Source organism: Falco punctatus, assembly GCF_963210335.1.
Source record: "Falco punctatus genome assembly, chromosome: 15".
In the NCBI taxonomy this organism is placed as follows: domain Eukaryota; kingdom Metazoa; phylum Chordata; class Aves; order Falconiformes; family Falconidae; genus Falco; species Falco punctatus.
Window position 1 is genome coordinate 21,530,400 of NC_137595.1, and position 122,125 is coordinate 21,652,524.

Genomic DNA, 122,125 nt, shown 5'->3' on the forward strand with positions numbered 1-122,125 from the left:
ATTTATTTTTTTATCTCAGCTTTCCATCATTAAGGTTCCCCACAGTGGTTTTGTACATCCTAGCGCAGGAAGCAGGGCTCTGTTCATCCTGGCTTATTTGCAAACGACTCATGTCTGTCTTCTGTTGTGAGCTGAGCAACCCATGCTGGAACACATCACTGTGTGCGCCTAACGTGTGCGGGCATTGGGACTGCCTGTCACCTCGGGCCAGGTCAGCCAGGTATGTATGGCATAGACCTCTCATGGGCCACTCCTATACTTCCACACTAGCAATTCTCTTAGTCTACAGGACAGAGGTTGCCCTTAAAGTGCAGTCCTTGGCACCCAGCACCTAATTAACCGCTCTCTGAAGGCCTTAGAAGGCGACCCTCTTTATCTGCAGTTGTCAGCGATAACACCTAGAAGATCACCCATGAACTTGTGACAGGAAGCAAGCATCACTTCAAATAAAACAGTCCCACTGCAGACAGCAAGGGAAACCAACAGCATTTGGTTTAGTCTTGTTTTAGAACCTCACACTGGAAAGTTTCAGAGCCAGTGATAGTACATTTCCTTTAAAAACCTTTGTTTCTTCACCTTAAAATGAAGACTTTGACAAAATACATCCAACAAATCTGTAGAGGACTGAGGGTATGCTAAGCACTTCACAAACCAAAGGAAGGCAGGAGATGTGACCAAACTGTGGAAAGTCTCAATCCTCAGCTCAGAGCTAGCATTAGGCTTTCTAAGTTTGAAGAAATAACACGGAGAGAAAGGCAACAGTGGGGAGGGAGAAACTGCATATACTCTGAAAGCTGGACGGGTTTTAATATGTATTCTGTCAGTTTGCTGGAGTACCGCAGAATGATTAATGCTTGTACAGGGTGCCATAAATTTCAGGAAAAATACAAGCAAAGTAATTAGACTCAGGAATCCCGTATGAGATTTTCTTACTGAATTCCTCGGATTTGTCCCAAATTTTAATTTGTCTACTTTGTCTTTTTCTAACATATTTCCGGGTGACACTACAGCCATGCATAAATAGTGAAAGTTCCCTAAATTATTTCTGAGACTGTAACAGTTGATTGAAATTATTCATTTGCATTAAAGAAAATCCACAGTGAGAATGTTCTGTATTTGTAAATAGGTAAAGTGTTGGACAGACGGACTATCTGTTGGCATCCCTGAAGTGTACACAGCCTACATTAATCTCATTAACTTTGGATATCTACAGACTAGACAAAAATATCTGAGGGTTAGTTTTCCAACTTCTCTCTACAACTAAGAAAAATGAGTGCTTGAAGGGCGCATTTCATCTCACCCTAGACATCTGGAAATATCTTTGCCAGGGTGAGATGAATTGTGCCTCAGAGAAGAACCTATTTTTCCCTTATATGGAGACATCATATATATCAACCTTATAAAATACATATTAAAACCTTGTATAAAAGATCCTATAAGGAGAGTCTGGACAACTATCTGGTGTGGAGAGATGAAATATTTCCCCTCATGTTAAAAGAGAGACATTCCTGAACAGCCTTTGCTGTACATAGCATGAATTTCTGCTGCGAAGGTATAATAAGAGGCCTTGTTAATTCCTTTTATGAAGGGGTACAATTTTTTAGTTAAATTTTCAATGGAAGTGGGTATTACATTGTGGTATCTTATGTTCACATTAGCACACATATTTTAAGGCTTACCCTTACCTCTTTGATTAACACAAATGGGACAAATATCACCCATAGTAACAGATGATTCAAGACTGGGCACCCAAAGCCCCCAGTATCTCTTACGGTAGCACAAAACTGCTCAGCCAACAGTGTACCGTACCAATGAGTTGTCGGTGGCAGTGCCAGTGCCTGATGAGGGAAACAACTACTGGAGCCCATTTTATTTACATCCTATTTGTCTTTTTTTTTTTTTCTTCTATCAAATCACCCCATAGTTAAGGGTCTCTCTGGTTTGAGACATCAGGAGCAAAGTCAGCTGCAGGTGTAACTTCCTACAGCAGCTCCTACAGATTTTCCCTTGCATTAAGCATAGTGCTCCTGGGTGCTATGTAACTGCAGTCACTCAGAGGCAATTCCTACTCAGAACAGAAAGCCATTGCAGACTGCAAAGCATCAATTGAGCCCTTAATTTGGGCATAAGTAGCATTTTTCTCATCCAAAACTTTCTATGGAAAAATAACATGCCGAACACACTATCTTTTTATGTGTCTCCAGGAAACAATTTAGCTTCCAAGTGACTTGTTTGTCCATGGTTATATCAGAGACCTAATATAGTATTTACTTAATTTAGCAGATTTTGAAATCTTCCTTTAATTAGAGCTAAATACAGTCTGTTCTTGAAATTCATTTATTTATACTACTTGGTGTCCCCACTGAAATAATCAAATGAGAACTCTGCCTGCAAATATGTTTTTCCTCCTGCATTTAGAGCTCATGGCATTCCACAACACTTTGAGGCCAAAGCCTGCAACTTAAGAGAACCAGTTCTTTGGCAGGAGTCACTTCTTGTGAAAATATTTTTGGCTCAGAATGACAAGGCTTATGTAGCTCCCCACAGTTCCCTATCATTAAAAAACCCCAAGCTATTATGGAATGAAAAGGAGTCACGAGGCTAAGCCAATGTCCTCTGGATCATTGAAAATCCGAGAAGCCAATCCAATTTAAGAGCCTGTCCTAAGAAAAGATGCATTTCTTTTTTCCCCAAAATCACATTATCATTAGAACTTGCCTAGCCACATAAGACAATAGCATCCTGATGGGTGAAAAAAATAAAGCTACCTGTTACCTCACCTGCATGAATTGCCAGAATTCAAATGCTTGTTTTCACAGCAACAGTTAGCTTGAAAATGAGCGGTCACCATCAAAAAACACTCAAGATACACAGCGTGATTTGATTAGCTGTACATAAAGACTGGATTAGAAGCCCTACTGAATTAGCAGCTGATGAGCTATTACAGCTGGAGCTGTTGCATCCCCACCCTGTGTAGCACTCGAGCTTGAATTCCCCTCTCCAATAGCCTAGCAGGTGCGAGCTTAAAGGACCAGCCAATTCAGACTACAGCTTAATGTGGGGACAGGGTGTGGGTTAGTATTACAGCCAGCTCAGGTACCTGCACAAGCCACTACTGTCACTTCAGGGATTGCTGGATAAATGTGCATGACAACAGAGCATGACAGGGAGCTAGCTGTGTCAGGGGGCTGAAAAGATAGTCAGTTTAGTCCTCATGTCATTTCAATGAGAGTTGAAGATCTTGAAAGGGTTTTTCCAGAGATCTCCTAGATGTGAATTTAGTGTTCTTGGGGTTTAGGAGACAAAAAACACACAAAACTCATCAGGACAAATGCTGTCAAAGAGTGAAAGCAACTGGGTGAGGAAGAAGCTTGGTTATTTATAAAACTGCTGCAGAGGTGTTTCTCTTTGGATCGGTTCCTGAAGCATGTAAGCTGGGGGATGCCCAGTTACCATCCCCGTGCATGACTGGGATAACCAGGAGATGCAATGTCATGAATTTACACACGGTACCAGCGTTCTTACACATACACAAAGGCTGCAGAGAAAATGAGTATGTTTCTTATTGCACAATGCCCTGGAATGTGCCCTGGAACCTCCAAAGAAACTCTGCAGAAGTCTTATTAGAGGCAATACAGCAAAGCATCCTGAGGCACACCATGAGAACAAACAAGGAAAGCCTGGGAAGTGATTCAGGAGAATTGGACATTACTTGGCAAAGGCCAGTACTTGACAGATGGCAGCATGTGCCTCCAACTTTTTCCAGGTATTTTGTCCCCTGAAGTCCCAAACCCAAGCATTATTCTTTTCTTTTGTTATAGACAGAAGGACGATGCTCCTGGATGCTGCCATATACAAAGATATACAGTTTCTGGACTTTTGCAGAGTGCAAGACTTGACACAGAGAAACCTAACAGGCAAAAGTCCCCTTTCCTCCACCTTTTGTAATTATTTATACCTCTATAAAGAAAAGCAAAACAAAGGAAAATTCACCAATACAGCACTGTGACATTTTACAGCCTATTAGTGATGTAAGTAGCAACACAAAGATTGGGAAAACAGAATCAAAGCTGCTGGATGCCAATATGCAACTAATATGTTTTCATTTGCTACTTCTGGTTTTATTAATATAACAGAAGAAGTTCAGGGGATCAGACCTGAATCAAACACTTCACACCAAGAAGATTCAGATTTTTTTTCTAAAATCTTGTTATTTTCAAGCATGCAATAGAAACCAAATGTCTCCATCAGGATTAGGCCATAAGCCACCCACAAAAATAAGCATTGCCAAATATAAACTGTCCCAACTCTTTTTTCTGTCAGCAAACAAAACACCATCAGCTTTTTTATACAGACTGTAACCAGCTTTGCAATTAACTAAAGCAAAAATTCAACAACCAATTTGCATTATGTTCCATGCACATGGAGTGTTTATCAAGCCAGCAGAAAGGTAGGAACAGTGAATTCTCTCCAAGGAACAATGCATGGCAGGTTGAATTGCATTGCTTGTTGATATATAAAGAAGAACCACAATAAAAGAGCAATGCAGTCCGAAGGGCTAACCATTTCCATTTTACTCTAAGAAGCTATTAGTATGAATTAGAAATTGTTAGTCACCGCAATGTGTGGGTACAGGACACAGCGAATAATCAAGATCACTGTCAGTGAGAGCTTTTCTAAATCCATAAACAAATTTATTAAAAAGTTTGCTCCTTACCCAACACTGGAACTACAGTGCAAAGAATAACTGCTTTGCATGTAATTGACTGATACCACCCCTGGGCAAGACACGGTGATTTATTCTCCTTTTAAGCTGCTGCCTGCTGAAGCCAGGATTTGTCTTGATCCCTGTCTCAGGATACATCAAACAGTGTTGGTGTTCATATAATAGAAAATGATGGTTAAAATCCCAGAAAACAACTATAAATATGGAGGAAAACCCATCTGATATCGTCACAACTGGCTACTCTGTCAAAGGTAGGTCAGCCAATACAGGAAATGACAGCTCAGGGTCAAAATCTCTTTACTTTTGAACATTTCCAAACGTGATGCATTAGGACTTAGCTTATTATGGTCAGATTTAAACTGCAGGCTAAGACTGAAGCACAGTTTTACGTTTGGAACAAACTGTTGGATTAGAAGTGTTTCAATTATCTCTAGCCATCTTTTCTGTGGGTATTTTTGCTGTGTGTTTTTATGTGGAATCAGGACCAATTTAAGATTATGACACATAGCTAGCTTTGTGGATCTGCATATTAAGGACATATTGCTATTGCTTGGAGAATTCCTTGTTCACCCAATTTAAAAAAAATCCAACATGAAGTAAATCAACATAGTGTTAAGAAAATTTTAATTCCAAAGGATAAGATCATGTAACCTTAACTTTTCTGTCTGTTATTTACAGTGGGTAGGCAGAATTCTTGCAGTTGTGCTTTTTGAGAGCCTTCATATATTTAGTCAGAAATCTTTGTTTCTGGAATCTTTATGGGTTGTCATGGAAATTATCACCATGTCCCTAAGACTAGGATAACAATTTTATGACAAATTACAGGAGATAGGGAAGGAGAATATTTTGGCATAAGACAATACTTACAAGGAAAAAAAATTCACACAACATTTTTGCACCCTTAAAAGGCATCCAATTAAAGATTACTCTCTAATCCCTGCCCATTCTTTAAAACTAGGCAAGTACAAAATCTAGCAATCTCCAGAAGATATTTTTTTGTGTTCAATACAGAGCAGCCCATGCAGTCCAGGGAAGACTGGCCACGCCATCTGAGACTGCTTCCAACCATTCATCCTAAGCATCACACCAAAATCTAAGAACAAAGCAGATCAGAACATAAAAATCTCATTAATGGTTTGTGACATTTTAATGTCTGAATCTTGCAGACTATGTCTGCAATAGATACCCTGTGCATTCACCAGGTCTCTAAACCTTTATAAAATTGTTCCTACATGAAAATCATCTGAATGGTACCCAACACAGATTTTTAACAACGGGGGAAACCCTTGCTACCTAAGGGAAGGGATGTAGAAACTGATTTTAGCAGAGGAGAGAAAAATGCTTTCCCCCCTGTTGCTGTAACATAAACTTTTCAGGGGTGTCCAAGGCATTTGGTAAACAAGAAGAAAGGTCTTCTAGAAGGCAGAGACCTGTTGTTCCATGCTATATTCTAGGCTGTATATGCTGCCCTGCTAGCTCTAAAGAGCCAAATGCAGGAGGATTCATTAAAGGGGCATTTTCTCAAAGAGAGTGATTCCACTTCTGTGAAGGAACTGTGTTCACATGCAACTTCCAAAGCAGAGGAATTTTGCCAGGCATGAAAATTTTTGTCTTGCTGCAGTAACTTAGATCAATACATCGTTTGGGCTGAGAATAGCTTTCAGGGGGTCATTTTGAGTTGCCAGATCTAAAGCAAATTTCTGCTACTCCACAAATCAGGCAAGCTCCAGAAGTCAGAGGACAAAGAGAGCTGAAACCAGCTTTGCCTTCACAGGCCTATCAGATATAAGAATCAAAAGGCTGATCACGGTACGATTAAAGCACAGATGCTAAAAAGTCTATCTCTTCCTAAGACTTCAACCTAGCTGCCTTTCATGGTTACCTGGATGCACTGACTAGTACTAAAGAATGCAAAATTTCTGCTGCTTTCCATTTAGGGCATAACTAATTGACCTACAAACAAAAATAGAAGTTCTGCAGCTGTCTAGAAAACAAACATACCTAAGATGATTCCTATATACTGAATTTATATTTGTGATATTTTTAAAGTGAAAAACAAATGGAGGAAAATAAAACTTAGAAAAATGTTGTTGATTATTTTGGCTTTCAGACTATTTTTAAAAATTCCTTTAACCTTTTTTTTTCCTGTTTCGCAGATAGCACAACACAGCAGTACATGGAATCAAAGTAAAGGTATTTCCACCTTTTGCTGGTTCCATATAGCCAGAGCATAACTTCAGCTTTGTGATACATGCACTGGCACAGGCCACCCAGGGAAGTGGTAGAATTCCTGAAGATATTTAAAAGATGTGTAATTTGGCACTTAGGGGCACAGTTTAGTGGTGGGCTTGGCAGTGCTAACTTAACAGTTGGACTTGATGATCTTAAGAGTCTTTTCCAACCTAAAAGATTCCATGACTCTATGTCTGAGCTGCTTTTAGCCCAGTTCTTGGAAAACCTATAAACAGACTAGATGAATGAAATGCTGGATTTTTTTTAAAAAAAGCTCTTAGTAATGAGTTGAAGATATTTTTACCATTGTTTTTTCTAATATTGATACTCGCAACTATAACTACTTCAAGAATTTGGACTTTCAAAATTTGATTTTCCTTGCTACTTTCTAATTAGAAAAAAACACGTCTTTAGTTTATAAAAGGAAAGATTTTTCACCTTAAAAGAGATTTGGCAAAGTGAGATGGTCCTAAAATAAAACACAAAAAAATCCCAGGTGTTTGGAGTTTCTCCTTTCAACACGATTCAATGTGTTCAAGTGGCAATTCCGATCTGTTACCAGTAGAGGGCAGACGCTGACAATAATTTGAGGACACAGCCCTGGAGGCACAGAGAGCTTTTGGCTAATTAAAGTGCTAAAGCTGAGAAAAGGAGTAGGGTGCGTTCTAAGACCATCACTCACTCATGTGTGGGTATGATAAAAGCTCTCCAAACGGCAGTCGTTGCAGCTGACATAAAAGAAGGAAGCTCACCGCTGAGGGACAAAACTTCCTACTTGAAAAAGTAAACAAATCCCTTATTTTCTTCCTGTCAGACGGTAACTAATTTCAGTCCAATGATTTATTTAAAAAGAATAAAGAAACTTCCATGTCCAAAAACCACATAGAAAAGTGGCTCAACACAAAACGCCCTAGCCCTGGTAATGGTGCCAGCTCCAAAGAAGCTGCACCGTTGGGGTTAGGGCGGCTTTGAAGATTCGAATGGCTGGTTAAAGGCCCGCACAGAAGGACCAGGGAAAGACAAACAAGCCTCAAAGGCACAACACACACCCCCAGACCCGATAGCATCCTTCAGCCACTTCAAAAGACTGCAGGTCTGTTTGATATTCACTTTTCCTCCTTGAATTTGGAAACATGTAAACAGAGAGCTGGGCCAGCAGCCTTGAGCTGAATGCAGGATCTGCAGAGGGAAGTGGGAGGGGTCCGGGGCACAGCTGGCCCGGCCTGGCTGCTGTCAAACGGGAAGGCCTGTCTGGTGCTGGCCCCTGTAGATCAAACAAAAGATACAGGTCCTTTGAGAATATATGACTATATACATTGGGGAACTTCCTGGCCTCGCACAAGGTTACTGTATAGGATTTCATGCCAGACCTCCTTTGCTAGCTGTCAGGATTTTGTTGCAATTCTTGAGAGTCACCCAGCTTCTCTGAATGACCCCACTCCTGGAATCTGCTGTGCTTGTATACAGTCCTCAGCCTTCATAATACGGAGTATGCTTTAAACAGCCAAAGAAGGAAAACCAAAACCTGTAACCCTAAAGGATGCAAATCCAGGAAGAAAGAAAAAATAACCTGGTGTTTATTATTTTTATATTAGCAAGAATTTTATGAACCATCTCATAGTTGGGTGCCTGACTCACGATACTTAAAAGCCTGAGGATGTCAAACGTATAATTATTTACTACTGGAAAATCAAAGAGAAACACCAATTTCCATAAACCTCAAGCTTCAGAACAAAAGCCAATCTCTGCTTGCACCAAGAGCCTCTTTTTGAAGTAGGTTATTTTAGAAAGGCTCTTTATGGAAATTCCTCTGAAACACCCTATCCTGAAGTCTGCTGGACATGGCAAACAGGAATAGATGAGCCACCGGTCAGATGGGTTAGCAGTTCCTCGAGCAGTAAGGTGCCTGCTGAACAAAACACGTGGTCAGAAAAACATGTGAATAATTCCTCAAGAGGCTCACTGAAGCCACCCCTGTCAATCCTGTGGAGTCACCACTTTTGTTGTTACTCTGTTAGAAAATAAGGGGGGGGGGGAAACCACTTTGCCTGAGCTTCTGTGAGTTGATATTTCTTCCTGGAGCCCTTCACCAAGAGAAATGTCTTATCATGCCACCGACTCTCTCTGCAGCCCTCACTCAGCCTGCCAACCTGCCTTTAAAGTACCTTTTTACAGGTCCCACAGAACTTGTGCAACAGTTCTTGCTCCGCAAAAACCATTCCTGTTGCCCTCCCGCCCTTGCTCTGCTCTCCAATCAGATCCCACCTCCTTCCTTCTTACTTAAAATTGAGGTCACTTTGCCCATTTCCTGATACTGACATTGCAGAGCAGGGCAGAGTTTGTAAAACCCATCACTGCTACTAGAAAGACTCCAGGGACCAAAAAGCTAAGGAAAAAGCATCTTTGGTTAGTAAAGTTTCTCCACAAATCTTTGAAATTCAGGCACGATGAGTTTCCAGGCTCATCTCTGAATGCAGCTCTTGTGCAAATAGGGCTCTACTGTGAAAGCAAAGGACAGAAGCAAGAGATCTAAAGGCTCTTGTCTGTATGCTCTCAGGCTTCTTCCCTTTGCTTGACCAGGGCGCCTTACATTAAAAGGAATCTTGCAATTTAAAGGTCGTGTCAGTCTGCAGCTGGCTACGAAAGGCTCACCATGAAAATACTTCAGCAGTGAGTGAGTGACTGGGTGGAGATGGCCTATGCACAGCCCGGCTGCAGCTATTGTTTGGCATTTTGTCTGAATAGGTTGGGAAGCCACTTCCATGAAGAGCTGATCTTTTCTCCTCCTCTGCTACTTACTTCTCCCACTTTCATGTTTTGTACTTCAGAGCTGTGCTGCTTTGCTAGCCAGGGTCAGCACAAGGTCATGACTTGTGACATGAGGTTAATGTAGTTGTTAAGTAACAACATGAGTCTTTTCAATGGCATGAATATTCCACCCCACCCTCTTCCAGACACACACACACGCTTTCTGTCTCCTGGCTGAAGCTTGAACACTTGAACAAGTTGAACACTTGTTTAATGTAAGGGTGATCACGCGAATATCTTGGACAATACGCAGCACAGTTATATATATTTCAGTGATCACATACCCAGCAAAATAAGCTGTTTAATACATAGCATTGAAAGATTTCCAGTCACTTTAAAAAGTTGGGCAAATATTGTGACTGCCTTTTGATAGCTGAAAATTAATTATGAGTATTGAATGTAGTGCTGACACTACATTGTGAACAAGAACAGGAAAGTGCAGGTCGACCCTTATCTCTAAATTTGCTGAAGATCTGCAGTGTTCGTTTACTTTAAGAGGGGCTGCATATGCTTAGGAAACAGCTAAGTGATCTGGGTGAGACTTTTGGAGATGGAGATGTGAAAAACATGGAACTGTATTTCAAGTCTGCAAATTTTTGCAGTCAAAGCACCTCGATGTGAGGGTTATCTTTGGGAGGCTGAGAACAAAGAGGGAGATGAAAGAAGGCTTTAGAAAGCATCAAACCAAGATGCACCAATTTTTTTTTCTACCCTCTTCTGACAAACCACTAACAAATGCATTATTGGACCGATACCTTAAGAGATGTTTCCCATTTCTATTTTCTGTATTTCAGATGAACATACTCCATGTAGTCTGCAATTGTCCAACATAAATGACAGCAGGATACTGGATCAGATATTAGCATCATAATATGGTACAAGGCCCCTGTTTGATAACCACTAGCAAGTGTGAAAGGGGCAATAGGGCTGGAGAAGAGAAATCCTACCAACTGTCTGCTTTGCTAATGACACAGCTTTGTCTGTGTCTCTGAATTCTGAAAGGGGTTTCAGAATAGCTATTTACCTACCTCCCTTAATCTGATGGGAACCTTTTGATCTCAGCTGGCTCTGACCACTCAGTTTACAAAGTACAATTAAAGCCTCTTGAAAACAAATCACTCAATTCAGAAGACCCTAGAAAAGAAGCCCAATGATCTTAAGTCAAAAGCCTGCAACTTTAATGACTAGGATTTTGAATCCAAGATCACCCCAGAAAGAAGAAAGGGATTGAGGCAAGCTATACTCGATGTCTAGCTCTAAATATGAATCAGAGCAGCAAGGCAAAGCAAACCAAACAGTACAACTTCCATCCAAGAAAGAGAAATGAAAATACAAATCTATTAGGTTAACAGACTTCTTTATCTGCAATAATCACACAGCTGCAGACTTGCGAACTCTTACTACTGTGTCAGATTTGTAAACCACCAGGTGTTTCACAGCTACATTTCATGCTTTGAAAAACCTATCAAGAAAAGAAAGCAGAACTCATTTCTCCAGAAAAGTGGTTGTCAAAGCATTTCAAAATGTTATTATTCTCAGAATTGGGAATACAATGGAATTTTGAGCTGCAGTGTAAGTTGCAAAGCTATGGTTTAGTGTTCGTAGCCAACAGTAGCCAGCAGAAATACAGACATTCAGAACTGCATTCCTCTTTGATGCAAGCCCCTCCGGAGGGTGCTGTAGTTAAGAACTGCTGTCTCATAAGGTGACACATCCAAGCAGGGCCATGCTAGTCATTAGAGATCCCTCGGGTGGCAAGGACAGGAAAGGAAATCAAGTTGTGTTGTTTTTTTCCTCACTTCAGTTGTTACCTAATTGATGGGTGCAGTGGTGAAGCTATGGAATGAGTCCCAGAGGACTGGCACCTATCAAGCACTGCCTTACTTTTTTTTCAGCCCTCCAAAGGGCTATTCGAGATAAACACAGAAAATAAATACATTAATTTACTATTATGTGTCCAGCCAAAATTGTTATTTCAGAATTTCTTCTGTGTTGCTTGCTCAGTGATAGCTTCATTGTTCTAGATGGGTCTGATGTCTTACAGAAACCAGATGTACCAGGTTTTGCTTTAGACAATTGTCACTAAAGTAGCTTTCAAAGCAACTGTCATGGTTTTATGTGCGTTTCCATGAATGTACAGCAGTTGTCCAGTTATAAACCAGCCTACAAAACATCTGTGAGAGGCCCCAGAGAAGGCAGTTTGGTTCCTATATGCCAGAGGTGCGTACACAGCAGCCAAGTTAAACACAGCAGGACAATTAGGGGTCCAAGGGAACAGGGGCTTTTCTTTCCTAAAGATGTAGTGAACCGTTTCTGAGATGGAACGGTCAGAACCAGATATGAGGCAAACTACAGTCAGCACAACGTCTCCTTCTCATTTGCTCTGCAGGAGATTTCCACTTGTCACTTGCAGCTACTCCTTTCTTCCAGCTATGCTAGCTTTCCCCTGTATCCAAGACTCACCAAAGGGCTCAGAGCCCAGGGTGTCTTTCCTCTGAATTCCAGCTTAGAGTGACTAAATAGAGCCTGTATCCACCAGACAAATATTACCTCTAGCCCATTAATTTTTTTTCTTCTCAGTCTTTTCTCCAGTACAGCAATTCTTCTTCACTATTTACATTCTTGATAGAAAGTATGACAGTGCTTATCCCCCCTGCTAATATTTCTGTTGCCAGAGTCTTCCTAAAGACTCACATTGTTGATCTATGATCCCTGCAGATTATCAGCATTGCATGTAACCTGCATGGTATCAAGTGTGTCAGTACTTAAAAACAAATGTTAATATGTTTTTCTCAAGTGCTGATTGCTGGGGAAAATATTTATGTCAAGGATCTAAACACCAAGCAAGAAAAGAAATTATTTGCAATGGCCTATATGCATCACACTATGATGAAAAAAATACATAATTAGGTAGAATAGTAAACCTTTAAGAACATAAATGCCTCTGAAGGGACATCTATCCCTAACAGTGTTCTTTGTCTGAACACTGGTGTTACTTTGAACGGCATCTTTCATAACGTCACCAAACTTTGGAACTAATGCAAAAACCCACTTTTTTTTAAATAATGAGGAGAAATGAAGAAAGTAAGTAGATTTTCCTCATGTATGCTCTTAAGTAAAGACAAAACTTTGTTACTGAAATACATTTCCAAAAGTAATATATGGAGATAAGGGTAACTGGGTAATGTACTCTGCATTGATAGAACCAGACTGAAGAGCTACGGGACAGAGCCCAGTACAAAAACATGCCAGCAGAGGGAACTCACACTTCGAACATCCCAGCGCCGGTGTGCACTGTAATGCTCCTGCGGGCTGGTTAGATAGCACTGGACAGCAGGGGACCTTCAAGAATAAGCGAAGTACTGAAATGAATGAAAAAAATGCCCGTAGCTGCTTACCACTCTCTTGTTGCTTCATTAGGAGCAGCTGTGAGTAATGCACCAAGAAAAAGAACATAAATCAAACTTTGAAAAAGTTGCCACAGACAGTGATTTATAGGTTGTGTCCAAAAAGCTGCTCTTTAACCCTTGGTCTTCTAGGACAAGCAGAAGGTCATAACTATTACAAAACAGCTAGACTGAAGAAACTATCATAAAAGTATTTGTTAGGCTTCTGTAGTTAAAATGTTACCGCTAAGGGAGTACAAGTCCAAGAATAACTAATATCAGTATATGTGCTCATACCAATACAGGCTTGGAAAATAAATAACAGAATATAAGCATGCTTTACCTGCATATGCTTGCATGCATTAACTGGTATGAAATACCCAAAAAATCCCTTTGCTGAAGCAGTGACACCACTATGAAACCTGGGGTTTGAGTAGGGCTCATTCTCCGTGAGACCATAGCTTCCACTACAAGGGCAGACACTGAGCTAAGAGTAGCCAGGATATTCAGCAAAAAGACAGCCAAAAAAGACAGCCATTCTGCAGGGAAAAGGGAAATAAAGCACTGAGATTTTTTTTTCTTTGTTATTATACAGGCAGCTTGAGAGCAGAGAACAAAAAGAAAAGATCATGCTTCAACCATCAGACGATCTACACATTTAAGACCAAATTTGACTTTAGTTATCTCATCTAGAGTAATCTCACCTTAATTTCTGTAGTCTGACCATACATGGTAAGAGCTTGAGGACTCTTTTTCTAACTTAGCTTGCTGTTATATAAGAACAGGTATCTAACCTGCTCCTTAACTTACTACCCTGACTTCCTTGCAATGTTGTTTTAGTCAAGCAGAGAACATACCAGTTGCAGATGTACTGCTGTACTGAACAGTTTAGCAAATTCTAATATAAAAATAGCAGAACCTTGCTGAACATCCAGTACTGGAAAGAAGAGCAGGGAAGTATATTAGTATCAGCATTTTTGATTGTGTATAGACAACTAAGCATAATTAATATAGCTGTCCCTTCTTTTTATTTTATTATTATCTTATTTGAACCAAAATACTACTTAGATTCCTCCTCTCCAACATTGCTTTCCCTTTGGATTGCAAATCATGATAGGTGCACACTGCTCTGTGCTTAGATACACAGAAGCAACATCTTGACACCAAAAATCCCCAGAAAAATGAGTTTCCTTAAGATGTGTTCACAAGATAGCCTTTTAAGAAGTGCAATTTCATAATCAATATTTAATAATACAAAATCACTGAGTACCAAGTTGCCTTTTACCTAGTGTTGAACCCTAAGCACCAAATTAACTTCTACTGTAACATCACTACTGCAACTTAGAATCGTATCAGAGATAAATATAGCATGCCTGCCTTTGACTTGGGGCCTTATCTGGCAAACTCTAAAAAATTCCACACATAAGCCTTCCTCTCCCCAGCAGCAAATTAAATGATTCAGAAAACTTCCTTTTTTGTAGAAAGCAAGAAAACTGCTGGACCAATTTTCACAATTATCAAAAGAATAAGGAAATATACAATCTGATGTAAGTAAGAATAAAGGCAGCACCATGAGTTCTATTGAACACAAACTTCCTTTGTAGTGCTATAGTGACTAAACTTCTAAGTGCCTCAGTTTCTAAACTGGCAATATGAATTGTAAACTGGGGGACTGTCAGGAGGCAAATCTGCAAATTAATATCTGCAAACTACTTTTTGATGATTAGGTAGAAAGAAATTAAGAAGGACCAAGTATTATGAGTAAAGAAGGCAAACTTGCTAGTGGACTCATCTGCAGAGGGGAACTTCCATGGCAGATGAAGAATGTAGTAAGACCAGAAAACAAAAAATGTCATGCGAGCTGCAAAACTGAAAGGAAGGCATCTTCAACCACAGGATGGAATTGCTGTATCAGTGAGGTGGAACAGCCAGTTGAAAATATTGTTCCTGGTAATCTGATTTTTGAGATATATTTCAGGCCTACAGTTGAAGAAATTCTTCTTAACTAGCTAAACTCTAGTATACAGATAAATAATTTGGATGTTTCTCACTCAAGCAGGGATGCAGCACTTATGGGTTTGGCCTTTTTTTGGGGGGGCGGTATACAAGGATCATTACTGTGACCACTGAATTTCTGAAAAATGTAAAAAGGATAGTACTAGAAATGAGCACTGACTTCTGGTCTTGATAGTTGAATAGATTTAATATCAATTCCCTATATGTCAGAAAACACACTAGAACATATATTAGATGGTATTCTCAGAGCAGATGGTTCTTAAATACACCTCTGAGGAGAACCAACAGTGTAGCTATCGCATGTCTTATGAATTCAGAGCAGGGCTCCAGATTTCAAACAAGTGGCAAGTCTGCAGAATTACATTTTGCCAGAAAAATTCCTAAAGTACACATTACAGAAGCATGTAGGTCTTAACAACTAGGTCTGCCAAAACCAGCCTGGTAACAGCTGCAAGTTGTGGCAGAATTATTTTAAAAAATAAAGTATTCCTAGGAAAGGTTTATTCTATTTTCACAGCTGTATTATTGTTTTGTGACATCTTAGGTTTCTATTCTAGAGTTCATCTAAAAAGGAGAAGTGATCTACAAGTACAAAGATTATGGAAAGCTCCACAGTCAGGGTTGCAGTGGCTTCCCCAAGCTAGCATCTGGGACATAACCACTGAAACTGTGTGCTGACCATAAGCTCTCCTTCTCACATTATCTCCAGTGGCACTGCAACAAGCAGAAAAAAACAGCTAGAGTTGCAGGTCCTCTGGGATGGTCTGCAGAGTTCTTAACTGTCAGCTAAAAAAATGTAACCTCATGATTTGGGTACAGAGTAGCTTGGTCTAGGAATGTGAGAAATAATTCATACCAGATGCCACAATGGTATTTTCAGAAAAGTCCGATTAATGGTATAATTGTACTTTAAGCAGCTATATTGCTTATTTCTCTGATCTCTTTCTCAGTGCTGTAGCAGAATGAATTCTTGTGGATTAGCTTGTTAACAGGTAATCCTATTTAGTGGGTATATTTGCTGCAAGGCAGTCTTGGCTTCCCACCCATTCAGTTAGGAATGTTTATATTTAGCTATTTTCTGGAAACTGAGCTCCAGCTGCAGCACATAGCAATTACTTTGGATGGATCTTGTTTTTCCTCAGGACATGTCTTTTTCTTGGTGTAGACTGAACAGTCTCACTAGAAATATGTCACTTTGCCTGAACAGAGTTTTGAAGAACAAGCATGTTTAACTATATGGGTCCAGATCTGTGTTAGATCTTGATGAGACTTGCAGCCATCCCACATTCTTCTTTGCAGTCTTTTTGGGTGTATATTGCTGTTATTAAAAATTGATTGCTGTAAATATCAAAGGTATTCTAGGGCAATTTTAGTAACTAAAAGCTCCAGGGAGAAAAGAAATTCCAAGGTGTCTCAGTACATTTTGCTTCGCTTTACATTCTGATGTTGAGATGCCTCTTCACTCTCTTGTAGGATGGTGCTATATGCTATCAAATAAATTGACACTGAATCTTGTCTTCCATTCCAGAAGTGGGTGCAAATCAGGCAACAATACAGGAATCCCTATGGAGATATTTTCTATATGCATATTTAAATTGCTTTGGCACCTGCCGTACTGAACGGCTTGCAGCAAGCTCTTGGTAGAGAACTAATGAATGTAACCTGCCAGTTTTTATGAGCTTTAGGATCTTCATTTTTATTCTTTAACATTCTTTGCATAGCTATCGAAGTATATTGTCCCACTGATGATGGCTAGTTTGACACATAGGATTTGATGCAGTAATTTCTTGAATCCAGGTGTAGGTTGCACCTGTACGGCTGGACGAAATACAAATGAAAATAGACACTTTGAAAGACAGTGCTCTTGAGAAGTATTTGAAAGATGTTGTGGTGTCATGAACCGAGGGGATCTCTGGTATAGTTCTCCAAATGTAGATGCCTCCTAGCAAAGAACATTGTATGGCCAAGCAGAATACAAACAGCCTTTGTCCTGCAAGTAATTTACTGAAGCAGACAGTACACCTTAGAAGGCTGAGAGGGGACTGGCCTTATAGTTACCCAAAGAGCACTCGCTAGCAGACAGTTCAAAATGCAAGGTGATTAAAATCCCCAAATTCATATCTACTGAGTATTTTACATTTATGCTGGAGAAATAAAGGTGCTCTGTCTATTACCTTGAAATAATGAACAAGACCTGAATGTACTCTAGCAATACCACACTGTGCTGTATATTCCATAACCCAGACACACTCATTGCTGCTGCTACTAAACCCTTGTGGCAGGGAGTATGTACACAAGAAATAGTGCTGCAGACTTCCTGTGACTCCTGCTTCTCCAGGAAGACTGCGGCAAGCTGCTGCAGTCTCACTTGGGATTTTAAGGGGAAGAGTTTCCTGTTAGGGACAGGATAATACCCCTTGACATACGCAGCCTTTTCCTCTGACCCAGCTGTCCAAGAAGCAGTGTTCATAAACAGAGACAGCAGAAAGTCAGCATTTGCTTTTCAACGGTCAACAGAACAAAAGTGGCTAGAGGTTAAATTCTAAGCCCTGCAGAAACACATTATTTAGTTAATACTCTGTATCAGAGAGCAGCAGTACCTCCAAGGCACAAAATTATACAGGTAATATTCCTGAATTGGATCAAGTCTACTTAGTATCTGTTATCAGTTTTAACTAAGAGAACAGTGTTGCAATTATGGGCTATAAAGTAAATTGACCATCATACTTTATAAAAATAGTTGCTAGAAACTTGATGGTACCTTACCTCTTTTCTTCAAGAAGTTAACAAGGGAGTCAAGGCATCTGGGCTAAGGATCACAAAAGATCAAATCCAATCCTGTAAAATAATAATGGAAAATTCATTGGGACCTGAAATTGACCTGATTAAATGTTATTTTATCTATTGCTACAATATCTTTCTTGATAGGTGTTATATTTCTGATGTCTCATTTAAAATACTGCAACAGAATCATTATGATAAAAAGAAATCTGTGCTGGTTACAAAGCAAATGCAGCATTTCAACAGTACAATTTCAAAATTATTAAATAACCATCAATATTATTCACAACAGTAAATCAGGAAAGCAATTTGTTTCATGTACCTTGGGGTTTTTATCTTGTATTATCACATCTGTTCCACTGTAAAAAGCCAGATGGGTTATTGCCCTCCTAAGAAAAGCCAGATGCCCTCTTTGTATCTGCCAATACACACTTTTCTATAAGCAGAGAATCAATCTGTTTACCTCTAATGAAAACGTTCTACAGATCCATCAAATAAAGTACTGCAACTTTGTTAATAACTGACCATTGTTAACAAAACACCACAAGGAAAGATAATGTAAAATAGTCTTAAATCTGTACTAACACATACAAGATTCTTATGCTATATTTCTTAATATTATGTTTGCTCCCATTTATAAATTTCAAACAGTGGGACTCTGACTACTTCCTATAAATATACAGTACGCGATGCCTATGTAGCAATAATTTGCAGCAAACATAACAAAATACTGCTAAAGGAACAAAAGTACTATAAAATCTGGCAGAATGAACACAAAAAAAGTGCATAGGGCCTTGGCTTTACCAGAATCCACTGTCTTCATGCATGCGGACTTCCATTGCTCTGCTTTCCACAAAAGGGAGATTCCAGGCCATTTAATCATAAATTCCTGGGATGACTCTCTCTCCTTGTTTGTGGGATTTGTTTTTTAATTGTGTTTACATTCTTGTGTGTGGGTTGGGAATTTAGGTTTGTTTGTGATGAAACATCAAAGTTGAGTCCCAAATTAATACTGTGCAGTCATATATTCTTTGCACCTTCCCACAAGAGGATGATAGAAACACACACAGTTACCAAGTTTTATGTAACATTAATGGGGTTAAATTAATCTGTAAACCTTTGTGTGATGTTTTGCTTCTCCATTCAATTTTCCTGGTGTTATTTTCCCTGTCATTTGCTTATTGATTTTGTATTTTCTTTTCCAGATTATATATAAAAAAAAGCTTTCTAAATATTCATGTGAAATAAAAAAATATATACTCATATTCTGTAAACATGCAAGTATATTTAGTTGATATACCTAATTCTGTTTGTCAGAAAGTGGCACTTTAATCCTGACATGCCTTGCACAGGTCCTCCACATAGCATCACAGCCGTTACTGTATTTACAATTATAATTTATACAAAGTGTATAAATTACACCATCACATGCAGGAAATTATCAGCAGTTTGAGCAGATAAAAGCTTGAACTGAGATTGCCATATTTTGACAGTCTTCTCAGTTATCAAAAGCTAGACAAGTAAGTTAGCAGAACTGCTAGTAAATAAAAAGTCCTTGATTTCTGCAGAACTTGTATGTTTCAAAATCAATAGTGAAGACCAACAGATTGTGGGCTTTGCAAGAGGTGCCAGTGGAGACAGCAGACTGAGAATCTCATCAACATAAGGTTAACTGAAGTTATAATTTGAGTGTTACTCAAGAAACTGTTTCTCTCATAAATGTTGCAATGTTTTTCAGGCAAAAAGTTTGCATCTGAAACTGCATGAGCTGCTATTCAGATTTACACAGCACATTTACTGGTAGCACAACAATCCAGTGGAGCAATCCATTTATGCTTTGCAGACTGAACATTCAGCTGTGGTTTGGGATCCTTCTTTACCAGAATCAGTTTCATATTTAGCCACTTCGCTCTTTTAACTGTTTGCTTCTGTACTAGTAAGGAAGAATATAATCCAACCATAACATCCGAAGTATAAACTAGATTGGGGAACTGATCTATCTGACTTAAAAAATACATGCATCTATTCTAAATGAGTTTATATATTTTAAATAAAATATATTTGTAGAGATTTTCACCTGTTTTATTTTCCAGATGGATCAGTATCCTGATCTGGTTCACAGGTCAGCCACACAAACAGCTGCAGACACAGCTAAGGGCTGGTGTACTGCATTGCAAGGGCAAAAACAAGGAGCAGGTAGGAACCAGTAATACAGCAAAGGCTTCATGTCATCAAGCCACAGCTTTGTTTATGATGTGGCTGCTTTTGCCTGGACTAGGAAAGAAATGAATTTCAATTCCTCACATTTGTGTTTGCTCTGCAGAAAAGACCTATATCCACTAAGTCCATTTAGTAACCATGACTCAATGTGATTCCTTTATTGCAAAGCCAAACCAAAATTCCAGCACACTTATACAATAAACTTTCACCATATCTTAATTATATATGGGCACACTGTCCACTCAGAAAAACAGGTCATCGTACATGATAAAAATCTCCAGCGAGTGCTAACTAGACAGAATTCCTAAAGATTTGCATCCATTTGAAATTTCCCTGGGGGTTGTCTTCCTAATACCCCAAGTTCACCCACACATTTCCTGTCCTCACCGACTGAGCTGCAGGCTGTGCAAAGGAGAGATTGCTTCTGTGCTAAGGTGTAAACCTCTCCTCTCAGGAGTGCTCCAGCTCCACAGAGCTTAGCTTAAGCCTTTGCCTGTTTATATATAAACCAGTGTTCAATATAAATGAGCTCTGGCTTAATGAGTACAGGCTCTGCTGTGAGGTTGGCTGACAGTGCAGACACTAGCGTTCATGTCTGAGCTGGCAATGCACTTCCAGCCATTGCACAGCTCCGGCCTGCTGCTAACTGCTGTGCCTTCCCTAAATGCGAGCTTAATTGCACAGAGTCTCAGACCAGTCAACCACTTTATTGCTAAAATATTTTTTGTTCATAACAATGTGAGGATGCTATCCATCCTTCTCAGCCATCTCAGCCTTGGTGCTTCATAGGAAATCCTATGAAACAGTTAATTTAGCCTAACAAAAATAGATGGTTTTGTAAATCTAGATCTCATCCAAGCCCTACAAAAATACCTTACACTTCATATCCTCTGGTAACACGGATCTCGTTGAGCAAAGATGCATCGCTGGCGTGCCTTGGTTCCATTACATTTCCAACAATGATCTAAATGAAAGGAAGAAAGGGCCTTGTTGCATTTTCTGTACATGATGCATCTCCTATGGTCTCACCTTGACAACACAAAGGTCTTCTCACACACTTATATAGCTCACAGCCCCTCACTGAAAGACTTCAATAGACAAAAATATGAAACAGAAAGATTTAGTGAAGTAGCAAAAACCCAAAAAGATTACATAGGAAATTTAACACAGGATTGGTAAATTGAGCCAAATCAGTCCATGTCTGAAATAAAAGATGATCTCTTCTCTCCATACCAACATTTCTTGAATAGTCTTACTTGAATAACACAGAACCCTAGCCCTGCTAAAGCAGAGAAGGTGTTTTCAGGGCATTGAAAGCACTTACTCCTCTCTCCACTGAGGTCTACTTCAGCAACTATGGGACATGCCTAAATGGTCAAATGCAGACAGGTGTGTGCTAGTTCCACCTGCACTGCATATTACCTGTGTTAATGTACAAAGATCCTTCCTAACAGATCCTCCTGTAAAACTATGGTGTAATGGGTTTTTTTTTGTTGTTGGCAGAACTGTCATTTATTACTTCACGACCCTCTTGACTGCATTAAGAGTATTTCCAAGGCTGCGTGATGAACCAGAGACAGAAATTATAACCCAGAAAATACTATGGGCTGAGTTTTGGGGAGTTAGGTTTTGTGGCCTGAAACAGTTCTAGTTCTCTTCATGGACCAGAACATGATCTGGCACAAAGAAAGGCACAATTGAGGAAAGTCTCTGTTCCTTCGGGAGGAATTCCTAGCTTGGATGTAGTGCTAACATAGCTTGACAACTTTTAGACCCCACCTGGTTTGAAGCACTAGAGTTACAGGGAGCTGCCTAAATACCAACAGTGGAAGCTGGACCTGCTTGCAGGTCATAGTAACAGCACAGAGATGAAACTAGAGCTCTGCTGCTTCCAGCGCCATCCCTCCCTGGCTCCTACCAGCCATGGGGCAGCACCAAGTGCCCCGCAGCACCAGGTCTTCCTCCCCTCCACAGCATCTTGCAGCCCACTCACTCATTTCCTAGGCTTTTACAATTTGCCTTGCCAACAAATTAAATACAAGTTGAATACCTTTGAATTGCAGTATTTCTGTTTATTGCTCAGAAGAGCGGGCAGAATGCAAATGCAAAAAAATAATTTCCCCTCAAATTCTCTTTTTTTTCAGCTGGGTAAAGCACGGTTTGCTGTTCACACTCAGGACAGCAACAGGTTTTGCTCTTTATTCTATTTTACAGGGGGGGGGGGTTTGGTAAGGCAGATGCTTAAGGACACTGGTAGGAGAGGAAACATCCCCGGGGGTGAGCCGAATCACCTCAGAAAGCCACCGGGGATCGCCCTGAAAGGGGAGACCGTTCCCCACAGGGCCGAGGTACCCGGGATGAGCTGCCGGGGCCTTTCCCGGAGGTGACCCCCAGCACCACCCGCCCTCCGCGGCTGCCTCACCCGCGCACCGCGACCCCGGCAGCGGGGCACAGCCGCCCTGGCCGCCCGCCGCTCGCTGAGGGGACCCCGCCAGCGCTCCGCCGGCCTCGGGGGCGGGCGAGCCCCTGGGGCGAGTGAGAGGCCCCGGCGCAGGCGGCCGAGGACGGGGACGTGCCCCGGGCCGCCGCGGCGCCCTCTGGCAGGGCGGGAGCAGAGCTGCTGGGCGTGTGGGCGGCCCGGGGAGGAGGAGGGGAGCGCGGCGGCGGTGAGGGGAGGGCAGGGCCGAGCCGAGCCGGGCGGGCGGGCGACACCTGGGCGGCTGCGCTGCCTCCTCCTCTCACGTAGGTTTCGACTTTCTTCCCCGCCCGGAAACTTGGTGGAGGAGCCGCGCTTGCCGCCGTCGCAGGCCGAGTTGGTGCAGGGCTTCCCTCGGTCCGTCCCTCCCCTTCTCGGGGGCGAGCGAGCCCTCTTCCCGCCCTCCAGGTGAGCGGCGCGGGGGGCGCCGGGTTCCCGCCGCCAGGTTCCCGCCGCGGCTGAGGCGCCCGCCGCCGGGCTGAGGGGCGGGAGGCCGCGGGGGGTCGCGGATCAGCAGTGGCAGCGGCCGAGGGCGGCAGCTGCTGCTGCCTCGGCGCCCGGCTCCCTCAGCCGAGGGTTGCTCAGCCATAACCGAGCGGGGCCGGGGAGCGTATCGTTCACGTTGGGCAGCCGGCTGGGCTGGGGCTGGGCAGCGCAGGTGATGGCTGCCTGCCTCCACGGGTTTCGCTCCTCAAAGGGCGGTCTGGCGGGCGAGCAGCGCTCGGCCTGGGCAGGACACCCCCAACTCGGCGTTTTGGCCACTGGCGTGGGTCGGAGGGAGCTTGCAGGGCACGGTTTCTTTGCTAGGAGATGGGAGAGGTACTAAGCAGGCAAGTTTCTGGTGCTGCGCTGGTCATTAATGCAGGAAAAGCCTATAAATAGCAGTTGAGATAACAGGCAAAGGAGAGCAACATGACAGCGTGGACGTTTTGGAAATGCCTTAAAGGTAAGAAATACAGGTGACGTTAAATAGGAGGTAATGCTCTGGAGACGTCTGTGAGAGGCTTGGAAAGATGTGTTTAAGGGATACTATATAACCAGAATACTTTTTATTTAATTTAGACGTTTTTCTTGAGGGGTTTGAAGTAGGATGAAGCTGCGTGCTGGTAAAGGGACAATCCCACTGTTTGCAGCTTGGTTGTGTGCACTTGACATCTCCCCGCTTCTGACGTTGGCCTCGTTATCTGATTGAGAGCGGCCAGAACAGGCAGCAGCCAGCTGATGCCAGCATAGGAGGTGGCAGGGAGAGCGGGACTGCCCCTTTCGGTGGCAGTGCAGGCTTAGTTTGCTTTAAGCCATGCTTGAAACAACACTTTTCCATCCCTTGAGCGATTTCTTTGGTCCTACGTTACCTTGGTAAAGTAAGAAATACAGAATGAGTATTTCTCTGTTGCTTACCAAACCAAAAAGGGTCGTGTTTTCACTTTCTGCTCCAATTTTTTAACCAAGGTGAAAGGACCAGGACTCTGTAAAGGCTCCATAGAAAAACCTATTCCAGCTCAAGTGCAGATAGTAAGGGGTAGGGAAGGTCTCTGCTGTGTGAAGGTTATGTTGGGGCAGGGTCATAGCATACAAGCCTATGGAGATAATAGGCAGCCCAGGGAAGTTTCTGTCACTGTCACGCAGCTCCAGAGATGTCCTGTCTAATCCTTTAGCCTCCAGAGACTCTAGAGCAGCCCTAGGTTTGGGTGGTGTGGTGTAGTTTAAAGGACTGTAGTTATCCTCCTGCAGCAATGCCAGTTGTGTACTGTGCCTTTGAGGGACGGCGCTGACGTTTGTCCTTGATGCCTGAACCCTAGAGCTCTTTTGGCAGTTCTCCAGCAAAGAGAAAGCAGACTGTGCACATGGCTCCTTCAGAACAAAACTTCTTTCTCTTAAGTTACACACTCAAACTCTTCTCTTACATTTGTAACTAAGCAGATGTAGTGTGTCTGCTGCTGAAAAGGACTAAGGCCCCTCCCCCAAAGAGATTTGCTCCCTAAACCAGCTCATGAAGTCAGAACAGCACCAGTGCTTGTGCAGGGAAGAACAAAGGGGTCATATGGCTGAGGATGGAGCAGAAAAATGATAAACAGGAGGCCAACCTTTTCTGGAGTTCACTAGCTGTTGGAAAACTCCACTGTGCTGTAAATCCACACCCTCCTTCACCTTATTTATGTGTCTGCTCTAGTAGGCAAGCTTTATGTATATGTAACTCATTTAAATAACGGAGATGCACTAGCATAAAACCCTGGTGAAAAGGAGAGAAGGACCTGCGGTGTGCAGCAAAAAGCAACCTCGTCTGTTGAAAGACAAGTTTCTTTTAAAGTTTCTAACCAAATGAATAGTGAGGGAAGTGAGTAAGAGTTAAGAAACAAACCCAGCCATATGGCCTGGGGAATGAGAGCTGTAAAAGTTGGAAGAAACAGCACCAGCCAGAAGGGACCTGACAGCTAAATGACCTCCAAAAAAATGCCGTGAGGTTCAAAGATACCTGATGAAACCAGCTGAAGATTATTCTGGGTAATGTTAGTGCTACCTGAATGGTGATTCCAGTAACTTCTATTAGAAATTGTAATTAATGGTTTTGTAAACCGTGGTAATGCTGTACTTCCCTAAGTATGGTTAATAGACAAATTTACACATGTTTATGAGAATGTCAAGTCTTAGACTTAATAGTATAATAAACTTAATAGTATAATAAACTTAAAAGAATAAATATAACTGCAGAATAAAATATCTGTAGTTCACAAAGCACCCCTGCCGTATTTTGTTACTCTTCCTTATGCATTACCATATATTTCTTGTTTTCTGCATTAAAAAAATAATCCTGCTGCAACTGCTGCATTGATTATACTTTGAAAATTAAGCTGCATCATTTCATTCTGATCGCGTATATTTTACCAGAGTAGTTGCAGCTGTTGTCTTACTCACAGGCCTGAGTATGTTTTCCTGGTTTAATACAAAACCCTCTTGTTTGTCTTTTTCTTCTCAGCTTACTTTAGTGGTGCTGTTCATACAGTTGTTAGGAATTGTATTTGACAGTCCCTCATCAGTTTGTGCTCCCTGCTTTATAACGCATAAAATGTTGCTCTTGGCTTAGAAATTTCTTGACACGAATTGAGTTAGAAGATATAAAAGTATTTGGCAATTTTTTTGATACTTTGGATAAGACATTGCCCATAAGCCAGTATCTCAGGAACCATCTAAAGCGTTAGAGGGGATTTAGATGAACACAAGTAGTAGGAATTACCATGCTGGTCCAGGAAAAAGCACTCAAGGCTGGAAGGCGGGAAATGGAATAAAGCTGGAGGAATTTGGAGAGAAAATCAGCAGCTTACAGGCAAAGACTGGTTTTATATATATACAATGGTTCCCTGAGTTTAGAGGGTCTCTGTGCAAATTTTATTTGCAGACTATAGTGTTCCTTATTTGGAATATTCTGGAAGGGATTATGCATTTAAAAAAACAGTGTTGTCTAGCTTTGACTACTCTTTGCCTGGGCCGTAACTCATGCAAGTTTTGTAAACAGCTGCAGCACACTCTTTAAAAGCTGATTTTCTGACAGTTAAAAAGGGGTTGAGATAAAACTTGACGTGCTGCTCAGAGAGTTCAAGGGGCTCACCTGTGACACTAGTTGTGCTGCAGTTGTTGAAAGTCCAGTAAGTCATGATCAGCCCTATTTGTAAAGTTCTCAGACTTATTAACCTGCCACACCTAGACTAATAAATAATAGATAAATTCTTCTCACCTTGTAAGTGCTATTGCAGGACTCTAAATAGAAAATACATAGATAAAGCAGTCCCTGCCCTGTGAGCCTTAGATCTGAGGATATCCTCTTTTACGTGATCTCAATTGGTAGTGAACAAAAATTGCTGCATGATTATTTCAAGTAGGATATATAAAAATAAACATAATGGGTCTTCTGGGCCTTTTTGTACTTGGGATAAAAAAAAAAAGTTCCCTGTGAGGTTAACACCTGGGGCTACTTGACTACTTTACTTGTAATCTCAACAGGCTGAAAACTGAAGGGAGGAAGGAGATTGCCTCCCCATTCCCACCTGTTCTGGGACTTAAAACTCGTTCACGGGTGGCCAAGGAAGAATGTGGCTGCTGCAGTGATTTGTGATAGTGGAAGGACTTTGGTCTGTTGTTACAGCTCTTTTAACTGGTGAGACAGCCACGCCTATTTTAAAACTATTTTTAGAACAAGGGAAAATATAATTATCAATTTATGTACACTTTAAATATGTGTCCAATAAGATAACAATGATTCTAAAAAATGTGCTTCTGATACCAGCTTGGACACAGCTTTAGATCAGGGTAAGGGGTGGAGGGGGAAGCCTTTTCTTTCTACCTAGCTGTAAAGGTGGTTTAAAGTCAGCAAGATACACCAGCAGAAATTGTAGGATGAAAAGGCATCTTAAATTAATTACACGTGCAACTGTATTTAAGCTTATGAACCAGGAGTACAGATGTCCTAAGCAGCAGAATGTGTCTCAAGTTTTTTTAAAAATGAATCATAATACTGTTCTGCAAATCTCGAGGGGAATGTAATTCTTAATCTGGAGTTTAAAAAAAAATATTTTTTTTTTTTAATTCTACTGTAGTGCTTATTTACTTACAAGCTGCCATTTGTGGTAAAAGGCATTTCAGCTACTGGTTGCAGCAGCAGCTCTGCCTGCCCACAGGCACTGGCGGGAGTTTAAGCTGTCTTCAAACTTTGCTGCATGCCACCCTAAGGAGCTGCAGTTTGAGAAGATGTGGTCTAGGGAATTAAGTGTTTTTTCAGTTTAAATTAAGATAACCTGTTTTCTTTCTTTCCCCTTTACCATGATCTGATGGTAAGATGGAATGTAAAGGGGAATTTTCTTAATTATCTTTTGATTCAGCCTTTTTAGTTTGTGGGAACAAGCTTGGGCTAGAAAATAACTTTGCACTGGTTTTAATAAAATGCCCTCTTACCCCATGAAAGGAAGTCTGGGGTGTTGTGTGCCGAGCAGGGCAATGTGCCCTGCTGTTGCTGATGGCATAAAGCTCAGGCAGGGGCAGTTGGAACTGTTGAGAAAAAAGAACCAGGACTGGGGGGAATTTGGTGGTCCCACTAGAATAGTGCTTTCAGCCATGTCATCTTTGTTGCTGATCATTGGGTTTATTTTGCAGAGTTTAGATTGCATGTGCTTATTGATAGAAAGGGATGCTGTCATAGATTGTGCCAAATTATTTATGCTGCTCTGTTAAGTTAAAGAGAGTGCTACTGTACCTGAGACCAAAATTTGACTTGGTGTGCATGCTGAAAAGTTCTGTACTACTTTATCCTGCAGTAAAGCCCTAATCTGATGTTTCTGATGTTAACAACTGTAACTGTCTGTTGATAGGAAATAATTCATCACCACATGCAAAATTCTGTTTTCATGCTGCTGGATTGCTTATGGCAAAGTTATGTAGAAAACAGTATTTGCAGAAACATTGTTTGGTTTGGGCGTGTTTTTTTTTTTAACTAACTAGGAAAACAAAGATTTCATTCTTAAGGTTGAGAATAGCCAAAATTAATTTCTTTAAACTGAAATGCGTTTCATTTAAAGTAACACTTGATAGAGTGTGATAGAGATTAAAGCTTTGTAGGACATTTTTCATGATACAGGCAAGGCTTAGAGCTGTAGAAATACCATACGTCTACCAAAAAGCGTCTCTTTCTTTCCCCCTTTTTACCTTACTTTTAAATGGATATGATGATGACTGCCATGGTAAGAATATTCAAACAATAACTTCTAAAAACATACAGTTATATAATGCACAGTCTACTTCTTCCGTTGTATGCTTCAGAAATTCAGAAATTTTCAGATAAGAAAGCATCTGCTTTTTTCTGACCTGTATCGCAAATATAACACCTAGATCACAAATGGACAATGATGTACAGGTTTTCTTTTGTCAGGCTACTGCAAGAGTAATAACCATCAGGGCTGGCTGGTTGTGAAGGCTTATACCCAAGACAAGCCTCTGCACATTATATGCTTGTTTCAGATTCTGTAAACCATGGTGCTGTTTTCTTTCTGTAAACAAGGAATTTACTGGCAGACACACAGAAAAAGATGTGGTAAGAGCTCGTGATATTCATATATAGTCAATAGATAGATGATCTTTACCTCCTGTCCTCAAAAGCAAACCCAAGTTACTTTGTAAAGTAAGTGCGCTACCAGATATTTAGATGAACCTAAATCTTAACATCAAATCTAATCCCTCTTTGTTTTCATTTTTGGCTTTTTGTTTTAATTGCAAGAGAAGCTTTGGCTATTAATTATAGATTAGGCCTTTTATCCTTAAATTATAGCATTGGATTCCTTCTTTCTTTGTCTATAGAAAACTTCTCCCACAAACTTCAAACTGATTTTTAGGCATGGAATTGCAGATAGCTGCCGAATTAAAAATGTAGGTGAGGTAAGGGTGGAGGTAGGGGTATTTAATTTCCTAGAGAGTGATGATTAGACACAATAGAAAAAAATAAAGAACACACAAAGAAAATCCACATGTGCCGCCAGTGGTGGAACTTCCATAGGAGTCTTTGAGTCAAATTCTGCAAAGCAGCAGATTGAGTGGTACAACAGAAGAATTCATGCAAGTGTAAAGCAAGTAGCTTGCATGTTTATACGGAAGGCAGGTTGTAGAAAGGATGGTGGATATAGCGAAAGCATCTAGCAGAGGTGAGAAAGCAGGAAGCAATGTAAATAAAACATCTTTTTCTGCAGTACTTCACTTCTATTTGATGGCATTTCATTTATCCATTTTTCAGAGCAGTATGTTAAAATAGTGACTGTTTAATCCCCTTGGAAGAAATGTGTAGGTGGAAAACATTTTATACCACTACTTAATTCCTTAAGAAGAATGGAGGAAATTTATTGGTTCTTGTTACCCAGATAATATTAATTGCATGATAACACCAGAATCTCCTGCTCTGTAGAAAGAATTGGGATTGTTGAAATTAGATTTGTGTAGTCCTGCTACTTTAGCATGCTGTGTCCCTGGTGAGACAGTTACTGTTCTGTGGTGTCATTAACTGAGCTGAGAAGCAAATGTTAAGAGCATATGGTAGTGAGAGAAATTAATTGGAAGTGCCAGCTTCTTAATTTTTCATGTCATTTTTGCTTCCTCCTAAAATTAGGTGTATGTTTGCAATTTAAGCTGTTGATTGCCAGTAAGATTTTTAAAATAAGTAACAGAAAGCTAAGAGGTCTTTTCTTATGTTGAACTTGCAAATATACCAGCAAAACATTTTTTTTTTTTTAAAAAAGTCTATCTTAAGTGTGTTATGCTAAAAATGGAAATCGGTTTACCATACTGGAGAGCTGATATTGCAAATGTTGCTCAGGAGAAAACTCCTTGGGATAGTCTTGTTCCAGTGAACCCAACCTTTTAGTACATCTCTCAGAATTTGGTTTCCTGGAATAATAAGTCTTTTCTAGTTTACAGGTTAATGATTCTGATTATAATTAATGAAAATACAATTGGTTTTCTGTTTTCTGGCTTGGAAAACAGATACTTGCCCTGAAGTTCAAGCAGATTAAATACAAAATTGTCCAATGAGCACAGAAACACCAGGGAGTTAGAATACAATTTAATTTTGAATTTATGGTTAAAGAATGGGCATAAATGATGGGGACAATAGAAACTTTTTAAATTGTTTATCTTCCTTTATATTGAGTACAGTAAATCAGCTTTGCTTTAGAATTTCTCAGTTGAGGTGTTCATATATGGGCTTTTGCAGGTGGCTTTTTAAAAACTCTTTGGCTTGAAGGCTAGGTTAATTAGTTGAAAGGGTTACTTCTTATTTACCTGTATAAATATACCATTTACAGAAGCTTTGACTTCTTACTTTCATGTTCAGTGGCCTGATCTTCAGCAATATCAGAAAATAATAGAGATAGGTAATAGGACATTGTATCACCACCTGAAACTATTCTTGGGTTTGGTATTGTGGTTTTTGTAAAAGTTGACCTACTTTAAGTATTGCTTATAAAAATCCCCTGATATTTCAACACTATTTTCTGTGGCACTAGTGTAAACTAAGGATAGTTTACTCATGGTTGTGAAACACTGCAACAGCGCACACTGGCAGTGTTCAACCAGGACAGTAGTGCATTTCGTATAAAACCTGTGCCATTTCATGTACCTGAAATCCTCAGTCAAAGTGGTGATGAAATTCAGAAAAAACCCCTGTTACAGAACACTTCTCTCTGTCACTGGAATGAAAAAGAAATTGCCATTCTATGAAACACAAAACTTCTTAACTGAGTGAAAACTGTTTGAAGAAAGTTTAGCAAAAGTTCTGCCACTTTTTCGTAACTTTATTGCTAGAGCACCGGCTTTGCTGCGTTAGAATCCATCTGGGACTTGCTTTTCTGTAAGCAGATGGCTTTGGGGTTAGTAGCCTGCTGGTGTGTGCCCTCAGTCATCTTAATCCAGAATGTGCTGGCTTTGTTTTGTCCACCCCAAAAAAATTAATTAATTGTTTAGCCTTTAGTTGGAATGTTGCATTTCCAGTCTCCCAGGGAAATGTAGTTATAAATATAATAACTGGCTTAATTATTGCAGTGAACTATTACATAGCAGTATATGTGGGGCACGCGCTCTGCCATCTCAAAGCCAACTTTCATATTGGGGTTTTGGGTAACACAGTCTATATCAACATATAAGTGCTAACCTACAGGTGCATAAAAGCATAAACCTGTTGTATTTCCAAAACATTTTCCAAAGTACAAGTATTTTTTTATTATTAAGAACTAATTATTCGGCAGATATTTTTTTGTTAATTATCTTTTAACTAAAGCAGTATGAAACATTCCTCTAGTCAACCTAATCTGTTAGAAAAAAAATTACCCTTCTGTTTTGTGTTCTTACTGCAGACTGGCTGCATGTTTCTTTGTTTTGCAATATGGAATGTGCTCTGGCTCACTCGCCATATTTGTGGTTTTATAAATCAGTTAGTTAATAGTAACAGTCTTGATTTTCGGTTTGGTTTGGGTTTGATTTTTTTTTTTTTTTTTTTTTTTTTTTTCCCCCCAGGATCTTCCTATGTGATCTTAGGTAGGCCACTTGAGATCATATTCAGAGACATACTAAAGTGGTAAATTCCCAGACCCAGCCTTTGTGGGTCTGTGTTTTAGCCTCTGGTGATGTAATTTCTCAGCCTTTAAATGGGAGTAGCAACAATTGTATATACCTCAAAGAGATGTCATTAAGGTAATATGTGCGTGACTGAAATTAACTTGTATCAAATGTTAGAAATTTATAAGCAGACAGGCCTGGACTGAATTGTGCCATAGATTGTGCTCCACACTAACTGTGGCAGAGTGAAATGCCTTAAAAACAAGGAGCAAGCGTTGTGTTTAGAAATGCTGAGACTTCACAAGGTAAGATTGAAAGGAGGGGTGTTGCTCTTGGGGTAGCCAGGTACTACAGCTACAGTTCCTTTTCAGTCACTGTAGCGCAAGTGGAGGCACAATGTTGAAAAGATTTCTTAGATAATAATTATGCTTTTTTTGAAAGGAATTTTTAAAAAAGCTATAGAAGTATCTTATCAGTTCTGTTTATGAGTCTATGGTGCTTTAGAGAACTGAACAGAGTTTGTCCATCAGGAATGGTGTTGGGTGGTTTGCTGTCGGTATGTTTCTTGGCATACTCCCTACTGGAGCTATTAACAGTGTTGTAGGTGTGCAGGGTGGGTGTATATCTGAGGCTCTGTGCCCTAGCAGAGTTAAAACAAGAATAGGCAATGTGCTAATATTGTCAGGAATAGTCTTGCTTTGGCAGGAAAATAGATTAGACTACCTGATAAGTCTTCCTTTAAAAATAAAAAGTCTATTCTTTGAGTCAGTGTTACAGTACGACAAATCCTACTTTAAAAAAAAGCCAACAGTATTTTTATTTTTATTTTTAGATACAGTAAAGATAAAGGTGATCCCAATGAATTTTTTTCTCTAGCCCACACAGGGTACGAAATGGGGAGATATAAAGATATTTTTGCTAGTTGATTTTTTTCAGTTATTGTCATGTATAGGAATGGGGTGTATTCCTTTCTAAATAATTTAGACTCCAGAGGCATTCCTTGCATTGTACTTTTAGAACAGCAGAGTTCATTAGAGCAGCAACATATGTATACATCAGTCTTTAATATTTTGATGTAGTCAGTAAGTAGTACCTTGGGACCAAGGTAGATCCTTATTTTATGATTCCCTCCTATCATGTGTATTATGTGGAAGCTAAAACACTTATGAGGCCTAGGGAGAGATCCCAGTGCTATGGAGAAGGGCAGGAGCAGGGAACATGCCACTTAGCTGGAAGGAGGCTAGAGAGGAGGATCGCTATGACAAAAGCAACACAAGAACGAAAGGGGTCGTTGTGCTTGCTCAGACCTTCAGAGGTTAGAATGAGTAACAGATTTGATAGAAACTGCAAAAGATTGAGTATAGGTCAAACTTCACCTCCAAAGCCAGAATCCTAGGGTCTCTAAATGGACTCTGTGAAATTGGTCTAAGCAAGCTGAGAGGAACCGTGCCTGTTTTGTTGAAACAGTGCATTTTCTAGACACTTAAAATCCATCTTGTTGCACTGAAGTAGTAGTCTTTGCTGAATAAGATGTTAGCAATTTTCCTCTTACAGAACATCTGCTTTCTGACTGAATCACTGAAGAAGCGGCAGGCTTGTTGGAGCCTGCTGTCCTCCCTGCTGCTCACGAACTCCTGCCTTGCCGCAGGGTGTGGGCTGGGTTTCATCTCGGAGGTGTCAGGCTTAGGTTCCCTGGTGTCTGCAGGAGCGTCATCCTTATTGAAAGGACAGCAGCGTAAAAGTAAACTTTACCTTGGCACTTTTGAATGAAATCTTCTCCCTTGTTTTCGAGGATCTAGAAGTGAGGGGGCATAACAGCTTTGAGTTACAGGGAAGAAAAAAGCAGCAAGATTGTAGTGATACTTTTATCTTCCACAAGATTAGAAATTACTCATAAATGGGATTCGTCTTGTATAACCTTTAATCACAGAGAGCAGGGAATGAATTTGGTAAATAATCTGAAAAACCCCCATATAAAAGCCATTTATCAGCAAAATTACCGTGGGGTTTGTTTTTGCTGAGAAAGTAGATTTGTTTAATCACCTGCCAAAGTTTTATGCAAATACAACCTGAAGCACAAGTATCGCTTATTTGTAGATGTTTGCCTTGGAAGCTTGATGCTTTGTTAACTACTGGTGCTGAGCTGATTGATTAGAATTGGTAGGTGACGTCAAGTGATTGTCTGATGTTGAAATGTTTCCTTTTTGCTGGTAAGATAATTCAAGATCAAATGAAGACTTTTTGTGAGGCAAACAGTAGGGATGCCTGTTTCAGATGGAGGTAAGCACCAAAGAATAGGGGTATTTCTAAGAGAGCAGGCATGAATAAATCTGCTCTGGTTTGCTTGTCTGCTGTCTGTGAACTGTGCTTCTTGCTTTTGGGGAGCTCCAAGTCAGTCACGCAAGAGTTAAGAAGTAAATGCAAACAGAAGAGCTAGGTATATACATCCAACCTAAGTGCTTTCCTCAAGGGGAAGATGCTTTCTGGCACTGCAGCAGCAGGAGAAGCAAACAACTCATGCCCTGTACCCACCTGGAACTGTGACAGTAATATTTTAGTCTTTTTGAAGTTTCTATGGCTAGGTAAAAATTCGCCTGTAAAATGGCTTGATTCTGTTTGTGATATGTTATCCTTTTAATTAAATAGCTGACTTACGCTTGACAATTAATTGGAGTGATGTATGATTTTTATTAGAAACCCATGACTAATTTTTTCTTGCCTTTCTTGCTATCTTATTGTTCTTGCCTACCCTCCTCCAAAGTTGCTGCTGTGTGCCAGCCATGTCCTCCAGGCACTGGTGCAGACCAGTGTTCACTCTTGCTTAGGCTTTTACCTGTTCCAGATAAAGCAATTGTTTTCAGATGTTTTCCAAGCCGTCTCTCAGAAATTTTCCATTTCATCATAGTTCTGCAATTTTTTTATTGTAAAAGATTCTGGGATTTTTACATAAACTTTTTAAAATAAACCCCAAAATTCCCCAAGAAAGCCTCACCACCACCACAACAACCTCTCCCCCACTGCATAATACAGCATTAACTTCATCTAGTACTACATTTCCTTCTTCATTAAAATAACTGCCAGATTAAAAAATCCTTCCTGCAGTAGTCTCTGTACCTGTGGAGTAATGTGCTAGCAAACTCAAGTGAATTTTATATTTAATTACAAAAGGCAAGATTAAAAATGGAATGACTGAAGATATCTGTATTACAATCAGTAGAGTGGCAGCTGCAAAGAACTCAAGTTTGTCCCTTACCTTATTCTCCCTAACTGTAAGAAGCTCAAGATTTCCTGTAATGTTACAACAAAATGTGACAATTCTTTACCTTTTTTTCTACTTAGGAAGCTTTAGTCTTTTTATAGGAAATTTGTTTCCATGGGTGAACTTAGGCATGGATGAGTGGGGAGCAAGGCATTGTTCATTAAAACAAACTTTTTTGAAGGGATTGGGCTTAAAAGGAAGGAAATGTGGTTTAGACTTAAGTTTCTTTTGAAATTTCTTCCTCTTCTTTTTCCTCATCCCTCCTCAAAACAAACTAAAAATCCAAACAACCAGAAGTCCCCAAACTGATGTTTCACCATACGTATCATTCAAGTATTCGGTATAACCTGGAAAGCCAGAGAGAAAAACTGTCAGTTTAAAAATCACTGTCGTGGTTATCTTTTCTTTTCCTTCCCTTCCCTCTCTGGATTATTCTCCCTCAAGAACACACAGCTTTTGTCTAAGCTTTTCTAGTTCATATATTTGGCAGGGTTTTATTCAGTCTGTGTCACTGCTGTGTGTAAAGTAATGTAAGCTTCAGTACATCCATGTGCTTAAAGGTTTTGCTGAATGAGGTCCTTGCATTCTCTGATCCCCGGGTTGATCATTCACAGGGTTTCTCTGGAAGGAAGAGCCCTAAGGGCGGGGTAGGTGGGGGTGAAGATTTGTGGGGGAGGACTTAAGGCAGGAATACAATTTAATTTTTAATTGGCTATATCTAGAGTGGACATTTGGCTGAAAATCTTTTTCTCCCTTTCGTTAGAGGTTCTCAGCCAGACAGTGACTACGTGACAAGTTCCCTTGCACTGGGCTGAAAGTGCCTGATGCTGGCTATCATGGCTGATCCCGTAGGAGAGGAACATGTGTCCCAAGTCAGTGAACTCTGCTGTGAGTGTGGTCAGTTCCACCTCTTGTTGGACAATCATCTCTACAACTTCCAGGATGAAGTGGACGATGAACTCATCTGCCATATCTGCCTTCAGCCTCTGCTCCAACCTATGGACACTCCCTGTGGACATACATACTGTTTCAAGTGCCTTGAAAACTTCATGCAGGAGTATAACTTTTGTCCCATGGATCGGAAAAAGCTCTCTTTCCAGCAGTGCCACAAGTCCAGCCTTCTAGTTCGAAACCTGTTGGATAAGCTGATTGTCTTCTGTCCTTTCAAGGCAGAGTGTCAGCAGACAATGCAGCGCTGTGAACTAGAAGCTCATCTGCAGAACAGGTGCATTTCCTTTTACATGCTATTATTGCTGCTTGTATAATGACATCTGTCTGTTGTGCTTCTGACCAGAAAGATCCATTCTGAGAACAGTTCTTAAACTGGGGCAAGATGGGACACCAGAAATGACAGAGGGTGAGGCCAGCAAGGTGGGTGGGTGAAGACAGTTTAATTGTGTGTGTGTTAGGGAAGCCAGCTCACATGTGCCACAGAGGCGAAGGGTGAGGTGCTTGCCTGCTTGCATGCAAGTTGTCCACAGACACAAAAACTATTGAATGTATATAAATTTGTGTGCTGTGATCTGGGGCACCTGACTCTGAAAATTATTACAAACATGCTTATTCTTGTTTCACTTGTGCAGCGAAAACAGACGGGCACAAAGTCAACACTCTGGAAGCAAGGGTTTGTGCAGGGTTGCCAGTTTAATTGGTCCAATTAAGATGTGCAATACCTAAGTCTTTGATCCAAATAATGTAAGTCCCTCCAAGCTGCACATTATGCAGTTGCTGAATCACCTACTTATAATTCCATTATCTTCTCTCATTCTCCTGCTGAGAAGGAGAAGCAATTGAAAAATACTATTTTTTTTCCTTTTTTTCGCCCTTGTGCAGAGGAAGGGAGACTTTTTTTTTTCCCTTGCACTTGTCAGCAGCGATTTGTTTGGTGCCTCCACTGCTGGTTGTGTTGTTGGCAGGCAGAATATTGTAGCTTCAAAAGAAATGCAGGTGACAAAGAGCTCTTGCCATGGCGCTTGAAAAACACTTGTTCCTACCTAGTTAATGATTGCAGGAAAGGGAGCTAAGTACAAGTCCTACTGCAGGCAGAAGTAGACCTTCGTTGGCACTGTGTATTTTGTCAGTGGGCAATGAGAAATGCAACAGACTTGTTTCCCTTCAGCCATGTTGTAGCTTTATATGGCAATGACATGTTTTAAAAATAGGTCAGCCAGCGTGCAGGGAACGGTTCCATTTAGGATACCTTTGCAGTTCCAGCCAGGGATGTATCCATGCAGTTCTTGCGTGTCTTTGGTACTCATGAGCTGAGAGCTTGTTTTAGAGACGGGGGAAGTGATGGAAGATGCTTGTGTGCCCCTTTCCCTCAATCTGTGGAAGTTTATAATCTTGTTTTTCTTCTAGTTCTTTGTACTGCTTGCTTGTTCCCAGGCAGGGCTGAACCCTTAGGCTGCAGGGAGAGGGCTGCACAGCTGTGGGGCTGGTGTGTAGCTGGGGCCATGGCCCATAGCAGGGCTGGGCCTTCCTCTCTGCTCTGTGACAAATCTACTCTGGTATCAGTAAACTTATGTCACTTGCTAATCCCTCTGGCACAGGAGTTAAACACAACAGAGGGAGGCACCCTTGAATGTTTATGTTAGAGGCATTCTGGAAATGGTATCGTTCTCTTATATATTTCATAGTTCTCTGTATCTTTCTTGGAGAAGGTGTGTTCTAAAAATTGAGGTTATTTTACCTCAGCTCTGAGCACAGTTAGACAGAAAAATGGAAAATAAAAAGAAAAAATTTACACTGGGATTTGAGTGTTCCTGTTTTTTAGTTTTAAGTGAGATTAACTGAGAGCAGGAGACTTAAGGAAATAAGCATCTAGAAACTTGTTTTCTTGGAGGACTTCTCTGCCCTCTGCAAAATGAATTTGTTTCTTGACATCTTAAGAGGGACATGTGCATTGGTGGATCAGTCAGCTTCTGTCTTTAAGTTTCAGGGTCATCTTACTGACTAGGAGTAAACCACAGGAAGTAATACTGCGATGAGACTTGTTCAGCCAGAATGTAAATAGTTGAGTTTAATTTGAAAAGTGACTCTGGTAAACACCCAATACTACTTATGTCTCTGCAAGTGATGCTTTTGCATGCATGACCCTTCTCACCTGCTACCTTTTTTATAAGTGCTCTGGGTAAAAGAGCTTGGTTTTCCTCACTCGTTTTTGCTGAGATAGGCTGGCTGTGGTGTAGCTGCATACAGAGCGCATTTTGTTGAATACAGGAATACTTCCTGAACCTTCCTGTGAGGAGCAGTCACTAGGATTATAACCTCCATATTGCTCCCGACTTGGTAGAGCCCTCACCTGTGTGGAGTGCTGTCTGAGGATCACGTCTCATTTAGCAACAACAACAACAAAAAAGCTCAAGCCTGGCTTGCTGCTCTTGCTGTTACTTGTTTGTTAAAAACAAAGCCTAATTCAAGGCTGAGTTTGAAACCTGAGCCGCTTGCTTTGCATAAAGATAAGTTCATAGTCATCCCTAAAAGGTCAGAGCTAAGTATTTGCTTATATTTCAAGAGGTATTGTTTTCTTCATTGAGTGTTTGCCAAGTAAATATTTAGCAAGGGAGACTCCCATTCCTATTACATTCTCCTTTTTAAAATAATTTGCTTAATAATTTTGAAAGTAATAAAGTAACAAGCCCATTCTTAAGTTGATACTAGTAGAAACTGAAGGTCAAATGAGAATAAATTTTAGCATCTGTGATACAAGCTTTGCAGCTGGTAACATCTTGAATATGCTTCTTCACATACTTTTGTCAGTCAGAGCTTGCATGTGCTGAGTTAACTGCGCAGGCAGAGACAAGCCACTTACAGTGACTGACAATCTCTCTCTAGGTGTCCTGGTTTCAAGAAATACAAATCTGAACTACAGCAGAAAAAGAATTCCATTTCCAAAGGAAAGGAAGATCTCTCTACCAAGGTGGAGACAAACACGCCCAAGGATCCAGAGGTACCAAGTGGAGGATCGTCACTTGTGGCAGAAAGCTCTGCAGCTGCTGTGGTATCACTAGGGACTGCAGAGCCTGGACTGGTTAATCCAGCTTTTGAGGAGACTGAAGAAGGTGAGTGTTTGATACAGAAATGTAATTATGTAATTACTTTTTATAATATAAAAATGAGGTAATTATCTTGGACAGTTCCATTTTTAAAGTGTCCCCAACATTCTTAGATATCCTCAACCCTATTCAGCCATTAGCAGCCATCAGAGCAATCTCTTTCCTCAGCTTGTCCTTGAGCAGAAGTGAGATGCGTTAATGTGCATCAAGTGTGGCAGGGTCTGCTCACAAATGCAAAATTGTCTGTACAGACAATTCAGAGAATCTGTTAGACTGCAGTGAATATCTGCAGTATTCTTTGCAGAAACAAAAGCAGTCCCTGTCAATGTGAACATGGAGCACGTAAAGCACTTGCAGAAGCCAAATAATTAGTAATTAGGAAATGTTCCAGCTTCTTCTTAATCTTGTTAAGAAGTTAAAGTTAAATATGCAGTCAGTTTCCTGGAGTGGTCAGTACCTCCCTAATGATGTGCTGCAAGTGTGTTTTTATAGCATAACTTAGTTTTTGGATTAATAGTCAGTTATGAAAGCCTTGCAGATAAAAGTAGCCATCTCCACTTCAGCAGAGGACTGCTTGTCTCAACCCCTGTTAGAAGGCAGTGGCATGGAAATCTCTGTGCCTTGTTTCAAAGTGAGTCTCAGTTTCCAGTGTGCAGGTGCTGGCACTGGCAACTGCTGCTCCTGTGCCAGAGTTAATACACGGGTCAGTTTACTTCTCTGCTGACTTTTTCCTGAAGTACAGTTGGGACTGGTTTTGCATCTCTTGTGTGACAATTGCCTTTCACCCTAACATGCAGTGTGCTTGGCTTCATTAGTGTTGGCCTGCCTAAATGTTGCAGTGCTGGTAGATTTAATATGACTTGCTAAGAACTTTCATCTTCAAAGTGTCTGAGAAGCGTTGCTTAGTCTTCAGGATGCTGTGAAATAGGTAAACATTACTCCTGTTTACAGGGGGGATGGGAAAAAAGGAGGAAAGGAAATTAGAGGAGAGAAGTTGCAGTGAGCTGCCTGTGGTAAAGTCACCCCAGTGGCAGACCAGTAATTACAGCTCAGTAGTCCCCTTCTCTAATGAGCATTGTGGAAATTGGCATTTGTTATGTGTGTGCTTCTAGTAGGCCAGCTGTCACAGTAGAAAAAGAAATCTCTAAAAGGTAAGTGAAACATACCGAGTGCCCTTTAATAAAACTCAAGACATAATAATGCAAGAGTTTAAATCTGCTATAAGCTAGGAGAAGATGGGAAACATTCTGAAGAAACTATAAAGAAACAGAGACTTTAAAAGCTTTAAATCTGACCTATTCTTTCCTCTCCTGATAGCTGCTTTCCCTCCAGATGCTACTTTGAACACAACCTGCCAGCATTACAAATCTTGTGGTGCTATGTAAAGGAAAATTATATTAATATGTTGTTTTTCCTCTTCAATTTCCACAATCAGACCTCCCCCAGAGAACTAGTCTTGTGGCTGAAACAACCACAATTGAAATTCACCGAGAAGACCCGGAGGAAGAGCTGGGGATGAGGATAGTTGGAGGTAAAGACACCCCACTAGGAAACATTGTTGTTCAGGAAGTCTTGCGGGATTCTGTTGTTGCTGCAGATGGAAGAATAGCGCCTGGGGACCATATTCTCGAGGTACGTAAAACCCCACTGGTAGTCCCATTGCTTCTCTTGACTTGAGATGAGGGCGGGGGGGGGGGGGGAGAGTTGCCTAGAAAAACTGAAATCTCTACAGCTGGGGGTTTTAAAGCACTGATCAGACATTGTGTGTCTGCTGGGTCTGAGAAGCAGACTTTTGAGGTTCCTTCCAGTCATACTCATCGTTACTTTGCATATTTGGTAGCTTTTTGAAATTTAGACCATTTTGGGCAAAGTAAAAAGATTTCAATCTGATAAATTTCACCCAGTAGCACCATTTCTCTCCAAAGGACTCTGCTCTAGTTAGGAAGTCTTATAATTGCTTGCTCTACTGTGTTGCTTAAGCTGCATGTTCTCAATGGGCAGGTCCAAAGTTTAAGACCTTACGACTTGAAGTAAGCATCAGATATGTAATGTGAGTAAGAAAGAGTACCAACCTCATGCTGTGCTGACCCGCGGCCAGATGTAGTTTCCAGGTTAAGCATACTGGATAGCAGTGGGATACTCAAGGCGACAAGCTTGTATGCAGCAGTAAAGCCTACATGCAGCGAGAACTGTTAGCACCTCCCGGCTATAGCTTCCCAATCATTTGACAAGCCATAGAGACCTAATTATCCGTTGGACTGTGGACTTCAGTAAGGACTGGCAGCCCCACGTGCACAAGCAGCTGATACAATCTCCACGTTGGTCTCTTAGACCAATAGAGTAACTTCTGTTTTATCCAGTTGAATTGTACATATCTCAGTCTTGGCTGTGCTGTAAATAAGACAGGCCCCACACTTACTAGCCCTATTAACATCCAAAAAAAGACTGCTCAGAGTCTTAAGTGACAGCAGACAAAGTGAAAAGTAGTTTCTCGGTTATCCTGGTAAAAGCATGATTAGACTGATGATTCCAGGAGCTTGTAGACTGTGGACCACTCTTCAACTTAAAAGTGAGGATGGGTAGTCTCAGTCTGAGTCTTCTCCTCCAAGTGTGTATTGAATGCTGGAGGTTAAGGGAAAGCAGTTCTGCATTGCCACGGGATGGATGTAATGATTTAATATTTTGCAGTTTCAGATTTGTTAGTTATGTGAGTTGTCCTACGTTTTCCCTGTCCTCACCTATTCACCGTCAATTATGATCTGATTTAATCTGCTTTCTTCTGCATTCCTTAGGAAACTCTGCTCTCTTACATGCATCAGAAGCAGCTGCTTCAGTCACAGCATTGCACAGGGAGTTGTACATCCTGTATCCAAGTTTGTGATGATCCGCGTTGTGGACAGTGCCTAAATTATGTAGGTTCTGATTAGTGACTCTGTTTTGTTTGTCTCTCTAGGTGAATGGCGTCAACATCAGCAGTGTGACTCACTGTCAAGCTGTCTCCTTCCTGCGCCACCCAGGTCCTGTTCTTCACCTCATGGTCCTGCAGGAGAAGGGTTTTTCCAATAAGACTGTGCAGCAGGATTCTACTTCTGCTGCAAATAGGGAAGTGATCCACGTTACCTTGATAAAGAGAGACCGATCTGAACCTTTGGGAATCAAACTGATCAGGAAGACAGATGAGGCAGGGATTTTTATTCTAGATCTGTTAGAGGGAGGTTTGGCTGCCAAAAATGGAAAGCTGAGTCGGAATGACAGAGTCCTGTCAATAAATGGCCAGGATTTGAGGCAAGGAACACCTGAGGCTGCTGCGCAGATAATCCAGGTAATTTATGATGTGTTGAGGTTGTATGGCTAATGACTCCACAGCTGTCTGTGTTGATGGCAGGGCTCCTGTTCTGACCCAAGGACTAACAGAATGCACTAGAGCAAACTGCATTCCCTGAAATACCTCTTTGGGGAAGTGACTTCCCTGCAGATGTGTGGGAAGCACTGCTTCCAAATGAAGACAAACATGAAGAGTTGGAACCCACTGTGGGTCTTTCCTGACAAATATAAAGCGAGTCGGTTGCTTATGGCACTTTAGATCAGTTAAGGCACTTGGATCTCCTTTGTGGTGTGGTGTGTGGAGATTTTCTTGAAGAGTGAATATTTGTATTAGATGCACGTAACAGAGACAAGGAGAGATTAGAACAGCCTCTCACGCTTCAGACAGTCAAACTGGTGGTGTTTGTTGGGAGATGTGGTAGGCTGGCAGCACAGAACAGAACCCTTTTGACTGATTTGAAGCCCTCTCCCCATTTTACCTGTGTTTGGGAAAGGAGTCTAGAAAAAAACAACATGAGGCACCTCAGGCTAAAAATATTTAAAACATTAAATGGGTAGATGAGAGGTGGTCTTTTCCTGCGCAATAGGAATGCACTCCTGTTGCAGCATGCCAAATGTTTTGGTGAAAGGAGCAGGCAAGGAATTTTGGTTAAGGATTACTACATGTGCAGCAGATATCATGTAGATCAGTTTCAATTCTTTATCTCTCTAGGCAATGACCTTCAGTTTGTTTTTATCTAAAGATCATGACACAATAAATCTCATCACATACTGTTTATATCCTGGAAAGGATCTGAGGTCAGCAGTGGGGGAGAGCCAGTTCTTTTCCTGGTAATCAGCAGAGGAGTAGAGTAGCATGGGAGAAAAGAGCGAAATTTCCAGTAGCAAGATCCTTTTTTATGTTATAGATGTGATTCCATTCTATGGCCTCTTAGAATCTTGTTTGCATTCCACAAATGCAAATACAACTCCCATAGGAGGAACTCTTTCTTGATCCCACTGCAACCAGTAACCAAAGTCTCAGAACTGGCTTCATTAGATTTGGTATTGAATTCCTTTTGAAGCGACATTTGTGTAAAACTCTGAGAGCCTTCCAAACATTATCTCATCTGAGGACTAATTAAAATTGTTGCTTAAATGTAATTTTAATTTTGCTTGCAAACCATTTGCAGAAAAAGAGTCCTTCTACCTGTTAAATACCACTTACAGATATATATATATATATATATGCACAGCCACATGTACTGTATGTAGTCTGGTACTCCTGGCTGAAGTAAAGAGCAAATCCCCATCTTAGGACGTGATACTTACAATGTATTTTCTGAAGACATGGATGGGTGCTGACTTGTCTGGAAAAAAATTGCGCTATCTGAAGTGACTTTGGAGGCAAGAGGCTTTCTGTTTCAGAAAACAAAACTCTCCTGTACTAGGAGAGAAAAGAGAAAAAAGAAAAGAAACTGACTGCAAAACAGTTGATGCAGTCCCTCGTCTGAGGACAGGGAATTCACTGCTGCCAGGGTGCTGTGGCACCAGGGAAATAGGATCCCATGTTGAGAAGTGAGAGTGGCAACTATACTTCTCTCATCTACTGCAGGAAATGTCCCAAGTAAGCACATACGCCTTACCCCAGTGGAGTCCTTCACAATAAGGTTTTGTCCAATTATCTGGAAGAACAAACCAAATTAGAAGAGCAGTAACAATAGTGACTACTTTCCCTGTAGTTCTGCCAAGGCCAAACATACAGCTGGTTAAGTGTTTAATTGGCAGCAGTCTTAGACAAAAGGTCATGCCTTCAGGTATTCTGGGAAAAAAATGGGTGGGAGATGTTGAACAATAGACGTGGTACATAAGCTAGGAGGGGAAGAGCTTTAACAAGTTTCTTTATGATAAAAGAAAAAGCATCCAGTGCTTGGTATCATGGTCATCCATTGTGTGGACCAGTCAGTGTTCTAGTTCTGTTCATTTGTATCACAACACAATATGCTATTTTAGTTTTTTCTACTGAAGTGGAGGAATTAATCATCCCTTTCCACTTGTTTGGCATTTGTGGAGGAGAGAGGCATGAGTGAAGCCTGCCTCTGCTCCTGTTCCTTCTGACATTTGCTAATTCCTTTTTTCTTTTTACCATGGGATTCTGTGGCTCTTCACAAAAAAACATTCCATTGCATTGCGTAGCCCTGTTTCAGACCCTTTGCGGACAGCGATGCCAACCCTTCTGTCTCCCTAAGAAAATGGCAGGGGCCTTCTGTAATTTCTAATTTATTTTTCTATCTGTTTTATTTACACTCTTCTTGTTTCTCCTGGAAGACCACTGAATCAAGAGTGAACTTTGTGATCTTGAGGCAGCCAGGTGTACAGCTGTCAGACCCAGTAGAAGATGGCAGCACATCAAATAATAGCAGCAGCAGCAGTAGCAATGGAGGAAGCCCAGTGCACCACCGAAGACGACTAGAACAGAATCACTATAGACGAAAATCTAACTACCAGAAGGTAAGTTTTGTAATTAATGGCAAAAGTACTCATTATTCTTGGTCTAGCAGATCTATTCTGTTTGTTCTGTGATGGTAATTTATCATGTAAGATGGATCAGTAGCCCCATTTCTTCTTGGGCTATTGAAAAGCAGCAGGTTTGTGGCTTTTGTCACTGGAGAATGGAACATTACTGGGAAACACAGTTTTTAGGGGAAAAACATGTCAAAATGTCTCTAATGTTTATGCAGAACCAGTGTTTAATCCTTTCTTGTCTGGTAAGTGCAATGGGAAATTTACCATCCATGAGACTCTTGGGACTTGCCTCTTGACATCCTTCAAGCACAACAGGTTCAGGGTATTGCACAAGGACACCAAGTTATGCTTCTGGTTTGGAGCTAGAGGGCTTTATGGGACAGAAGTAGAAACTACACAAATTACACAGTAATGCTCCTGTGACTTCAGTGTTCATCTGCCATCGTTTGCATATTTTAAGAAACAGTATGAACAAGAGGAGAATCACCAGCTTGTTGTACCAAGAGAGACTTGCTCTGTGTTTAGAACTTCTGTTTGAGTGAGAAAACTTGCTACAACTGTTTAGACCTCTGTGTTTAAATGTCTCTGGAGTTTAGTAAGTAGCTGTCAGAAATGGCTGGAGTGTGGTTCCTTGATTTAAATGCTTGAATATCATTGATGTATTGTTTCTACAGCACGCACTATAACATGTGCTTTCACTGCAACCTAAACATTTAGTAGTAGTCAGAGAGATGTTTATTGCTTGATATGAATGGCTTTGGAATGCGTTTGTAGCTTGTTCTTCAGTGCAAAATTGTTCTCCTCAGAGTAAGCATCTTTCTACAGCAAAAGAATGTGGGATCATTAGCCGAGCAGTGCCGTGGTTGTGGTTGTTGGAAATACAGGGTAGTATTTCTACCCAGAGCAAGTACGTGAGAAGCTGACTTTGCCATCTGGCAACACTGCTGAAATGTTCTGGATTAAAGATACAATATGTTCTGTTATTTTCGTCCAGATCTGGACTTCTCATTTAATTGCATTAATGAAGATGCATTTTATACTGTGATTCCTTTGTAGGATTTACCTCAGGGATATATAAGTCATGAAAAGACAGTTGCAATAAAAAAAGAACCAAAGGAATCCTTAGGAATAACGATTGGAGGTGGAAGGGATAACAAAAACAAACTCCCTATATATGTAACAAGTGTGCAGCCCATTGGATGCCTCTTCAGGGATGGGAGAATCAAGCGAGGTAAGGAGGATCTCAGACCCTTTATCCCTGAAGAACTGGGTTGGGTTTTTTGGTGTTTTTTTGGGGGGGCAGTGTGTGTGTTGGTGATTCGGTGAAAGTTGGACTTGGGCACTAAAGTGAGACTGGAAGCTTGGTTCCATATGAGACCTTGAGGCAGAAATGGGCTTCATAGCGAAAGGTCTGTAATAATCCTGTCTTTAATCAACAGGAGATGTACTTTTGAGCATAAATGGCATTGATTTGACTCATTTGAACTACTATGAAGCTGTCTCAGCACTGAAATCTAATGCAGCTTCCCACTCAGTTGTACTGAAAGCCTTGGAAGTCCTCTCACTGAACTCATCAGAGCCAACTCTGGACATCAAGGAGCAAGGATTCAGTTGGTCTCCCCTCTGGATCACATGGCTTGGATTGCCTAGGTATGTTAGGTGACTGTACAGAGGTTTGTTCAATCACAGAGTTGACTTTCACTAAAATACTAGAAATTAATTGCTTTGTTGGTTGACTTAGAAGCATTACTGGTATTTTCATTTAGCACTAAGGCAGCAGAAAGCCTTATTTGTCAACAAGATCACAGTATAATGAATGCATAAGAAATTTCTACTGCTTTTTATGGTGTGACCCATCATCCCCCCGCTTCTGTTGGACAGTAACTGTATATATCAGAAGTTCCTGAAAGCCTTTTTTTCCTAAGAGAACTAACACAAAAAATCAGAAGTATAGGTTCTAGCATTTGAGGCACTAACTTGACATATAATCAACACAGATATAGTCCCTGCTAAAATATCATTAATGAAATCACTCTGTGGCTCTTTCTGGGTGGCATTACAGAAACCAACAGATACCTGTGCTGTTTTGTTTCTAATCTGATCACCTCAGCTGTGGGCAGGCATTCTTTCAGTCTAAGGCTTTTTGGTTGTCATAATTGTATTATCTTTAGCGTGAAGCAGAAATGATTCTGAATAGTTGAGTTTTCTCACTGTGGAGGTTTGGACCATAGACTTAGCACAGATTTTAGAAGCAACATGGTAAGTTCCAGGTAACGGAGTTTTCTTTCTCCTTCCTGGAGAGGTGAACCTCTGGTTTGCTCATTTCTGCAGTTTCATCAAAATACATTCAGCTGTGAAAGGTCGAGCCTGTTGTCGTTCCAGCTGACTGGAGGAGGATCATGTAGGAAATGCATGTGGAACAGTAAAGCCAAACCCTTCTGTGGGAAGCCCAGATTATTTACAGCCTTGTTTCTTGAGGCAGCTAAAAGAAGAAATACTAGCAAAGCCTCTGTTACGTTACCCTTGTGTTACTTAGCAGCCTGTAAATGCTAAACAAAACAGCCCAAGGAAGGTAGCTTTTGTGTCTTGGGTGACTAACTTGGCTTGTATTCAGCACCATCCTGCTGGTTTCCTCTGCTCTCCCAGGGAAGCAGCCTGTTTGTTCTGTGCAGGCCTAGTATGAACTAGCCCTGAGCTGCCCCTGGATAGCCCAAACCTGAGTGCAAACCCTTCAGTCTTTCTTGCTCCAGCCTGAATTCCGGCATTTGAATTTGTCTGCCATTCTTCTGTGGGTGTGAGGGTGGTTAGGAGGCACAAAGCAAGGTTATTTCATTTCAGGATCTGACAAAATCTCCCTTCTTGTTTCCAGTAATAAAAATGGCTGTAATTGTTGTGCTTCCTCACTCGTTTTCCCATCCGCTCACAGTAAGACCTGGTAGCAGCTAGCTGGTTGTCCGTAGGATGAACAATTTCCCTAAAGCCACTAAGAATCTGCCTTGCGGCTAGGCAAGGTATTTCTATTTGACATTGTGGCTGGCACAATCAAGTTATTCTTAATTATTGCTTGAGAATCTGAGAATCTGTAAATTGAAATGGCAGCCTTGTTTGTCACCTGTTTAGGTTGCCTCTGCGCTAGCATTTTTGTTTGGCTTGGGAATGTGCACTTGAAGCGAGGATCCCAGTTGTCCTCCTCTCCTGTATTTTGGCTGACATGGCTGAGGGGCTTTTGGCCCCCGCAAACTGCGTTCTGTTTGGATGGGACTCAACCAGAAGTGCTGCAGAGGAATGTCTGTTGTGCTCTGGCACGAACAGACCCTGTGTGTACCACGCTAGCAACATGTTACAGAAAATCCCCTGAAATGTACCAAAACTAGACCTTGTCTCCTCAGCACCAGATTGGTTTCTTTTGGGCTGTCCTGCTAAAGTAGATGTACTCTCAGTATGCTAAAACATTTTGCAGTACGGTGTGGAAGTTTAAAGATTATTGCTGATAGCTTGTGCGATTTTGGTTTGTTCAGCTTTTTTTCCCAGTTACTACTCTATCCAACAGAAACGTCCTTTCCTCCTTAGAGGAAACCCAAATATTTCTTTCTAGTTTGAAGCCCAGCTTTAATTTCAACTCCAAGCTTTCAGCATAAAGCTCAAGGCTAGGGAAATGTATTCAGTCGTTGCAACACTTGAGCCCACAGTGTTTAATTCTGGCCGTGATTCTTGTATCTGTGGTTTTCTGTTTATGTCAAATACTGTCTGTCATCACTGCTCCCTTGGTGATGTGCTCTTTCTGAAATGTGGAGCCCCTGTAGCCCACCCTGCAGAACATGGGTTATATGCCAGGCTACTGTTGCAGAAGCATTTTAGGAGAGGTGACAGCCCTGGTCCTGTGTCTTTCTTGGGGCCCTGGGTAACAGAGGGAATAACATGAGCACCTTGGTCACATTCTTCCTAAGAGAAAACCACTCTGTGCTCCTAAGGCTACCTGCACACTGCAGTGTGTAAGCTTGGAGCATCTTCCACTTGTGACCACGGCCAGTGCTGCACACTCCCAGTGAAGATACAAACACTTCCCTAAGGGGGATGGTGGTGTAATATTTTTCCATCTAACCTCGGGCAACTAGTACTGGCTGTACTGAACCAGGTGGCTGCTATATTTCTTGCATTTTTTGGTTTGTAATACAACTGCGGGTAGCTCTACTGTCCTTGTAAACTTACTCTGTCTCTGTTCTTTGCTGTGTTATTAATTGGTGGCAAGTGAGTGTTCCAAGTTAATTGTATGCTACTACTCATTGCTACTGAATGTTTATCATCATCACTGTCTATGTCATAGGAGACAGAACAGGAACTTTACTTGATTTCTTTATAGCATTATGTTAAACCAAGACCAGCTACTGATAGTATGAAATACCATCTCAGTGCTGGTTTGGAGGGGGTGTGTCCCCTAATTCATTGCATGCTGAATCCTAAAGATACTAGAAATACCAAAATTACAGATTACTTTATCTTTTCTCTGGTAAAGCTATGACTCTTGAAAACAGTAACCATGCACTATGTGGCTTAGAGATAATTCTCAGAGGGTGGCAAAGCAGTTTTCCTCCTGCCCTTTTCCTTTGGTGTATCTGAACTCAAGTCTCCATGACGTCTGAGCTCTCTCTGCAGCAACTGTTAGGTGTTCCCTGCCATGGCCCCGCTGGAGCGGCACGCTCCACAAACTCTGAAAGGGATGCAGAACTGCAAACTCAGCAGGGTGTTTGTCAGAATAAAACTTGCACCTTTACTTTCTGTAAAGTCTAAAATTCTTTTTTCACAGTCATTTTCCATTACAGTAAATTACTGTTTCTCTTCCTAAAAACCCTTTTTCATATGGAAAACTGATTTCTAGCCTTTTTAAACTCTTGGAGAATGTCTAATGCTTTTGTTTATGTTCTATGCTGACACAGTGCTGCTTACCACTCTTGCTTTCTGTGCTGTTTATTTACGCTAGTTGTCACATACCTTTCTCATGGTGTGTTTTTTTACACTTGTGTGGTATCAGTAGAAAAAAACCATGGAGGCATCAGTAAGCTGGAGCTGGGTCTGCCCACATTTACGTATGAAGAACTTGTACAAAAGTAAAGTAAATTACAGTTTGAAAGTAGATAATTGGATCTTTCTCCTAGTAAGAAGTTAACTGAGGCTTTTGAAATCTGAAACTCATCTGCAAACTGCTCCAGTAAAGCCCTTACGGCAAAAACGTTTATTAGGAAAAGTTTAGCTGCTGGAATACCTCAGTGGGGTGATGATCGGCGGCAGTTTCACACAGTGTAGCTCTGGCAGTGCCTCTGTGCCAGAATGTAACCTGACTGTGAGCCAGAGTACACGAGATGCTTGCCTGCACTCCTGACACACCTTTTCAGACGCCTCGCAAAGGCTTTGCATGTCTTTGTGCTACAAACTCAAGGAGCAAGTGCTCTTAGCACTTACAGGCCCCGTTCTCCACGGCAGCCCTCGCGCTGCAGCATACCCCAGGATGACTTGGAAGACATACCTCAGTGACCAGCATTCAAAACCAGTGGTCTGTGAACTCGCTCTGAGGAATCCAGTATCTTGCCTGTGCATAGCAATCCTGGGTGTAGGTCCTGCAGGAAAAACCTTCCATATTCTGATTTGGTAGTCAGTAGAAGAAGGGCTGCCATACCTCATGTGTTTGCTTTCCATCAGTGATACGCAGCTGCTGAATGCCTTCATTGTATCAAGCATGTAGTATACAGATGGAATAAAAATAGCTCGATTCTCATTAATTGCATGGGTGTAGCTGCTGTTGATGATTAATTTGGTTTTGTCACTGGTACTGTGCATGTTCATTAGTAGAATTCATGAAGTTACTCACGAATCTTTCGGGTCACAAACTCCTTTAGAGAACAGTAATTTTCTGTTAACTCTTAAACTAGCACTGACAATACCAAGAGAAGATTTCTAAAGAACTGGTACCTTCACCTTTGAGAATTATCCCTGTAATGTGCCCTGCGAAGAGGTTGCCTCAGATCCTTAAAAAGAAGATATAAGGCTGTTACACAGCTGTGCTTTTCACCAGAGAAAACATAAATTTCTGGTCAGGCAGTTTTCCTTGAAACGTACTCATAAGCTTCCTCTGGTTTTGACTGTGCCTGTCTCCACAGCTATCTTCACTGCTGTCAAGATATTGTCCTTAGTAAAGGTAACCTGGAAAGCTGGGGCTTCAGCATTGTTGGAGGCTTTGAGGAAAGCAAAGGAAACCAGCCATTCTTCATAAAAACCATCGTGCCTGGGACTCCAGCCTTCCGAGACAGGAAACTGAAGTACGTGTGAGCTACCCTGCCGGTCTCTGGTGTTTGTATCAGAAATGCTATCAGTACAAGGGACTGACAGTCTCTTACCCTTTTAACTAGCTGAGCTAAGTTAATGACTTCTTACACACTCATTTGTGCAGTTAACACTGTTACCAAAGCTGTAACAAGCTAAGTCCTGTATTAATGAGTGTTTTGGTTTCTCTATAAAGGTGCAGCTAAAAGGAATTAACAGTTAAATTTTAAAAGGCTGTAAAGCTTTTAATTGAGTGATTAGATAAAAGCAGAAAGGGGATATTTGAGATGAATCTTGGAGGTGCCAGAGTATAAAATTAGGATTAGGAAAAGTATGTCAATGAAAGCAACAAAAGCCCTCCTGTGCAGGAAACTTAAATCCAGTTTTGCTGACCTGTTGGTTGGTAATCACAGCGAGTGGAGGAGTGAGAGTAAACAGCACGCCTGGATAATCCCACAGAGCTCTCTTACAGTGTTATCTCTGGGAACCAAGAGAGCTGTACAGCAAGGCTGCTGTCCTAGTAGGGGGCATAGTTTGGGCATCGGGAGCTGGGCTTTGCTCCCCTGAAAATGGTGTGTAGGCCTCTAGCTGGGGCAGAGCCTGGGTGGAAGGACTGGGGCCAGCCGGGTTCCTGTGCGGGTGCCAGGATGGCCGTGTGCTTTCCCCATCGGATGTGAGGAAGGTAGCTGCCTGGTTTCACACCTCGCAGCAGAACAGGACAACCACTCAGAGGATGGCTTGGTGGGCCATAGAGGTGGGCAGATCAAGCAGGACTTTAAAACCTTTATGTGTTGAACTACAACGTGACAGCATGCTTTGGCCTCGTGAGCACTCACCTTAGTGGCTGCTAGCTGTAGGAGTGACCTTGATGACAAGTATGTTTATCAGTGCAAATTTGTTTCCTGTAACTTTTCCCTCTGCTGACTGGCCAGCTGGTCACACTGCTGGTGACCTTCACTGCCACCGCTCAAAGCACCAGCAGTGTCCTCCCTTTCCCTTGCCCTCTGACTCAGAATGGAAAAAGTTGCTTCAACAAGGAATTGACGATCTTGGCTCAGGGTGGGCTAGACCTTAGGGGTCCTAGGGTGTGTGTTAACAATGATTAAGTCCTGACAAGCGTGTTTCCTGCTTTCTGATTAGGTGTGGAGATGAAATAGTGGCAGTAAATGGAGTGCCAGCGATAGGAATGAGCAACTCGGAACTAATCCCAATGCTGAAGGAGCAAAGGAACAAAGTCACACTGACTGTGGTGTCCTGGCCGGGAAGCCTCGTGTGAAAGCTCAAGCAAAGCCCACGCCCGTTTCAGGTATCAGAGGGCCACCACACAAAGCTGAGCAAGTGACAGACAAACCGAGGGAATGCTGAGCTCTTGCTACATAGCGTATTGCCATGGAAGACTTCTAGCTTCCTTTCCTCCAGAAAACATTTCTGCACTGTGCTGAGGTTATCAACAAATCTGATTCTTGGATTTAAAGTAACAGTTGATCCGAACAGTTGTTGTAACTTCCTGGGCTCATTAAAGCTCTCGAGGACTGGTGTTGCAGAGTAAGCTCTTTTCCCAGTGTTTCTCTACAAATTGTGTTTGAGGCACTTCCCTCAATTTTAGAGCTCTGCTTTCCATTTAATATTTTGAACAGATTAAACCACATATGACTGTCTGGTTTTCCCTGCTAGTTTAATTACAGTTCTGCTGCTGATCTCTGCCTGCCGTTCTTGGACACGAGTTATTTTATACATGCTTTTAAAAAGCCACTAATAAAACCGTAAGGATGGGGACCCAATTAAGCAGTTCCTATAGCCCCCAGTCTTGCTATTTATAGGTTACTGAAATGTAATAAATGTATTTATACATCAAAAACCCAAAGGTAACTCCCCTAGCAGGCAGCTGAAGAGCTGCGAGGTTAGTGGCTAGTGTGGTGGAGCTGTGTTTACCTGTATGAAGGTCCCGTCCCCAGGCAGGTGTGAGTCCTGATGGAGGATCCTGCCAACTAGTCACGAGCGGGCGATTCAGCTGGCTTAAAGAAACCAGTCAAAGGTAGCGGCAGGAGTGATTTCACTGAAATACGATGTTGTAAAAGTGCAACTTTAACAAAGTTCCAAGGGCAAGGTTCACTCTTACTGCACAAAGGATATAAGCTTCCCTGGTTTTATGACTTGATGAAATGACCAGCTTTTCCCACAGAAAGTAGATGATTAAGTAAACAGGCCCTTACAAGAAACCTCAGTAAGCTCAGAGGGTGGTTGGCTGCCTCAGCCGCATTGTACCAACTGTATGAAACAAGCTCCCTCCTGAAGGACAGCGTGCCCCGTTGGCTTCAGTTCAAATCTGCTGTATAGTTAAAGTTTAGAATAAAAAAACCTGGAGCCAAGGCAGGTTGGTCTGACCTGTGGCATCTTGCTGTTTCCACCTGCACCCTCTAGATAAAGCAATTCCCTCCTGTTACAGAAAGTGGTTAACCAGCAGTAGAAACAACAGATCTTTCTCAAACCAGGTTGCATTGAGAGATCTTTCCTCTCTTGCTGGTTCCGCTGCACCTTTTCTGGGGCCAGCTCAGATCTTAAGAATCAAAGGAGCTTCTCTCCCCTATAAAAATGCTACCTGGAATGAACGTTTAATTCCCTGCTGCAGTCAACTGACTGCAGGTAAGTGCCCATCGTTGTCTTAAGCAGTGCTTTTCTTAGGGCTGGCTACATTGTAATTAGCAGTTACCGCAGAGCAGAATTGTTCCTTGCTAGATGACTTTGCTGTTTACACACAGCGTGACTTCACTTCCTTTGGCTGCTCGATTAAGGCCGTGTATAGCGGGGGCTGTTATCCGAGCCTGCTCCACAGAAACAGCTCAGGATCCAATTGTCACAAAAGCCTCCCTGGTGCCCGGGGTGGCCTTTGTTTGGCTGATACATGCTGCTGTGGACTTTGACAGCAGCAGCAGTGCTGGGCTCTGGGGCCTTTTTTCCCCTCGTTGTTCCTACTGAATGCAGAGAGCAAAATGATTCAGAAGTCGGAAGAGCACCTGTGGAAAACTCATCACTTGACCTCTGTCCAGCACAAAGGAAGAGAAAAATCTGAAGCTGTTTTTGTCTCTTTTGAATTGATGTGCAGAATCTGTGCCTGGTATGGAACAGTAAATATTTATGTAGATAGAGAGAGGGCGATGCCTACTGAGTAGTGCCAAATGCCACTTGTATAAAGTGCAGCAGGAAAAAGCCATGCAGCAGGTGGGCAGACTGTTTCAGTGAGGAGGATGCTGCAGGAAGCAGCATAATTGACTCCATCTCCTTTCAAGGTGCCTTCAAACTTTACCGATGTCCTCGTAATTTAAGTACTGTTTCCAAGATCAGCTTGTTAATAGAAGTTGAATTTGTTTTGATGCCTTTATAAATTATTGTAATATTGCTGAAAAACACGTATTATAGGTGGTGTTTTTTTTCAACCCTTCTCTCCAGTGTATCAGCTGACACCCCCAGAATAGGTTGCCTCAACAACAGACACTTCTCCAAGAAACTGAGCTTGGGAGGCAGGAAATAATATAATGGTCTTCTGCTTCTCTCGGAAAGGAGCTGGATTACCCTGACGTATACTATGGCTGTGACTGGGGAAAAACCTGAACAGAAGTCCGTCTGACGTACCCTTCCCCATCTGCAAGGCTGGCCGCAGCCCACTAGTGCCTGTGGGGCTCAGAAGTGCCTGGGCTGAAAAGCTAACCCAGGGACTAAATAAAGCTTTATTTAACGAGGCTTAACTCCCTGGTTCGGCGTGCTGCACAGCTCAGCAACTGCGAGGCAATGCTGGGGCTGCTGCTGTTGCTCCCAGAGGAACTGCACAGCCAGGGTGGGGGCTGGGTTACGTTTTGTTGTGATTTCTCCTCCTGTAGCGCCAAACATCCCCGACTGGAAAGGCAGCGTCTCATGGTCTGGGAGAAAGACATCACTACCATTAACTCTATGCTGCACAACTGTAACGAAGTTAGTCAGTTAGCCTCCCTTCTCCTTAATGCTGTGCCTATTTTATACTGTCAGGAGCTGAGCCACCTGCCAGCGGTTCCCCGGGATACCTCACACCTCCTCTCCGCGTTAAGCTGGCTGGCACTTGTGTAATAAGAGTTGTGCAAGTGTTTTCTCTGGCTGTGAAGTTCACCCTCCCAGCAATCCTCAGGCGTTCTGCGCTCAGGAACACACAGGCCCATTTCTCATCTCATTTTGCTCCAGTACAAGGACTGATGCTACCGGCCCAAGAACTGACCTCTTTTCTGAGAATTATTAGAGCCACCACGCAGTATCCCCGTGGAACACAACCACGAAGCCTGCAGTTGTTACCCGATGCAAGTGATGATTATTTCCAAAGCCCCACCTTTAGACTAATACATGAAAGGCAAACATTTCTATTTCATTAAACTAAACCCATTTCAAACCATTTCCCTTAAATTCACAGCTGCTTCTGGCAGCGTAGGCTTGCTAACGCCAGTGAAGGCCTGTGGTCCCTGCCTCTGTAAAAAGATTCAACACACAAGAGGAAGTCGAAGCACCGACTCATCCACCCAGGAGTCTCTGTCCCCTCCCCCACACTGCCATCGGTAAGCCCCGGTGCAGAGGGGTGCGTCACCATTAATTATGCCAACTCACAGGCCGAGTAGCTTCTGTCACTGCCACAAACAGCACAAGAGTGGGGGACTGGACACGGAACAGCTCTACCCACCCCTGGAGAAGCAGCATGTACCCCTTACCGTGCAAAAATGGAAGAAATGCTGCTGACTGGGGCCAAACCCTGGCCTTACCTTAGCGTAAAACTACTGCCAGCATTTTCCCCAGATTCAAGATGGGCGAAAACCAGCTCAGACTGGTCTGGGGGGCACTGCCTGGCCTTCCCTTTGGTGCTAGCTGCCCTAGCAATTTCAGAGTTCATGTTCTGGGGGGGAGAAAAAAAAATTACCAGATTGCATCATTACAGAACAGAGGCTCTTCACAGAGGCACAGGCAAGGATGCCTGCCCCCCCCCCCCCCCCCCCGCCGGACACTCCCACGTTGTGCAAGGGAACCTGCGCTCCGGAGGGCATGTGGGCACATCTGCAACGCACCGCAGGCACGTGTACTTCCAGGGGCACGTACCAAGCACTCTTGATTCCTTCCCACCGGTTTTGTCTCTCCTCCGCCCGTGCCATGCCACAACGAGATAAAACTTGAGTTCAACCCAAGTTCCTGAAAGCCAGCAGGCAATCAGAGCCGAGACCCACCACCCTGACCCCAGGAAAAACACGCCAGGTTTCCCCTCCCTCCACCCACTCCATGCCAGGAGCTGGGATTCCTGCAGCTCTTCCTGCACCACTGCCCTCGTCTGATGTCCCGACAGGGGCTCTACCGGAGCTCTGGCACGGCTGCAGCAGGAGGGATACTTTGAAGCCTGATTCCAGGCCCTGTCAGAGAACTGTGGTTCCATGCACACACCTCCCCTCTGCACACACATTTCCCACAATCTCAAAGCACATTGAAAAAGCTACATGAAAAACAAAAAAAACAAACTAAAAATGCCGCTCTTCTTTCTTCTCCCCATAGGTGTTGCAGTTAATGACTCATCAAGTGCACTGTCACAGCATATTAACTGTTATCATAGTGCTATACTGGCTCAAGTCTCTAAGGTTGTAAAGCTTCACATGACAGACTTGCAAGATTACAATACAAAAAAATACGTAACGTTTCAGAATTGTATTATTTTAGAGCAAAGATTTAAGACAGTTTTAAATAACAAGTCAAAGTAGTAGAAGATACTTAAAAATGAGACACTTGTGGACTCACACAAACAGAAGTGCAGTATCCTAAGTACTAGGCATAACAAAACCCCTCAACATTATTTCCCCTGTTCTTCCTGCCCAGAAACGTCTCTGTTGCCACCCTCCCCAAACAACACTAACTTCAAACAAACTTTGGAACCTGACTGAATTTATTTTGAGAACTAAGGGGAAGGAATGCATTGCACAGGAGTGTTGGTGATAACCAAATAGAAGTAAGCCAACCCTACAAGGGCAAACTGCTGGATGGGATTTCATGTTATCTACTGTGCTAAGATTATTCAGCTCAACTCTTAGTTTAAAAAAAAAAAAAAATTAAATCAAAACTTAAACTCATGCTCTTACTATGGGTCTTCTGTCGATTTCCCATTTACAGGTGTACTATAAGATAGAACTATTTTTGCAATGGATAAAAAAAGAAGAAGCGCCGTGTTTGAAGTCTTTTCACACCCTATGTAAACACACAACAGCCTCTCAAAGCTGTCAGACCAAAGCAGGACCTTGCGACCCACCAGTAAAAGCAGTTCTTCCTCACATGCTGCCCAGCTGGCCACAGAAAAATTGGAAGATATTTTTGTAGCTATAAAGAAATTTATTTGGGGGATGAGACTTTTCACTACTAGAAGCCAGACTCTAAGCTGGCTCTGAGGATCTAAATCACACTTTTCTTTGGACAATACATTTCAAGTCGCACTTACTGTCCTATTTTTCAAAAAGGAATGATCATGACAAAAAATAAACGCTACTACCTAAATGAGTTAGTTTCAGCTGAAGCCATCTTCCATCAGAAACCATAGGATCTGATATGACAAAGTTCTCCCTAGGGATGTTTATGAGTCGAATAGCTCAGTGCTTTGTGTACTAGTACTGCTGTATTTTGTCTCGTATCAAAAAAAAAAAAAAGAAAGTTTTAACTCTGTGTGCAGCCTCAGCTTTCAAACCACTGCAACGTGCTTCACTGCTCACCCAGAGTCAGCCTCCCTTGGAAATAAAAAATAATAATAAAAAAAAAATCAAACCCTCAAAACAAAATATCACCAATGCCACGCTGGTTCAAAAGGAGTGAGTTCCCCCTGAGGGCTGACGGTGGGGCCTGGGTTACTCCTTGGCATCCTGCTCCTCTCCCTCCTGGGCACCATCTTCACTGGTCTCCTTCTCCTCTTTGCTACGCTTGTTCTTTTTGTGCTTGTGACGCCGATGACTCTCCCCCTCCTCGCTCTCATGTTGCTTGCTGTGGTGGGGAAGCAAGAGGAGAAGGACGTTACCCCAGAGCTGCACCAGCACAGCTCTGCCAAAGAGACCCAAACACACCGACTCCAGGGGCGCGCGCAGGGAGGGACGCGTTGGTCTCGAATAAACAGACAGATCAGAAGTGCTGAGGGCATCGCTGCGCCATTGAAAGGCTTCATCGTGTTTATTTGGGACGATCTGATATCACATGTGGCTGAACCCAGGGCAGGTTATGCAAACTGCTGGAGGTGGCTGCTTTACACCACGTGCTGCATCAGTACGCGGTCCAGGCAGGCGGTAGAGCAGACAGACTGCTGCCAGAGTAATTTTTTGGATAGTTTTTATGAGCAACGTCTCTTGTGTCTTTGCCACTCCTAAGGCAGCTCTCACAATTTTGACACATCTCAAGCTTCAATGTGAAGCACTGAGGCTGCTGAGAGAAAGAAGAGTCCTAAACCTGCGAGGTGTGTGAAACTTTCACTCCTCTGACTATCTTGGGGAAATCCCCAGACTAGAGGCAAGAAAGGGATCAGCGCAGCTAGGGAAACGTGGATTGCCTAATGGGAGGCAGATCCTGTCTCTATTTCTGCTTACTCATAAATGACCTGGCACTTCACTAGCTTTAAAACTCCCCTATCTCCTCACCCAGAAGCGTTCTCCCGACACAGCTGGCCAGCTGTGGGTGCTCGTACAGCCTTTCTGTGGTGCGGGCCAACTCCCCGCCAGAAGTCACTCTGCCTAGGCTTGCGCCCCTCGGAGCTCTGCGGCGCGTCCGTGCAGCCCCCCTGCACAACCCACGCGCCCCCCAGCAGCCTCTGTCTCCCACTGGGAAAAGTGGAAAGGTGGGAGCTCTGGGTTCCTCCACACTGGTTCTTGGCTCCCCCTGGGAGATTTTCTGCTGCTTCCCAAACATGCAATTATTTCTCCTCACAGGCTGAAACCCAAGTGAGGTCTCTAGAGCTGCACGTGGTGCGAAGGTGGCAGAATTAAACCAGCACGGAGTACAGGAAAAAGCAGGAACATTTACCACAGGAAGGCATACGGTCACACAGTGCAGATGTGCAGCTCCACAAGTGGGGACAGATGTCAGGTGTAGAGACAATTCTTTACCGCGGCTAGAATACCAGTTTAGCAGAAGAGACACCTAACTGGCTGAACCACTGAAGCCCGGGCCGAAAAGCTCCTGGCTTCAAGTCATTTTCTGACTTGCTTAATAAATGGTTTCACAGTCATTACAGGGAAAAACAAAAAAGAAAGAAGGAAAAAACAAAGGCTGCTGCCTTTCCTCAACACACCTTCAGCCACCTTGTGGACAGCAACGCGTGGTGGTTTATGACTGAATAATGCAACTGTCCTTTAATATTTAAACAAGCATCAGTGACTTCCTTCAGACCGGTCAATTTGCAGTAAACTGGAAACTACAACGAAACCCTTTCATCCTCCTGCAAATACCTTAAACAGGCTCAAACCTCAAAGTGCCTCAGGCAGGGACTCTGACAGGCACTCGAGCGGCCTTAAACTAAACGTATTCCTCCATTCGCTTCAGCTAACGAAACACTTCCCATCCTTCCACTTTAAGCAAGACAGAGGGCATCTGTGTGTGGTTTAAGGAGCAGAGGAAAAGTCGCCTCATTCCCACCTCATGCATTAGCCCAGTTGGGTACATCGAGCTCTCAAGCAGATTCTGACACTGCTTCGGTGAATTCCATCCTGTTCATGCAGTCAGGCATCTAAAACTGGTCTTTAATTCTAAGAAAGCTGAGAAATAATCCTTAAAGCTACTGGCTTGTTAGTCTGGTATCAGCTCAGCTCCCATTTGTTTTGTGTTCAATTTTGATTATGGTCCTGGCTTTTGTTCCCATCACTTTGTGTCCAACCCTTCGGCAACCAGTCCTTTCTTGAAAATTTATTCATCTCCTTAGGGACAGGAACAGCCTTTTACCTCCAGTCACTATGTAGGTGTTTTTCTGACACTAATTTCAAAATAAGAGTAATTACCTACAGAGTTGACATGAATTTCATCTAAAAGAAGGAAGTAAGTTGAAACACACAAAAAAAGAGCAAGTCTGCTTAAGTCATTACCAGGATGTAAACTGACACAGCAACTGAGCACTGCCTGGACCAGAGGCCAGAGCTGTTACTTTGCTAGCAGAATGTTCTCACAGGGGATCATCTGGAGCAAACACATTTTCTCCAGAAAAGCTGGGATTTTAGGACATCCTACTCTGCTCCAAAAGCGTTTCACCTTTGTCCAGGTTATCATCAACCTCACTATCAGAAGCACTGGGCAGAGCTCCGATCATGCAGCACTCTGCCGCGGGCTCCAAGAAAAAATTTCTGTTTACAAGCTGAAGGGAGCACTTCCCATCTGCACAAGAGCCTGGAATACTGAGGGCTGCTGCTTCCGTTACGGGCTGGCACTGGACCTTGTGCGTACCTTAACAGTGGGAGCTGTGCTGTTCTGGTGTGGCGTTTAGCACAGGCCCACCTCTTTGTCGATCAGTGCTGCAACTCTGTTGGCAGTGATTCCACATCCTGCCAGCTGCCTTCCTGAGAACTGACCAGGACGGCCCTCCCTGTCACAGGCAGCTCTGCCTCCTGCCCGGGTACGTGCCCGAGTGCTTTCTCTTGCCAGCACGTCGCATCTCAGGACATGAGCAGGTCCCAGGAAGCCAGTACGTCCCGGGGTGACAGTCTCGTCTGCAGCTAAGGTGTGTTCCCATCAACAGCCCCATTCAACCCCCCACAGCTCTCACCGTCTTGAAGACTTATGCTTGCTGCTCTCCTCTTTGTCTCTGTGCCTGCGCTCTCGGTGACGATCCTCTCGCTCCCTGCTGCGATCGCGACTCCGGCGGTAGTCACGCTCAAAGTCGTAGCTGCGCTCTCGGCTGTAGTAGCGGTATCGTTCATCATCACTTAAAAGAAAGGAGAAGTGAGGCAGAGGGACACACTGCTCATGGACCTGAAAGTCAGGAGCCACGTTTACAGGACGCAGAACCCCATCCTCCCAGCAGGCTGAGGTATGGCTGGTGCTCCTGAAGAAGCCTGGAACAATAAGCTGCTGCTGCTCATCGAACCCCAGATGCAACACAATCCCAGTTTCTAACCACAGCGAAACAACTTTCTCCACTTGCCTGTTACATGGCTCATGAGCCCAAGCAGTTGAATGCCGTGGCTTTCTCCTGGCCTCTCAAGACAAAGGGTTTACAGAATTTACTCTCTGGATTTAGCAAGGGAGTACCTTAGCAGCAGGCATGTGGCCAGTGTCTCCGGGCTTTTGCCCTCACAATCCTTCTGGAACACGTCCGAGACAGCCACCTACCTTGTTCAAAACCAACAGGAACACGCTCCTTGTATCATTCTGCCTCCCCTGGTGCTGGATTTTAACTCTCAACACTGTTGTCCCAGATTACCTGTAGTTCTTTCGTCAGCAAGTCAGACTATGGGACTATTTTCTTCCCCAAGTTCAAAAACTCCAGTTGTGAGTAAGGCTGACAAAGTCTTTCTGCCTACATCTAACTATCTGCTCAAGGCACCTCATTTAATCCACATACAGGAGCGGGCATGATGTACCCCAAATCCTGATCCATCTGACACTCCCCTCTACATCTCATAGCCCCTATTCAACTTCCAAAAGCCAAAATCTAAAGGGTTAACAAGCCACCGTGGGAAATCATATTCAGACTCTCAGAAAAAGTAAGTCTGAAATACTGTCTTAACACCCATGGAAAGAAGCTAGACAAGTAAATGTCCAGTGTCTGTGAGTGCTCCAAAGGACTCCGCTTGCCCTGCTCTGGCAAGCATGATCTCAGAGATCAGCGTGCTCGAAATCACTCAGAAATGCTAACAGTGTGCTCTGGAGTGCTGATCACAGGGCTTGGCTGCAGCAAGAACCTGCTCAGGAAGTGAGGGAGTCTCAGCTCTTCAAACTGTAAATAATTTGTCTTCTGTTCTGTTCCTCCCCCTTCCACCCAGAGCACCCACAAGCTTGTAAAGAAAAAACAGAGGGGAGGGAAAAAAAAAAAAAAAAAGAACAAGGTTAGGAAAATGTTGCCCTGTTTGCTCACGCCCTGGGCTGGGAAGTTCCCCACGAATGCGCGTTCTGATCGTGTTTTGAATTGACTATTGGTATGTCTGAGCCTGAAGCCTGCAAAACACTGACGCTGCCTGTGACAGGACCAAAAAGTGATGGGTTTAGAAGGAGTCCTTGCAGCCCAGCCTTCACCTTATCTCCCTAGGTCAACACTGGGAGGCTGGAAGCACTTCCCAAGTGCTCCCAGCAGTGCTGTCACTGGAGGTCACATCAGTTCCCAGGAAGGTGGCTGTCTGCCTGGTTCAGGTTTTCCATGTCAGGGCTGACTCCTGGTAAATGGCACCTCTTGCCCTGAAAGCCTCTACCGAGCCGAGCAAAGCATGGGTGCTTGGTCCTTTGATCTGACAGTTACACTTAGAAGACAAGAAGCAGCAGCTTCGCCGGCCAATGGCTCACACTGAGCTGTGAAATGCCCAGTGAACAGAGAGGGGCTATGTCATTCACCGGCCTCACCTTGCAGGTGGGAGAGCAAGCGTAACTGGTTCTGCTGGATTAAAACAAAAAACCAGACACGGGAAATCAGCCAGTGACACTGGCTCCTTGTTTGTCCTCTAGCTATTGATCCAAATTATCTCTTTGCCAGTCGTTTCAGAAAATTATACTGGTACGATCTATAATCCCATCCCTTAAGCAAACACCTTCTTGCAGTCCAAAGCAAGGCCAGAGGTCCCCACGCAGCAGCTGCAAGCAGAAGCTGCTGGAAACCAGCACTCACTTGTTGTATTCACTAGTGGTCGGAGTGCGGTCTCTGTCTCTCTCTCTCTCCCTCTCACGCTCACGCTCCCGCTCTCTCTCGCGCCTGGAGCCCGAGTATTCCCAATGGCTGCTGCTGGAGCTGCTTGTGCCTTTGTCCACCGTCGTCACCCAGGGTGTGTGGGATGTGGAGATGGGTGGGTAGCTGATGAAACCTGAATCTGCAGCGAGAAAGCAGAATTCTTGTTCATTTGGAGTATTAACAGCATCCTCTCCGTCCCTCCCTTAACATACAGCTGAATCCAAGGAGACAACAGTGGCCCAGCTCCCCCCTGTCCTCTCACTTTCAGCCGTTTCCTAAACACGTGAACCCCTCTTCCCTGAGGAAGACAAGCAAGACCAGATATTTACAGATGTCGCTGCCAAATCCCCCCGGCACCTTACACAGGGCATTACTGCAAGGGCTACGTGCTCCCCCAGCTCTTGCTCTCTACAGGTCCTGCTACACAGGCCATGCTATAAGGCCTCCACCCAAGGAAGCTTCAATCCATCCCTCCCAGACATCCTGGCTTAGAGGGCAAAGGTGCCTGCGGTGCTGAGCCAGCTGAGTTTAAGCAGCCCTAGGCTCCTGGCCACCTTTACAAGGTCTCACTTCTCACCAGGGACTTTCTCGCCTAAGGTGGCACCTGGAGAGGGCCAGGGGCACCAGCTAACAAAGGATGCCGCCTGATGAGCCCAGAGCCACCAGCACTTCCCCATCCAGATGCTGGCCTGCCGGGGCCTGCTCAGCTGGACCAGTGAGGGCATACCCCAGAGCAGTACCAGCTGCTGAAAAGGCAGCACTTGAGGTCCCTGTGGCTGAGGATGGCCTCCTGCTGCCCACTCCTCCAACCTCCTCCTGCTCCTCCTCCTGCTGCCTCTATCCTGGCTGCTCGTGTAGCAAGGAGGTGCCACTCCAAGTGCTGGTCACTAAGGAAATGGGAGAGAACACGGCGTTGCTGGCAGGGCTGCAGCAGGGAAGGGAATTTGCTGAAATTCTGGCACTGCCTCTTCCATTACAAAACAAAAGGCGACAGATGCCTGCTGGTGCCTGTAGGCAAGGAAGATAATAAAGTGGGGGCGGAGGGCATTCAAAAGAGATGCGAAGCTGAAGGTTGCACTTGTCCCTGAGGGTGGTGGAAAAGAAAGTGTGGGTGAGTTTGAGCAAGTGTGTGTGTAAACTAGCACAAGAACTTGCTGCCGAGGCACACGGGAAAGCTTCCTGTTGCTGGGTTATCTGCACTGAAAACAGCGATCTGAGGCTTAGCACTCATCTACAGAACTGCATTCACCACTGCTGCAAAACAGTCAGCTTTCCAAACGCTCCACGGTGTATTCAAAGTCAGCACGTGTTTCTAGTGACTGGGATAGTCTGGGGCACAAGCCAGACCCTAAAGCTCAAGCAAGCACGATGTCCGTCAGCTTAAGAAAAGCCTGAACTACCATATCCCAGCAAAGGGAGATAGAAGCAGTTTGACTGTTATCTTCAGTGCTCACCTGCAGAGTTGTAGCCAAAGGGAGGCGGCTGCCTGTTGTTGTAGCTGGCTGGCTGGCTTTGGGGAGAGAAAAGGACCCAAGTTACGAACATCAGTGACCCCACGCAGACCCATGCAGGTACGTCTGTGCTGCAAGTCTATTCGATTTTTTTCTGAAGGTCTGTGGAACGTCCTCATGGGAAACCCAGTGAATCTCTTTCACTCTGCAGTGAAAGCTATCGGAAATGCATACAGGTGCGGTTGCTTTGTCACAGCTTCTGAAACTGCTGCAATTTAATTGCTTGCCCTGCTTTACCCCTCCCTTCTGTAAATCGGGCAGTGCTTACGAAGTACCTGCGGAACCTTTATAGAAACAGGAAGCAACATATATGCTATCAGCTACTCTGCATTAAACCTAAACACACACTTACATTTTATTGACTCCTTCCTGTGTCATGAATGTAACAAATCAAGGCAAATGTACAGAGGATTCCCTACAAGCTCTGTTCTTGTGCCCCCCACCCCAATCCGAGACCAGACCAAGAACTACTAGCACTAATTTTAGACCTATTGCTCTCCCTTCCTCGCTACGGAGGAGCAGTGCCGATGGCCCAGCCCAGGTGTGGTCTTACCCATCCAAGGTTGGAATGAGGAGAGCTGGTGGCGGTGCCAGAGGAGGCGGGAACAACCCTAGACACAGAAGCATAAGTCATCACAAAGATCTCACAGCTTGCCATGAGGGAACAAGACTTCATTGCTGTTTACAGTTAAAAGCAGTTAAAGCACCTTTTTACTCTAAACGAGGCCCTGAGTAATTTCCCTTCAGGGTTGTATCTCCTACCGAAATTAAACCCCTACAGCTATGACAGTTCTGTAGGGGTACAGAATGAAAAATAAAGGAAGAACTACCTTCGGTTGGATTTGATGATCTTAAAGGTCTTTTCCAACCTAAACAACTATGATTCTATTTTGGCTTATTAATCTTAAACATAAGATTCATTAAGGAGTAAAGATTAATCCTTAACAGTCCTGTGGAAGACAGAAAAAGTCTGGTTCTTGGGATGCAGACACACTGCAACTACAGCAAAGGTTTTACTGCTCCATTGATTGAAACGAGTAACTTTGTCTTTTACAAAGCACGTAACATGGAATTCACCTGATTCTGTTTAACAAAAGCCAATTTTCTGAGGACATATACATTTAAAAATCAGAAGACGACATAGCATCAATGATGCAGAGAGGGCTGTCTGAAAGGTCTGATGCTTTAAAAATGGCAGCACCTTCAACAAAGCAAAATTAAGCAGAAGTTCATGAAGGCCACTCCCAGAAGCGGTACAAGCTTTGGAAACCAAAGCCCCCAACCTTGACCAATCTGAATGTGAAAAGGATGCGCTGACTGCCCCTAAGAGAACTTCCTAAACTCCTACCGGTAACTATAAGCAGCCATTATTTCTATAGGCAGTTATCAATGCCTACAAGAATAGGTTAACCACCCACTGGCTTGACTGTTTATTACTAAACAAAAAAATAAAAAAAATGAGCAAACTGTACCAATACAAAGGCTAGGAATCACCCAAACTAGCTGCAGTCATTTACGCTGGTTCCTTTTCAAGGCAATGAGGTTGAGTCAGCGTTGTCAAGACCCGTGGGACAGCTCAGCACCTCTTACTGTGAACACCTAAACGGGTCGGGGAACCCCTTCCTGGCAGTGTCTCACTGCAAAAAGAGGTAGCCTGAAGCCTCCGGCTCAGCTAGTGAAGATCTATGCTGCAAACAAGTTGGAGGACACATCTCACTCCTAAGATGCTTTTTCCCCCCTCCTCTTCCTAAGATCTTCCGATAAAATGCAATGCCTAGAGCATTTCAATCACACCTGTTCACCAAGCACAAGGACTTCAAAGTACTACTGTTAAAAGCACCTAACTCTAATGGTGGTGGATCATCATCATTATCAGAATTAGCAGGTATTATCCCTCATCTCCCTTTCCAACCCAGTTACCGGAAGTGGAAGTTCTGTTTTGCTCACCTTGCTCCTCCCAAACAACTTTAATCTAAATGTACTTGGCTAGCAACTGGGTGCTGCAACGTCTACAATTAAGACCAGTTTGCATCCACTTTCACCACAATCTAGTTGGTCTAAATCCAAGCTTACTACAAGCAGGTTTCTTCTATTACAAGAACGAAAACCAGCTCTACAATATTATTTTACAGAGAACTACGAAAAGTGACATTTTAACAAGTACAGGCATTTTCTCAGTCTGAGGGATGGCCCAGCTAGGGTAGGTTTTCTGTATCTCCATTTGGGAAGCTCAGGGCAGAACATGAACACAAAAGCACGGACGCAAAAGCTGCGAATCAAGCCCAACGCGTCTGACACAGTGAGGACAAGCACGTCCAGTACTAAGTGCTTTGGGTGCAGGGCTTTTGCAAGCACATGAATCAGTGCACAGTGTAACGCGGAGGCAGTGGCCTGACTGCATATACGCAGTCACCATCAGCCTTGGCTTTTCAGACATACGGCACCTGGTCAGAACGACTGCTCCAAATGGTCTGCTATACAAACAGCTAAATTTGTTTTCCCTATACTAGGCAAAATTGCCAGTAGAAAAAAAAAAAGAAAATTACAGCTAAAAGAAACTCATATAGTAGCTCTGAATCAGTGGGCTTCTTAACTTACGCACAAGATTTGTTACATTTCTTCATTAGTATTCACCACCTCTACTGCACACCAGGGAGCAAAGGCTGCTGATGGAAACGGCATTTGTTCTGCTCAAGCTCACACTCCAAATTCCTACACAAAGCACTAATTTGTCACTCGGGCTTTTGCTGTGCTAATGCCATAGCAAGAACTAAACCATTTCGGGCTTTTGCCGCCTGAAGTTTTCCACTTCTAGATTGGTCTTCAGAGACAAAACGAGATCGCATTAAGAAGCCCTACAGATTATTATTTAGGTCCAGAATATAAGATAAACAGCTGGAGTTCAATGCTGCATTGGAGTTTATCAGCCTTAAATTAACTGTGCTCTAAAATGGGTCTTGGTGCCATCCTATCTTGTGTTACTTAACCCAAATGCTCAGATAGGGCCATCGGTGTGTTCAGAATCACTGTTATTAAGAGCAAGTGAACACCTACCTGGAATAGGACCAGGCGGTGGCAGACCTATGGAAATAAACAAGCAAGCAAAACAAGTGAGGACAACCGGTAAAGCATGTCATCTGTACATTAAGCTAACCAAAAAGCATACTTCTGAATCAATCTCACATATTTGAGCAAACAGACCAGCAGAAAAATTGGTCTTACTAAGCAGTAACTAGCCTACAAACTGTATAATTTTCCCAAATTATTAACTCTTTACCTTAATATTATATTGTTAGATGATGCTGCTTTCTTATACTGGAGAATTCCTTGTTCCAAGTGTCAACACACAATTCATTTGGCCTTCACAACAACTGAAGGAGCTGGAGAGGAGGACCTGCTGCAGGTGCCAGTGTGTCCTTTTGCTTGTTTGTTGTTGGTTAGGGGTTTTTATTTTTTTTTTTTTTTTAAAAAAAAAAAAGTCAGTCGTAACTGCATAGAGAAATCAGACACCCTGGTCAGCAACCAAGAGTGAACAATTAATCTTGATTTTGCCAATCATATTAATGGAAGGCAGTACAAAAAACTATCATGGTCCAGCGAGTACTGCGGTAATAATCCTCCTCCAATTAAAAGCCTTGACCATATTTTTTTTATTCTTCATCTTCTGCATGTGGAGCATGTGCAAAATACAGGAGTTACTGCATGATGTGCTCCTGGTGGCTTCTCAGAAGTCTGGCTGCTACCGAAGGGACCAGGGGAGCCCAGAGCGTGGCCTTCGCTTCTGCTTCAATGCACTATTTAAGCCAGAAGCACGAGGGGCACGGACGTGACTCATGTTGGATCAGAAGATGCGCAGGCTTAGCAGGAGGTGAAGACAAAAAAGTGTCTTAGGCCACGGCTGGTATGTCCATAAATTGCACTGAAAAGGGTCAACAGAAAAACGACCCTATGCCCCCTGGAAAAGGCTACAGGAGCACACATGTATGTGCCCTCTTTGGCTGCAAAATTTATTCTCTCCACCAGTACTGCCCTGTTTTACCTGGTGCCCCATGGAGTACTACTGGCCTCTGTGCTCTGTGGAAACCGAGTTCCTACATGCGTAGCAGGGACAGTGAAACTGCTCTGTAACATGGTGCTTGAGACAACAAAGCAGAATAAAAAAATAAGACATTTTACCTCTGCTATCTCAATAGGTTTCAGGACACAGTCTGTAACTGCAGGGCAAAGGGCGCTCCTGCAAGACACAGAACCTACCTCCACGTGCCTCTTCAAGTGCCAAGTGCTCCTGGCACAATACAAACCCACCTGGTCATTGGCAAGAACACACAAACTTGCCAGTGCTGAGGCCTGACCATGCCCAATGGGTTTATAGCCCACGGTAACGACCTCATTTACATTAGTTAAATTTTGCTTTTAACATGAAGCACCGCTCTGATGTCTGCACTGGACACTAGACTCTAGGAGAGTAAGAATCACCCTGCAGTGGCTGTTGGTACAATAAAATGCACAGAAACAGACACAGAAAGATACACAACTTGGTATTTTATGGCACAAACCAACCAAGAACTGGCCTGGACTGGGAGGACAGTTGTCTAAGCTGCTGTTGCAGAACTGCCAATTCCAGCATCACCCTTGAAACATCTGGAACTGGTCACAGCCAGACACAATCCTGAACTAAACAGCCTGCTGATCTCACGCAGGAGTGCAATTCCTACCTCCGTATCTTCCTCCACAGATAAACAGGAACCCATTTCTTGACATTTATCAATAAAGCAAATGGATGTGTAGCACCCAAAGGCTCTCTCGTGGAAACAAAGCCTATGCTTTTTTTTCAAGGAACAGCAGTGATTTTTTAAGCATTCAAGGGCAAACGTGAAATAGGCTGATGGAGACACTAAACAAAGATCAACCAGTTCTAAGGACCTGTTACCCAATCGCTCAACTGTCCCACTGCAGTTAACAGTTAAACCTTTAATTTGCTCCAAGCTTGCGACGTCCTAACCTGCAGCCTCCGACTGCCACGCATTGCTGTGTGAACACCTACCTGGAGGATGCAAGGGAGGTGGAACAGAAGTAACTGGTGGAGGAGGGTGGAGAAAGTGTGGTGGAGGTGGCCCAGCGAGCGGGGGAGGCGGTGGGCCTGCTGGTGGCGCAAACGGCTGTTGCTGAGGTGGCTGTTGGGGCTGTGAAGGCTGCTGGGGCTGCTGTGGGGGTTGTGGCTTACTTCCGTGGTCTCCAAGGACCTTAGAAGGCAGAGGAATGAGAAGAGAGCATTGTAACCTCTTTGCTCCTGCAGCTAGGACCTCACGCTGGCAGAAAGGGAGCGCATCACCGAAACGGGCAGCACGGCAGGATCTGGGAAGAGCAGGCTGTGCTACACCCAGGGGACAGCATCTTTTGAGGAGGAAGGAAGGCTGATCAAAGCAATCAGTACGCTTAGCAAGGTATCTTCGCTTACGTGGAAGAGCAGCGAGACCAGATTCTAGTTGTACATCCAACTGTGCAAGACGGCTGACATTTTAGTGTTATAAACACCTTTTGTTTACAGGAACTGCCACCGACACAGGCTTCAGATTAAAACCTGCCGTATTTAAGTGCAATGCAGTCGTGTTGCTTTTTTAACCCTATTTATCTTTCCTGAGGGCAGCAAGAGGCCAAATTCTGCTCTAGATTGTGCCCACGTAGGTCAAAGGAAGACCAGATTCACTTCTGTCTGACAGAAGCAGGTCACGTACTACTGCTGAAGGAATGATTCATATGGAGAAGCCCTGGAAATACAGGTGACAATGCTTGTAAGTGGGAGGAATGTTTTCCAGCACATTCTTTCTCTTCCGCAAACTTTTTAGAGCACTGTTGGCAAAATTTGGGAAATTGACCACTAAAAAAAAAAAAACCACAACCCAGACAACAAAACACATGTAAAAACAAAACCAGGAACTGAGTCTAGACAAGGGAAAGGTTCTGTATTTGGGGATTTTTGGTGACTTAGGAGAGTTGGCAGGAGGAAGGTGATTAAGAGGAGTTCTCAGCAGATGGTCCTCAAACCCTACCTAGCACCTTCCTCCCTAGAAGCCAACCAGGACATGATGATGATACAGTGAACATGCAAGATCAGAGCAGAGTCCAGTTTTAACCCCCAGGCTTTTATTGCTTGTAAGGACCAAGATCCTGTAACACAGGCCCACCCTACGTCTGAAGCGTGGGCTGCGTCCGGTGATGCTTAGACTAAATGTTACCTCAAACTAAAAAGAAACACAAGCCCCAAGGACAAGTCCTCCACTGCAGAACTGGAGATTCCAGCCCGACAGTGGAGGGGAAGGGAATACTCCACATAAGAGCCTCCCAGCTACGCACCCTGAGGTATACTTCGGGGGAGCTGATGAGAAAAGGAGCTTGGGCCTTTACCATTCAGGTGGCAAGACTGATATTTAAAGGACAATCCCTCATGCCTCACAAGACAAAGCTTTTAACACAGAGGCTAATTCAACCTGCAGAAGGCAAGAACACATGCATACACCTCGATGGCGTTGACCTACTGCTTTCCAGACAGATACTGTGACATGGGAGGCCAGGAATGCACAGACAGACTGCTCAGGGTTCACCAGGAGTGCAATAAAGTCAGAAATTTTTCAAGATGGTGCAAAACATTTACCTGAATTGGGTTTTCCTCAGAGGCATGCTTATCACGTCGTCTTCCTTCTACTCTCCTAATTGTGCCTGCCTGGCCACCGATCACATCAATTGTCCCACCCAGCTTCCTGGTACAAAGCAGATGCATCTTTTTAGTCTCAAAGACATTTGAAGGAGCAGTTTCCCCCACTATTAGACAAACTTCTCTCACACATTCTTTCCCACCAGAGAAGAATCTCTAGAGGCAGCACTCAAACTGGACAAGCAGTGAAAGAGAAGTCCCTTTTCACTTTTGAGCAATCTGAACTCTGCCAGCAGGGGTGAGTCCAGTCCCTCTGAACACCCAGAAACATGATCCAAAGAACCACCACATACAGGTGTAATAACACAGATTGCTGAAATCCTTTACTCGTTCTCCAGATGTGAGCCTTATTCCCAGATAAGGCCCAGAGAAAGCAGAGAACATTTCTGTGAAGCCTTTAATATTATCAGCCCAGATTTTTCCTACTTTCTGTCCATTATTCCAAGTGTTGTTGATATCAGCGCATTTATTTACAAATTGGATTCTCAGACCCTTTCCAGCCCATCCCTCTGTGATCTACTGTTTCTATTAAAGTCAAGTTTTGCCACTGCCTTCAATGAAATCAAGGCTAGATCCTTGAAGAGATGTAGCCAAGAAGCAGCGCTGTCTATGCACCAGTGGAAATCAGTCACATAACGTACAGTTTTCCACGTTCTTTTATCTCCGTACCCAGGACACTCTTAGGGGAAGAACATTTTTATAAAGACTTGCTGTAAGTTCATCACAAGTAAAGGTTTGTGAGAGGGGGAAGCACCTGCAACTGAAGTTTAAGAATCCCTCATCCTATATGCATGCAGCAATTGATTTGTGTAATTAGTATGGCCTTAGGCATGTTTTCTGCAGTTAGGACAGAAAAAAAGTCGCTTTTCCAAGCTAGTCAGAATTTTCTATCTCTGTGGGAAATTCAGACAAAGTAGATAAAAATGCTGGCTAGTTGGTGAGATTTTTTTTCACTGAAATGTCTTCATTTCAGAAAACTGCAAGTTTTCTCACTGAAATCTATTCACTTTGTTTAAAAAAAACACAAACCCCAAATGCCTCATTGCTAAGCCCATGGCTTTGATGTTGCTGCAGCATACAAAGCTAGTCATTCTGGTTCTGACCAAAAGCTCTGCTGCAGGAACAGAATCTTGTGTGTCAGTACTTTCAAACCCAGACTTTAGTAAAAGTTAAAATGGACAAAAGTACTGTATAGCTACAATAGCATCAGCTTATTTTGCAGTGGTGTAAATTTCCAAAAATCTCATGAGATACACATAACAGCTGGAAACAAACCTGACTGATTTGGTGGCACTACGAAGGGGGACAGAAATGCCACCAATGTGCTTAAATGCAAACAGACTAAGCAGAACTTTAAAGGTTATACTTGAAGCATATAGTTGGTTCTGTTCTCAGACAAAGTGCAAAGCTGGAATGTGAGACTGATTTCTGCAAGACAGGTGTGCAAAAGATGTAATGTGAATAAAGCAACAGAAACACCCAGGTCCCAAAGCTCTGGCTCTTCTGGTTTCACATGGCTTTGTTTTCCTGAAGCTTTTGATAAAAACCCCAACCACCTCATAAGGTCAAAGTGGCTTTCCCAGCAGAGGCTGCCAAGCAAAATGACTCAATTGTTTTGCTTTGTCCAGCCTTGTGGATCCTCCCTCTCATTGGAGAAAATAACTAATTAGCATGCATCAAGCAGCGTAGCATACAGGTTCAGAAACCAATAGCTCCTCTTATCAGCTGCCAAACATGTAATCCACTTCCACTTAAGAAGGCAAAGATTAATATCGTGGGAGTAAGAATAAGCCAAGTAAGCACAAGCAGCTAGCAACGCCAGCCCTCAAAGCTGAGGTATCTGCCTTGGCTTTTTCTACTCCCAGAGATGAGTCCCTTCACCTGGGATATTGGTTTCCCTCCCCGCGCAGCTTTATGGAGCGGATTTACCAAGGAGAGGTATATGGATAGGTATGGGTTGCACAACCCGTAGAGGAGCAACTGCTGGAGACAACAGTTAATGAGCGACCACAGTAGCTTCCTGTAAAGTTCCAAATTTGCTTCTGGTTCAGGCTTGAGGAGGTTCAGATATGGCCCAGGTGGATCCCTGCTACCCCTGTGAAGAACACAGTGCACCCAGGCTTTGTTTCTGCATCGTCTCTTACCTATTAGGAGGAGGCCCAGCCTTCATGCGTCCTCCCACCAGAGCCAAGAAGTCTGTTTTGAATTCTGTTTTGATGATGTTGTTTTCCACTTCTTTTTCAGCATTTCCTGTTCTCCCTTGCTGAACCTATGGAAGACAAAATATAACACGTAGGTATAATGCCCTTACTTTCAACTGAATGTAGCAATGTAGAGATTAACTGTTAGCAAAGGAAAAGGGCTCCCTTGAGGAACAATCACAGGGCTCTTGCAAAGCAGTAGCCTATTATCCAGCCAAGGCAGCGGACACTTCTGTAAACTAGCTGGCTATTCCAGCCTCAGCCTGCTGTCCACTGCCTCCTGCTAGAAGTCCAAAATTTAATAATCTGATAATCCTTCTTCATGCAATCTTTAAGTCAAAAGTGGAAATAGTAATACTTGTTGAATTGACTCTTTGGCTGAAGTTCTGATGAACAGTTGTTGGCCACACAATTGCTGCAGTCAACAGCAACAACCAAAACAGCCGTGTATGCCCAGCTCCCCTCTCTACATCTCTCACATCCACAGGGTCTTCCAACCAGACCCCCCTTTAGCTGGGTAGCCTCGAAGTCAACTGGAAATTCGCTCAAGTCTTGCTACTGTAGTAGTTCAAACATGCCAGGCAGGTAGCACTGTTCATTCCATAGAGGAAAGATTGTTAGCAGGGAGATTTAACCTTTCAAGATACACTTTTGTATTTCTCATCAGTGAAAGGAACACAGAAGAGTGAGGTTTTAAGGTATCTCCTGTTCTTACACTCTCATCTCTGCAATTACAAAAACAAGCCCCAGTTTTACTGTAGCCATACGCAGGAGTAACACGTCACCTACCGTGATCTTATTTTCAGTGCTGATGGGAGGAGCAGGATCCAGTCCAAGCTGAAGCCGTCGCTGCTTTTCACAATAGCCTTTCCATGTTTCTTCATTAAATCCGTAATTAAAGTAATCAGAAAGATCAGCACCTGACAAGGGGAATAGAAGTTAACAGGGATTCTAGCAAATTTTCGTTCTCAGATTGTCCTTTAACTGTTTAAGAAAAGAATCTTCTAGATACCACAGCTTACTCTCCATTTTGTTCTGTCAGAAAGCCACTGCATGCCACAGCGGAGACGGCTGCATCTTTTGGTGGGAGGAGGACTAGAACCTGAGCAGCAGTGGGACCCTTTGGGACACAAAATACAGCAAGTATGCAGGCTATTAGAAGAGAAGCTTGCAACCACTTATTTGCTAACAATTTTTTTTCAGACCAGTTTCTTGCATTTGTTCAAATGAGTTGAGTGCTGGAGAGAGCACAGGAATGACGGTTCCAGCTACCACCACAAAAATGGGAAAGTGCCACAGCAGCTTCTTCTTGGCAGAGCTAAGCTAAGACGTTCTGCTGCTGACCATCGCTGCCTTTGCTGTTTTGAGAAAAGATTTTGGGATTCACCCATCCTGTGACAGGGCTAAAGTGGAAGTTTTTTTATTAAGGCACATAGTACACAAGTTCAGTCACGATCATAACTACAGCCTTCCGAGACGGTTATCTTACTTTGACAGTCTTCTGTGAAATGTGCCAATTCAGCAGGAGCACTTCTGAGTAAGAGAGGTGGCCACAAACTGCCTGCCAAGAAAACCTAGCTGCAGAGGGACAAACGCAGCTGCGGCTATCTCTGTAAGGCACACCTCACAACAGGAAGCATTGCAAAGCCCCTCCTAGCCCTGCCGAGGTGTCCCACAAACACCCCCCGCACAAAGGCGCTCCCAGACAGACCAATTCTAAAATAAGCAGCTGATATAAAAGGGCTAAGCGGAACACTCTGACCGTGCTGAGCCTGGATCTATAGAGCGAGGGTGAAGTTTATCTTTCAAGCAGGCCACCCTTCCTGTTGTACCACACAAATATGCAAACTACACCGACACAGACTCAGCAGCATGACATCTACATATCTGTTCTATCAGTCCTCTAACAGTTCTTCCACACTATTTTGTCTTCCTCTCCCTCTCTTAAAGAGATACCAACTTGTTGAACAATTAACTGTAAAGGATATAAACCTGAGAGGCTGCTGAGTAAGAAGCTACTTGCCATCCAAAATAAACTTAAGAGGCCACACTCCTTTGCAGACATCTTCCCTCTATTTGTACTTCAACAGTGTTTTAAGGCTAGGCCGGCTTCATTTTGGTCCAGGGATGTCAGCAGGACCACGCCGACTTCCATGCTTTCTCTCTGAACTTCTAACTTATTTTCTTCCTAGCCCCCCCTTTCTCACCTCACAACCCATGGGACATGCCCTGCAGAAGAAAGGCTACGCTTTCTGCTATGTCTGTACTAGCTGCTGTTCGTCACAGAGCGCTTTAGTGCTGGCTTGATACCGCAACGCACCAACGTAGTAATTAGCACTGTTATGTACCCCGATGCCCTTCATTTCAGGTGGGCAAGAGATACCAAACCCAACCACAGACAACCTCATAAAAGCACGGCTTACTTGGCATATCTCTGAAAGACAAAGTACAGTGGCTGTCGGAGAGAAGTTATTTCTGAGAAGAGGCAAGTGGATTTTTTGCCTCATTTAACACTTCATCATAGCATGCTTTATGAGAGTAGCACAGCAAAAATTTGCACCTCTTTGGTTTCTTCATTTACATTTGTATCAAATTCAGATGAAAACCAGAAATTTATTTGTAGCATCCTACAGCTGCCATGCAAGAGTCGCTTCAAAGTAGAAATCTCCCTAATATTAATCAGGAAGACAAAAGAGACCATGTACAGACTAAAACCTGCTGTGCAAAGTACTATTTGCCTGGACACAGTCTAGACAGTATTGTCCAGAAGAAATAAGCGGGGACTGCTCACTCGCAGTTATGCACCTAGGGGCAGAATCTAGCAAAGAACTAGGCACTGCAGCTTTTCTAAAAGAAAAAATCCTAGCCTTTCTTGTCAGAGTAGACAGTGTTTTCCTTCTTTTTATTCAATCACCTGCAGCAGGAGAATTCAACACAAAAAGATGGCTTTGCTACCATGACATGCTCAGGTGGCAATTCCCACCACTGCCACCCTCTGCAGAAGTGCGGACACCCCCAGGACACAAATAAGAAGGGTGCATGGGGATGGCTCTGAGCTTGGCCATGATGAGAAGAGACCACATATCACCAACGGCCAAAGCGTGATCCTGCTCCACTGACTTTAAGGCCAACAAACATCATCATGTTGGTATCAGTGTAGTATTTCTGGAACTGGGGAAATTCAATTAATAGCATAAATGCAGCCCAATTTTAGGCAGAAGCATGGCTTGATCAATCAGTAAATGTCACTGACTAGACAGGCATCAGAGGCTGAGCAATACACATTGTTCTGACTTCCCTGGTCCTTGGCAGCAACAGACAGAAATTACATATAAAATTAAAGAGACAGAACTAAAACTGCAGAAAATATTTACCACAAGAAACTGTGAGGCCCCACCTGGTTTCCTCCACGGTTTGTCTTCAAATGAATCTAAATCCACTTCTATAACAGGCAATCCATTTATATTCCCCGCGGCATCTAAGTCAATACCTTTGGGCTGCAACTTGGCTTTGGAGAGAGAGAAACCGTTACTACTATTAATGCAATGCCTTTAATCCACTAATTTACTGAGCAAATTACTCCAGTCAAAAATAAAACTACTCTGAATTCATTGCTGGCTTTATAGCACGTAGGTAACCACAATCAACTTTTATTAAAAATTGCTTCAGTCACTCTATAAATAAATAGCCAGGGTATACAGCACTTGCAGCTGAGCAGCAGAAAAGCAAATTCAACCCAGAATGGTACCACAGACAAACAGAGTAAATTATTAGAGCATGCATGAAATTTACCCCAAATAAAAAAAATAAAAATAATAATAATAAAAAAAAAAAGAGATGTTTCTCCCCAGGCAAAAATATTTATTTTTCCCTCCCAAGATACACATATTTTCTCACAACAAGAGATTCTTTCAGGATCAGTCTTAAGTGGACCATGTACTAACTGCAGTCAGCAAAAATCTGTTGGGTACAGAACCTTCCAGGAGAATTTGTTCTTATTTTCTCCATCAGACGACAAGTCATTTGTATAAAGAAATTAATGGAAGGAAGCATATGAAGCCCATGAAAGGACAGTATCATAAATGAGGAAGGACAGAATCGAAGTCTTCAATAGACAGTATAAACTAAACTGGAATGGCGGGGATAATTTCAGATGCAGAAATACGCTTATCTGATACTCAAGGCCAGTTTGTTCCATTTAGTATCTTACACTGCAAGCTGCTCAGTATACTGACCGCAGAGTTAAAGCTTCTCCAGGCAATTTAGAATGTTTGGCCCCAGTGCGACAATGATGTTTAGAAATATTCTGGGGTTTTAACTATAAAAATAACAGAGTTATCTTTTTTTAGTTTAAATAAAATTATAATCAGCTTTTTCAGTGATGGGTAATTAAATAATTCACTTGTACCCTGGACCCTCAGGCTGTCCTAGGAGGACACGTTTAGGAAATGCACTTACTATTCCTAGTCTAAATAAGATGCAATAATTTTATATCCTTCCAAACAGAGACCGAGATTTGCAGCTGCTCCAGCTGTCAGCACCAGATTAGTGAAATATTGCAAAAGGTAAAGGATAAAAATAACAGCAATACCTGAAGCAGATGCTCCATAGCCTCTACCCGTTTTTAAGTTTAAATTCATAGGAGTTCCCCTATATGGAAAAGAATCACTACATTGGTATTTGAACAAGGTTAATATTTTCATGCAAAACATATTCAAGCCCTGACATCCTTCAGAAGATGCTTAGTTCACTTGGGTTTATTCACGCCTCTCTAGGATTTTTAGTACTACGTCTCAACACCATAGAAGTGAGATGCATTTGCCATGCAAGTTTCTCTAAGCCTGCAGAAACCCAGCAAAATCCTGACCGACAACAGAACACAAGAGGATTGTCTTGAACGTGAAGGGAAAGGTTATTTCAAAGACTGGTAGTTACCATTCTGCCCAGGAACGTAGTTAGTATTTAAATGGAGCAACACAGAAATCACAGCTGCACATATATCACAGAATGGGGAGAGAAAGGTAGAAGAAGATTTCAAAAAGGATGTCTGCAAAATCTAGCAAGTTACTAATGGATAGAGCATTGCTGTTCAGAGTAATCCATCAGACTGAAACCAGCTCTGCAACAAGAGAAGGAAATCATCCATAAAGTGGAAAAATTAGAATATGCTGCAAAGGACATGTAAGTCATTTCCTTAAGAGGAAGACTGCTAGCAGCAAGCAAGAATGCTGTCTTATTTTTATTCAATGCAAATCAGGTAGAATTTTAAGTCAGTGATGTAATTTCCTGATTTGCAAATCCAGCCTCACCATTCTGAATCATGAAAAAAAAAAACAACCCACAACAGCTGAAAATCAGTAAGTTCACAGCTTATGCAAATTCTTATCAATACAGATTTTTCTTGAACTTTTCACAGACGATGAGTTAAACTTAACTTCCCACCTTTGATTTTGCCCAATGCAGCATAGTAATTACTTGGTTAATTTTCCAACAGCAGACCCGCGAATTGTCAAATCTATTTTACAGATGGATTCGCCCAACAAGCAGTTGCAGGACAGTGCTGCCCATCAGCTTCTAATCCTATTCCCATGTTCTAACTGTTGCTCCCATGCCTCCCAGAAGACACAGGTCAGCTCTCATCCCCACTTTCAATCCCAATCAACACGCCAGAGCTACCTCAGATCAAAAATCGACACCATAATCAGCAATACATACATGTACGATGGTGCTCCCGTTTTAATGTTGCCAATAGTAACTTTCACGTCATCATCATCGCTGTCGCTATCGCTGTCATCTTCATCATCTTCACCACTTGGAAGGGCCTAGCAACAATAAGAGCACACAGGAGCTCATCAACATGTGAAACTGATAACTTCCCCAGGACAGCAAGCCAAACAGTACAAAGCTTGTATGATGAAGAACAATTAGAAAGAACAATTCTGATATCAAGACATAACTTCCTAGTACACCCCACGGCCATACAAAGTTGTCTCTGGAGGCAAAAACCATGGAAATTACCAGCCTTCAACATGAACGGACAGTGCCCACAAAGAAACTGCTATGTCCTTGGAAGAAGTGACCCTACATGAGAACCAGGATAACATTTCTGAAGGTGGGGAAGGTTTAGCTTGGTTCTAAGAATTTCATCAAGCCCCACAGTTCCTCTCCCCTACTCTTTTTGAAAGAGACACAACTCTTTTTTTTCGACACAACTCCTTCATGGAAGTATACAGTCACAAATAAAAATCACCAAAACACATTCACCAGGCTTCACCCAAGTACCTCGGAGCAAATATTTTCTCACCATGACTTTTGTGGTAGGACCCTGGGCACAGTCAGTGCCCAAGGCCTTAACTTTACATAAGAACTTCAAAGCTGCCGATTTGACTCCAGTGCAGCACCACTGCTGGGGCACCAGAGCCAAGGAACTCTTCTGGATACCCAGCAGCGCAGCTCTGCAAGAGGCAGGAGCTGAATCAATACCTCACCACTACAAAAGAGTATGAGGAAGGTGTTCCTAACGTCCTCCATCCTTTTCCACAGCACATGGGTTTGTCGGAACTCTGTGTGAGCCCTCTTGACATACCACAGCAGCAGAAAATAAACCCATCAAAAAGACTAGAGGAAGAGGGGGTGGGGAAACGAGCCTCCTCCTACTCCTTCAGCGCTGAGCCACTAGGTTGTATTCTAAGAGGTCTGAGCCTGAGTCAAAACTGACTCCCAGCACTTCGGGCTTTCTATCCCAGTGTTTCCCATATTCTACTGACCCTCAAGAAGTCAAGACTAAATACCGAGCAGGGATGGTAGTATCATGCTGTGCTCCTTCTCCCAGACCGCAGCATCAGAGGCCCTCACCTGCCTCTACAATGGCATAAGCAATACTTAGATCAGGGTTCACTCCCCATCGCACAAGGTAGGCTGAGAAGAGAAGCCTGTTGCTGCAGGTAGCACTGGGAACTGTCAGTACACACCTACAGTACAAATGTTACATATTAGGCAGTACCAGCATCTTTACACTCACATCTTTTTACCCACGAGTATGGAGAAAAACAAAAATAACTATGTCTACCATTTGCCGTGGAACACGTACATGTTGTGATATCTCTCGGTCTTCATTGCTGACAGGCCGGCTCTCCTGAGGAGCATCTTGCAAAGGGTGAGAAGATTCTGCGTGTCTAGTAAATATGACAGACAAAAGAAAGTGGACAAGCCCAGTCTAGAGGCTCACCTATCAACATTTCTAAAGCATTCATCCAGGTGACTTTCATATAATGGCTTTATTTATGTAGTGTGTTTATTCTGCTGGCAGTTAGCTCACCTACACAACAAAAAATTAATCATCCTTGCTTGGCTTTGCTTTTGTTGGAAAGAACTAGTTCAGCACCTCCCAGGAGCGCCTTACAGACAGCACAGCTGCCTAGCCAAACACCACTCAACAGCTAATACAGGTGGCAGCTTAACAGCTTTCAGCTTTGGTTCAGCACAATCACAATGGATACATGTTAAGACCATAATAAGCAAAACTTCACCTTGTCCTTAGGGATGCTAATAATTATACATATGCCAAGTAAGCAGCAAGGGTATCCGTCCCACAGAAATTAAGGGGAAAAGTTATTTTAGTGTTCCTATAAATAGCTTCAATTAATGAGTAGGTCAAATTCAAAGAAGACAAGACAGATAATTATCTGCCCTATCTTCTCATTCATTACAAATTAGTCCTAATGCAACAATGGTCAGGTTCAAATTTCCCTCTAATTCAAGAGTTTGTAAAATGTTTATATTACTTATCGCATTAGCCAAGCAAGAAAGTCAAACTGGTATACACATGCTAGAAAAGAGTATGCTAAGTGTTACAAAACAAAAATACAAAGAGAGATAATTTTTTTCTAAGGACACAGGTAAAACCTAGTAGAATTTCAAAATAATTCTGGCTTTTTAAAACAGACAATTAAAACAACCCAGGCCCAGGCCATCCAGTTCTCCACCGGTACTTTGTGGAGACGTTGCTATTAATTTAAAACCCCATGTTGGATAATAAAACTATATAAGATTATCTTCAAGAAGAAACACACGTAACACCTAACAGAACCCAAACACTGGTCAGATTAAAGCCATTTCAGGGGTGGCAGGAAAGGAGACACCAAACAAGCCAAAAGATCACGCTAACACAACTCAGCAAGCAGTTACTGAGCATAAAAACCAGAACAAATGAACAAGACCAATTTGAGCAGTTACTGAAGCTCCCATATTAGAAAAGCCCCGTATACAAAGAAATCCAACAATCAAACCAAGATCAAAAAGAAGGGATGGAGGTTCAGCAGATAACGAAGGAAGCACAGGTCCCATTTTCACCAAGTTCCTGAGGTGACAGCTGAAGACACTTTCAGTTATAAACAGCAGCCAAGATGTCTAAGGGAAAACCAGCCTCAAAGTATTTCAGAGTTGCAGACATAGGCTATTAACGTAAGGACTAAAAGATGCACTACTGGAGAAAATCTCACAGGTGGCTCCAAAACCTTTTGCATTTTGTTTGCCAAATCCAAGCAACCTGTAACGTTGACCTCAACCCCAGAATTTTCTTAAAAATCCAAATGACTGAATTAGGAAAGAGTGACAAGTATTACCTTCAGCTTCAAGTCACATGAAGTATCTGTGGGTGTGCATTAAAATTTATGAATTGGAGTTCAAATAAATGTTTGCTAAATGACAGTCTTTCGTTCCAAACCTACTTGCTTCCCAGGAATGAACAATCCGACAGGTCTGAAGCAGTCATTTGCATGCAAAAAAAAGTTGCAGCTATTTGATTTCCCCAGAATGCCAACATAACCCTGTGCTTTGCTGGCCTAACAGCATCCTGCACAGGCTGCTGGTATTCTGCATCCTTCAGGGTAAGGAATGTTCATGGATACTGCATCCTGCACTACACTAATTTCTGCTCCACGGGTAGAGACAAATACTCTAGGCAAGCCAGCAATGTATCCCTGGAGCTGCAGCCATTGACAACATCACTAACAAAGAGTCATTTTTCTTAAAACACCCCACAGCTCTTCATTGAGGAAGATTCTCATTGTGCAGCAGAAAAAAAAGGGGGGGAGAAAAAAAAAAAAAAAAGAGCTAGTATGACCACTAATGCTTTTCCTTCATGCTTCTTGCAGTTATTGGAGATGGTTGCTAGAAATTCAGATTTTTAATCCTGCTTGTAAAGTAAAATTACATTGAGATGAAAGTGTCAAGAAACAATAAATTTATGCAAGTTAGCAGTAAATCTCTACATACACTAAAAGTTGTTCCTTCTCACAAAGCTCATTTGATGTTTTTAGGTAACGATTTATCAAGTCTGCCTAAAACTTGTTTTTGAACAAGTTCTCATATTCCCTAAGCACAGGATACTTACTACAGAAACAGGACAGTACCCATAACAGTCCTAGAAATTCCAGATACTGAATTCAAGATTACCCTAAAGGACGATATTCAACTGAACTTTTGAAGGTGCTGAGCACACAGAAGTCCAGTGAAGATCAAGTCTTCTGAAAACTGTCTCACGCTGTAAAAAGGCAAACAGGTAATATTTCTGCTGAGAGAAAACTCTGCTGCTACAAACACATGGGAGTTAAAATCCAGGACAGAACACTTTCCACACATAGGAAGCAAAAAAGGTCACTGTGTTGTCCCCAACACTTTTATCTAAACGTCTTACCCAAACCACATACTTCATAGATCTTGTATAATTTGCTGATTTGATCATGTCAAGATTTTAACCCAGGCTCAAGCTTTTTAGCTTTTCCAGGCTAAAGCAAAGCCAGTTTTATGAAGGCCAGGCCAGCACAAAGGCCAATCTTCAAGGCACCATTTTTCCCAGGGAATTAAACTGGAAAACAGACCTGATTTAAAACTAATCAGGGAAGGGAAAAAGGGTTAAAAATTAGTTTTAAGTCAGATCGGTTGACCAATCCAGTTCACTTTCCAAATCTTAAGTGCTGTGCCAGCCCAAGCACAGGGGCTGGGGCTGACCCCATGGGATGGGAAGAGGATAGGCTGCCCTTCCTAGCAGCAGCTTTGGGCTAGAGCATTCATCAAGCTATGCTTAACGTGGCTTGATCTTCTTTGCAGCTTATATTGTTTTAATGAATAAACACTCTGGACTCACCCAGAAATTGGTCCGTCTTCTTGCTTACCAGTGGTGTCATCTGCAAAAACAGTAATAATAACAAAAATGATTCAAGTGAAAGAAAAGAAAAGCTGAATTTAAGCACAAAACGCATCGCAGCTACAGAAATCCCTAGCAGTGCCAAGCTGCTATAACCCCACCGTTCTTTTTTCAACGAAGTTCCAGTAGAAATGGAGCAAGTTAAAAAAAAACCAACTCAACGAGCAGAACCTATCTGCAGAAGTCAAGTCTCAGCACTGGCACAGAACCGAACTGAAATGCACATCCCAAGCCTAGGAGCAGGCGCGAAGGAAACACCGCGCAAGGCGCCGCGGGCAGCCGCGAGGGGCTCCGCACGGTACCGTGCCGGGGGAAGGCACGCAGGAGCGCCCCGCGGCTGGGAAGTCTACGAGGGGAACAAAGACGTTTAAACCAAGCCCCGGGCTCTGCCCCAGCCGCCCCCAGTCCTGGCCGGCCCGGGGGGCATCTGCCCCTCCCAGGTCAGTAACACCGGCGGGACGAAGCGCTGCAATCGCCCCCGGCCCCGCGCCGTTACTGCCCCAGGGGCGCCCGCCCCTCCCCCCGCGCGGAGGCGGGACCCCGGGCCCCGCACGCCGGAACAGCCCCGCCGGCCCGGGGGCAGGGGTCCGGGTGCTTTGGTGCGCCCCCCACCCCGCGGCCCGGGCGGCGGTACGTACCCCCGTAGAGCCAGTGCTCCTCGTCCTCCTCCGCCTCCAGCGGCGCCGCGCTCGGCACGGCACCGGCCGCCGGCGGCTCCAGCTCGGTGGCCATGGCCGCCCCGCCGCGGGGCCGAGGGGAGCGGGGCGCCCCGAGCTACCGCGCTGCCCCGCGCCCGCGGCAGGAGGCGGAGGAGTGGCGGCCGGCGCCGCGCTAGGCTCCCGCCGGCGCCTGAGGCGAGGCGCGCATCCGCCGCGGTCGGCACGGGGCGGGGAGTCCGCAGCCGCCGGGCCGCGCCGAGGCCGCCTCGCTTAGCGCGCCGCCATCGCCCTTGCCGTAGCTCCTGCGGGCAGGGGGCCGGGGCCGAGCGGCGGCGGGAGCAGGCGCGGAGGCGGGCGAAAGCCCCCGGCTAGGAGCGGAGGCCGCGCCGGGCCGCAGGGCCGCCCGCTCCGCCGTTACAAAAGGCGCCGCGCACCGGTCCCGGCCCCCGCCCCGGCGCAGGGCGGGACAGCGGCGGCGCACGCGCGACGGGCGGGAGGGCGCACGCGCGGCGGCGCCTCGGGCGGGCGGGAAGGCGGGCGCGCGGCCCCCCTCACAGCGGCGGGCGGGCTCCCCGCTGGCCTTGGGGCTGGGGCTGGGCCAGGGCCCGCGCGGGCCGACGGGCTCAGCCGGGCTGCCAGCGCCGTGGCCCTCTTCGGGGGAGCCGGCGTGGCGCTCCGCGGCTGCAACCTGTGCGGGGCTTGCCTCACGGTTGTCCCCGACCCGAGCCAAGCGCCGGGCGGCGAACTGGAGGGCACGCGTTTCTAAAACGCCAGAATCTTCCAGCCTTCCACAGGTCCGGTAGGACTGGGGCTCCAGAGCGCTTCAGCTCCTGAAGGCAGCTGGCTGAAGAGCATGCACGGGCCTGCCCGGAGCTCCGAGGGCTCGGGGATCCCAGCGGAATTCCCAGAGAGGTTTTTGGAGGCGAGTGGAAGCCCAGAATGCAGCTATGTGTCTGCCGTTCAGAGTCCCAGCTGTTCTGCCACTGTAGCTGTATTCGCAAAGCTGTGAAGGAGGTCAGCACGATGTGGGGGGGATTTACACAGCCCCTTTCTGGCTTTGCAGCTCATAACTGAAATTTAACGTTTTACACTGAAGATGTGGCAGCTGATGCTTATTCTTCAGTAGTTCAAAGCTGTCTGGTAGCTTCTGCTTCAGAATAGCTATACCAGTAAGCATCATCCCCTTAGTTTCAAAGCTCTTAATTCCATCTGTACCACATGGAAACTTAGAGCAATGTGATTTTCAGCACTACTCAACGCTACCAAAAGTTATAAAGAAACATAAAGCAAATTACCTTTCTGATGCACAAAAATGACAAAAAATACTTTATCAAAAAAGTTACCTCCAAAGCGTCTCTCCTCTTCGAGGTTCAGGTGTGGATATGATCCATTCCTCCTTGCTGTCCCTTGCTTTCTGCTACAGGTGAAAAACACTGAACAAACACCCACTGTAGCAACTGCAATAGGAATTGGACAACTGTTCAACAGGACCCCCAAAGTGTATTGTGAGTCAGCTCCTGGTATCCTCCCCTTACACACTGCCACTGAGTTTGCATTAACTCAGAGGTGGAAAATTGCCACTCGTACAAAGAGCCTCAGCAGTGGCCAACAACTGTTGTTGCCTCAACCAGATTTTACAATAGTTGTTGGGGTGGGGTTTTTTTCTAGATGGTCTGAAAACGGCACTTGAACCTTACTAACACTTGAGTATGATTAAAAAAATAAAGACCCAATAGAAATTAAATTAGATTTGAAAGGAACTTATTTGTACTTTTTTTGAAATGGCAGATAGGATAACCGGCTTCTTGGTTTCCAGTTTACAACTTTGTACTTCGTAATCTAGCTCAGATCACAATGCGGGCTGACCCTCTGTGGCTACGGGCTTTGCTGTCCAACAGACTGTCATTTTAAGATCAAAATAAATTAAGTCTTTGATGAAGGATGAAATATTCGGGTATGTAGGAAATTGGTATGGAATTAAGTTCACGAGCTGCCCTGTGCTGCTGAGCTGTACCGTATCGCTGTGGTTTCTCTGAAGCCCTTCCCACTATTATTTGGGCACTGAACCATTTTATGCACTCGACTGTAGGGCTATTGTTTGCAGAAAGTCATAACAGACCATATTCTGCAAGTCACACAGCTTCAAAGCACCTCAGATCACAACCACCAGGCATGTTGGTGTCTACAATACTGCCAAAATGAGAACTTGGTTTTACTTCTGTTGCCCTGTTCAGACACTTCATTGTCATCAGTGTCCAAGGATATTCCTGTAGGGTTTGTCTGGAGAAGCAGTAATTTCCAATTACTCATTTAGATCTGCACATCACAATTTACACTAAATACAGATCAGTCATTACCGTTTAATACATGCCTTTTAATTTAACTTTAAATTCTTTTTAGCCTGAGAGCTACTGTAATTCTTCCTCCCAATTTTATTACATTTTGGATAGCCCATGTGACCTGGAGTGTTCTTAAAATGTGGGTTTTTTTCTAACAGAAATCTCTGGTCATATTTGTTCAGTGAACAGACATATAAATCTATTTCCTGCAGAAATTTTAATTTGCTGTTCAGAAGAAGGCTATTATGGATCATACAGTTTATATAAAGGATGTGAAATAAAATGTGCATCTATTAAAAGGACAATCCTCTACACAGACACAGTAATTACAGAAAATGCAGAAAGTTCCATAATTCAGCCTAGACCCAAATCTGCCCTGTTCACATGTTTACAAAATAAATGGGTGTAAATCAACAAAGTCCAAATAGGTTTGATCTACCAGATAAACTGCAACAAGGAGATTGCTGGTTCAGCTGGATGGAGAAACAATTTCAATCGGGTACAGGACTAAGTAAAAAGGCTTTTAGAAAATTACAAGCAGAATTCAGGCACCAATCTTCAAACTAATCTTTTTAATAAAAACATTTTGGTTAACTTTGCAGATGGAATCAGTCAGTGACAAAGATTTATTTATGGGAGGCATGGAAGCAAGAAGATATATACAAGAAGAGCTGGAGGGCTGGGAGGACCACTGTAATGTAAATACTGAGAAATTTGACATCGTGCCACATGATGAGTTCGGACTGATGGGACTAGTAATAAGAGAGTGTCTGTTGGAAGCTCCTATAAACTAGGAGTGACTGAAGCTGAAAAGTCCCAAATTTGTCACAGAATGGCTATGAATCAGAAATACAATACAGCCATTAAGGAGACAAATGTGATCCTTTACATGTAATAGATCACATTCTTTTCACAGAAGAGAGGGAACTCTGCATTGGAATATCTGGTGCCTTAGTCATGAGCCATTAATTGGAATATCAGATTGTTTCTGGTCACCCCTGTTCAAGGAAAATTAATTCAAACTGGAGCAGATGCAAGTAGGATGATGAGAATCAGAGCACTTTGCTCTTGAGAGGAGACTAACATTTCATTTTGTCTAGCAAATGAAAACTAAACTGTTTAAGTCTCTATAAGCTTAACTAGAAAAATAAATTCAGTTGGAACACTTCAAGTATTTATGCTGAAGAACAATACTGACATAACAGACACATAGCATTATAAATACACTGGCACAGACATTAGAGTAAGCTTCACGAACAAACAGTCCTAAAATTGCCTTCCAATAGTAGAAGTCAGGGCCAAATCCCAAATATTCTTGAAATGGATCTTTGCTAGGAGTCTAGGCAATTGCATCTCATAAAGCCTAACAGAATTAACGTTGTGACTCAGCCCAACACTCCCAGATTTGGCCCAACACCCCAGTAACATTCTCTGAATTTCTCAAACGATATTCAGTAACAGTTGCATGCTTACACAGCATATCAACCCAGATGCTCCTGTAATTTGTCCAAAACAACTGAGGACACCAACTTTCAACAAAAGCATTGCACGTGCCTGTTTCAGGGATGCAGCATTTTTCCCCCAGGGATGAGCCAAAGGCTTTAAGTCCTGCTTTCACAGCTACAAAGCTAGCCTGTTAACACAATCAAAAGGCTGTACTGTCCTATGTTCACAATCCTTTATAGAAGCCAACGATTTATTTCACTCACACGACCTGTACTCAGGTGGGCTCCCTTTGAGGTGCAGCTACAACAGCACTGGAGAAAACCCTCTGCTTTTCGCAGAGGGATGCTGCAGCTAGAGACTCCTACAAGAAGTCCTTACAACATAGGGTCTTCGGTCATAGGTAAGACAACCAGTCAAATTATCTGGAAGACTAAATGTGATGATCATTTTTCAATTTTCTGTTTTAGAAAGCCTTCCTAAGCTTTCCAAGGCTTGCTCTTTAAACAAGCCAAACCATACCTGAAGTCCCAATCAATGCAAGCACCTAATTTGGCCATATCAGAAACGTGTCTCACCTCTAGAAAATCCATCACTACTGCCATTCCAGTTGCAACTGATCAGCACGCTGCTACAGGGAGAGACGCCAAATATTTTTTCCATAAACACACTGCAGTATTCAGAGGTTTTCATCTTTGAATTTAATTAAAGAAAAACATGTCAAAGTGATCAAGCATGTCTGACTTCCAGCTTCTTTTAATGGCACAAACCAGTGCAGTAAATTTTAGAAAGCGAGCTCAGTTAGAATTTTATTTTAATTAAAAAAAAAGAGAAAACTCTTAAGATGTGAGGTCCAATTTAAAAAGTGGCTGTTCACTTGTAAACAGAATAAAGAACACGAAGTTTCATACAGCTTAAACAAAACCACTTTTCTTAAGCAGTACAAGTAATGTTACAACACCGTAACACCAAAAGCAGAAAACAAAAAATGGCAGAAGAATCACATAACATTACTTACTAAAATGATAAATAATTTACACTGAATATTAATAGCTTGACATTTTTATTGCTCCAATGGTAGTGTGTTGACAAGTGAATGCTGTAAACTGTCAAAGTTGGACGATAATGAACATATATTTATGGTTTTGCATATGGAGTTTTGTACCTATCAAGGAAAGCATAGGAACTTTTTTTTTATTTCTCAAGACCACACCAGGTTTAACAAAAATGTTTTCTGTTTCAAAGTCACGTATCTACAACTGAATCCGCACTTCCCTAGACTTGTCTGTGCATGTCTTGGAACGCCTTTTTTTTTTTTTTCCTGCTCTTATGTTAAGACAACTTCACAGATGCGGGAGGGGAATCAGTAGGCAAAAGCTTTGATGTTCTGCCAAGTATTCTTTAATACTTCAATAACTCCTTAGATACAAAACTTACTAGATACAAACCCAAATATTTCCTAGATAAAACCTAGAAAGGAAAGTTAGTGTCAACATGTTTATATGAAAAACTGAATACTGATTTGGTAGACAGTAACTGCATTTAAATATCTGCTGCAAACTCACACAGTTACTAGTTCCCTTTTCTCCTTACCCTCTCTTCTCTTTTGTTGGAACAGTCAAGGCACTTTCTTTACCACTTCCACTATACTTCGCTAACATTAGTCTCCATCATATTGCTACAAATTCTTTCTCCAATTAACAAGTATCCTCCATAAATAGGTTTACCAACTCATGCTGACTTATTAGTCAAAAATGAAATTTTCAGTCTTGTGAGGTATAATTACCTGCTGGATGTTTTTATATTAAAGCAAAGGATAGCCTAGGCAAAAAAGAACCTGCAGGCAGCACAGAAGTGCACAGGGTTCACAGCAGTACTCAGAGCTGCCTCCATCTTTGAATGAGCTACGGAACCTGTGTCTTTCAGATGCAAATATAATACTGTCTGTTGGTTTTGCATTTTAATGCAAATTTATCTACTTATTAAAACATGTCACTTACTGTAAATGGCAGTTTTGGCTCTCATTCTTTACTAGTTGCTTTATGGCCACATATGTCTATTAAACCACAAAGCAAGACCCTTTCATGGTTTGAAGACTATACAATTATTAATTAAGGACAAAGTAAACCGTATACAATTTACATACTTAAAATGTAAACTTTGAGAACAAATATTCTGTGCTTCAGTGCTGCACAGTGCCCGGGAAAGACCCAGAGGCAGCTAAACTGCAGCAGGCAGAGCAGCCTGTGGCGCTGGACGTGGCCAGGCCAACGGGAAGGGGACAAAGGGATGAGATGAAGGTGGGAAAACAAAGCCGCCAGCTTGTTCTGCCTTGGATCTCTGCTCATACCGCAGCACAGGGTGGCCAGGGAGCAGCCCAGAGGTACTGGGGGCTCCTGTAGCTCTGGGCGTTCTCTCAGCTTGGCACGGCACTTCATACAAAGAAAACAAATCAGGTTGTGAAATTCTGAACTGAATACGATGAAGTCAGCACAGACTGTAGAGGATTTCTTTTAGCAGCAAGACTGAAGACCGCTCAGCATTCACTGCTGGCAGTTACTGGAATTCTCATTCAGATTGCCTATTCTCTCAGTTGGAAAAGAACATTTTGAAAATATAGTCACATAAAGAAGAAAATAAGAACCTGCTGAGAATTCTCAAGTTTCTTACATGAAAAAAGAAAACTAACAAAGTTCTGGCGTAACAGTAAAGAAACTTCCATTTTTCTGTTAATTAAGCTAAGCTCCCTTCATTTACTCCAGAAACTTATTTGTAAGGGAAATACATAGAATTGCATGTGCTGTTTCAGTTTTGGTTTACACTGCCTCTTTCTGCCATTAAGTATTGTCTCTGCTTCCAGTTAACACTCATCCTAAAAAAATAAATTGGAGAGAACACTTTGCTTGATTCTGTGGTAGAAATCTGAGTTGCAAGGGTAGCTAACGTTAAATTCAAACACCACAGCAGTTTTTTATTCGTTACATTACAAATGCAATTACACAGTTAGTTGTCACCAATCTACCAGTCACATGAAACATCTGCACTAAGGATACAGATTTCAGAACCCGAAGCATCAGTCTGTGATTGGAACTACTGGAAGTGCTGGATTCTGACACTTCTCAGCTGTACAGTAAGAATAGCATGAAATTTGATTTGAAGTAACATCTTGCATACAACTGGCCTTCTGTAAACACTGCATACAAGAAACCTGGCCTACTACAGTTATTAGAATGCAATGGTGTTTCAAATACTGTATTTTAATACAATATTGCATACTGAAAAGATGCAAATACATTCAGAGGAAATCCCAAGTCACCCTGAAACTAAAAAGCAACTTGAGATGATGTTATGTCACAAGGAGTCAAGTTGCTGCAAAGAAATGGCTGGACACTTACAACTATATTCATCACACCTTGCAGATATTCAGTCATCTGCTGCTTTTTTTCCTGATTTCTTATTTCTAGTTAGGAAAGGGAGGGAATTTGCATCAATTTTCCTTTGTTTGCTATTATCAAGTGGTCTTGCTCAGGCCAGCCATTACACGAACTTTTTCTACAATGCTCTCCCTTCCTGGGATCAGGCAAACAGGGAAGAATCCAAAAATACTGATGAATTCCACGTAGCATTTGTGGTTCTTCAGACTGTGCTGGAATGCCAAAACAAATGCATGGACCCTTTCAACTTATCCACTTCCTTCCATCAGCATATTTTGAAACACTACTCTCACTTGAATAAAATTTTTTTCCACTGGAAAGGATGCCACATCACTTAACTGTTAAAATGTTGAAGTGCTATCACGCTGCAAAATAACACAAGGGTTACTTCAGCTCTGATTTGGCTGTTCCAAATTTTTCCCCTCAGTAATGAAGGTCTCCAATTACAAAACATTTTTTTCCTTACTTAAAAACAAAACTTGACATCCACATATCCCTAACTTAAAACAAGGCTTTAGGATATTTTAATAATAGCAGCCACCATCTACCCCACAAATGTAACTTTTTCAAAGGTGAACAGTATTTAAGCTTCCTATGTCAGGTGCTACAAACAACACCTGAAATACTTCAAAAAAAAAAAAGACAAATGCTATGCATTTTTCACCCATTTACTAAACAAAGTGCAACTGAGCCCTACACGTCTGATAGTATGTACAAACTTATTATGGCTTTACCATAAAACCAGCATGTGAATGCATCTATACAATCAGAGGAATACTAGCAAATGTAACAAATAAAACTATGTCGGACTGTTGGCAATAGAATAAGAGCTATATTACATTCTGTAAACCTTGGCATACCACACTTTACATTATGCAAAGAGTCAATATTTACAAATCCATAGTGGGTAAAATAATTAACCCCCTAATATAAATGATGATTTTGCAAAGTGCAGGACAAAACCAGTGCTGTTGATTTCAAGTCCTATGCAAGCAAGTTATACTAAAATCATTACTACTAGACGCTTACCTGGACATTTCTACTGAGGGTTTATAGGATTGCAACATTTAGAATGAAATATAGTATGACATGGCATTAGGATGCATGTTTGAGGACAGCAAATATAGAAATTAATAAGGCAGCATGCTCAGAACAAGTTTAAGCAGCACTGATGTTAGATCCCTAGTGGCAACTATTATCAGTTATTGTTAATGTTAAAATTCAGAGTGCAACACAGAAGCCTCATTTAACATAAAAAAAAAATGTGCAAATTGTTCTCTTCTTAACAAAAGAAAGTAACATAGCAAGGAAGATATTCTACTGAAGAACATATTTAAGTCACAGCAAAGTAGACCATCTTCTTTCCAAAATCATCTACAAGGCACTAAGGGTAGAAAATGACAGGTAACATGAAAGACCAAATGCTGTTCCTCAGTCAGGTCGAAATATGGGATATTTTGGTAAGAACTCTATTAATATTACCTGTTGAAGAAGGGAAAAAGACAAGAACAGAACACAGTAACCAAAAAGTTAAAACCTTCAGCACAATTACAATGCAACATTAGCTAGTACATAAAAGAAAACATATCTGGGATATTCTGTAAGGAGGGAATGTTTCCCTGAGTACCAAAGCAGAGATTTCAGTAATTTCAAAATATAGGCCTTCTGGACACCTGACTTTTTGAGGGTAACTATCTCTTTTCAAGCCTACACAATCTTCATGGCTATACCTGAAAGTGAGTGGGGGGGCTGTAGGACCACAGAAATATTTCAACTTCTGCTCTCCTAAATGGACTGTCTGTCTTGGTTAAAACTTTATGAAATTCAGAGCTGGCAAAAAATTAAAAAAAAAAAAAACAAAAAAAAAAACGGGTGGGAGGAAGAAAAAAGATCCAGACAAAACCCATACTACTAAAAAAATGCAATATTTCAGCAGAAATAACTAGAATCAGAGTAATTATGAATACCAATGGAAAAGGTGGATAGCTTTAAAGAACTATGGACTGCTATAGGAATCACACCAATGCACAAAGTCCCAGTGGGTCTCCCTCACCACAAATTACAGACCAAAACAAGTGTAACTGCAGTGCCAATGTAGAATTGCTACGAAGAACAAACACATTTAGTGGTGACAATTTCAAAGGCACAAGATATGCCATGGCTGCTCTTCTTAAAAGTGGCCTTGACAGGTGTACATCAAACAGAACTGCATGTTTTTCTGAGAGATTTTTTCGGGTAAGTGACAGTCTAATAAGTTAAGTGTTTTATCTACAAAATCATAGTTCCATTGAATGTCAAATAAGTAACAGAAGTAATACTTACATATTCCATCATATTGCTAGTTTCGCATTTCCTTTTACTCAGCTTCCAGTGCAAACCAAGCTAAAAAAATAATTATCAAAGGATTAATTCATACCATAGCATCGTTTTGATGAACGTAACAAGCATTAGCAATATCAAATTATTATGATCTGGAATACTTCAGACACAGGTTTAAGATCAGTATAAAGTACGGAATTATAACAAGACTGTAAAATTCCTACATGCCAATTATGCAAAAAGCTTACTCTTCTTAAAGCTGAAAAAAAGAGCACACTAACTTTTCTTACCTTATGATATAGTCTGTTATTTTCCCATTCTAATAACTTCTGAATTGATCTTCTAGTCTAAAAAGTAAGTCAAAACTGTATTATAAATAGTTCAGCAGCCAGCCCCATCCAGAAGAATCTTACTATTGCATTTCTGGCTTAAGATTAAATTAAAATAGATTAGTTTTATAAAAGTAGAACCAAGCAAAAGAGAAATTACAAATGGAAGTCCTACCACTTCAACTCCCCACTCCTCAACATCAGATCATCTTCAGAAAAAAAACCAAAAACCCACCCATGGGTTTTTTGTTAACTTAGGACTGCAGCTTTCCCAGAATTCATTTGCTAAGTAAGAGATGCTTTTGAATTTCATATTTTTACCCATAGCCAAGCCAACAAAACAGAACATCCCACATTCTCTTGGCCAAATACTGCCCTCACTACAGGTGGTCTACTGATAACACAATTAACATACATGTAATTTCCAGATTTTGGTAACGTAATTGTTATCTGAATCCTGAAAAAATCTCAGCACCACAGAATTCTGGCTCACAACACTGCCTATATTGTCAGCTCTCGGATACCGAAGTGTGTATGACCTTCACATTCTGCTCCTTCCACAACCATGGGAGAGGAGAAGATCTTTGCAGTTTCAGTGATTTAAGGTCATAAGACCACCACTGTGATGGTCTACTTAGTTTCTCCATGATGTGCCACAGAATTCCACCCACCCATTTCTTTGCTAAAGCTAATAACGGTAGGTGAGCTATACCATCTCATTAAAAAAAAAGATACAATGCTATCCAATCCTGAGTCACAGACTTCACAGTGGAGAATCCACACTTCTTTGCAAGTTCTTCCAGTGACAAAGCTACCCCTAGAATTAAAAGGTGCATGTTGTTTCCCATGTCAGCTGTCTTAGTTTCATATTGCAGCCTTTGGATCTCACAATGCCTTCTGTTGCGAGATGAGCATACAGGGACTGCCTGGGCTGGAGTTAATTTTCTTCACAGCAGCTTGTATGGGGCCGTGTTTTAGATCTATGACTAAAATAGTATTGATACCCCATGAGTGTTTTAGCTATTGCTGAACAACATTGACCAAAGGGATATTCCATGCCATGTAGTGTCATGCTTGGCAATAAAACAGGGGGCTGTTCTTTCCAAAGTAGTCCGTTGCCCAGAGACAGGCTGCGCATCACTCTGCTGGTGGGAAGTGACAAGTGATTTGCCTTTGCATCACTTGGGTTTTCTTCCCTTTTTGTCCTTTGTTTATTAAACTGTCCTTATCTCAACATGTGAGTTTTTCTTACTGTGTTTGTGATTCTCTTCCCCATCCTGCCTTGGGGGGTGGGGGGAAGTAAGTAAGTGGCTGGTGGGTGCTCAGCTGCTGGCTGGGTTCAATCCACCACAAAAGAAAATTAAGAACTATCTTATGCTTGTGATTGCTAAAGTGATGAAATCGCTCTAATATATAGACACACATATACCCACAGAAGTAACATGATCTTCCCTACTCCTACTTGGTACACATTATTTGTAGCCTTGAGAATTACATCAACACTACAACATCACATGAGCATTTATTTAGATTTTCACTAGCACAGAAACATTAAATATAATTTTAAAATGCAAATATTCCCTCTGTATATCTCAACTGTACTCCTCTGCAATCAGGATGTTTGTAAAGGCAGTTAAAATGAGCTAAAACAAGTCCTGTAACTTTTTAGTGACATGAGCTTCAGCAATTAGCAGTTAAACAAGTTAACATATTATGCCTTCAGCACATTTTTTTTAAACCAAAAAAACTCACTGTCAGTCAATGTAACTTATTTTCTTAAGCAAGTTGGAAAGTTTGGCAAAACACTTCTGTTTTATTTTCTCTGAAAAAGCAATGCCTATGCCTTGACTTTGCTTTTGGTTTGTTTTATTAAAGATCATAAACTCTCAAAAGCCAGAAGTTACTTGTTAACAGATTTTTAGTTAAGATCTTTTCCTATAATTAAATTGACAAGTGTGAGGGTTTTTTCCTAGTGCACCTATGTACTATTTACATTTGTAGATAGTAAGATTTTATGGCTACCAGTCTTACAAACTGTGTAGCCACAAAGAATATCATTACATTATACCTATTTATGCATTTCCTAAATATTTACTGCTGTGATAAATCAATTCTAAATGTAAACTATAGAGGTAATTAGGATCATGTTTACCTGATATTGCTAAAGTGCTTTTCAAAAAGCTTTTTGTTACTGTGGACCTGATTACAAGAACTGTCAACATTCTGTAATGTTTTTTTTTGAGGGGGAGGGGGGTGTCTTTAAACTTCCCAAATAGAAAACAAATTTGTGTTTGCTCTTAATAGCAACAGCACAGTAAAATATGTCAAAAACCACAGCTCTAAAATGTTATGGCTATCTATTGCATACAAAAAAAGTGATTTTTAATTTTAAAAAATATTCTGGCATGTGTGTGTAAAAAATAATTTTCACTCCAGGTCAGGCTGTCTTTGAAGGTCAATGTCCAGTTCTGCACTCATTTAATTAAATTTTTGGCCTTTAGAAATCCTGGGAATTTAGGTTATCATATACTCCATTGTGTTCTTTCAACTGAGATGGGATTACCTATTCCTAAAGCTATTAATTCAGCTGGTAATTTGGTATCAATTACTCCATTAACAAACATATTTTTTCTATTTTCTAAGGAATGGAAAACAGAATAACCTTTTGAATGCAAGTAAGACAAAAAAAGCGTTTTGAAATGGGGATTATACTATTAAGCATCATTTAGTGTTACCAGCAATTGCAAAATAAAGAGAGTAAGAAGAATGAAACATGTACTTACTCTTTTGTTAAGACAGACTACAGGCCACAGGCTACAGCCCAGCGTGCAGCAGCAGCACAGACAGCCACAAAGCAGCCATTTTACATTGACAGGGAGATTCTTTCTTAAACAGGCATTCACACGACTGATGCTGGTCTTGAATTCTTCTGGGGCAACCTGCAACAGAAGTGCAGAACTTCAGTAGAACGCAATTACAGGTGTGTTTTCTCAGCAATTGCCTCTACAGGTTAAAATGTAAATGAAACATAATACCATTACACAATATGATCCCATCTTCTAAAACATTGGTCACCCAGTGAACATGAAAAGTCACTTTCTTGTAACACAATTCATTTATGTGCATGCCTCCCAAGAACTTGCATTAAAAATCTAAGCACTGCTTAGAAGAACAGACTTACCCTTATCTATTGCACCATTAATAAATCAATTGTCCCGATAACATAGTGGCCCCAAACAAAACTAGAAGTGGGATACCACTGTACAACATATGGATTGGCTACACCGACAAAAAGACAGATACCTGTTTCTAAGGGAATGAGGCGCAGCTTCATGGTAAAAACACTTAACATATCACTTGGGAAAGGATAATATTGTCCAAACTCACTTCAAACTAATTCAAATTCAAACTAATTCAAGTCTACACTGTGCCTGGGTGAAGGTGGACCTCTGTCCACAAATACATTCCTATTGATATGAGGACACAACTTCACTTGTGGCTGCTTCCTAAAATAGGGAAGCCCAGAAAGACACATACTGAATTACATTCAAGGCAAAGAAATGCATCTTTTACAGGGTTCCACATTTTATATCCGAAATAAGCTCCCTTCTCTGATAGCAGCATGTTTCTTACAGACAGTGAGAGCACTTACCTATTTACCTACCCCAAATCCCTCATCTCTCTACAGAATCTAAATAACTTATATCTGACAAGTCAAATATGGATTCATGGTATTGACTCAAATATGGCACTCTTAACTGTAACACAATTCAGCATTTGAACAGACAGCACAATAATCAGATCCAACATCAATAGACTTGAACAGTAGGCACAACTCAAGAAAAGAAAAAAAGCATTTCCCAACTACTTGCCATGTTGAAGAAAAAAAACCCTGGAATTAATCTGTATACAAAGCTGTGCAACTACTACATAATCCTTCCAACCAAGGAAGCTCAAATTTCATTTGATTCTGCAAACAAGGGCAACAACAACAAAAGCATTAATTTAATGACAAAGACCCCTTTCACCAAAGGAGCAAAACTATGGGACAGGAAATGGAGAGGACCCGATTCTGCTACCTCCACCCATTCACAAGAGCCAAATTCATTAAAACACTGCAGGAAAAGGGAGTAAATAAATACAACATCTGTTTCCTGCCCATTCAGATCACCATGCAGTATAGAGTCAGAGGTCATCTGGGTTTGTACACAAGCCAGGCCTACAGTTAGTAATGTAAGAACATAATTTAACATTGTGATTATTTTATAGCAGGAACTTATAAGTACACAGAAAGTATTTATTTTGCAATTATACAAGCTCTCCCCCCCTTATTAAATAGACTGTTTTGTAATTCTTTTTACATATATAAATGGAGCAAGTAAATAAATTCTGTAGGCTGACTGGAACAACAACATTTAAATATATTTCACAACAGACGTAAAAAAAATAGAAAGAAAATGGCAAAAAGAAACAGAGATCCCACATACTAGGACATTTTCAATGAAAAAAAATAATCACATTATAATATAGAAAACTAGCCTGTACTTGCAGGTATCTGAAACAGAAGGTTTTACAGGTCTCTTTGCCAACGCCAGTTCTGGTATTTGGGATATAACAAATATCAGATGCACATGAGCTAGACCATTTCATCTTCAATGTGGGAGAACGTTTTGTAGTAAAGTACAACTGGGCTGGTTGTATGTGGTAGAAGTAACACTGAACAGCTTCTGCAGTCAGAATTGTTTCAAAGTAAACTGAGACTGTGTACGTTAACAAATGAGCATTCTCAATGCTTAAGGAAGTTTACATGTTCCTAGTGTTTAGATATATACAAACACCACTTTCTTTGACGGGTGTTTTTTGTACATTTGTACTTGTATCATTTATTTTAAAGATAAAAATAAGTAGTTTTTTTTCTTGATTCCATTAGTACTTTTGGAATGAACCCCACTAAGAAAAGAGAATGTTCCCTTTTCCATTAGACACAAAGTTTACCAAAACTTGACAACAACACACCCCAATCCCAAACTACAGCTGTACAAACCTACCAAGGACAATGGAATTGCACAGTCTAGCATTTGGTTTAACATGAATAAACATTATCATCAGTGACAACATCCAACATGGAAAGACGACAACCAGATTCTTAGATCACAGCTGGCAGAAAAGTTTGGGACCTAGTAAGAAAGTACTAGGATGGTGAGGTTCCCTATTTCTGTGCTGCTTTTAAGGGAGTCACTGTTCACATCAGGTTAACAGTTTGAAGCTAGTTTGTAAGAACAATGTTGAAGAGCTCTCCTTCCTGTAGAGTACTGCAAATGGCTAAACTAGACACCAACTTTGGATGCCACCAAGAAAATGAGAAAATTTCAACTTCAGAAATTTTGGTATGATGCTTACTTTAATATAGTATTACAACAGCACCACCACTACCTGCTAATGCACCGAATACTTTCATGTGGAGGTGGATCTCTCAGCCATTTAAGATGGTCTTGGCTAACCCAAACTATTGGATATATTGCTCCCTTTAGGAAATGTAATCACAATAAATATTTGTCAGTTAATGACACATCTTCATTTGAAATTAAAGGAACTGGTGACCAAGGTAAGCCTCATTCTGTGATAAAAAGAAGCAAAGGACACGTTTAGTTGCTCTGCTTACAGCTCATTAACAGTTAAGCATCGTTACACAGCGACAAAGGACAAATAAATAAAATAACTGTAGTAGTTTAATAAAAAATGGTATCCAAATGAAACAACCACCAAAGAATTGTGTTGATTTTCTGGCATAATTTTAAATCTTGCCTTTCTTGCAGGTAGCGATACTTAAAGGTTAATATGAAATGACTAATGCATTTCAAACAGAGCATTAACAGCACCTCCTGTGCAAAGCAAGCTCCCTACAGAAGTCTAGTTTTGAGTAATTTCGGAAGGTCTTTTGGAGAGTTTCTGTTTGGGTCTTGAAAAGAATAAGTACATAGCTCCTGGCTGTGCAGTACACCTTGTAAAGAGAGATTAGTTCCTTTTAGGTCTTTGAGGGGGAAAAAACCCAAAAAAACATAAAAGGAAAGGAGGGGGTGTCATAATATTTTACAACAGGATGCAAGAGAATCTACAAACACAGGAAGAGAGCAAGTAAAGCCCAGCAGGCCTGATCTTTCTCCTTCAATCATCATGATCACAAACCCTATCAATCACATGTTGCAATGGGATCACAATACCAAGACCACATTTTACGGCTTACGTTTCCCTGCATTGCACAGTAATCTCTGTGTAGGACCCTCACTGTTTAACACCAGGGCAGGAAACTCCACTTTCTTCCTTAAGGTTCACTGCCTCCATCATTTTCTTGTCACCTGGAGCAGTATGTATTACTGTGCTGTGCATCACGAAGTGTGTTGTGTTAGAAGCTTTTAAATGCTTGTTTTAAAAGAATTAATAATCCTATAAAACTGTAGCGCACACAAATTTAGCCAGAATTTCAATTTAGGCCAAAGTCCAATCACATTATTAAAAGTTAAATACTGCCTCTGTATTAGTGTAGTCAAATCTTTCCTGAAAATACTCTGTCGAAAAAAAATGCACTGTTTGAAAGCCTACCTCAGTGTTTATAAACCAGCTCAAGCTTGCATCTCATCCTGTAAGATAAATATTTAAGTCAATCTGAGTCAGCTAGGCCCAACAGCTGACCCATCTGGTACTTTCCTTTATTGTTTTATTGTCTGTTTTACCCTCAAACATACTCATTCACCTCTCCCAAACACAGCAACAAACATGTCTCAATTAAATATTTAAGATGTAATTATATGCATCTTCGTTCTAGGCTGATTTACAGTAACTATCCAGGTACTGTGAAAACTAGGAGACAAAGAGGTAGGGAAGACGGGTGAAGGAGGAGGTATATTTCAGATTTTCAGAAAAGAAAATTAGTGGAGGATTTACTACCATCATTATGTAGATGAGCAAATTGAGGGTCAGGAAGTTTAAGTAAATTCCTAAGACTACACAGTAGCATAAATCCAGAATGCTAGTACTTCTGGGAGAAAGGTGCAGCTAAATAGTTTGATCTATTTAGGATTTTTATTGTGCATTGGACAGATTTTCATCCTATGTTTAAAAATCTAGATCTTCACCTATATTTATTAAAAAGAAAAACAATTCTATTGAGAAATCTATCAACCCCACCTAATGGCTTCATCTTTAACACTCCATTAGCGGATGAGATATATTCTTAATATCAATTCTCAGTGGATAACAAAGCCATTAAACAATGTTACACAGACAGTCTTAATGAACTATGACATTGCCTTATACTAGCTGTGTACTAATGCAAGTTCAGAGTAAACATTTTAATCACAAATTGTTAATATAAACAGTCACTATGTTATTCATAAATTGTGATTTCATAAAAAGTAAAAATTTGTATTTTAAGACCGGTAAAAGACCTTAAAGTGGTGTATGAATTGACTACAATGCTTATAATTGTGAATTATTTATGAGGATATTTGAAGGAAACCTTACTGGAAAAAACCTGAGTTTTCATTTTAAATAGGAATAACGGTGATTGAGTGCCACAACCAGAGGAAGAAGCAGATTTACTTCTTGTATTTCATGGAAGTACTCAAAAAAACCCACCCAACAACCCTAAACCACAACTGTGGTTTTTAATGTCTTTCATGGCAGAATGTGGCAAGCAGTAAGAAAAATGTATTTACTACCTTATTTGATTGGCATTTTCCCCTGACAAAAGGAAACTAATTTATTGTCAAGGTCCTCTTCCTCAGAAAGCCCCTCAAACCCATATGTAAGAAAAAGATAACAGGATATCAAGATTCTCAACAGAAGCAGCATACCTAATGCAGTAAATCCTTGCTCATGTGATTTATTTTGTCACTGATCAGATCTATAGAATAAGAAGGGTAAATACCAAGTTCCTCTCTTTGCTAAATTAAGTCCAAGCAGTCAACTGAACTTTAAATTAAACTTCTGTTCACTCTGTTTAACAAGAGGAGGACAAGAAAGTGGAAAATGTGACAGTTGTTGATGTTCATATTAAAAAGTACACGTTTGGAGGGTTGGGTTTGTTTTCTTTCTTTAATATACAAAATCATATTTGAGAGAGACAGAAAAACATGAAATTATATAATCAAGTTTTAACATTTCCTGCTAGGTATTTTCTGTAGGCTTATTTGTAACAAACTACAACTTGACAAAAATAATATAAAAAATGTTATTTCCAAAAAGTATTCATGCTGTGGCTTTTCAGTGATCAGAAAGAGCTTTGCAGAAAAGAATAACCTTGGACATGCAAGGTAGTGAGATACAAGTAGCATTATCACCTGGCCCTCCCATCAGACACTATGGAATCAGTATAACTTTTCCTTCTGAGATTCTGAGGCAAGGCCAGAGTTCCCAGGCTGTTTTTCAACAACCAAAACCTTTAAAAAAAAAGCTACCTGCTTTTCAATTGTTCTGCTGTCAAGAAAAGCTGGTTGTATTCAACAGGAGTATTTAATTCATTATACTCTGTGGTGAAAATGAAGGAGGAAAAATTCCTGATGGATTTTGTAGAACCAAGAGACACCATCCAGCTGCATTTCAGTATATTGTTAATAAGGCTCAACAGCTACCGTAAGAGGCTGCAGAGTAGTATGTATAAGTGGTAGTAGTAAGTAAGTATGGCATGACATTAGAGAAAGTAGCAAGAGCCAAATAAACCTTCTCTCAAATTCTGGAAAAGAAACACTAGGGGGATATAAAATGAAACAAAGAAAAGCACTAAACAGCAGGAAAAAAAATCCAAGAGAAAAAGAATTCAAAATTTTAAAGTCTAAAAATACATTCTTTTCATAACTGGTTTTGGAGGTAAACCCATAACTAAGAATTTTGTTAAAAGATTTCATTAATTAATAGCTACAAATGAATATTTATTAAACTTACATTTCGTAAGATGCCAGGACTCCAGAGAAAGGAAGAGACTTGTCACCACTTATTTTCAAAACTAGACAATTATTATAATTCTGAAAATGTACTAAAACCCTACTTAATTTGTAGATTTAACACTATAATATGTTGTTCCTTAAAGCTTCAGATAAAACAGATTCTCTTCTAGAGATCTGCCTAAATATGAACTCAAGGCTTGACAAACATATTAAAATGAGAGGTCTAGTATTTGAAATAATTTAATTCACACAGGAGGCAGCACAAACTCCAGATAGCTATAAAACAAGGTTAAGTGAGTCTTGCTTTCATGCAGCTTGCCTGCATGAAAACAGCATATGATGCCATCTTGAGCTTTCCTGTGGTTAGAATGTCAATGATAGTGAGCACTGCAAATAATTTTTTCTTGTTTCAAAGTACACCATAGGAACGGTAATCAACTGGCTAGTTCACACAGACAGTTAATTCAACAACCTTCAGTGCAGTGTGCACGGTGGATTCATGAGCACGTATTTATAACACAGAAACCACTGGATCTTTCCATTTAAAAGAACAGTTTAATCTCACACTTACCTTCCCTGTCAGAACAGAAGGAAATTCTGTATCAAACTTGTTGCTCAAGCCAAACCTTGAAAACAAAAGAGACAAACAAAATATATTCCACCTAACTTATTTTGTTTCCCTTAATAATAAAAAAATTAATAGATTTTTTACTTTAAAAAAACCCAAAAAAGCTATTAATGTCTTCTGGCCTTAAATTTATGTGACTTCATGAGTTTTCCATGTAAGTTTATATAAGGTCATGTTATATATATATAAAAATATCATATATATATACCATTTATATATAAGACAGAGAAATACAGGTTGTTGCCATACTTCAATACCTTCAAGTTGCTAAAAGCTCAAAAATTCTTTTACAATTGGTTGGCAGCAAGTTTCAGTCTTTGCTTTAAAAAAAACCTCCAGCTATTAAAATCCAGTTTTATTAGCTTCAATAATCCTTTTACTGCTATTTTTCTTACACATGCAATTTATTCACATGCAACAGATAAAACTAGTTATAAGGAACCCATTCATCATAATCTCAGAAATTTAACTTTTAACCATATAGTTTTTAAAAAATTGCTTTGGTTTATTTCATGCAAAACATGTAAAAGCCTACACAAAGAAGTTTTAAAACAACTATGATCTTCAAGAAAATGAAGTCTTCGGTATCACTGTGCCTGTTCTCCATTGAAATGTTCTGAGTTTTGAGCAAGAGGTAGGTCTTCACTGCAACCCATGAAGCCCCCCAGGAGCTAGACTTCGCTTGTAAATCTGTGTTACCACTAGCTCCAAACTACTGAACCTACTGAAACTTCAAAAAAACTAGTGTTGTAGATTAGCAGGATACCAACAGTGCAAGCTGACTTGACTTGTATTTTATTTAAAGCATGTAAGTAGTCAAGAAGTTAACTAAGCTGTGATGCTAAACCTGCTAGCTTACGCAGAACAAGAACTCTGATCTTCCATCCCTTCTACCTTAATTGAAATCTTTAAACTTTGCGATTCAGTAATTTAACAAAACAGAACAGCAGCTGGCCTCTCAGCTACAACCTTTATGTTTGAACAGAGGTTAGTAAGTTTCTAAAGTTAAATACACTGTACATCAAGTTCACCGTCAGCTCTGCTAAACTATCTCCTGAGTATATTCATTCAAAAAAAGAAAAAACCCAAAAGGATCACAGCCAAAAAGAGGAGCACAAATACATTTGGTATTGTAATATTTATTGTAGAAACAAACCTTCCGGAAAGAAGGGTATTTGCTTTGAATCAAACTGACACTTACTGGTCGCTTGTACAAATGCTAGTATGGCCGAAATGTCACCCGTCCCTTACACTATGACAGACATACATACCCACCCAGCTGCACAGCGTAGTAATTCAGATATCCACACTTGGCAATGTAACTTGTTTAGAAGCATCAAACATAAAATAAACCTCAAAGAAGAGAGAAGCTTAATAAAAGAACCTGTGTTGTCTTTAGAAATCCAGTAAGCTTATTAAAATGTTTATCAATGCTAGTGAAGTCCAATCAAGTTCTTCAATGGCTAATTTAAGTCAGAGCCTTGGACTCTTGTAAAGAGCAGCATACTGGAGCACTAGTTGTGCAAAACATTAAAAAAATGAACCCAAGGAGTAGATCTTAACTGAAGTGTTTCTCAACCTTTGCCTTTTAAGCTATTCAAGAACTATAACCAATTGCTACCTATTTCTGTTTGTTTCATTCAACATATTTTCACTAAAGAGTTTCTAGAAGTGAACATGCATGAACTGAACATCAGCCTAGCATGGGCTACTGTGTGTTCAAGTGAACTGGAAAGCCATGATGTTAAACTTGCATTATGAAAATAAACAGTAAAAATAAGATTTTAGGCAAGCACAAATGTTAATATAAGCACATTTCCATTCTCTGTGAATGTAACCTGGCAAGTTAGCCTCCACATTTTAAAGCTTTTCTTTTCAAGCTGAAATCTTCCAAGTTTTGTTATACTATAAATTTCTTTTTAAGGAAGCCTGAAGAGCAGTGAGGTAGCCTTTTCAATCTTCAAAAAAATCCAGAGAAGTTTAAGGATGTGAAGCACATATACAAGCTTGGTTTTAGGCTTGTGTATATTACTGTGTATATCAGCAATGAAACCACCTGAAACAATCACAAAGTTCTAACATAGACAACATAATAAATGAACTACAGAGAAGTTCAGGTAATACTGCAGAATTATTTATTCTAGCCATATAACAGACTAATTCCACTAAACCATGCCAAAGGTCCACCTAGCCCAGAACACTGACTCTTACAGTAACCCAGCAGCAGATGCCTAGGAAACAGCAAAATAAAAAATGAAAATGCAAACGTGTACTAGCATTTCCCCAGAATACTCTGCTGACCTTCAACAATTTGTAGTTCAAAAAATTCCTAAACCATAGGTAGCGTCTTTTATCTCATTGCTCACATATATTAAAATTCCCATTGCACCACCAGCTTCTGTAAAGAAGAACATAAAGTAGTGCTTTCTAATTTAGATCTATTAGGAATACAAGACCATAATATATTTTATTACATTACATTTGAAGGTTGATAATGTTATGAAACATATTTAAAACACAAAGCTTATACATCAGTTGCCAAAACATTCCAGTAATAACACATCCAAGAAACCTCAGTTACAGCAATGTATCTCTTTTACACAGACATGTGCAAAAGGCTAAAAGAATGTAAAAATTTTTGACCATACTGAAAATACAGCTATGCTACATTAAAATATGTTTAGTCAGCATCACCGAGGGCCTTTAGCACAGTTTTAGTAAAGCGTCTTTACAAGTTTTACAGACTATCCTTGTGATTATTTACCTCATAGTTCAGAAACATTAAACTCCTATTAGATGGGGTGGGAGATAATTCAAGAACCAAATAAATTATTTTTTTTTAGAAATGTTAAAGCAGAACATTACACAGTTCTACAGCTTGGCAAGCAGCTTTGTAAAAGTACTGAAGTGTTATTAGAATATTTATTGTAAAAAAGTTAAGACCTAAAATCCTGATTAAGAGATAAGACACTTCACAGACCTTCTACAACAGACCAATGATCCAGCATGATTTGGCCTGTGAAGCCTTCTAAAATTCAGTATATTTAAAAACTGCTACATAAAATAAATTCCAGTGTCTGTCCTTTAACTCATTTAAAACATCATTTGGTGGTGACTTATTTCTGGGCTAGTTCTCTGGCTGCTCAGTGAAAGCTGCCCAAAGCCTAATGTTATGAAGTTTAGGTAAGTCACCCATATACTTTGTAGCAACTTTGTGGCTGGATGACAGGTATCTCTAAAAGCAAGGCAACGTTTTCTATAGGGAACACCAATGGAATAGAACTAGGATGGCCTCACTTTCTAGTTCTTCCATCTCTCCTTCCCTGTTTTAATGTGTGGCATCAGAGAAGTCCCATGATCTCATTTTCCCCTATTTGTAGAGTGAAGAGAATGCAACTTCTTGTAAGGAGCCATAATAAGATATATCCAAAAATCCCTCAAATTAAAGACTGAAACACCCTGAATCATCAGCTGCAAACCCTACCTGCAACAAATATCACATAGTAAAATTCCTTCTGTTAGTTTACAAAGTGTAAGAAAATAAGTATTCCTGTCCCAGAACTGAAACATGAGAAAGTGGTTCCCAAAAATCTTTTGATCTAGAACAGACACATTAACAGGTGCTTGACTTTCTTTTTTTTTCTTCTTAAATAACACTTCATTCTCATTTATCCCACTACTGTATTTATAGATAGTAATCAGTCTTACTAGACTACACAAGCTAAACCTGTTTAGTCAACTCTCATACAATAGGCTCTCCGACCTCCTTTTCAGCATGACTCCCTTCCCCACACCTAATCCAGGTTATGTTTAACCTATCTTGAACAGACCAACTCAGATCCTACATACTAATCTTTATGAAGTATCTAAGCTTTGCCTAGCATTAGGGAATAAAGAAGACATTCAAGATCCCGAAGCTGAAATCTCCTTGAATGCTTAATGTTTCTCTTCCTAGTCTAGGACCTTTTACTATGAAGCCAACCAAAATACTGAAGAGCATCCTTACCCATGGACATTTTGGAAAACTAAGTTTTTGATAACTCGTGGAAGACTGAGGTCATTTGCTATTTTAAATATGTGGAATCTTCCATTTTAAATACACAGAAGGTGGAGTAGTATCAGACAATAATCAAATGTCATTTTATCACAATTGAGAGCACCTGGCTCTTCCCTGCTTTCCCTAATTGGTGACAATATACTTTTCGTTAGCACCTCAATTGTGGATCCCTGGGGCACTCCTACAGAAAACATAATGGAATAACAAAAGTTAACTTGTATCCAAAACGAGGAGGTTTGCAGACTTAAGCAAGAATCAGTAGCTGCACACTAAGGGCAAAAATATGCTTAATGACTATTTCATTACCTCATTATTATCCATCCACATAGACTTAATTATATGGAAAAATTACATCAGATAAATGAAAACCAAGCTAGACTTTGTTTACTGCTCTGTTTTTGAAAGTTATTGCTGTTGCTTTGGCAGGCATATGACTCAGTTCACTAAAAAATGTTTATGTTGAGATATTTGGATATACCAACCAGAATCACGCTGACTATGCAAGAAACAGCGAAGAATGAGTTTATAACTCATTACAATGGAATTTTAGAAGCAAAGAAAAGGTACTTACTAGGTCCTAGTAATTTCTCTGTGCTAAAATTCAAAAGCTTTTTGAAAACAATAAATATGACTGATAGTTAATTTTTTCAAAGGAAGGCTCTTCTAGAGCGAAAGAACATTGAACAAGATGAGCATAAATTTTGTTAACCACTTTCACATACATTCCCTCTCTCTCTTTAAGTAAAATAAAACAAATACACTTTACATGATCACTCTTACCATGCACAGGGGTAAAAGAGTTAGCAAAACAGTAAAAAAGCAAGATGCTGCTAAAAACCCTCAGAAGATTCTTGGAATTTGTATTTAGTACTGCTGGATACTGCAGTAGAATTCTTGTTAGGGTCAGCAGCTCACTGACAAGGTCATAAGAATAAAAACTCTCATGCAAGAAACTACACATAGTTTGAATTTACTAACTTGAGAGTTTTATAAGAGGACTGTACATGAAAAGCGGGACCAGAAGATGACCCTGGAATTAGAGATTTATCCCTTCTCTATATACCAAAAGTATCCAAGAAGGCCAGTAGCAGATGAGGAATAGAAGACACCTGAAACAGAAATCCAAGGAAAACAGTGCCTTTTTAAAAATAACTGGGTTTGTTTTGGTGTTTTGTTTTTTTTTTTTTAATAGAGCATCTGCCTTGTCAGGACTGAAATTTTTACCAGCAATATTGCAGAGAGGTTCAGAAAACAAACACAAGTTTTACTCGATGATGTATCTCATTTCAGTAACTAGAGCAGGCTGCTTCTGAAACCAAGTAATTTCAAAAACAGCAGCTTCTGTGTTATCAAAAAGTGACAGAATTTCAGAGCCGATACATACTAACCAGAAACTGTTCAGGAAGCAAAACACTTCCCATTTAATAAGGAAGTTAGGCTTACATATTATAGTGTCCAGGGTTTATTTGTATTTTACTGATAACATCCACTAACTGGTTTTATTAACTTAAGGATATTTACAAATACGTGATGAACTAATGAAAGTTGCCTTCTACTATTCAGGTAGGTATACTTGTCACAAGAAGAAAGCTGGGAAGAGTGGAAGAAAGGGAGAATAAGGTGGATGGGAATTCACTTCAGGTAGTTACAAGGGCACATATGCTAGCTCATGATTTCCACATCACTTACAAGTATTGCTTTCTTTTGATGTAGACATCACCAGTTGACAGATTTCTTGGAGACACTCCTTCCCATCCCTAAAAGATGCTGGAGCCAAGAAGGAACTTTAAGGAACATCACTAATACAAAAGCGTAACAGCAGACAAAGCAAATGTGTAACATTTTTTCCAGTTTAGTGCTTAAAACCAGGTAACCAAGAAGATGGGCATAAGGTATCCTGATGGTTTTGCTTGTGTTACACCCCTCCTTTAGGCAGGCCACATGCTATTTGGGGACAGGACAAAGAAATTCCATCAACACAAGCAAGTACACTGCGGTGCAGCAGAGCAACTACCCACTGGCACTAGCTCAACGCAAACCTGAATTAGACTTACATGACGGACAAGTATCAAATCCAACATTAGTTCTCTTAGGATGAGAGAGCCTTCCCCACCCAGAGTTTTTGCTGCAGACAGCTAGATCACACTGCACCTATTTACAGAGAGAAATGTGCATTCTTTTATGCAATCCAAAGACAGACCCAAAGCAACACAAGCTTGGTGGACCTCCACAATGCAAAAAATTCAATACCTGCCTCCTTGCCATTAAAATGAATGTAACAACCAACAACTTGTTACGGATGTACTTTGTTATATTAATTCCTCCACTGGCAGGAGTAAGAACGCTGGGAAAGTCCCTACGAGTAACTTACACGTCAGGTCAGGCAGCTTGCTCATCTTCTGTTCCAACTGTTTAAAAGAGCTGCAAACATTCTGGGCCATGTTGCGTCCTAATGATATAAACACAACCTATGCCAAACTCCCAACTAAGTTTGGAGCTGCTAGACCACAGCACTGCCATGTGCCTCCTCTGCAGTGCAGTGGGGGGCTCCAGGGCTCCGCTGAGCCCGGAGAGGGTCACAGTGGGCCCGCCGGCCCAGGCTGCCCACCCCCGCGCCGCCGCGGGCTGGCTCACGGGCTCTGGGGGGGCAGCGGGAGCCCCGGGGCTGTCAGGGTGGCTAGCTGCTGCCTCTGCGCCCAGCCGCCGAACTTCAGCTGCTCGTTCGTGACGGTGGGTTGCCTCGAACGAGTAGAAAAGACGAAGCTTCCCGTTCGAACACGTTAAAAAGAAAAATCCTGTCACAAAAGCGGTAACGGGGGTGGGGGTGGGGGCAGAGGGAGAGCAGGGCTGCGGATGCCGGTACCGCGGACAGGTCGCGTCCTGTCGGGACAAAAAAAGGATGGGGCGCAACCCTCCTGTCCCCCTGACCCCTCCCGGCACCGGCAAGCCGTGCCCCGGGCAGCACGGTGCCGCCGGCAGCTCGGCGCTCCCGCCCGGCCCCCCCTCGGCCGCCCCGCCACGCCGCACCGGCCTGTCACGCTGCCCCGTGCTCGCCGCCTGCCCCCCAACTCCTTACACGGTGATGTGCCCGGCGCCCCGTACCGCTACGGGATCCGGCGCATCGCGGGGCCGGGGCAGCTCCTGACTCCGCACCACAGGCTCGGACTCCTCCTCCTCCTCCTCCTCCTCCAGCTCATAGATAGTGTCGAAGTCCGCCATATTGGGGAGTAGTACACTCATCTCAAGCCCTCCCCCCGCGCCGCCTGCCCGCGCGCTTGCGCACTGCGCGCTGGGGCGGGGCCCGGTGCGCCCCCTGCGGCGGCAGGACGGCGCGCAGGCGCAGTAGAGGCCGCGCCGTACGCGCCGGTGGGGGGGGTCTGAGGCTGGTGAGGGGAGCGCGCTCCGCCGCGTGGCGGGATGCTGCCCCAGTGTCGTCTGGTGGGGCTGAGGGTCAGCGCCGGGCTGCCCGCAGCAGGAGGTGCCCGCTGAAGGACCGCGGGTCTGGCACGCAGCTGCTGAGGTCTCTGGGGAGGCAGTGCCCGCCTCAGGTGCGCGCGGCTTTTCCCGCCGCACGGCGGGGGTCCTCCCCCTCCCCACCTCCCCCTCCCCGCGCCGCGGCTGCTGAGGGAACGAGGGGGTATCCAGCCCGCCTGTGGCGCGGCAGGTGGTGCTCCTTTCGGTTGCGCCCCTTTTTCAGGTGTTTTTTAGTGGCGTTTTTAATAAAAACTGCCGAGTAGATACCTCCCTCTCTTCCCCTCTCATTTTTCATCGTTTGCTTCCTTAGCTTTGGCTCCCGCTACTCGCCGGGGCGACTGAGGTGAGGGGGGGGGGGGGGGGGCGGAAGTTATTTTTCTGGTGAGGCTGGTGGCTGTTGCATTTTCCCGAAGCTTTGAGATGGTTAACCGGGTTTCTCGGTCGGGTTGGAGATTTGAGTTACGTGCAGGGTAATAAGGTGGGAAGAAGGAAGACAATCTACATAGTAGCACCAAAACTGAGGAAGAAAAATCTCTCAGAATAGTTGAGAGCAGAGGAATGCCCCCCTGCCCCCTCTGGGCACACAGGTGTAAACCGTTAGTGAGGTATGTTTAAGCACTTTGTTAGTGGCCTACTGCAGATGGAAAGTAAGCCCAAAAAGTGGTGTTGGTGTAATTGCAGTATAGGAATCAAATAAAATTCTCAGAGGGCTGGTGGGTTGTGTGGTTTGGTTTTTTGTTTGTGGTGGGGGTTTTGGGTGTGGGGGTTTTTTATTTGTTTTTGGTTTTTTGTTTTGTTTTTAATATATTTTTAGTATTAGTGTAGCTACCATAAAGTGATGTTTTGGGTCCGCTATGTGACCAAAAATGAATTCCTGACCCACAGCTACTGTACGGAAGGGAGCTCACCTCCTCCTAAAAGAGGAAGAATGGGTCTCCATATCTGTCTGCTGTTTTTAGGAAAAGGCTTTTCTCATAAATCATCTTTGCTGTTTTTCAGGACTTTCTGGACTGCAGCAAAATGCAGATGAATTGGTTGTGATAATTTTTGCTGCTTCCAAAAGCAAAACTGTGCTACGGTTTTGTCAGTGCCATATACTCTTACTGTAGGCAAATTATACTCTAATGACTTGAGAAAAATATCATAACTAAGGGACAAGATGTTGTCATAAAATGAAATTAAAATACATGTTCTATGTTCTCACATTTTTGTTGAAATTTTTTCTTGTTTAGTGATGAATATTTTTGATAAATGGTGGCGAAAATACGTGTGGGGTGGAATATATCTAATTGTCATTGGCCAAATATTAAAAAGCTGTCCTATTTAGAAACATGTCAAAAAAGTGAAAATAATTCCTTAGTTAAGGATCTAATTTTTTTTCCACTCATTTTCATTTGTATATACGTGATATCTATTCATAACCTGTAGAAAGAAAGTCTGGAAACCACTGAAAAAGTTACATATGGGGTTACTAATAAGGGGTTGGTCTTTATTATATATTATACTTTTAGATTCAAGATGTCCGCTTTAACTGATGTGAAAGTAGAAAAGTTAAAATTTATAATCATAACTGAGAACACTTCAAGAAATTATAGGACTGATGCTGTACATTTACATTACAGGCTTTAATGTTTAGGTAAGATTATCTTAGCTCTTGGCAGCTTTGGTGAACTGCCTGTGAGAATAGTAGTTACATTTAAAATGTAACTGCAGGGTACATGATATGATGTGCTTTCAGCCAGCATTTCCTACGGGAAAGAGCTAAACACAAGCTTTTGGGTTCAAGGCTGTGTGTTGTTGTTGAGCAGTAGTAAGGCAGCTCTAGTATTTCAGAGCAGTCCATGAAACAGTTAAAAATGCTTTTCTTAGTTTATTATGGAAGCATTTTCCAGCGCTGTCCAGGTGGAATGCTAAATAAACTAATGAAAACTTAATTACTTTGTCTTCTTCACAATGCCACAACACTTCTTGTTTTCTAGAAGCTTGGTATGACCACTGGTTTTTATCAACCTTGCTGGTATATTTCTATATCTTAGAACATTTTAAGCTGAAGAGTTTTTACAGGTGCTTCCATACTCAAAGGAATAATTTGAATAGAGGGCCACAGGTAGGGTTTCTAACTCTTACCCTGATATATGTGAAATGCATTGTCTTAAATGATTAGATTAAGGCATGTTTGTAAAGATACTTGTTGTCTTTTTCTGTGTTTTAACTATTGGTGTCTGTACTTCTTGATTATCGTTGTTATTTCTTCGGGACTCTGGCTTTGCAATACTCCCACTAATGGAATTGCGAGTACATCAGAAGCAAGGATTTCTTGACATTGAAAGGAACAGTAAATATTTCTTGACCACTTGTAACAACATTTCTGTAACCTTATGAATTGAGATGTCCCTGTCCCTGTGTGCTAAGGGATCTGTGGTTTTATAAAATTAAAACGACACTGGTGGTGATTCCATTGATATAAAGTGTTCGGATTTCGGAATAGTTTTCCATAAAAATGTCTCACTGCTGGAACTAAGTTGGCTGGAGATGAAGGATAGCTTAATGGCCAGTTAAATGAGAGAAAACAAAAGATCGTGATAAAGACAGCCCTCAAAACAGGGAAAGATTGCTAATGAAATCCTAAAGGTGCTAAGTGCTGTTCAACATAATTTATAAATGGTTTGGGATAGGAAGGTGACCAGAGGTGTCACACTGTCTTTTGGCAAAACTGGCTCCACGCTGCACAGAGCTGGGAAGGATGAGGAAGTTAAACCTATTTCAGTGTTGTGTGCTGATTTATGCATATTGCTCTGCATGAGACACAAGGGAGAAAGGTAAACCATGGGAACAGTTACAGGTGGCTAAGGAGCAGTCCACAGCCTGCTTCTGTGAATAACTGAGAGCAAGAACGGCAACTTGTGAGGGTTGTAGTCAGAGTTTTCACATGGTCATGACACTGTGTCCTACTGGCGTGATCCAGCTTTCACTGGCATAAGCGTTTCTGCGCTGACTTGGGATGTGGATCAAGCCCCTTAAGATTTGTGCTAGATTTTTTTTTTTTTTTTAGAGTGCATAGGACCCTGCTTGAGTGCTCTGAAGCCAAGCCTGCTTCCTGTTCCTTGCATGTGTTCAATTTTGTTCAAATAAAAAACTGTTGAAAATTTTAGAAGAATGAAACAAAATGGGAGACAAGCAGAGTGTGTACTATAAAATGAAACAAGGAAACCATGTACTTGTGTGCAAGGATTTAAAACTTTAACATTGGATATGACAATGATGAGATGCAGGTGGTAAGGAAAGGTGTGGTAAACAGTGAGAGATCCAGCAGCAGTATCATGCACGTTTAATTGAAAAGCCTACATTTCAATCAAAAAGCTAATGTTACAGACATTTAAATGGACATTGTGACAGAGGTGAGCATTTGGTGGAATCAAGGCATGAATTGTCAGGTGATGAAACAGGTGGTAAAATAATTTGCAGAACTGAAGCATAAAATGAGGAAGTGCAGTGTTCTGGTGTAATACACTGTGTGACCTCTTTATAATGAGTGCCTGAGGTATTAGCGAACCAAGAAAGGAAGTCTCTCTAATTGAAAAAGATACTTTGCCATACTGGCTTCATATTTAATGCCTTATGCTTTTTAATTAATAGGTTGAAGTCAAAGTTCAGCTGAAATTTCAGTAGACTTTTTTTTTTTTTTTTGTGTGTGTGTGTTCTTTCCTAGCAAGAATGATGACTATTTGGGTAAGAACAGACCATTTTAGAAAAACACCTTCTGTAACGCATAGCTGTATTTGAAGAGTGCTTGCTTAGTATTGAGTTCCAGATGTAAATACTGAAGGGAACTTTTTCAGTTTGATTTATCAAACTTTATGGCTTCACAGGTAGAAGTATTTAGATGCCTCACTTTCAATACTTTTTTCAGGATGCTGTTTATTAGATGAAACAATTATGTCCTAAAAACTGAATGATTCGTGGAGAGGTGATGGTCTCTGGCAATGTTTATGCACCCAAACCACTTCCTTTCTTGGAACAGAACGTGTTCTTATGTAGAGCTTGAAAAACAAAGAGAGTGCAGGAAAGACAGGAGCTAAACCAAAGCAGAGTATTAAATAAAAATACTACTGAGAAAACATGAAAAGGGAATGTTTATGTGGGCCTGAGACATATGGAGTCTTCTTCAGATACATTTTTTCCTGCGTTGTTCCATGCAAATCTCCAGTCATTATTCAGAAGGAAGAATATGCAAGTTCAGATACATTTTTCAACAAAGGAAGATGATGTTGGATAATAGCAATGTATTCTTGGAGTTTGGAGAACTTACTTTAAGGCTGGTGGACAAACCATCGTGTGTCTTAACATTGGCTCAAGAAGTGGAGGGGATTCAGAACTTCAGAGCCTCACTGGAGATGTGAATGTCTGTTTTCATACAGCAGAATTATTCTCTTTTCATGAAGAGTGAACAGAATAAACAGTATTGGACTTCACCTGTAAGGGACCCCCTTCCTGATTTGGTTTATGTCAGCTGAGACTATTATTCCTTTTCAAGACAGAGTTCAGAATAGAAGCTTTTGAGATTTTTTTTTTTTGTTGGTGGGGGGTGTTTGGTTTTTTGCCTGGTTAGCCTGTTCCTTCAGTTTTTAATGTGAAAAGTTCTGGAAAGATTGAATAGAAGAAATCAACTGGTAGGATGTGGTGGTTAGTAATGAGGTGTCTCTTGGTAGAAATTATTTCCATTGATGTGAAATCATTGTATGATGTAAGAAGAGCAGCTTTCGTAAGAGCTGTTTCCACCTGACACATGAGCAGCTTTGGAGAATTTACGTCGGTTAGAATCACAATTAACTTGACACAGGAGCAAGTTAAGCTGTGGTAATGTCAGAACATCTGTGTTTATGCTTTGTAGTGTTTTGGCGAACAACAACTTGCAGTGCTGCTTTCCTGTTAAGTTTTCTGTTTGCTTGGCTGCTTTGCGTGTGCTAGGCTGCTGATGACTTGCACTGCCTTCCAAACTGATTTTTGCACTTTCTCTTTCCCCAAGAGGAAGATGCAGTGAATGGGCCTGTCTGAGCACAGAACTCAGGTCACATTGGAAGAATTTGCTATGGCAGTGGGCAGTAGCTCTGTAGCAGAATGTGTACAGAACTGCATGAAGACAAAGCTTGAAAATGGTTTGCAAGTGTATTAGATATAAAGCTGGCAGTCTAGCTGTGCTTCAGCCATCGCTCTGTGGTATGAGGGACTGGATAGGATTTTTACGTGACTAAAAATAAAGGTGTGTTTTGTGTCGGATGTCAATGATGAACTAAATGTTAAGACGACTGAAGACAGTGAATACGTACAGGTTTATGACAAAAAGCCAGAGACTGTTTTGTTTTGCTAGAGGCTGTTTTGTTTTGCTTGAGGCTGAGCACCCTTAAAAGCCAAACTGAATGCTGTATGATAGTGTCGTATTGTCAGGCAGCCTTCCGGCCCTTCGAGCTGCCAGCTGCCCTGTGAGCGTATGGTCTTGTTCTTTCCTTCAGTACAAAGGATCACTACTAGAATGCTTACCCATTGGCAGTTGTGTATTTTTCAGTCCATAACACTTCTGCCTGGGTACTTAGATTATAAGTTCTGAATTGTTTTCTTGTATGTTTCAGTTTTTCCTTGCATACTCAGTTTTGAAAACGTCCTCTTTCACATCCAACATCTTTCACATCCAGCTGCTTCTAACTCTGCCAGTGCATAGTGTGTAAGCCTTACTGCAAACTACAATTTTGCTAGCTTGCCCTTCAGACCTAGGGCAGGTTTATTGCTGAACATAGTGATGCATGCTTAACTGCTGAGGTTTTTAACATGGAAATAAGTTTACCAATAACTGACCTTAGGATCGTTCTAATTACATACATGATAGCTCATATCAGAGGTTGAATTTTTTTTCTTAATCGATTCTGAGCCTTTGCAGGAAGGGTATGATGCCATGACTTTTGCTAATGGAGTTGGGAGAGCTGTGCTTCTGAGCTGATAAAGTAATACTCATGTTGATGAACTGGCTCACCAGTACTGAAAAGCTCTGCCCAGATCTCAGTGAAAATGTTTCTAGCCATTTTGGAATATTGCTGAAATATTATTTCCCACTAATACAAGCTCGTTTCCCAAGTCAAGAAATTAATCTGATTGAAGTTATTCCATGAAAAACAGGCAAGGGTTTAGCAGGAAGAAACCTTGTGAAGCTGGATTGTTCCCTTTAATAGCATCTGATGCATGATGAAATTTAGGAGGCCTTCATGGCTGCATCACTCAGGTTGGAATTGTGCCTAACACTGAAAATTCAAGACTCTTGTGAGGTGTGTGTCAGTTTGTTTTTGTCCCTCTCATCCTCACTATGTTCTTACTGCCTGTTAGTTCAGCCATACAGGGAGGTGGGGAAGATGTGGCTCTTGCTGCACTGGTTTCTGTAGCCAGCTTCATTAGATGCTGTGGTGTTTGACTTTCAGAGCTACAGCTGGCAGCATGGCAAATGCATGCTGCTAAATCCTGCGTGTTCTTGTCAGTGTCTTGAGACAGAACTATGCCTCATTCAGAGGAAGTTGCACCGGCTGCTTGAAAACTGGTATTGATAAGGGGGTTGAGCGAAGAATCGTGCAAGCTGTAGAAAACAACCATGTTAAATGTTGAGATTTTTACTGGCCTGTTGTTCTATATCCTGTCTCTTTTTGAGGTATCCATAGGCAGTGTTCTAAGTTTTCACTAATTTTAATGTTTCGTATTTTATTTGCTCTGCTTTTGATACCTGGGGTGATAGGAAGACTATCAGGCTCTAGGAAGTTTCAGTTAATAGATCAAAGTATAAAGCTGACAGGAGTTGATAGGCATTTCAAAAATTTTAAGCCTCAATTGCACATGGGAAGCAGCAGCTAATAATGGGTTTCAGATCCATGGTTACAACTTAGCCGTCTAGTATTTAGCCCTCTGCTGAGCCATTCACCTGTGATAGTGTTTTTTGTTCTCAGATTGAAACATTTACCCAGACAATGTGATACCATATGCTGCAGATAATTTCAGTAGACTCATTAGTTTTTAGCGCATCTATGGAATAATAAAAATTGTTCCTTCAATGTAAATAATCTTTTCTATTAAAAATAATATTAACCACACCTTTAAATATCATTTGATCAAGTGCCTGAGGCTTTTTTGAAATAACTCCCAAAATGTTAGCGTACTAGTTTCCTCTTTGGGAAATAAAGGCACAACTTTTGACTGGGAACTGTAACCAATGTGCAGGCGATCCTCTTTAATGTGGGATTTATTATGAGGAAAAGACCCTGGTAATTTCTGTGGGTTTGGCTGTTACATTTAGCAGAATGCTTTTTCCCTTTCCAGATGCATCCAGCATCTCATTGCGGGTGCATATTCTTTTGTTTAGAAATAGAAACATATAACTCATTAGGCAAATTTGGATATGTAAATGTGTTGAAGTGCTAAGGCAAGACGAGTGATATGAGAAGTTTAAGGAAACTATTTTTGTGATATATATAATTTGTGATGTCTAGAAGATTTTTGGCTCTGTGCTGCTTATACTGAAAATGCCTAGTGTAAAGGTAGATCAATTTTCAAAACTAATCTTAATTTCAGGAGGTTGTCAAGTTTCTGATCCAAGTTTTTATTTGACCTGTATTACTACTACAAGCAGCCAATTAGGGTGTTGTTATACACTTTTCTCTGCAAATAATGATTTATTATTTTTAAAATATCATTTAATGAGGTTCTTTCCAAGTTTTAGTCTAAACCATCTGTCATTACTGTAACTACAGATAAATCTGTAATTGTCTTTATTTTCTCCCACAGATTAAATATTTAGAAGTTGGTTGATGAAGCCACATCACTGTGCTGCTACATTGAGTCTCAGCATGAACAGTTTTGGTAAAGTGTTCGTCTTGATTAAGTATTTATATTTAGTGGGACTGAGAAATACAATTGTTCCCAGAGCTTTTGCACCTCTACAGTATTCTCATAAGAATAAAGATGATTCAAATAAATGTCAGAAAGGATTTGCTGACTCCTGGAATTAGGCAGTTGTGTGATGCAGAATATTCTTTTGATATCAGCGTGGTGTTAAAGTGGCTCACTAATTTGCAGACTTGAAATACCAATTAAACAGCTGAACTTAAACAGTGCGATGGTTTTCTCTTTACATAAAGTGAAAAAGACAGGAAACTGAGATAGCTTGTGGAAGATACCTACTGGGTGAGAGTGATTGTGTTTGATTTATTATTATTTTAATTGCCTAATGATGCTAAGGGACAGTCTAATTAAAGTCCCTGGAGAAGTCTTCAGAGGAAGAAGGATAAATATTGGAAAATATTATTTATAGCCTTTAGTGTTTCCACTCACTGAAATAAATACAAAAATGAAATTGAAGGGCTGGATCACATCTTCTGAAGCTTGTCCTTTAGGTGAGCAATGTAGAAGAGTCAAACACATCTGCACAGAAAATAATAGTGATGTTGGGACTTTAGTAATGACTTATGTTGCCTCCACCTAATCACAGATCCTCATCCTTGTGTTCTGATTTTGGCAGAACATGATATATATAGGATGGGCTCCTGTCAGGCTGTCATGTAGCCTTTAATGGCCATTAAAATGTGCCAACATATAGTTCTGAGTTGTATTTCAATTTGGGATGGCGTTTTCTGGCAAAAAAAAAAAAAAAAAATGGCATCAGATAACTATGTCCCTACCCTGTCAGAGACAGAATAAGAGTTTTCTTTAAGTGGCTTGCTATTTTCCCCTCTTTATGGCTTACTATCCTCCTGGTCTGGTAATGTTACTGCATAGTTAATTGCTCTGTAATCACACAGTTAATCTAAAATAATATAATAATGGGATTTTTCCTTAGAATATTTTGAGAAACAGCTGTGCCACTACGCTTATATTTAAAGGGACATTCTGATCTATATGGGGGGGTGGTTATGCACTGTACAAGATAGGGGGCATAGCTTCTTATTTGACTTAGCTGTAGCCAGGGAAGATAATCCGATACGATTTTTAGGCTTAAAGATGATTATCTAGTGCATGAAAGAGATTGTCTCCCCCAAACATTTATTAATCTATGCTTTGAATACATTTAAAGTAGACCTGATAGAAGAAATTCAGGGTGAAGATCATGAAAAAAGAAAACACCTTTTATTGACAAGACCAATTTTAATCATGTCATAGGAGTTGCTTTGTCTCCCATTCAAACTCCCATTTGACATCTAAAGTAGTCTCATTTAAGAAGTTTCCTTTACAAACAGTGGTTGTTCTGAAGTACAGTCAAGGGCTTTGGTGGCTCTTCTGCCCAGTTGTGAAAACAGCATAGTGAGTCCTGACTGCCTGGCAATTCAAAAAAAGATAAGACTGGAGCATGCTTAGAAACTGCAAGATGATGATTTTGAATGTGTTGAATGTGAACCTGGTAAATAACCCTGTTAAGATTTTTTATTTCAATTTTGACATAAATTTAGAGGGAAGGATAAATTTTAAGTTAAACCACGCATTTCTAGTATACAAATATAGTGAATGATGTGTTGTAGCTCTTTACTTGCCATTCTTCCATGTTGCTTTGAAAACTGATCATGGGGAAAAAAAAAACATCTGGAAACCAGAAAAAAAGGTTTCTCTTGCTCTCTATTTCTGTGTCACCAATAACCTTCACAAAAGCTTTTGCCTGCTCTTCCATAGAGGTAGGCCTTCTGATGATTTGAGATTTGGGTAGGAAAGTGAGGTCCTCTTCCCTTTTTTCTTGTATGTCTAAAGTATTATGGCTTCTTTCTTCATGAGTTTCTTGTGAAATTATTTTGTCTTCTACATCCTTTATGTATAGAAAGACAGCACAGGTAGAGGGACTGGTGGAACTGGGAAAACCTCCTCTCCCAAACCTGTCATAAGGCAAATGTATTGATTTCTCTGAATGAAAAGCAGAGCAGCATGTATGTGTCTCACTGTCTGCTAGCATGCATACTTCTATTAATATAAACAGAACTAGATCTGTTTGTGTGCATGTTTTATGACATGCTGCTCTGTCTTCCAAAATGTCCATGCAATCACATAACATTATAATATCAGTGAGCAGCTTATAGAAGATCTGAATGAAAGCCATGCAGAATGTAGTCTCATGGCTTTCTCATAGGGCTGAGTTTTGTAAGTATTTATGTACACAAGATTTTCTGTTTACAGTTTGCATTAAAGACACGCCCATTTCTTTTAACTATATGAATAGGAGATTGTTAGAAATTTATTTTTGGAGAACCACCCACAAAATGCTTACGCTCTGTAAGATCTTATTCTGTGTTACAGATTTTCTTCCTAGTTTATCTTGGGACATTTCTGTCTACAATTATATGATTTAGTATTTATTTTTGAAGAGTGTTATTCTTGTAAATCCTATTAGAATTACTTTTATGGAGCTACTCTAACAGAGCTGTTTTTAAGTAATTGGGAAACAGTGAGGCACATCTTCAAATTTGAAGTGACCTGATTTATTGAATCCAGATAATGAGTGCTTTCATAAGTTCTGTCTACGTTTTTTAGTGCATTATCAAGGCTAATAGACAAGACATTAAGAAAAGCAGATTTTGATCTGCTGTTTCTGAGACCAAGAGTTTGATGTTGTTGAAATAAGTGGTGCACCACTTACTTCATATGCCAGGTAATGGTGTTTTCTGTTTGTTTTCTTCTGTTTTCCCTTTTTATTCCCTTTGCTCCTGATGACATTTTCAGTAATATTAAATTTTTCCAATAGATCACTTATATGCTATCAAAAAGTTCATATTGTGAAATGTCAATCAGTAGTACTG

At 41.8% G+C, this 122,125-nt stretch overlaps 3 protein-coding genes across 8 annotated transcripts; 1 reads left to right on the forward strand and 2 right to left on the reverse strand.

Annotated features, from left to right (window-relative positions):
* Positions 1-1,464: 1,464 nt before the first annotated feature.
* On the forward strand, positions 1,465-57,980 carry LOC308054023 (ligand of Numb protein X 2-like). 2 transcript variants are annotated; one of them, XM_080366146.1, is made up of 10 exons: positions 1,465-23,053; positions 35,749-36,210; positions 38,820-39,046; positions 40,476-40,672; positions 41,994-42,362; positions 44,672-44,854; positions 45,926-46,100; positions 46,309-46,519; positions 51,022-51,180; positions 52,325-57,980. In XM_080366146.1, the coding sequence occupies exons 2-10, from the start codon at positions 35,810-35,812 to the stop codon at positions 52,458-52,460; spliced, it is 2,058 nt and encodes a 685-aa protein (XP_080222272.1). In that variant the 5' UTR covers positions 1,465-23,053; positions 35,749-35,809; the 3' UTR covers positions 52,461-57,980. The 2 variants fall into 2 exon arrangements, with proteins under 2 accessions (XP_080222272.1, XP_080222273.1); XM_080366147.1 differs by lacking the exon at positions 1,465-23,053 and adding an exon at positions 23,077-26,795.
* On the reverse strand, positions 56,866-84,829 carry LOC308054024 (uncharacterized protein). 4 transcript variants are annotated; one of them, XM_080366148.1, is made up of 16 exons: positions 84,335-84,828; positions 83,637-83,676; positions 80,559-80,664; positions 79,205-79,311; positions 78,081-78,139; positions 76,887-76,997; positions 74,279-74,409; positions 73,433-73,557; positions 71,229-71,334; positions 69,621-69,819; positions 67,631-67,657; positions 65,130-65,187; positions 64,520-64,575; positions 63,006-63,204; positions 60,954-61,112; positions 56,866-58,198 (listed from the first exon to the last, which is right to left on the reverse strand). In XM_080366148.1, the coding sequence occupies exons 1-16, from the start codon at positions 84,426-84,428 to the stop codon at positions 58,066-58,068; spliced, it is 1,710 nt and encodes a 569-aa protein (XP_080222274.1). In that variant the 5' UTR covers positions 84,429-84,828; the 3' UTR covers positions 56,866-58,065. The 4 variants fall into 4 exon arrangements, with proteins under 4 accessions (XP_080222274.1, XP_080222275.1, XP_080222276.1 ...); XM_080366149.1 differs by having other exon boundaries at positions 80,580-80,664; positions 84,335-84,827; XM_080366150.1 differs by lacking the exon at positions 67,631-67,657 and having other exon boundaries at positions 84,335-84,829.
* A 3,986-nt stretch (positions 84,830-88,815) lies between these two features.
* Positions 88,816-111,214, reverse strand: CHIC1 (cysteine rich hydrophobic domain 1). Of its 2 annotated transcripts, XM_080366158.1 has the most exons (6): positions 110,923-111,214; positions 103,733-103,787; positions 97,003-97,158; positions 94,181-94,237; positions 93,894-93,953; positions 88,816-93,053 (listed from the first exon to the last, which is right to left on the reverse strand). In XM_080366158.1, the coding sequence occupies exons 1-6, from the start codon at positions 111,084-111,086 to the stop codon at positions 93,003-93,005; spliced, it is 543 nt and encodes a 180-aa protein (XP_080222284.1). In that variant the 5' UTR covers positions 111,087-111,214; the 3' UTR covers positions 88,816-93,002. The 2 variants fall into 2 exon arrangements, with proteins under 2 accessions (XP_080222284.1, XP_080222285.1); XM_080366159.1 differs by lacking the exon at positions 94,181-94,237.
* Between the last annotated feature and the right edge of the window lie 10,911 nt (positions 111,215-122,125).

Coding starts and splice junctions, on each gene's coding strand:
- LOC308054024 (XM_080366148.1), bottom strand. CDS start 84,428: ATGGCCACCGAGCTGGAGCCGCCGGCGGCCGGTGCCGTGCCGAGCGCG. Junction 78,140..79,204: donor ACGGGAGCACCATCGTACAT/GTATGTATTGCT, acceptor TTTTCCATATAG/GGGAACTCCTATGAATTTAA. Junction 76,998..78,080: donor CTATGGAGCATCTGCTTCAG/GTATTGCTGTTA, acceptor CTCTCTCCAAAG/CCAAGTTGCAGCCCAAAGGT.
- LOC308054023 (XM_080366146.1), top strand. CDS start 35,810: ATGCTGGCTATCATGGCTGATCCCGTAGGAGAGGAACATGTGTCCCAA. Junction 40,673..41,993: donor CTGGGGACCATATTCTCGAG/GTACGTAAAACC, acceptor TTGTCTCTCTAG/GTGAATGGCGTCAACATCAG. Junction 51,181..52,324: donor TTCCGAGACAGGAAACTGAA/GTACGTGTGAGC, acceptor CTTTCTGATTAG/GTGTGGAGATGAAATAGTGG.
- CHIC1 (XM_080366158.1), bottom strand. CDS start 111,086: ATGAGTGTACTACTCCCCAATATGGCGGACTTCGACACTATCTATGAG. Junction 103,788..110,922: donor GGCGCCGGGCACATCACCGT/GTAAGGAGTTGG, acceptor TTTGTTTTCAAG/GTTTGGCTTGAGCAACAAGT. Junction 94,238..97,002: donor TAGTCTGTCTTAACAAAAGA/GTAAGTACATGT, acceptor CTTACTTTTTAG/ACTAGAAGATCAATTCAGAA.